The following is a 144179-nucleotide window of genomic DNA, read 5'->3' on the forward strand; positions in this document are numbered from 1 at the left end:
ACTGTCCAGAGGTCCCTGATGGGCCAGGTTGGTCATCCAGATCCAGGCGACCAGAGTTGCTGTCATCACTGTGGGCCTCTTCAGTTGGGGAACTGGATATTGCTGGCACCTCCTCTCCGGTGACATTGGCTGGGATACCTGTGGGGATGTAAATGATGTGTTATTGTTTCTGTGTCTGACATATTGTGCATCAGTGGCTTGCCCTCTTTGGATTTGCCCTGGCAGCTTTCACTTGTTTAAGTTGGTATGTGGTTGGCTAGCTGATTCTCTCTAGTGTGCATGCTTTAGTGATAGGTGTTCATGCAGGTCTGTGAGTGATGTCCATGCATTGGTATGGCATGCATGACTGGCATTGGGATGAGTGAGATGTGATGGTGGGGTGTGTGGGAAGTGGTGGAGTTATGGGAGTGAGGGTGGGGGTATGTGATGGCATGCAGTTAGGAGGGTAGTAGTAGTAGAGATTTGACATACCAGAGTCCAGTCCTCCTCCTACTCCGGCCAGGCCCTCAGGATGCATGATTGCCAAGACTTGCTCCTCCCATGTTGTTAGTTGCAGGGGAGGAGGTGGGGGCCCACCGCCAGTCCTCTGTACAGCGAGTTGGTGTCTTGCTGCAATGGAACGTACCTCCCCCCGTAGGTCATTCCCACTCTTCCTGATGTCATCCCTGGTTCTTGGGTGCTGTTCCACGACGTTGACCCTGTCCACAATTCTCCGCCATAGCTCCATCTTCCTAGCTATAGATATCTGCTGCACCTGTGCTCCAAATAGCTGTGGCTCTACTCTGATGATTTCCTCCACCATGACCCTTAGCTCCTCCTCTGAGATTCTGGGGTGTCTTTGTGGTGCCATGGGTGTTGTGTGAGTTGTGTAGGTGAAGGTGTGTAGGGTGATATGTTGGGGTGTGTGATGTGGGGTGCGTGGGTGGTGTAAAGGTGTAAGTAGTGTGTGGCTCTGGCTTTGTCTGTGGTTGTGATATCTGTCTCGTGCCAATGGTTTGTAGTCGTAAAGGGTTGTGGGTAATGTGGGTGTGTGTTTTATAGTGGTGTGGTATGTGTATGGGTGTCAGGTGTGTGTTGTTTGAATTATCCAACGTGGTGTTGTTTTGTTTGAGTGTGTTTATTTTGAGTGCAGCAGTATGTACCGCCAATGGTTTACCGCCGTTGAATGTCTGCCCTGGTGATTTGTGGGTCATAATGTGATGGGTGTTGTTCTGTTGGCGTAACGGTGTGGGTTTGGATACCGCAAGTTTATCACTGACCTTTGGTGTGGCGGATTTGTGTCTGTGGCTGAATAGTGACAGATTGGTGTGTATGTTTCATAAATGGTGAACGGATATCCACGGCGGCAGCGGTATCTTGGCGGCAGTCAGTGTGGCGGTAAGTGGGATTTACCGCCAATGTCATCATGAGGGCCATTGTGTATAAACAATGGTCAGTTATAATTGATAGTAATGTATGTATTTCTCAAATCTGGATCTCCAACAGACCCTTAATTGATAGGTGTCTTTAAGGAATTATTTCCTGTAATGCAAGATCACCTTATGGACACGATTAGCAACTCATTAACATTTCCATCTGTAGCAGAACAGTTCAAACATGGGGTGGTAAGGCCTATCATAAGGAAGCCATGTCTTAATATGAAAGAGTGAAAAAAAAACTATAGGCCTATCACTTTACTGCCATGGATGTCTAAGGTCAGGCATGTTGGACCACAATATAAAAGTTACCTTTGACACAGTCAACCATTACCTGCTAAAGAGTAGATTACATTCAGTTAGATTCAGAGGGAAGGACCTGTCTTGATTCTCCTCCTTTTTTGGCAGATAGATCACAAGACTGTGTTTCACAATCTCTCTAATTTTCCACAACCGAGTCGTTACATGACCCATATAATCCAGTAGAAGTACAGAATCCCACCACTGCACACCAGTGTAAAAAAAAGGTTATTAGTTGAGGGGGGCGTGAGAATGCATGTCACAAAATAATCATAATTCTTGTCAGGGTGACCCACAAGAGTCAGTAGATAACTAGATTCAGATTCAGAGGGGAAAGCCCTACTTCTGCTGAAAGTTCCCCATAACAGGAGGCAGTTAGCAGGTAGGAAGAAGATTTATTTGAGTGTTGTGTCTCTAAGCCAGGAATTCTTAGGATCTCTGAGAGTCTGGTGGTCCTGTCTAATAGCTCCTGTTGTTCAGTCACTACAGCTGACTGACATAGCGTATATCTGATGAAACTGAGATGCCTCTGTTTTCCTCGTTTCAACAGTTAATCCTTGAGGTGTTTATGTATTTGGCGAATTCAGTTACATCTAGATAACCTCTCGGCTAGATTCCACCAGAACGCAAATGAACAAGCTTAGACTAATAGCAACTTGACTGTAAGTCTTTCGATAACCTGTAGGAAATATATGGCGATATTTATCTTTGAACGTTATATACATTCAACAGAACTTTAGCTTGAATTGGCAACTTGACAATGAGACTTTGTGGAAAATGTAGGCAAAACGTGTACACGGCAAGTTTTTGCTCACAATGTATAATTATTTTCAGTACCTCAGTTTCTGAGTTCTGCAAGAACAGCATAACCTTGAGGTTAAGTTTAGCAACTCACTTTCCACAGCGGAATAAATCCACGAATTGTAATTTGTTGCATGAAGTGGCTGCTAGGTGGCGGTGTTTGATTACAAACCCATTAAGTGCTCTGTGTGGCAGGGCATGGAGGTGGAAGGCAGGGAGCGCCTGGAGGGGTTTTCTAGTTTGGCAGTGGGCACTGAACAGCCATTTATCAGGCGACCCTTATGCCCGGAAGAGGTTCAGATCGAAAGAGAAGAGTAGGATCCATTATCCAGAAGAAGCCCTTTCTGTCTGTTGTGCGAGGAACAAGGCACCGCCAGGACCTGTAAAGGATACTTAGCGCCAGACTGAAGAAACGAACTGCGGTGGCTGAGATGCAGGTAAGTTTATTTGTGGTGGTGCAGTCCCTAGGCAGAGACATACAGCGGGAGCATCAGTAGCAGCGGCGGCAGTGAAGGGCACTATGTATAAGAATGCATGAATGAATGAAAGAATGAATGAATGCAATTTATGAAGCGCGTAGAGCTGCTTCCAAGACAGCCACTCAGGCCAATCATCAGTGCGCGCTGCAAAAAGGTAAAAGGAAACAACTTGAGAATGGAATGTAAAAAATAAACAAGGAAGAAAATGAACATGGAGGGCGACGGAGAGGTGCAGTGCCTCAGTCAGAACGTTTGTACAGAAACAATAGCAAGATGTAACGGAAACGTAGTAATTATATACAGTAAAAACAACCTTACCACAGCTTTTTGAGTTTTATCTGCAGGATATCAGAGGTCGAAGTGGGCGGACTGGAATGGTACGATGTTCCCTAACTTTTTGGGTTAATGAAAAACCTTTCCTCTACTTAATTGTGACAGTTTAACTGCCTCAGCTGAAGTGTCATTCAGCGAGTCTCCTCTGTTGTGAAACCGAAGCCGGGCAGACAGCTAAACAAGCCTTCCTGCCAGGGTGCCTGCTTGCCTGAAAGAAATGCAAATGTCTGCAACGAGCTAAACTACAAACGTAAAGGGTAACCTGCAAATGTAAAGGATGCCTGGAGCTGGTACTGGCTTTAATTGATTGAATCACTCGAAGCTTTGAGAGCAGTGCTTAATGTGTGCTTGTTGCTTCCGGTGCGGAGCACCTGCACTTATTTTTGAGGGCCGGCGCTTATTCTTCTGCCCCAAGCATTTGCTGCGAGCAAAAAGCACATATGGGAAAGAGGGAGGAAGAAAAACCGAAAAAACGTCACAATGGGAGAAGGCAGAAAGCTGCAAAAGTGAGCTGAAGTGGTAGGGAGTGGCTTTAAAGCACTAAGGGGCTTATTTAGACCCCATTTGCCCCGAATTTGCTTCATTTTTTTTTACGCAAATTCGGCACAAAACAAACTCCATATTTATATTTTGACATTAGACCTGTCTAACGTCAAAATATTGGAATTTGGACAATTTTTTAGATGCGTAAATGAGATGCAAGGTAGGCATTTCCATCTAAAAAATGGTGCTAACCCCATAGCCCCATATTTATCCCCCGTGCTAAAATTACGCACGGGTGGGAGGAGGGGCGAAATAATGGTGCCAAGCTTGCTTTGCACCATTATTTAACGTCTTGGTCAGACCAGGCATTAGGGGGCCTGTGGACCCATTTCCATGGTTAAACACCATGGAATGGGTCCACAAGTGCCCTCCTCAAGCCTAAGGAACACCCGTACCCACACCAGAGGGACCCTGGAGGATGAGGGGACCCCATCTTAGGTAAGTAGGATAAGTATAGGTTAGTATTTTGTTTTTTTAATTAAAGTGCCATCGGGGCCCAGCTTGGAGCCCCCCGCATGGCACAGGGTGCAATGGCCAATACCCAAGGGACACTGGTCCCCCTTGCTTGCCATTGGGGTGGTAGGCACAACTCCTGTCTTTTTTAAGACAGGAGTAATGTGGTATGGATGGTTTTGCGTCAGAAAATTACACTTGGCTGGTTAGAGGCATTTCTTTGCCTTTAACCAGCTTAACGTCATTTTTTGGTGCAAAAACCCCCTCTCCCATACCGCCACCCCCACCCGGCTAACGTCATTTATTTTCACGCTAGCTCTCCCTTTGCACCGGTTTGCACCATTCCATAAATATGGCGTCCGGCTGGCTCTCAGGAATGTTGCAAGCTGGTGCTAAGCTTTTAATGCAAAACTGCGTTAGTGCAGTTTTGCATCAAAAAGTATAAATATGCCCCTAAATATTTACAGGTCCCTAGTCTCCACTGCTCCAACCAAGATTTGATTCTGTGGCTTTCGCATTACACACAGACCTCTACAGCGCATTAATTAAGTGAGGTTTCATAATGTGCCACAGTGCACATCCCATTAACAACTTTTTTAGTTTATTTTTCATTTAAGCTGTGTATTATTTTATATGTAGCTACCTGATGGTAAAAGACAATAAAATACTTATAGAATATTTTTTGGGAGTGGGGTTTAGCCACTGCATGCAGCATCAAAGTTTCAATTTTTTTAATGCATTTCGAGCGCTGCAGTGTATTCCTACTTAGGCCACCTCTCTTAAAAAAAAATAGGTCCATGACCTGATTATAATTGTCAACAATAATAGTAGTATCATTCTTCAAAGTGTTTAGGTTTAATTTAATGGTCTTCCGAGAGGACATTTACTTATGGTAAAACAATATATGTTTAATAGTAATGGGCAAGCACTGTTAATCTAAAAATGTCCATCTACCTTCATCATTACGTGCCTGAGGCAGGACTATAACATTTGATGATTTATGACATAGAATGGCAGCACCACCTTTACAGGCAATGAAAGGAGAATAATGAACGTTAGTTTAGTTTTACAGATTTATAGAGCGCGTAGTTACCCAAGGGCATCCCAGCGCTGACAATCTCGAGAGAATAGAAAAAGAGTAAATTAGCTGCAGAAAAGAATGTTTTTTAACTTCTTCCTGAAAAGCCGCTCTGAGGGCTCATGACGGAGCTCAAAGGGGACAGCATTCCAGAGGAGGGCAACCTTACTGGAAAAGGAATTACCTCCCCAGGCTCTCTTGGACCAGGGTATATGAACATTCCGGAGGGAAGATGATCTCAGGCTTCTGGAAGGGGTATAGATAAAAATCAGTTTTCTGAAAAAGGTTGGACCCCCACCATGTAAGGCCCTATGAACAATACAAAGTGCTTTAAAATGGATACACTGCTTGATAGGCTTGATAACGTTACCGATACATTGGGGCCCTTACAAGTTGCATCAAGCGATATACATCAGGGTACACGCAGGGGTGTAACGAAAACTTAAGGGGCCCCTTGTAAAGTACATGGCGCTCCCCCTCCCCTCCGAACTAACTCAGGAGCACCCATGCAAGGGTACTGTGCTGAAGGGGCACCCTGGAGCTCGGCCCTCCCACACCACTGGGGCTGCGAGGGCCTTTGTTACGCCACTGAAACACCACTCTGGGCAACTACTTCTTGCCCAGTGTATTTGGGCCCAGAATCATCAGGTCTGCAAACCTCTGATGCGATAATTCAGCCTGCGGAGCTGCAGGGGCCGAAGAAGCTTCCCCAAGCTAAAGTGAAAAAGAACCTGCCCTCCGGGGCCCCAGCCACCCCCATAACATTTACCACCTGTAGCAAGCAAATGTTTCCAGATTTGGGCGCTGTTATTTCCCTACAAAGGGGGGAAGCATGCAGAATTGCTGCATGCTATTCCCCATTTTAGGGGAAATAACTCATATTCCCATTTATCTCAGGAGAGACACCTCCTAGTATCGTTAATTGGGGGCCCAGTATCTCCCTGCCGAGATAACGAGGAACTCGGACTAGAGGCCACTGTATCCGAGCTTAAGAGGCTCAATATCATTACAGTGTGTTTCTTGAATAAAAATAATAGACGTGTTTAGCTTTGTAATAGATAAAAATATATATCATAATAATTACTTAAAGGTGCAATAGAATAAATACGTTGTACAGAGGAGTATAAATGAATCTTCTGGTTCGAAAAGATATGTACTAGATTTATAATCTCAGAAAATAACAAAGCATATCATTTTTCTCCAAGTACTGATCTAAAACACCCGCTTGGTTTTAAGATGAGGACTCTTACAGCCGACAAGTTTGCAAGATAACAAAAATAACAGTATAGTTATCAAGATGTGAGAATAATTTCAATAAACGGGATGCAAGAACAGGCCATTTAAATTCATATTGAAGGCAGTGAACATTAAGGGGGTGGGAAACGGAAACCTTTAATAATTCTGGGCCATCTTAAAATTTGGTGGAGTGGGAGCATTGCGGTAAATTGGCAGTGCTCCCACTCCACCAAGCATCTGGTTCCCTCAGTCTACAGGGAGTGCAGAATTATTAGGCAAATTAGTATTTTGACCACATCATCCTCTTCATGCATGTTGTCTTACTCCAAGCTGTATAGGCTCGAAAGCCTACTACCAATTAAGCATATTAGGTGATGTGCATCTCTGTAATGAGAAGGGGTGTGGTCTAATGACATCAACACCCTATATCAGGTGTGCATAATTATTAGGCAACTTCCTTTCCTTTGGCAAAATGGGTCAAAAGAAGGACTTGACAGGCTCAGAAAAGTCAAAAATAGTGAGACATCTTGCAGAGGGATGCAGCACTCTTAAAATTGCAAAGCTTCTGAAGCGTGATCATCGAACAATCAAGCGTTTCATTCAAAATAGTCAACAGGGTCGCAAGAAGTGTGTGGAAAAACCAAGGCGCAAAATAACTGCCCATGAACTGAGAAAAGTCAAGCGTGCAGCTGCCACGATGCCACTTGCCACCAGTTTGGCCATATTTCAGAGCTGCAACATCACTGGAGTACCCAAAAGCACAAGGTGTGCAATACTCAGAGACATGGCCAAGGTAAGAAAGGCTGAAAGACGACCACCACTGAACAAGACACACAAGCTGAAACGTCAAGACTGGGCCAAGAAATATCTCAAGACTGATTTTTCTAAGGTTTTATGGACTGATGAAATGAGAGTGAGTCTTGATGGGCCAGATGGATGGGCCCGTGGCTGGATTGGTAAAGGGCAGAGAGCTCCAGTCCGACTCAGACGCCAGCAAGGTGGAGGTGGAGTACTGGTTTGGGCTGGTATCATCAAAGATGAGCTTGTGGGGCCTTTTCGGGTTGAGGATGGAGTCAAGCTCAACTCCCAGTCCTACTGCCAGTTCCTGGAAAACACCTTCTTCAAGCAGTGGTACAGGAAGAAGTCTGCATCCTTCAAGAAAAACATGATTTTCATGCAGGACAATGCTCCATCACACGCGTCCAAGTACTCCACAGCGTGGCTGGCAAGAAAGGGTATAAAAGAAGGAAATCAAATGACATGGCCTCCTTGTTCACCTGATCTGAACCCCATTGAGAACCTGTGGTCCATCATCAAATGTGAGATTTACAAGGAGGGAAAACAGTACACCTCTCTGAACAGTGTCTGGGAGGCTGTGGTTGCTGCTGCACGCAATGTTGATGGTGAACAGATCAAAACACTGACAGAATCCATGGATGGCAGGCTTTTGAGTGTCCTTGCAAAGAAAGGTGGCTATATTGGTCACTGATTTGTTTTTGTTTTGTTTTTGAATGTCAGAAATGTATATTTGTGAATGTTGAGATGTTATATTGGTTTCACTGGTAATAATAAATAATTGAAATGGGTATATATTTGTTTTTTGTTAAGTTGCATAATAATTATGCACAGTAATAGTCACCTGCACACACAGATATCCCCCTAACATAGCTAAAACTAAAAACAAACTAAAAATTACTTCCAAAAATATTCAGCTTTGATATTAATTAGTTTTTTGGGTTCATTGAGAACATGGTTGATGTTCAATAATAAAATTAATCCTCAAAAATACAATTTGCCTAATAATTCTGCACTCCCTGTAGTTCCTGTCAGAGGAAGCATGTGTTTGCACTGGCAATGATGAACAGACCTCACTGGTGAGTGGTGTTGGTGCCACAGAACATGTGTTGTGGTCAGCTGACTGCTCATCAGCAGATAGGAAGGCCTGACCTGCAAGGAAGATCCACTGTCTGTTTTCGACTAACGCTGGACTGCTCTGTGTGCATTCCGGGATGTTGGGCTGAGGGTATGGAGGGGGGAGTAGGGTGGTACACAGGATCAGAAGCAACAGATAGATCAGGGGAAGGATATCAGGCATTCAGTCTCTTTTCTTGCATCTGCCATGCAAGGACAACACCATTTTCCCGTGACGATGAGTGGGCCTTCTCAGCAAACCTGAAGCGCTGTGGGAACACTTGTGGGATCTCTAGGTGGAGTGGTGGTCCAGGGTGGCTGTAGCCATCACCAGCATCTAAATGACCTTTTTGGTGATAATGAAATTAGTTATGTTTATTTTGTATTTGATAGTAATAAACATTACAAAGAACTAGTATTTTCTTATGACCTACACCTAGGTTAAAATTGACTTTGCTGTGAGGTAGGGAGCCGCCATTTTTAGGTTTCAACTTAGAGACAACATTTCGTTAATTTTCTCCTTTCAGTTTAGACTCTACACACATTTTCTTAGTACTCTCCTTTACCTCTCCCAAGATGGTCACCTTGCATTTTCACGCTCTAGTGGTCTTCCTTTTTTGCATTAGTGCATTGTCAGGCTTGTTCTCCTGATCATCTCTGTGGTCCTGGCTGCTGTTATCCAGTTGCATTCATTGTGCTCCTGACTGGGACCATCTGCTGACAGCCCACCGCACATTGGAATCCATTTCTTGATCTGATTTGATGAGACTCCTGAGTTTCCATACAACTTTGTGGTGCCAATGTTCCTCGCACAGTCAGCAAGCTGTAAGTTACCAAACTTAGGGCCTGATATAGAACTTGGCGGACCGGTTACTCCGTCACAACGGTGATGGAAGTCCCGTCCACTGAAATATAAATCACATTATATCCAATGGGATTTAGATTTCGGTGGATGGAACATCTGTCACAATCGTGACGGAGTAACCCGTCCGCCAAGTTCACTACCACTTTTTTTATTGCTACCCCTCCTCCCCTTTTTGTTTTAAAGCACTGCCGACTTTTTACCCAAAGAGCCACCAATCTTAAGATGTTAGTGCCGGATTGGGGACTGTCTTCTTGTACACTTTTTGACACAGCCCAAATGTCAGCACTGCACATATTTTTTTATATAGTCTTTAAGTTTCTTCATAATTTTGTAATTAAATTGCATATATCCTATAGCCTGAAGTATACCTCTCCTTAGTTTCATGTCATGTTTGATTACTGCATTGGACATTAATTGTCTTTATGGTTTGTTCCTATATTCTTGCACAGAGGGTCCACTACTTCTTTCAATGTAAGAGGTCCTGAAAATGGCACTAACAGCATATTGTTGGGGGAAAGTGAAGTACACATCGCCAAGCAAGGTAGCGGAAAAAATCTTCCCGCTGTACTGCAAGGGGTAAAAAGAGTCCCTCCTACTGTCAATATAGCATGGTAAAAAATAGGAATCCCTCTGCCAGATGGGGAAGTAGCAGGCAGAGCTGCAGCTTCTCCCACTGCAAAAAGGAGGCAAACGTCCACCCACCCGCAGCGTGCCCATGACCAACTCGCCCCTTGGCCCCCAAGCACCCAACCCATCAGCCCCCAAGGATCCACCTTCCTGTCTGCCCCCTCAGGCTAAGGCCCTTCTGCATTTAGCCCCAGATACTTCCCAGTCTGCCCCCTCTGCTTGAGGCACTTCCCTGTCAGCCGCCTCCTTCCGAAGTATTTTCCTGTTGCCCCAAATGTGTGAAGCCCTCCCAATTTACTCACCCATCATCATGGAGCCCCAGAGGTAGCCGCGAGCACCAGAAGGAGTTGGGACAGCAACGGAAGGTAGGCATAAAATAAATCCCCAAGGCTAATTGTGGGTGCACATGCATAATAGAGAATGTGTGTGTTTGGACATGTATGCACTTCTGTCTGTGTGTGTACATGTGTGTCTTGCGTGCCCACTGCAACACTTGTAAAATGCTGGTCTGGACACAACGGCAGTAATTTCCGGAATATTATGAGCAACCAAGGTAATATGTTGCCTGTCGCTGGCATAATGCTACTCTTGAGGTAATGGTGGCCATTCTTGGCATTATTGACATATCGGGTAGATACTGGGTACAACCAAGGCACATCAGTGGCATGCGTTAGCTTAATTTGGTATACCTTTTTGGACCTGACGTATTGCCAGCTTTTCAGCCTCATTAATTAACTAAGAGAACATTTGTATGTGTAAATTGTCACATATATTTTTTCTTACTCATTTTGCATTATCTAAAACAGAAGTATTTTAATTCTGGCGCAGTGGCTGGAGACTGCTCGCAGGCTGGCTTGGTGGGAGTTCTCTGATGGTGGATCCAGGAGATACAAGAACTACGGGTCAGAGGAGCATCGGTTTCAATCCTGTGTTGCAGAATGAAGGATCAAGACACATTTGCCCCCACTTGCTCCAAAGGCTCCTCAAAGTAGAAAATATATAATATATCCTGATAGACAGGGCGGGCTAGGAGGTGGACCAGTTGTTCAGTAGAAGCTGTCAAACGAGTATCCAGTTTGAGTGTTTTTGCTTACAAGTAACTGGAGGTTTTACATGACTGTAATAATAAAATAATTCTTAATGCTGTGTAGCACTTAGAGAATTTAGATCAATAAGTTAGGAATGTGTGGTGAATGTTTGTGCGGATTTAGTTTTCACTCTGGTTTGTTTTCTGGCTGAGGTATTCATTATTACCATGATAGTTCGTACTCGCAGGATTAGTAGAGGAATAGCACAAAATAAATTAAAAATCTTTATAAAATGCCTTAGTTTGAGTGTCTCCTGATTTGGGGGATCAGAGTATATATATCATTGTCAGAACTGCCTTACGTGTTCGTTGTAAGATCAGAGCAGATAAAAGCAGCCTGGATCTTTTTTCTGTATCATTTCGCTGGCGTCGATGGTTGGTTTGAGATTTGAGACAGGGGCACAATTATGTGCATGCAAAGCCAGAAATCCCAGGTGCAAATGGTGGACATTTGGCAAAAATATAATAAGTTGCATGAAGGTGCCGAGCAATGATATGTTGTTGAAGGATTTGGCGCTTGTGCATGTTAGCACCCGAATCTTGTCCCAAAGCTATTTTGTTTATTCCCAAGGGTCCCTCTTAAAGCCTTTGCTTTTGATTCTGAGACCCTTACTGATTTCCTGTAGTGTTTGGGCGTCTTCTTTGCTGCGAGCTTGTTCTTGGTAGCACTGAGGTTCATAAGAGCATCTTTCCTGTTCAGACCTGGTAAGTGAAGATCTTTCCGAGGTTTATTAGTTGCCTCGTTACTGTAAATGTCAGTTATAGTGATTTGTAGCCTTTTTTTTATAGATCCTAAGTTCATTGCTGTGACCTAAGTCAAACTGTATTTCTAGTGTAATCCAAAGAAAATGGTTGTATTCGTGGTGTGAGAGCACTAAACTGGCTTGCATCATATCGCCGAGGTGTTAATAAAAATTGTAACGCTTGAATCTGTGGTCCCCGATAATATATTAAACTCAGAAAAAGTTAAAGCTGCCCCACCCTAACGTTTATGAGTTTATTTTGTCCTGCTGACTTCTTGTGCCCGATGAACATATCCAAGGGTGATTCCAACTTATGAAAAAGTGATCGTGGATAAATGCTGCTAGATGTTGAAATAAAAAGCCCAATTTAGGCAGGATCACCATTTTAACAGAATTAATCGTTCCAATTAGTGAAATGTGTAATTTCTTAAATTATGATCTAGCGTTTGCCTGAATTCTGCCCATTTATTAATATAATTTGATTAGTATGTACCCTTGATTTTGTTTGCTATATGACACACATTACGAGAGGCCTATCATTCTTGATAGGGTCAGTGACACAGCTATTCGCGTGTTTGTGAATTATGAAGTCTGCAAAATTACCATGGGCCTCTCATGTTATTTTTTAACCACCCAAAGCCCAAGTATGGTATAGAGCCATCAGTAAATTAAAACAAATACACTACAGTACACGTTAACATGTCAATCAATGAGCCACAATCGGTTCACTCCCATCCAAGACCAAACAAATATCTTTAGACACCGCTTCATGCACCATGCAGTCAATCAAACGCGGCCTCCTGGAGATTCGTGTCCACTTCCAGTGACTGTGGTCGAGTTGGACATGGTCTGGGGGGGATCCCTCTGTGTCTGGCCCAGTCCTTCCAAATCTTATGGTGTTTCTGTGGGCACTCCCTGGCCAAGTAATTGAACGATCCAGACTCATGCAGTGATATATTCCAGTGGCCGAATTAACTATGGAGGGGCCCGCAGTGTCTTTCCATGCCCCAGCAATGTTGTGCTTAGCTATCAGTAGGCCCAACCATAGCCACGCTCTCTTATATCTGTCACCCGCTATATCTTCTGTTATATGTGGAGGGACTAATTTCGAGTCCCAAGGGATCATCCATCCCAGTATTGTGTCCATGGTTCCCAGTACAACCACCGAAAAGGGTGATAAAACCAGTCAGGGCCAGAATGCGTGCATCAGGTCCCTGATGAAGTTCTTACAACGGAGGCAACATCCCAAGCCAACCAATCCGGTTTTGAACAATCGTGTTCTCGTAAGGTTTGTGCGATGTAACAGTTTAAGCTGGATCAGCGTGAACTGAGAAGCTATCACTGCCTCTCAAGGGGCAGCCACTGCCTTGATTCAGTCCTTGTCCTCCAGCAGTCTCAAGTCTCGTGCTTATGCCTTCCTCACCCCGACTACTGGGCCCAGTTGGTTGTGCAGCAGCATCTGGAACAGGACGGACAGTTTGTGTTCCTTGATATCGGTAAGCATGATTTTTGCATCCATGGGCAAGTATTCGGGAGTGACTGTATTGAGTCACTAATATGGCATGAGTGTGTGCCCAAGCTGGAGGTTTTGGAAAAACTGGGTGCGGTGCATGTGATATTCCACCTGCAACTCTGGAAAGACTTCAGTGATCCACTGTAGAGCACGTCGTCCAGGGTCGATATACCTATGGTGCCCCATTTGGAGAAGCCATGAAGAGCTGCGACCTGCAGGAGTCTAGTCCCCTTCCACTGTAGAGTCTCCAGCATGAGCCTGTCAGCCCATCCCATAGCTTTCGTTGTGTCCACCCAGACAGACAGCACAACCCTTGTTGAGGTGGGCAGGGAGCTCGGGAAACTCCCACTGTATAGTAAGTGGGAGAGGTTATCTTGATCCATAACCAACATCTCCACTGCGTACGCTGGGTCGTCAGAACCTTCAAACCACCAGTCATTGATTATCAGGAGGTGCGTCACCCTGTAGTATAGCAGTAGGTCTGGGGTAGCTACGCCACCTTCAGAAGGAGGTGTGCTGCACTTCTCAAGGGCGATCTGAGGAACACCTCTGCCACATAAGAGGTCCCTACTCAGAGTGTTGGTTTTGGCCAAAAATGCTCGCCCCACTGGGAAGGGGTGGTTCTGGAGCTAGTATAGGAGCCGCAGTAGGGAGACCATCTTAAGGATAGCAGAGTGTCCAAGCAAGGACAGCAGGATTGAAGACAAAAATTTCCAGTTGAGACTGCAGGTTGACCTTGTGCACTCGGGCCTTGTCTTCAGTGATGAAGACCCCAGGTATTTAAACCCCAAGAGCTCTGGCGCCCATTCCATATCTGCTGGGCAGTGGGCTGTCGGGTGTATGGATGACTTGGCCGTGTTCATATGTAAATTCCAGAAACATGGAGGATTTGAAGGGCACAGGGCCCTGTCACTTTGGGGTCATTCAGGTATAATAAGACATTATCTGTGTGGAGGGATAGTCTACCACTGGAAGCTAAGAACCAGTGCATCCAGTTGTACCCAGGTCACCAGGGGTTCAATTGCCAAGGCTAAAGCAAAGGGAGAGGGGACAGCCCCGGTGAGTGCCCCTTTCTATACTGAACCTGTCAGACATAGCACCCCCTCATGTGCTCTCTCTCTCGGAGGCCCGTGCATAATAGTCGTACGTAACTGATGAATTTTGGCTCAAAGCCATTTTGACCTGTTCTCCTCGCAGCATGTGCCGCTGAAGCCCGGCTTCGGGATCACTACTATGCCTGCCGCTCTGAAGTTTCTGGGCCTCTCTGTTACGACTCTGTCGTCCCATTTCCAGGGGGCGCTGTAAGGGGACTGTCAGAAGCCTGGGGATCACCTTGAACACCTATCTAGAGTCCCTTGCTGGCTCCTGTTTGTTTCTCTTTTCGCCATGATATACTTTTGTATTATTACATTTGCTTCCTGGGACTGCAAATCCCATAATGCACAGCCTGGTAGTCAGGAAAGCCCGGATTCTGTTTCCCATTGTTTTCTATGGGAGAAGTCCAGTTGCTACGTTTCACCGGATCCTCTACGCCAGGACTTGCAAGTGTCTGAAACTACACACACCTGAGACCTCTCCTGTGCTGCCCAGCTTGGAACTGCTTATAAGCAGCCATTTCCTCAAGATCCCTGTCGTGCATTGGACTTTGATTCCTTTGTGTTACAGACCCCTTGTCGGATGGTGTTCCAGTTTTGTTCCTGTGCTGTTCCAGCTTGATCCTGTTTCCTGTTTCTCTGCCCTGCTCCTGATTGTTCCAGCCAGAGTCTGCCCCCTATCTCTTAGCCTTGTACCTGTTTGTTTCTTCCAGAGTCTGCTCCCTGTTTCTCTGTCCTGCTCCTGCCTTGTTTCAGCCTGAACCTGCTCTTTGTTTCCAAGTCCTTTTTACTGCTTATTCCTACTCCCTGGATTCCAGACCTGCCTTTGCTTGTTCCAGCCAGAGCCTGCTCTCTGTTTCCCAGTCCTGTCTCAGTTTGTTCCAGCCAGAGGTTTGCTCCCTGTTTTCAAGTCCTAGTCCTGCCTTTGCTTCAGCCTGAGCCTGTTCCCAGTTCTCGTTTCTGCCTCTTAGTTTTTTCCCTTCTGTTTCTGTTTCTTCTTGGTAATTTGTGTCTGGTAAGTGTTCTATCAGTCTTCACCAGTGTATAAGTGTCCTCCTTTGTACTGGGGTTGGCTCCTGGTTTCTAGGAGGCAATTCCAGCCCCCATCCTTGTCCAGTGTTATACGTTGTCTTTCGTGCCTAACAGTGACAGTGTGCTATTGCTGTTTTCTCAGGAATCGCCACTGTTTCGAGCTGGACCCACAAGAGCGTGTCTTGTGTATGTAAGTACTATCCTTGTTTGTGCTCTAGGGTCCAGAGACAGAATCACTTCTGCTGCCTCCTTTCTATGGGGCTGGCAGGGTGACTATCTGTAAGAGCAAACTGCACAGAGGCATTGACATTCCCTGTCACTGTGGGAGGTTCTGCGCCCTGCTCTCTGTACAACCCCAGCGTGTTTGTCCATTAGTAATCAGTTCCTGTTTGTTCACAGAAGGGTTGTTCTGCTTTTACTTTCCTGTTTCCTGTACCCGTTCCATAGCTGTCCTTTCCCGTGTATGCCTTTAGCTGCTCTTCTGCCCCAGTACACTACCTCTTTAGGATATTCGGTGACCTCAAGGAGTGTCCCAACCAGAGTCCTGATCAGACCCGCCCTAAACCGTAACACGCTTACCCTTCGTCACAGCTTCATTGAAGGTATGTACCAGCAGGGTGCCTGCACGGGATCATATAAGTCACCAAAACTCTGCTGAGTAGCTGTTAGGCCCTGGCATCTTGCCCGTCTGAAGCTGCACAAGGGCTGCTTTTGGCTCCTCACAGGTGACCTGCACCTCCAAGCAATCCCAGTCCACTAGCGGTAGGTGTGCACCGGCAGGTCTGCCACAAACTGGTGGAGATGGGCTCTGGGTCTTCAGGGTCGGGCCAAAGAGCCTTCCGTATTATGTAGGGAATGCCTCCACTACTGCCTCACTGCCCGTTTCACATAAGCCCTGGTCTGACTAAGTATAGACAATGGGATCTCCAGATGTGAGGCAAGTGCATAACCAATGCAGGGTTTTGCTTACTTTCGCCCCCCCCCCCCCGGTAGATGCGGCTGGGAGTAGCCATCCATCCCTCGCAGTCTCCTCCTGCATGAGATTTTGTTTGAGCAGAGACTGAGTGTGTAAGAAGTCGCTCAGGATCGAGTCCTCCGTGGTAGCCTCATAGCGACATTCAGGGTTGAGGACACGCGATTCCAGGTCTGCTGCCATCTGTTGGACCCGGCCCACTGCCCCTTCTTATAGCTGATTTTGCTCACAGGGTGACCTTAAGGGCCGCCTGGGGATCCACTCCTTTTAGGAAATGCTGGCTCATGTTTTTGGAAGTCTAGCGGAACTCCTCTCTTTGGAGGCTCCAGCGGCTCAAGCGCCACTGCACCTCAGGCCGACCAAGTCCCTAGGCCATGTCCAGTAGCATTGGTAAGTGGTCTTACAGGCCCCTCACCAGTATCTGGACAGTGACCATCCCTTTCGGGGAGGAGAAAATAGTCTAGGTGAGAGAAGGATCTGTGCACACCCGAATAAAAGGTGTAGGTGCATTCTGCAAGGTTGGTGCGCCCCCCAGGCCTCAGTGAGGGACATATTGTGTAGAAAGGTGGAGAGTAATGTCTTGCCGGACCCAGACACAGTGGAAACAGAGGACACAAACCAAGTCCCTAGGCCATGTCCAGTAGCATTGGTAAGTGGTCTTACAGGCCCCTCACCAGTATCTGGACAGTGACCATCCCTTTCGGGGAGGAGAAAATAGTCTAGGTGAGAGAAGGATCTGTGCACACCCGAATAAAAGGTGTAGGTGCATTCTGCAAGGTTGGTGCGCCCCCCCAGGCCTCAGTGAGGGACATATTGTGTAGAAAGGTGGAGAGTAATGTCTTGCCGGACCCAGACACAGTGGAAACAGAGGACACATCTAGGCTGGGATCTCCGACCCCATTGAGGTCCACTTCCAAAATTTACGGTGCATCCAGGAGCTCCATTAGGAGACTGCTCAGTGTTCCATAAAATCAGAGGCAGGGAAGTGTAGATGCAAACAAGAGAAATCAGGGATCCCTCCAGGATGCCAGTCACCGCGTGTAATGGGCTCTAACATCATGGCACACCTGGGACACCGCCAGGGGGATATGTCGGCGGATCAGAATGGCCACACTCATTGAGCCCCATTGGGCACTGGCAAATACCCCTTGCGAGTCAAGATGGACCCCTTGTGGTACCCTCGAAGATTTTAGCTGTTCACAGCAGCTGAAGCCTCCAGGGAAACTGCTAAGGAGAATGAGGTATTGTGGGAAAAGCAGATTTGAAATTACAGATTTCCTAGGTAATTCCACATTACGCATTGGATTCACAAGTTTCATACTGGAACCCCTGTTAATTCTGCAACACCAGAGTTAATGGCACACTGGTATCATTACCTTGCGTGTGCAGTAATAACACTCCACATCTGTGGACCTGCTAATGGAGCCTCAAATATCTAAAGGGATCAGTAATTTTGTCAGGTAGACTTAAAGTTCTAGTAATGTCTGGAGCTATTCTCCATTACATAACTTCTGCTTTAGATATATTTATGTTGCTCATTGAGAAGCTTTCAAAACTTAAGAGTATCCTTCACATTTGTAGTTACCAGTGGAACAACTAACAGCAATAAATCATCAGTATATTCAACTTAACTTTTTGGCATAGGTACCACTGCTCATAATTCACAATTTTTAAAACAATTTAGGGATGCTACCAATAGCTCAAAAACAGCAGTGGGGACAAAGGACATCCCTGAATATGGTGTCTATGTTTATTCTACCCCTTGTTTCTTGAGACACTTCCTGGATTGGAGAGATAAATGAGAATGGTAATTTCAAGATAGACGTCATATACCACAAGTAATCCCAATGACGTGGTCAAAAGCTTGTTCTGAGTCAACTATGGGAAAAGTAATTAGAGCATAAATGCCCTGAGGAAATGTAAGATATTTTACATAGACTGTAACTCCTTAAAAAACTCTGCAAATGGCAGTGGATTTGAGAATCCAGGGTAGCCATCCTCAGTGGTGTAAGTCCTTGTACACCAGTGTTTGAAAAGTGCCAGGGTGGTACTGGCTTCTTGCCACCATTGAGCAGTGGGCACAGACAATTATGGAAGTGAGTAGGATATTAATATTGTTTTCTAAGAGTTACCCACTATTCAGTGTCTTGCTATATCTATATACCTAAATAATCTTTCTATGACTCGCTACGAAGTGGATTGCATGCAAAGTCAGCCTTAATGTGTGTGCCTCCTTAAAGGGGCACACAAGTGAAACAAAGATGGCAGGTTCTCTTCAACCAATAGGACATCCTTACCAGAGGTCCAATTTCAAGGATGTCTCTTTCTTAGTTGAAGTCTAATTGGGTTTTGAGAGCTAAAGTAAACATTTTCTCTGCATGACCACTTTAAAATATTAACATGTTCTATCAGATCCTGGTGGCTCAAAGAACTCAGACGTAGACCAGCCATTAAGTGAAATTGATCAAATTGCAGACCGGCCTCCAGCATCCAGTTTATAAGTAGCTCATTCTGTCCTGGTTCTACTGCCCTTTGGAAGGTCTGCCGAGCAGTCTTCATGCGTTCCTAACCCTTACTTCAAAGCTAAAGTTCCAAGAGAGATCCATGCCATTGGGGACACAAATTTCCACTTGAGGTTTTCCTTCTACCAGCTATTGAAAACTACTGTTTTAGTCCAATTGGTCAAACTGAGTGAACATTAACTACAACTCTCAGAGTGCAGTGGGTTGTTAAAGGCAGGATTGGAATATGGTGACCCTGGTGACAGGGAGTCTTCTTCCATGCTGGCTCAGCTGAAGCATTCATTGTCCCTCCCACCGTATACATCACTCACACAGTGAATCGATCAGTCACGATACATTGAAAACAGCCGAGACTTGGGAAGTACTGTGAGGTCAACTGAAATGATTGTACTGTTTTACAGCTCTGGTAGGCACATTCTGCTTCTTCTCAAAACAAGGGTCTCTAATAGAGCATATGCAGAAGGCCAAAGCATGCAATAAAGCGTAATCTTTACAAGAGTACACTGAGCTAGGGAGGCTCACTCATTTCCAAGCTTCGTTCTGCTAACAAGACCACTTTCCCAGGCTGCTGAATGTAAAAGTATAAAGGCCTGTTCTTTAACACTCATCTTTAGCCATTCCACAAATGCCACAACAGAAATCAGTGACTTTTCCAATTCAGCTTGTTAACTTCTAATATAGAAACTCAAGGACCACAAATCACATAGTGTAGAAAATGCTTTACATCTGACCATTTAAAGTCAGCCATTCATGTGTAAGAGGCTCCTGCCTCTCTTGGCAATCAGCAAAAATGTCTCATATACAGGAGGTCCCAGTATCTACTCATGAAGAAGCAAATCTTACCTTAATCCAACCGCTGGATGAGTGAAACCTTCCTCTCATGTATGAACATTGGGACAGTGAACATCACTGCACAGGAAGGGTAGCCTGCCCATCCATCAATGCTGTAACTCCTAAAGGGGAGGAGAGACAGGCTTGATGACACCTCTCATTTGACTATGACACAATAAGTGCATTACCCCCTGACTATAGGTAGCCATCCTGTGAGTCCTCCAGGATATTAGAGACTAGTGATGTAGAGATCACGTTTAGGGTACACAGAAAGTATCCAGCCGACATCACTTTATTTTTGGAACAGTGTGCATAGAACCAGCCTCGGCAAAGAGGGTCTCCAGGCTGTCAGTGTCATGATAACATCTTTAGAAAAACATGAAAAGTATCATTGACGTCTGAAGTATTTTGCAGTGGCGTCGTCTCCTTTGCTGAGTGAGACACCCGAATCAGAATCGGAGAGATAGTCTTAGATATTCAATATTCCTATTACGATGGCTTTAATGAGGCAATCTTCTGAAAGGCTATTCTTTTCAGTCTCCAACTCCCAGTAGTTTAGTCACCGCTGAATCTTCTGAATATGACTGAATGAATCAGTTTCTTTCATATCAAATTCACTATATTTAAATACAGGAAATCAGACAATCTTATGTAAATGTCTAGAAATTAAACAAGCATTGGCAAAGCCAATAGGTTTTGTCTTCTTTTTCTGTGTAACTGGCTTACAAATATTTGAAAAACGGTATAATAATGTTTGTTTTATTAAATTAAAAACAAACACTATTATAACATTTTTCTAATATTTGTAAGCCAGTTACATAGAAACAAGACAAAGGCTAAATGTATTGGCATATGGGAAAGACAGAAGAAGACGGCAGAACACAGAGGAATACAGAAGACAGCAGAAGAGAGAAGATAGAAGACTGGAGGTGATGGAAGAGAGAAGAAGTAAGAAGAGAGAAGATGGAAGAAGAGAGAAGACTGAGAAGAGAGAAGACGTGAGAAGAGTGCAGAGGTCAGAAGACGGCACGCGGTAAGGAAGACAACAAAGACAGAAGATGGTATGCAGAAAGAAAAAAGAAGACGGATGGCAACGAAGCAAGAAGACAGAAGAAGGTATCGAAGAAAGAAGACATCAGCGAAGTAAGAAGACAGCATGCAGGAAGAAAAAAGAAGACAGAAACAAAAAAAGAAGACAGAGAAGATGGCAGCGAAGAAGGAAGACGTCAGTGAAGAAAGAAGACGGCATGCACGAAGAACAAGCATTTACAATGCAACGGGTCTCGCGTTTGCTCATGTTAGAGCTGATCGCGTTGTAAACTCCTAACCCGACTTTTCACCTATCGGGCAAAAGTGCATTTATGTACATAACCCGAAAAAGTGAAATTAACTTTGTAAAGCGCTCGACTTCTGCCAAGCGAGATCGCGCTCGTAAATTAGAGAAAAAGAAGTACACGAGCCCGATGGAAAACAGCGAGCCTCGCATGTTTTCTGTACTTGGTCGCTGTGCTCGAGGAGGGCTAGCCACCAGAAAAGGCATGACGTATGCATGCCTTCGACTAATGAAATCAAGTGGATTTTATAAGGCAAGCCCACGAATCAATAAAAAACACTGACGTGAAGTTGACAGGGCTCCGAGTCCTTTTCTAAATACAAAAGCGTCTTGCTGCGATATGCATGCGCGAGCGCATGAAACGCGGGCTCGACCCTAAAAAGGAAGTACATTCAGCATCGCAGCCAGTTGGAAAGACACTGGCCACTGTCCAATAGGAAGTGACCAGAAGGAGTACTAGGTCCACAGGCAACTCGACTGCAAGATCAGCGAAGAAGACGAAGAAGACAACAGGAAGTGACGTGAAGATGACGTGCTGGCCAATCTGAAGCAGGTAAATCAGAGCAACATTGGAGTAAGCCAGTGGTAAGTTCAGGTAAGTAAGTGCCTGGTCCAAGCCCCTTTTAAGTTTTTTTACCAACAAAAGATTTCGCAAACATGCGTACAAGCAAAATCTAAAACTGCCTTTTGGGCTCCTAATGCCTTCCCTTTTCTGACAAAAATTAGATTAGGTCTTAACAAACTACACTAATTAGCACAAACCAAGGGGATCAACAAACCATCCTCTTGTTGCAGCCCCTGTGGAGGTGAAAAAGAATGTGAAATTTCCAACCTCTAGTAGAATTCACTCTGCTATTCACAAACAGGGACTAAAGGCCTTATGTACATAGTGTTTTACTACTGCAAACCCTCCGATTTGGTAAATTGCAGGGTTTGCGACAGCTAAAACACATTTTTTAAATGTACTAAATCCATTTAATGATTCAGAAAAACTTTTCAAATCTTTAAATGGGTTTATAAAACATTAAGGAATCGCGATTAGCATGGTATGTTTTGAGGGGGTTCCTTCCAAATACCGATTTCTTAAGGTATGTATTAATGTTTCGCAACTGAAATCTGATTGCAAAACTTTCATATTTTAGTACCAATTTAAAGAAAGGGGTAACACATTCTCAAACAGGAAGGGGTCCCTAAGAGGTAGCAGGCAAACAGGCTGCATTTAGAAAAAAAAGATTGCTTTATTTAAAAGCTATTACGGACTTGGTGGCTTGCTGATCCCAGGCACCCTGCCATGCTTCTGAGTGTTGCCAGTGCTTAATATTTATGGGGTAGATCGAATTTCAACCCACTAGGATTTTGATTTTCTGAACCGACCTCTTAATAGACAGGTCAGTTTGCAAAATAATATACATTTTCTAAAAGTAATTGCACAAATTGTGGCCCTTTTATCAAATGCCTTCTTAATGTATCAGGCTATGCGGGCCTCATGTACTGACAGTTTTAGCATTTACAAACTCTCTGATTCAGTAAATTAGAGGGTTTGTGAATGCAAAAGCCCTTTTTAAAATGTAAAAGCCAATTTAACGATTTGGAAAAAAAATCTACATCTTTATATGAGTTTGGAAAAGAATTTCAAACCTGTATTTGGAAGGGAATAGTAAGAGCGTTCCTTCCAAATACCAAAATCTGGAGGCAAAACAATAATATTTCATCAACACCTCAAGGAAGGTGGTAACCCATTAACATATAGGAAGGTGTATCCAAGGGACTCCTTCCCCTTTGTGAATGCTTAATTTTTTTTTATAGGAGTAGGCAGTGGTTTAATGGACCACTTGTTACTAAAAATCATGTTTATAAAACATTTCATTTTTATTTTTAACCCTAGTAGTCCGTGTGTTGGCATATGGCCAACACACACTCACCGTCCCTGGTGCAGGCCACGACCATCGGCTGACGCCAGGGAGGGGCTTTAAAAATCCTCCAAATTCTTGCACCTGAGGTTTTTTTTAATTTAAAAAACTGAAAACCCCTCGGAGACACGGAAGAGCTTCTGCGTCTACCCCCCGCACCACCACCTGCCCATCTGTGTCGTCTGTCACAGTTGGTTTTCCCCACCAGAGTAGGAAGCAGCAGGTAAGACCGCTTTTTGCTCTGGTGGGTAAAACGGGCCTAAAAGGGCCTCCCCCCTTTCAGGAAGGCCAGTTTGAAAGGGGAGATCCTCCCCTTTCAAATGGGGCCTTCCTGAAAGTGTTTGCTGACCTTTGATCGAAGCTGCTCTGCTATCCACGGCCAGGGAACACCACTAGACACCTGGAATGTCATCTGGGGGGGTCGGCCCTCGTAGGAATGGGCCACCCCCGGGGCAATTTATTAAAAAAAATAAAGTTGGTTTACAACCGCCCCCCAGAGGTTAAAAATATTTGTAATAAAGTTTTAAAAAAGGATATTGACTTGGGGGTCGGCCCTATTGAAAATGGCCCGCCTACCCTCCACCCGGGGCCAATTTGTTTTTTTTTTAAAGTGTGTTTACCCCTGGTGGGGCGTGATTACCCCCCCCCCCAGGGGCTAAAAAATAAAATACAAAAATTTAATTGACAGGGGGTAACCCGTGAGCAGGGCTGACCCCCTGGGGAGGGGGGGCACATTTCTTTATAGATGTGTGGTTTCCCTCGGGCCACGCTCACGAGAGAAATCTCTCATATATATATATTTTATATACATTACCTAGTGGCGGTCGCCACTAGGTAGTTATAGGTAGGACCTAGTTTCTATAGAAAGAGCATTTATTGTTATGCCTATAACTTTGGTACCGCCTGATGAATCTTCACGAAATTTTCAAAACTTATACTTTGCTAAGTTCAGCTTCTGTCTTGAAAGTTTTGGGGTGATCTGTGAAATGGGGGCTGAGAAGAAGCGGGTGTCCCAAAACATGTTTCCCCCATTAATTATTCATAAGACCTTTAGACACGCATACAGCCCGAACCACAGAACGGAATTACACTAACTTTGGCATAAAGCTAAATTCTGTTCCGCAGATCAAGGTTTTTGTGATTTGTGGTGAATCTGTTCAGTAGTTTTGGGGAAATTTGAGGCCCAAAAATATAGATATATAGGGACGCGGCTCCTCTGCAGAGCCAACTGTTCCCACGCTGATATCTGATTGGCTCAGAACACTTCAGCAAGGAAGTGTTGACAGCCATTAGGGAACTCGGCTTCAGCTGAGTCCCAGAAAAAAAGACAACAAAAAAGAAAATGTGCCAGTGTAGAGTCACCCTGACCCCTTAGCCCTGGTGCTGGGGTCCCTGAGGGACCCCGCCAGGGCTAAAAAGCATTTTTTATTTTAAATAAAACCTCAGAGAAATCCGCGGATGGATCCACAAATTTTCCTGATGTTTAAAAAAAAAAATGCAGTCTCCTTTGCTTTTGTTTATTTGCCTCCGGGTGGGCCAGGTCCCGGGGTTATCATAGTGGGGGGGCACGGGACACCCCCCCATTGGGCTTTAATAAGCCTTGGGGATTGCCACCTCCCCGCAAAATTCCAAATAAGAAAATACAAGTGGGGGGCTGTGGCCCCCTGCACCCAGAGGACCCCCGAGAGTAAAAATGTTTTTAAGTAAGTGGGGGAGGCTCGATGGCCTCCCCCACAGCCCCAGGGACCACCACCTCCCCGGGGCTATCCATTTAATTAATGCGGGGAGCGGAGGGGCAGCCTGGCCTCTGTGTGCTCTGGGGACCACCACCCCCTGGGGAATAAAGCAATTTATTTGCAGGGGCCAGGCGGCCTCCCCTGCTGCCCCAGGGACCACCACCCTCAGGGCAAATGATTTAAAAAAGAAGGAGGGACCCTATGGGACTCCCTAACCCTGGGGAGCACCACCCCCCTGGGCTATTCTCTCTTGGAGCCACTGATGGCCCTGGGGACCGCCACCTCCCAGGGCCGGCTCCTGCTATGCCCCCAGGACATAGCTGTTTGATGTGGCTTGGCTGCAGTGTAACACTCTGCTGTTTGACAGCGGGACCCTTAAAGCAGGTACCACTGTCAAACAGCAGAGCTTTCACCACTATCCCCTGCATACGTGCAGGGGACAGAGAGGAAATGCTTCTGCAAGCAGGGAGCTGCTGTCAAAGCAGCTCCATGCTTGCTGAAGCATTGGCACTGCAGGGGAAGCCTTGCAGTGTCAGGTAGCCTGTAAAGGGCATTTTATTGAAAATATTTAAAAAATAAAATAAAAAATAAGAAGGGACAGCGGGGGAGCCCTTGAGGGCTCCCTCATGGTCCCAGATAGCCCATAAAGGGCTAAAAAAAAATGTTTTAATTAAAACCCCGTAGCTCAGTGTGAAGGTCACAGACCTTCACACTGACCTTTGGGAGTTCGAGTCCAACTGGACTCATTACCATTTTTTTTAAATAAAAAAAACGAAATTAAATAAATGTATATAAATTTTTTATTTTAATTTGGTTAGAAATATCTCATTTTAAGTATATCAGAAATCAAAGCCTAAAAAACTCTATATATCTCCCTCTCACTTTCTCTCTCTCTCTCTCTCTCTCTCTGTCTCTCAATCAATTCTCCCACTCACACACCCACTCAGACACTTCCGCACCCACTCACAGATGTACTCGAACACTCACACACCCACTCACAGACCCTCTCAGACACTCAGGCACCCACTCACAGACCCACTTGGACCCTCATGGACTCACTCAGAGCCCCAGTCAGACTCTCACGCACCCCCTCAGACCCACTCAAATAGCTACGCAGCCACTCACACACCCACTCAGACTGTTACACACCCACTCATTGACCCACTGACACCCTCATGCACCCACTCACACACCCATGCACATACTGATATACCCACTAAAACACTGATGTACACACTCTCACACCCAGACAGACAACGTAGTCTCACACCTAGCAAGGCCCCGGACACCTCCCGCCACGCACGGGCAAAGGGCAATGTGCAGCATGAGGTTGGGTGGTTATGGAGGTTGGCCACAGGGTCTGGCTGCAGGCCAGGTCTTGCGGGCTACCTCCCCTACACATTGGTGAAGGCTGTGCACAGTGTAAGGTTGGGTGGCTATAGGGGGTTATCCACAGGGCCTGTATGTATATATGTATGTGTATATATACTGTATAGAGATCACTTTTGTCATTGCATGTGTGGTTTTCCTGGAACTGCGATCGGCCCCCAGGGAAACCACACACACATATAAACGTGATCTCTTTTCATATACATATGGAGAGAGAGAGAGGCACTCTCTCCCTATATATGTGTATAGGTGTGTGTGTGTATATATATATATATATATATATATATATATATATATATATATATATATTGAGATCACTTTTGTCATTGCATGTGTAGTTTTCCTGGGGGCTGCGATCGGCCCCCAGGGAAACTACACACACATATAAAAGTGATCTCTTTACATATATATATATATATGGAGAGAGAAACACTCTCTCCTTATATATGTGTATAGGTGTTTTATTTATATATATATATATATATATATATATATATATATATATATATATATGTATATATATATGTATATATATAATATATATATATATATATATATATATATATATATATATATATATATATATATATATAATATATATGTAGCAATAAAATTAACTATAACTAAAAAAATATGTTCCTGCTAGTGAAAGAGATCGAACTTTTGACTAGTGGCAGTTTTTACACCATAAGTAGTGCAGAAGGTTTATATGCCTGCTGCAGAGAATAGATCTGTATTTTATGTGGTTTGCTGAGTGGATTAGTAAAGCCAGCCGTTACCTGCTCTTTAAAACAAATTAAATGTATGTGCGAGGGGGCTATGGAGAGATAAACGTCAAATTTGCTGGGTGGTAGTAAGGGAATCCAAGGAGGAGGTCATGGGAGGGACAGCTGCGAAAAAGATTATCACACTGGGTGATCATGGGTATATGGCAAGGTGAAGTAATACTGTGTCTTTTTTGTTTTTTTCAGTGTGTTCAGAGACCCTGCTGATTGAGGGAAGAAGCGAAGGTAAGGTGACTGACATTTAATGTTGCACACATCACACACAAACACACACACACTAGCATTTTGTCCCCATATCTGCCACCTACGTAGGCTAGTGTTTTAGAGGGACAGTTTAGCCAGTAGCAGAGATGGCGTCTTGTTGGATGACTGCTGCTGAAGCCGTAACTCGGGTTGTGGCGCACAGCTCTGAGGCAGCATCCGAGACTGAGACAGCAGATTCTGAGACAGCACCTGAAGGGAGAAGACAATAGAGCAGAATCTGGGAGTGATTTTTCAGTCAGTGGAGTCCCATCCGACGACACCTCTTCCAATGATTATGAGGGAGACGATGAGGACAGTTGTACTGTCCCTTCACAAGCACAGTCTGTGCAGCGGGGCAACAGCGGGATAGCCCAAACCAGAGAGCCGGTGTGTGCAGTGGCAAGCACAGGCAGAGTGCTCTCTTGGCAGCCCCCCCAATTCAGTTCAGACCCAAATTTCACCTTTTACTGGTGACGCTGGATGTAAAGTCGATACGGCCAACTTTTTGCCAGTCGACTACGTCCATCTCTTTTTGGATGTTGTCTTCCTTCAGCAAATTGTGCAGCAGACAAATCTGTGTGCAGAACAATCTCTAAAGGAGCATGGAGGCGCGCCAGTGGACTCCCACTTTGCTGGCGGAATTGAAGATCATTTTAGGCCTTACGCTCAAAATGGGGTTAGTGTGGTTAGTACACAAACCCACTTTGCAGTACTGCTGGATGACTCACACGGATTGGGTAACCCCCATCTCTGCACAGGGCCACGACAAAATCGTATTGTGGAGACATCAAAATTATCTATCACAAAACAACCTGGTTTTGTAAGACGGGCATCTGCGTTTTGGGTCCTGGGCTTGGCAGCCCTATAGGGAAACCTACCAAACCCAGACTTGCCTGAAAACTAGGCACCCGGGGGAGTCCACGGAAGTGTGGCTTGTGTGGATTTGCCAAAGTTTTCTTGCCCAGAACATCCTGCAAAGGTGAAAACTTGAATAAAAACTCTATTTTTCCTAGCATTTCTGTCACGCAAACTACAGGAACATGCAGGGATCCACAAAATTCCTACCACCCAGCATTTCCCCACTTATCCCCAGGGTCAAACGGTAGCCCTCATGTAAGGACTACCATTGATCGTTGTGTGATCCAATCCTGTCATGGGCACTAAGCCCACGCACACCAGTGGGGTAGCATTGTTATTGGGACAAGTTGGGGAAAGCTGGCTGGTAAGCAGTTTGTGGATCCCTGCATAGTCCTGTAGTTTACATCACAGAAATGCAAGGAAAAATAGTGTTTTATTCAACAGTTTACTTTTGCAGGGCATTCTGGGGGAAGAAACTTTGGAGAATCCTCACAAGCAATACCTCCCTGGACTCCCCTTGATGTCTACTTTTCAGAAATGTCTGGGTTTGGCAGGTTTCCCTAAATGGTTCCCGGTCCCAGGATTAATTAGTACATTCACCTTAGTTATTATTATTATCGCCACAATACGTTTAGGGACTGTCCCTGTTGTGGGTACTTGGCCTACCCATACAAGTGAGGTAAAATTTTTATCAGGGGACCTTGGTGAATGCTGGGTGGAAGGAAGTTTGTGGCTCCCCTCAGATTCCAGAACTTTCCATCACTGAAATGTGCGGAAAAAGTGTTTTTTAGCCAAGTCTTCAGGTTTGCAAAGGATTCTGGGTGACAGAACCTGGCGAGAGCCCCACAAGTCATCCCATTCTGGATTACCCTAGGTGCCTAGTTTTAAAAAATATATAGATTTGCTAGGTTTCCCTATGTGCTGGCTGAGCTAGAGCCCAAAATCCACAGGTAGGCACTTTGCAAAAAAATGTGTCCCTTTTCATTAGAAAAATGTGATGTGTCCTCGCAGTGTTTTGGAGCATTTCCTGTCACGGGCACTTGGCCTTCCCATAGAAGTGAGGTACAATATTTATCGAGAGACTTGGGGGGAATGTTGGGTGGAAGGAAGTTTGTGGCTCCCCTCAGATTCTGAACTTTGCATCGCTGAAATGTGAGGAAAATTTGTGTTTTTAGAAACATTTTGAGGTTTGCACATGATTCTGGGTGACAGAGCCTGGTGAGAGCCCAACAAGTTACACCATTCTGGATTCCCCTAGGTGTCTAGTTTTAAAATATATATAGGTTTGCTAGGTTTACCTATGTGCCGGCTGAGCTAGAGCCCAAAATCCACAACTAGGCACTTCGCAAAAGACGCACCTGTTTTCATTGGAAAAATGTGATGTGTACATGTAGTGTTTTGGGGCGTTTCCTGTTGCGGGCATTAGGTCTACCCACACAAGTGAGGTACCATTTGTATCTGGAGACTTGGAGGAACACAGCAAAGAAGAACAAGTGTTATTGCCAATTGTTTTTCTCTACATATGTGCCTTCCAAATGTAAGAGAGTATGTAAGAAAGAAGTCATTTTGAAAAATGCCCTGTAATCCACGCTAGTATGGGTACCCCTGAATTCAGACATGTGCAAATAACCACTGCTTCTAAACTCCATATCTTGTGCCCATTTCAGAAATACATAGGTTTCCTTGATATCTATTTTTCATTCTTTATGTTTTACCAAATTAATTGCTGTATACCTGGTATACAATGAAAACCCATTGCAAGGTGCAGCTCATTTATTAGCTCTGGGTACCTTGGGTTTTTGATGAACCTGCAAGCCCTATATATCCTCGCACCCAGAAGGGTCCAGCAGATGTAACAGTATATTGCTTTCAAAAATCTGCCATAGATGGAAAAAGTTAAAAAAAGAAAACGTAGACAGAAATTGCTGTTTTCTTTCAACTCAATTTCAATAGTGTTTTATTTAAACTGTTACTTTCTGTAGGAAAATCTTGAAGGATCTTCACAAATGACCCCTTGCTGAATTCAGAATTGCGTCTACTTTTCAGAAATGTTTAGCTGTCCATAATTCACCATTGGTTTTATACCCATTTCTGTCACTAACTGGAAAGAGGCTGAAAGCACAAAAATTGTAAAAATGGGTTATGTCCCGGTAAAATGCCAAAACTGTGTTGAAAACTTTGGTTTTCTGATTCAAGTCTACCTGTTCCTGAAAGCTGCGAAGATGGTGATTTTAGCACCGCAAATCTTTTGTTGATCCCATTTGCAGAGGGAAAAAACAGATGCTCTTTTCTGCAGCACTTTTTTCCCATTTCCCCCCAAAAAAACACACATTAGCTGTATTTTGGCTAATTTCTCGGTATCATCTAAAGGACCAACAAACTCTGGGTACCTTTAGAATCTGCAGGATGTCTGAAAAAAAGGATGCAAATTTGGCATGGATAGCTTATATAGGCAAAAGTTAATGGGGTCCTAAGCGCAAGCTACCTCAGCACTGGTGTAGGGGGGCAGCAGCTAAGGGGTTAAATTAGGAAAACAGGATGCATTTAAAAAGTAAAAAGAATGATTTATGATAAAGCAATCACAGACATGGTTGGCTGCAGACCCCACCAAACAACCATGTCTGTGATTGTAGCCTAACTTAGTGAGGTAAGACAAATCTCAACCTATTAGGTTTCTGTATTTTGTGAACTGACCTATTAATACATAGGTCAGCTCTCAAAAAATAGATGCATTCTGTAAAACCCGGTGTGCAAATGGCAACCTCTTTTAGCACATGCATTTAGTGCATGAGTTCCACAGACCACTAACTTCTCAACTCATTTTTCAGACCTTGGGATTCTGTAGAAACGTATCTATACCACAAAGAAACTCTCTCTCTGGTGTGCTGCCTCATTGAAGCCTGGGCATAACTTTCTGTCAGGTGGTAATCTAACAGAGAAGTTTCTCTGTGCATTTCTGGTAATCACCTGCTGCGCTCTGTAGAAGTTCAGCTTCTCCATAGTCACAGCCTGTGTTTGCAGATTTTCTCTTTAATATAACTTGGGTATTGATAAAGTCCAGATCACCTACAGGGTCATCTTGGCACTGAATAGCAGATATCAATTGTTACCCAACCAAGTGGTACTCATCTTGTCTACCTCAGACTATGAGTGGACCCGCCAGGGTTTCAACCTGTGGTCATAGAGTCAAACACAGATCCCTGCGTAAGATACATTATTTAGCAGAGCCACCACACCCTCTCACCAGATGCGTCCACCAGATCTTCCTTGAGTTAAAAGGAGACAAAATGACTAACTTCGTTTTGACAGCTTATTAACATGTTAGATAATGTAAGGGCTGATAGCAAAAATGGGATACCCTCATCTGAAATGGGTACAATATAGGAGAACATTTTATACAAGAACTGACCAAATCTCGGAAGCAATACCATTCAGGTTGACCATCAATCTACGACCTTAGAGCGCCCGTACGAGCCAAATACACTGATCCACACTAACACGGTGTTAAATCTAGTGAGGAGCAATAGTGCACAGCCCCAGATGCCCTCCTCAGCTCTTTGTTTTGAAATAATACTGATTATTGGACCTTCTGACTGTTTCCTCTTTATTGTGACTCATTCGAACATGTCCCACATACACGGTGAGAGTCCGTATTGCACCTCCATTATAAGACCCCCCCAATTACAGACTTATAGCACTTTTGGAAATAGAGGCAAAACCATACACCAGAATCTTAGTAAAGTGGAAGAATGGGTTGGGGAAAAAAGAATAAACCGTTTTTTTCTGGTGGGTTTTAGACAAAATTGCTCTGCAATCGATAATGTTTGAACAATAGGACATACAATTCCTCATTCCTTTATGGATGCCCAATGTTTGTTTAGAACAGTACTCAGCGGATTTGAACCCCAGATCTTATGGACTAAACTGATTACATGGGGCACCTCTCTAAACCCGGTGAACAATATTTTCACCCTTTGATGCGGGTTGGGGTGAAGGTCGGCACAAGCTTGGGAACACATGTCTTTAGGCAGTGTGTGCTAGTAACAGCTGCCTCACACTGCCTAAAGTCATATGTCCAATCTATTTTATGCCTGATGCCTTGTAATCGAATACTTTTTGCATAGTGATTTTGTACGGTATGCAATGATTCTACAATATTATACTTTGTATACAGTGATTTGGCATTATATGCAATGATTTAATTAAATATGCATAATAAATAGGGCTCTCAGTTTTCCTTTTTTACTGATTTTTACACATAAATACAGACAGAAAACTATTTATTTTCCTGTCTGTGTTTATATTTAAATGCAGAAAAATATCGAAAAATATGATTTTTTTAATGAATTTTTTCTACTGCCAATCATGAGTGCCAGATCTGTGGGTGTACATATTGAAAGCAGGGGAGATGAAAAAAAGACAATAGATTAAGTGCAGGTCTACAGTTATTTATGCCATTCCACAATGTAAGTGCTTTCAGATAATGCTATTGCAGTGTAGACTGCTGAAACCTTTTGGACATTCAGTTGTGAGTATACATTTATCAGTAAAACACATGTGGAAAGATACCTATTGCAGATTCATTTACACAGTAAGCACAAAATGAAAATAGATAAATACAGAAAAAAATCAGCAAAACATATTTATGGATAAATACAGACAGAAATGTTGAAACAGTAAATACCATAAAACCGGGAGCCCTAATAACAAATTTATAATTACATAGATGCATATAGAGGTCTTGAACAAGGTTGCATATTGCCTCCCCTGTTATTTCACCTTTAACATTTAGAGGCTCTGACTAGAGTCAGGTATTTCCACCCAAGGATTGACCCCCCAAAATGTAAAGATACTTCAGTATGCTTACAGTTTAGTCATACAAGATCAAACAGAATTGGGTTTTTAGTGAGCATTGGACGAACTAAAGAAATACAACCAAAACAACAAATAGGTGGTAATTTTTTCCAAAACAGAAATCACATTTTTTGGAAAACATAAGATTAAATCAAAGAAACCCTGGCTGTGTTAAGCTGGGGTATACACCAGGATGTAACTACTTGGCAGTTTGGCTGTCTGACACGTATAATCCACAAATTCATCTAACCCACATTATGAAACAACTAATGGCCTACATTTTGCACTGTGGAGACCGAATTCAAACATTTATAACCCAACAGATGAAGCAATTTTAAGGGTTATAAAACCAAAGATTTTACCAACCTTATCTTACGGGTAGCAGGCTTTTCCATCAACATTTCCACGTACCTTGTATAAATTGCATTGCATATGGAAGGTTTTTCTACTGTCTCTGTTTGCTTGGCACACTCACGTACACTTCGAATTTGGGTTGTTTAACCAGGATTTAGTGTGCAAATCCACTTTTATTAAATATCATTACTTTGTGATACATGCAGAACCTTATTCCTTAAAGCTTATTTTACAAGCAATTGATGTGTCGCATAACAATCTTTGGGCCATGTACCTTACCACTGCAAATAAAGATTTATAGATCAACAAGGTTATTGAAAATGAAATAACATATGTTTACCTCTCATACGCTGCATTAGAAAGCAAAGTAAAGGCAGCAGCTATCAGTGTCTTGAGTAGTAGAGCTAGAATCAAATTCTAACTAACCAGTCATGCAGAACTGTAGGAGGCTGGACTGGCTTGTAGTGAGTACCAAGGGGTACTTGCACCTTGCACCAGGCCCAGTTATCCCTTATTAGTGTATAGGGTGTCTAGCAGCTTAGGCTGATAGATAATGGTAGCTTAGCAGAGCAGCTTAGGCTGAACTAGGAGACGTGTGAAGCTACTACAGTACCACTTAGTGTCATATGCACAATATCATAAGAAAACACAATACACAGTTATACTAAAAATAAAGGTACTTTATTTTTATGACAATATGCCAAAGTATCTTAGAGTGTACCCTCAGTGAGAGGATAGGAAATATACACAAGATATATATACACAATAGCAAAAATATGCAGTATAGTCTTAGAAAACAGTGCAAACAATGTATAGTTACAATAGGATGCAATGGGGAAACATAGGGATAGGGGCAACACAAACCATATACTCCAAAAGTGGAATGCGAACCACGAATGGACCCCAAACCTATGTGACCTTGTAGAGGGTCGCTGGGACTATTAGAAAATAGTGAGAGTTAGAAAAATAACCCTCCCCAAGACCCTGAAAAGTGAGTGCAAAGTGCACTAAAGTTCCCCTAAGGACAAAGTAGTCGTGTTAGAGGAATAATGCAGGAAAGACACAAACCAGCAATGCAACAACTGTGGATTTCCAATCTAGGGTACCTGTGGAACAAGGGGACCAAGTCCAAAAGTCACAAGCAAGTCGGAGATGGGCAGATGCCCAGGAAATGCCAGCTGTGGGTGCAAAGAAGCTTCGACTGGACAGAAGAAGCTGAGGTTTCTGCAGGAACGAAAAGGGCTAGAGACTTCCCCTTTGGTGGACGGATCCCTCTCGCCGTGGAGAGTCGTGCAGAAGTGTTTTCCCGCCGGAAGGACGCCAACAAGCCTTGCTACATGCAAATCGTGCGTTTGGCGTTTTTGGACGCTGCTGGGGCCCAGGAGGGACCAGGAGGTCGCAAATTGGACCTGAAGAGAGAGGGGACGTCGAGCAAAACAAAGAGCCCTCACTGAAGCAGGTAGCACCCGGAGAAGTGCCAGAAACAGGCACTACGAGGATGCGTGAAACGGTGCTCGCCGAAGTTGCACAAAGGAGTCCCACGTCGCCGGAGACCAACTTAGAAAGTCGTGCAATGCAGGTTAGAGTGCCGTGGACCCAGGCTTGGCTGTGCATGAAGGATTTCCGCCGGAAGTGCACAGGGGCCGGAGTAGCTGCAAAGTTGCGGTTCCCAGCAATGCAGCCCAGCGAGGTGAGGCAAGGACTTACCTCCACCAAACTTGGACTGAAGAGTCACTGGACTGTGGGGGTCACTTGGACAGAGTCGCTGGATTCGAGGGACCTCGCTCGTCGTGCTGAGAGGAGACCCAAGGGACCGGTAATGCAGCTTTTTGGTGCCTGCGGTTGCAGGGGGAAGATTCCGTCGACCCACGGAAGATTTCTTCGGAGCTTCTGGTGCAGAGAGGAGGCAGGCTACCCCCACAGCATGCACAAGCAGGAAAACAGTCGAGAAGGCGGCAGGATCAGCGTTACAGAGTTGCAGTAGTCGTCTTTGCTACTATGTTGCAGGTTTGCAGGCTTCCAGCGCGGTCAGCAGTCGATTCCTTATCAGAAGGTGAAGAGAGAGATGCAGAGGAACTCGGATGAGCTCTTGCATTCGTTATCTAAAGTTTCCCCAGAGACAGAGACCCTAAATAGCCAGAAAAGAGGGTTTGGCTACCTAGGAGAGAGGAGAGGCTACTAACACCTGAAGGAGCCTATCACAAGGAGTCTCTGACGTCACCTGGTGGCACTGGCCACTCAGAGCAGTCCAGTGTGCCAGCAGCACCTCTGTTTCCAAGATGGCAGAGGTCTGGAGCACACTGGAGGAGCTCTGGACACCTCCCAGGGGAGGTGCAGGTCAGGGGAGTGGTCACTCCCCTTTCCTTTGTCCAGTTTCGCGCCAGAGCAGGGGCTAAGGGGTCCCTGAACCGGTGTAGACTGGCTTATGCAGAATTGGGCACATCTGTGCCCAAGAAAGCATTTCCAGAGGCTGGGGGAGGCTACTCCTCCCCTGCCTTCACACCATTTTCCAAAGGGAGAGGGTGTCACACCCTCTCTCAGAGGAAGTTCTTTGTTCTGCCATCCTGGGCCAGGCCTGGCTGGACCCCAGGAGGGCAGATGCCTGTCTGAGGGGTTGGCAGCAGCAGCAGCTGCAGTGAAACCCCAGGAAGGGCAGTTTGGCAGTACCAGGGTCTGTGCTACAGACCACTGGGATCATGGAATTGTACCAACAATGCCAGGATGGCATAGAGGGGGCAATTCCATGATCATAGACATGTTACATGGCCATATTCGGAGTTACCATGGTGAAGCTACATATAGGTAGTGACCTATATGTAGTGCACGCGTGTAATGGTGTCCCCGCACTCACAAAGTTCAGGGAATTGGCTCTGAACAATGTGGGGGCACCTTGGCTAGTGCCAGGGTGCCCTCACACTAAGTAACTTTGCACCTAACCTTTACCAGGTAAAGGTTAGACATATAGGTGACTTATAAGTTACTTAAGTGCAGTGTAAAATGGCTGTGAAATAACGTGGACGTTATTTCACTCAGGCTGCAGTGGCAGGCCTGTGTAAGAATTGTCAGAGCTCCCTATGGGTGGCAAAAGAAATGCTGCAGCCCATAGGGATCTCCTGGAACCCCAATACCCTGGGTACCTCAGTACCATATACTAGGGAATTATAAGGGTGTTCCAGTAAGCCAATGTAAATTGGTAAAAATGGTCACTAGCCTGTTAGTGACAATTTGAAAGTAATGAGAGAGCATAACCACTGAGGTTCTGGTTAGCAGAGCCTCAGTGAGACAGTTAGGCACCACACAGGGAACATGTACATGCACACCTATGAGCACTGGGGCCCTGTGTGACAGGGTCCCAGTGACACATACATATAGGCCACAAACCTATGAGCACTGGGGTCCTGACCAGCAGGATCCCAGTGACACATAACAACCATACTGAAAACATAGGTGGTCATTCTGACCCTGGCGGTCTTTGACCGCCAGGGCGGAGGACCGCGGGAGCACCGCCGACAGGCCGGCGGTGCTCCAATGGGGATTCCGACCGCGGCGGTAAAGCCGCGGTCGGACCGGCACCACTGGCGGGGTCCCGCCAGTGTACCGCGGCCCCATTGAATCCTCCGCGGCGGCGCAGCTTGCTGCACCGCCGCGGGGATTCCGACCCCCCCTACCGCCATCCAGATCCCGGCGGTCGGACCGCCGAGATCCGGATGGCGGTAGGGGGGGTCGCGGGGCCCCTGGGGGCCCCTGCAGTGCCCATGCCACTGGCATGGGCATTGCAGGGGCCCCCGTAAGAGGGCCCCTACATGTATTTCACTGTCTGCTGCGCAGACAGTGAAATACGCGACGGGTGCAACTGCACCCGTCGCACAGCTTCCACTCCGCCGGCTCGATTCCGAGCCGGCTTCATCGTGGAAGCCTCTTTCCCGCTGGGCTGGCTGGCGGTCTGAAGGCGACCGCCCGCCAGCCCAGCGGGAAAGTCAGAATTACCGCCGCGGTCTTTCGACCGCGGAACGGTAACCTGACGGCGGGACTTTGGCGGGCGGCCTCCGCCGCCCGCCAAGGTCAGAATGAGGGCCATAGTGTTTTCACTATGAGCACTGGGGCCTGGCTATCAGGATCCCAGTGAGACAGTGAAAACAGTGACAAACACCCTGACATACACTCACAAACAGGCCAAAAGTGGGGGTAACAAGGCTAGAAAGAGGCTACTTTCTCATACAACCCCCCCCCAAACGAAGGACAATAAGGCTAACCTTGGCCAGTTGAGACTTTATTGTCTAAGTGGTGATAAGTAGAGAGTAGCTCTGCAATAGACTGGTTACTCCCTTTATCATCCACTATATGGTTACTTCCCTGTGGGGATGTAAACCACCCTGTTTGAAGTTTTTTAGCTAGGCAACAATGTGAAGATGTATTTTCAGAGTTTCTATCAGTAAGTTTTAGTTTAGAGCAGTGGGAATTGTCCACTGAACCTATTTGTAGTGATGGAAATGCCAGACAGGGATGCTGTCTCAGTAAAGCCATAGCTGGGCAAAAACTTTGTCCATATGGCTGGAAGAGAGAACAGGGATGTTGTTTCTCTTGGGTTGGAGCAGGGCAGGGATGCTGTCCTATTAGCTCCACACTAGGGCAGGGATGCTGTCCTAAGTGTTGTGAGGCAGTGCAGGGTTTCTGCACTAAAGTTTCTCTGGGAGGGTTGGAGGGATGCTCCATGTTAACTAAAATGGTGCTCTTTTTCTCACCAATGTTAGTTATCCCACAGAGAGGTACTTCCACCTCAGGGAGTACAGTTTTGTCAACTGATGATTCCCTTGGAACAGGTGCCACCCCAGGAGAGGTTTCTCCCACCACAGGAATGGTATCCTGAATGGCAGGGTGGTTAGGGGATACTGTGATACCCTTTTTACCTGTTGATGGAGAGGGATCCTGAGTTTTCAGGCCTTCTCTCCTTTGCTTTTTCATTTCAGTAGAAATGAGAGGGAACAATTCCTCTGGGATGCCCAGCATGGCTGCATGGGCATAAAACTCTACATCAGCCCAACCTGAGGCCTCTAGGTCATTACCTAAGAGACAGTCTACAGGTAAGCTAGGTGATACCACCACCTGCTTAGGGCCAGTAACTCCACCCCAACTAAACTGAATTATAGCTAAGGGAAGAAACTTAGTGGAGTTATGGACATCAATAATCTTATACTGTTGTCCAATGATGTGTTGTTCAGGAGGCACTAGGTTTTCAGTCACCAAAGTGAAACTGGCACCTGTGTCCCTGTAGGCCAAGGCCTCAACACCATTTATTGAAACTGTCTGCCTGTACTTATCCATTGTAAGGGGACAAGCAGCCAGTGTGGCAAGGCCAATGCCACTAGGTGTGACAGAAACTGTCTTGGGACTGATTACATCAGTTTCCACTATGGACCCATAAGTGAACCCAACTACACCCTTTGCTTGACTGTTGCCAGCAGTCCCACCACTAGTACCACTACTGCTAGGGGCACTAGAGCTTGATGTATTAGTGGTGGTAGGCTCAGGGGGTTTACCTGGACAGGACTTATCCCCTGGCCTATGGCCTCTGTTTTTACACACAAAGCACCAAGGCTTTTTAATGTGTGCAGGTTGGGAAGAAGAGGAAGAATTTGTTTTATCCCCACCCTCTGAAGAGTGTTTAAGATTTGAAGTGGGATCTTTGGTTTTACCCTTATCCCCATGCTTATCTTGAGATTTTTCACCATCTTTCTTCTTATTGCCATCTTTGTCACCCCCTGTATGAACTTTTCTGTTCACCCTTGTTCTGACCCATTTGTCTGCCTTCTTTCCCAATTCTTGGGGAGAGGTCAGATCAGAGTCTACCAGGTACTGGTGCAACAAATCAGACACACAATTATTAAGTATATGCTCTCTCAGGATTGTGTTATACTGGCTTTCATAGTCAGTAACTTTACTGCCATGTAACCACCCCTCCAAGGCCTTCACTGAATAGTCAATGAAATCAACCCAGTCTTGTGAAGACTCCTTTTTGGTCTCTCTGAACTTTATCCTGTACTGTTCAGTGGTTAAGCCATAACCATCCAGGAGTGCATTTTTAAGAACTGTAAAATTATTGGCATCACTTTCTTTCACAGTAAGGAGTCTATCCCTACCCTTTTCACTAAATGATAGCCATAGGATAGCAGCCCACTGCCTTTGAGGGACATCCTGTACAACACAGGCCCTCTCAAGTGCAGCAAACCACTTGTTAATGTCATCCCCCTCCTTATAAGGGGGAACTATCTTGTGCAGATTCCTGGAATCATGCTCTTTTGCAGGATGACTATGGGGAATACTGCTGCTGCCACCATGGGTATCTAAACCCAACTTCTGTCTTTCCTTCTCTAATTCAAAAGACTGTCTATCCAAATCCAGCTGTTGCTTTTTAAGCTTCAGTCTGGTTTGTTCCACCCCCAACTTATTGAGTTCCCTCTCTAACATTCTGTCATCAGGGTTGGTGGGAGGGACATTTCTAGAAACAGAGCTATGATGGGAATGAACAGAAGGAGACCTGTCCCTTACAGGAGCCACCCTAACAGCTTGGTTTACAGAAACATTACTACCAGTATGGTGAGAATATATGCTTTTGCTATGATATGAGACAACACTATTTCTATGGTGTGGCTCATCATCATTACCATCTATGCTAGACTGTCTAGTAATGGGCAGGCTAGGAAGTTTTTTTCCTGAATCTTTTCCTGGGGGAGTCCCTGAATCAGATTGGGAACTATTAGGTACTTTTTCAACAGATGGGGCACCTATGGCCTTATCCTGTTCTCTAAGCATGTTAAGTAACAGTTCCAAGGAAGGATTCTTCCCTACACTCAAACCTCTCTCTATACAGAGACTCCTTGCTCTTTTCCAGCTAAGGTTGTCATATGCAAGTTTGGACAGATCAACACTTTGGCCTGTGCCAGACATTTTTTAGAGAGAGTTAAAGTGATAGAAAAAGAGAAAAAAGTTTTCAGAACTTTTTGGAAAGACAGAAAAAACTTTTTTAAACTTTTAAGAACTTTTTGAAAGTTTAGGAGTACTTTTCAGCACTTAGAAAAGAGTGAAAAGAGGAAATGCAAAACTTTTTGGCTATGTGTATATACACTGACCTTGTTTTGTATATTTTTCTCTTATGAAAAGTACAATGACAAGAGTGGTAAGTAGTCTCAAGCACTTATCCCACCACTGCACAACCAATGTAGGAGGCTGGACTGGCTTGTAGTGAGTACCAAGGGGTACTTGCACCTTGCACCAGGCCCAGTTATCCCTTATTAGTGTATAGGGTGTCTAGCAGCTTAGGCTAATAGATAATGGTAGCTTAGCAGAGCAGCTTAGGCTGAACTAGGAGACGTGTGAAGCTACTACAGTACCACTTAGTGTCATATGCACAATATCATAAGAAAACACAATACACAGTTATACTAAAAATAAAGGTACTTTATTTTTATGACAATATGCCAAAGTATCTTAGAGTGTACCCTCAGTGAGAGGATAGGAAATATACACAAGATATATATACACAATAGCAAAAATATGCAGTATAGTCTTAGAAAACAGTGCAAACAATGTATAGTTACAATAGGATGCAATGGGGAAACATAGGGATAGGGGCAACACAAACCATATACTCCAAAAGTGGAATGCGAACCACGAATGGACCCCAAACCTATGTGACCTTGTAGAGGGTCGCTGGGACTATTAGAAAATAGTGAGAGTTAGAAAAATAACCCTCCCCAAGACCCTGAAAAGTGAGTGCAAAGTGCACTAAAGTTCCCCTAAGGACAAAGTAGTCGTGTTAGAGGAATAATGCAGGAAAGACACAAACCAGCAATGCAACAACTGTGGATTTCCAATCTAGGGTACCTGTGGAACAAGGGGACCAAGTCCAAAAGTCACAAGCAAGTCGGAGATGGGCAGATGCCCAGGAAATGCCAGCTGCGGGTGCAAAGAAGCTTCGACTGGACAGAAGAAGCTGAGGTTTCTGCAGGAACGAAAAGGGCTAAAGACTTCCCCTTTGGTGGACGGATCCCTCTCGCCGTGGAGAGTCTTGCAGAAGTGTTTTCCCGCCGGAAGGACGCCAACAAGCCTTGCTACATGCAAATCGTGCGTTTGGTGTTTTTGGACGCTGCTGGGGCCCAGGAGGGACCAGGAGGTCGCAAATTGGACCTGAAGAGAGAGGGGACGTCGAGCAAAACAAAGAGCCCTCACTGAAGCAGGTAGCACCCGGAGAAGTGCCAGAAACAGGCACTACAAGGATGCGTGAAATGGTGCTCGCCGAAGTTGCACAAAGGAGTCCCACGTCGCCGGAGACCAACTTAGAAAGTCGTGCAATGCAGGTTAGAGTGCCGTGGACCCAGGCTTGGCTGTGCACGAAGGATTTCCGCCGGAAGTGCACAGGGGCCGGAGTAGCTGCAAAGTTGCGGTTCCCAGCAATGCAGCCCAGCGAGGTGAGGCAAGGACTTACCTCCACCAAACTTGGACTGAAGAGTCACTGGACTGTGGGGGTCACTTGGACAGAGTCGCTGGATTCGAGGGACCTCGCTCGTCGTGCTGAGAGGAGACCCAAGGGACCGGTAATGCAGCTTTTTGGTGCCTGCGGTTGCAGGGGGAAGATTCCGTCGACCCACGGGAGATTTCTTCGGAGCTTCTGGTGCAGAGAGGAGGCAGGCTACCCCCACAGCATGCACAAGCAGGAAAACAGTCGAGAAGGCGGCAGGATCAGCGTTACAGAGTTGCAGTAGTCGTCTTTGCTACTATGTTGCAGGTTTGCAGGCTTCCAGCGCGGTCAGCAGTTGATTCCTTATCAGAAGGTGAAGAGAGAGATGCAGAGGAACTCGGATGAGCTCTTGCATTCGTTATCTAAAGTTTCCCCAGAGACAGAGACCCTAAATAGCCAGAAAAGAGGGTTTGGCTACCTAGGAGAGAGGAGAGGCTACTAACACCTGAAGGAGCCTATCACAAGGAGTCTCTGACGTCACCTGGTGGCACTGGCCACTCAGAGCAGTCCAGTGTGCCAGCAGCACCTCTGTTTCCAAGATGGCAGAGGTCTGGAGCACACTGGAGGAGCTCTGGACACCTCCCAGGGGAGGTGCAGGTCAGGGGAGTGGTCACTCCCCTTTCCTTTGTCCAGTTTCGCGCCAGAGCAGGGGCTAAGGGGTCCCTGAACCGGTGTAGACTGGCTTATGCAGAATTGGGCACATCTGTGCCCAAGAAAGCATTTCCAGAGGCTGGGGGAGGCTACTCCTCCCCTGCCTTCACACCATTTTCCAAAGGGAGAGGGTGTCACACCCTCTCTCAGAGGAAGTTCTTTGTTCTGCCATCCTGGGCCAGGCCTGGCTGGACCCCAGGAGGGCAGATGCCTGTCTGAGGGGTTGGCAGCAGCAGCAGCTGCAGTGAAACCCCAGGAAGGGCAGTTTGGCAGTACCAGGGTCTGTGCTACAGACCACTGGGATCATGGAATTGTACCAACAATACCAGGATGGCATAGAGGGGGCAATTCCATGATCATAGACATGTTACATGGCCATATTCGGAGTTACCATGGTGAAGCTACATATAGGTAGTGACCTATATGTAGTGCACGCGTGTAATGGTGTCCCCGCACTCACAAAGTTCAGGGAATTGGCTCTGAACAATGTGGGGGCACCTTGGCTAGTGCCAGGGTGCCCTCACACTAAGTAACTTTGCACCTAACCTTTACCAGGTAAAGGTTAGACATATAGGTGACTTACAAGTTACTTAAGTGCAGTGTAAAATGGCTGTGAAATAACGTGGACGTTATTTCACTCAGGCTGCAGTGGCAGGCCTGTGTAAGAATTGTCAGAGCTCCCTATGGGTGGCAAAAGAAATGCTGCAGCCCATAGGGATCTCCTGGAACCCCAATACCCTGGGTACCTCAGTACCATATACTAGGGAATTATAAGGGTGTTCCAGTAAGCCAATGTAAATTGGTAAAAATGGTCACTAGCCTGTTAGTGACAATTTGAAAGTAATGAGAGAGCATAACCACTGAGGTTCTGGTTAGCAGAGCCTCAGTGAGACAGTTAGGCACCACACAGGGAACATGTACATGCACAACTATGAGCACTGGGGCCCTGTGTGACAGGGTCCCAGTGACACATACATATAGGCCACAAACCTATGAGCACTGGGGTCCTGACCAGCAGGATCCCAGTGACACATAACAACCATACTGAAAACATAGTGTTTTCACTATGAGCACTGGGGCCTGGCTATCAGGATCCCAGTGAGACAGTGAAAACAGTGACAAACACCCTGACATACACTCACAAACAGGCCAAAAGTGGGGGTAACAAGGCTAGAAAGAGGCTACTTTCTCACAAGAACTAATTAGCAACTCATATGAAACACATAATATGCAGTACTATTTGATGGAGTCAATAATCAAGATTGGCAGCCAAAATATATTGAGAGTGCGGTGTATGGTGTTGCCTATTAAGGAGTTCAAAAGCAGATGAAAGAAATTCATAAATGTCTCACAACATTGTAGATTCTGCAACTACAAGAAGGAAACCACCTTGCATCTATTTTGCTGTTGTGCCGAGTTTAACCGAGAAAGACATAAACCCATGGTTTAAAAAAAATAATAATAATAATTTTTACTTGTAATGACACACTAAAAGTCTGTCTGAACACTAGTAGCATAAATGAGCTTACATGCTCGGCAAATTTTTAAAACATTTAAACATAGTTTTTAAAAGAATTAATTTCAGCACATAGCTATATAATTTACTGTGCAAACAAAAGCTTGCTTTCAGAATATGTTAGCTGTTTAAAATATTAATGTTTTATAATGCTACTTTCACGTCATTTTTGTCTCATTATTTCAGTGTAATTTGTATTTTAAGATTTGAATGTATTGGTGGTTTAGCAAATTGTAATGATTCTCTGTAATTATAAACAATAGGTATTAAGTAATACATTTATTCTCTCATGCACAGGTCTGCAACAAAGCAGAGGAAGCAATGTGATCCAGCACTTTATGGCTGCAAAACACATGCCAAGGACACAGAAAGTGAGAAAGACCACTTATTGTTTACTCTTTGTCAATGGTTTGCCCAAGCGATTCTTCACTGTCTTGAGATGTCCCACTCCTTACTTGTAGAGAGAGCCTTGACCAGGTTGGCTAACAATGGCTAACAATGGCAAGCATCTGGTGTTGGACTCCTCGTGGCAGCACACTAGGCAGCTAGATTCATGTTCTGGGCTAAAGTCAAGTTGTTCGGTGCACACCAGGCTGACTAACTTCTTCAGCAGAAGCAGCGGTGACTTTTCCTCAGTTGTGAATTATGTTCCTTACTCTTTCAGGCAAGGCGGCCAAAGTTTCCTGACTCCAGTCTCTGCCTTCCTTTGCATAGGCATACCGAGATCATCCAAGTAAAAATGTGAATCCTTCATAAGCCATGCGGTCTACCTTGCTACCAAATGACCACTAAAATTTAAGGTTGTTTCCAAACCTCCCAGGAGAGACAACTATTCAAAAGATAATTTCCTTCAGGGGTTCCATACAACCAAAACACTAACCGATTCTCTTGTGCTTGGCCGATTGTACTAACCCTGTGCACAGGATCCAAGGAGAGCAGTGCTCTTTTCTGTCTCTCAGAGTCTCCACCAATGACCACTTCCACAAAGATCTGAAAGCAGGTGGTCGAAGGGGTATGGGATAAGAGAGGAAACCAAGACACATGAGGACCCCTCAGTAGAGGTGGGTGAGCCACTGATAGCTCCAGCCAGGCTCAAGCCTGGTACCTGTCTGTGGCTCAACTAGAGGTCTTCTTAGGCCCATGAGCCCAAGACAAGCCGAGTTTTCACATGGTTTCTGTCTTCCACCCACACTTAAACATCCCACCCAAAAACTTCAACTCAAAGCAGTAACCTTTCATGTAAAACAGGCTAGAGAAAGAAACAGAAAACATGGGATCAATCTTGGCTTCCCTTCACCAACGTTTGTGATCCTTGACAAATATTTGTCTTCACTGAGACTTCTTTTTCTTCATTATCACATATGAGACCACCCGCAAATTCTTTAGTTCAAGGATGCGTAGTGCACAAAAGTCTTGTGTTTGATTTAATACAGTGGTTCCCAACCTTTTGATTTCTGTGGACCCCCACTTTAACATTATTGGAACCCAGGGACCCCCACTGAATCATCATGGGAATCCGGGGACCCCCATCTGAGTCATTACTGGAAGCTGGGGACCTGATTTGTCAATATTTGTTAATATTTTGTCATTTTCTAGGCTCTTGCGGACCCCCTGAGAAGGCTTCACGGACCCCCAGGGGTCCCCGGACCACAGGTTGGAAACCACTGATTTAATATATTATAGTTTTGCCCCATTATGATATGAATCTAGGCCCCATATACAGTGCACGTGACAAGTGACTTGCCTCTTAACGCACCAGTGGCATTGCTGTTAGGGCATGAAGGTTTCTACAGTCATGTTTACAAAGTGTAACTTTTAATAAATACCCCTCAAAGTAGCGGTATAACTCGTTGAAACGTTACAGGATGTTAAAGAAATCTATTTGTTTGACTATTGACGAGACTTCCTTGTATTTTTACTTGAAAAACTTACAATGAGTGACTGCGGCAACCACACTTAAGCATTATCACTTCTGAGTTCAGGGCACTACATTCTTATATTATCAATGGGATTAACTCTGAGTGCATGGATAATGGTGAGCAGTCACTGTACACCTCTTGCCCGGAAATCAAATCCAGTGTGCAAATTTAGAAATATTTCTATGTAGCACTCACAAAGCTGTATGTTTTTTCATATCAATTGGAGTTCCTTCAATGTAGGCCCATGTTCAAACAGGGGTATCAACTTTTATACAAAAGTAAGAAAAGGGTCCAATTTGAAAAAAATAATCCATCTTTATTATTCTTTTCAGTGGTTTAAAATCCACTTGTAGCCAAAGCCATTGCCGAAAATCTAGAGCTTGTATCTCATCAGAATCCCTTCTATGTTGTCAGTGCTTTTTTTCTCAAAACAATTCCTATTTAGGTGCAGTTTTTTCACTATGGCAGCAACTAAAAGGTCAGGTTCAAACTGTGTAGGGGCTGTGGTGGTCGAATGTCCATTACAGACCCTCATGAGATCTGTCTTGGTTCTTGGTGTTCGACCACAATGTCAAAACTGTGACTCCAGTCACAAGATACATCCCAAGTCCCTAAAAGAGAGTTAAGCAAAGTTGTTCATGGCCCGGATGCAGCATGAACATCAAAGAGATCGAAAATGCAGACCAAGGGTGCCGTAGTCACCTCTGTTGTCGAAGTCACAATGAAAAACGACATGTATAAGGACTACATCACATCTAAGATGAAGTCAACATGTACTCCTCGCTCACCGCAAGCATCTGCGTCAGAGTCAGTGGAAGATACCACAGAGCATCTGTCACCTGTGATTCCATTGGACCTGGTGTCGATCCTCGAGATGCTTCCTCCTGCAATGCCGACTTCCGAGGACCCAGCCCAGTCAGTCTTATCCAGAGTGCCCTACTGTAGGAAGACAGCCATCTTCCTTAATGCAATGCATGGCATCTTCAGATGATCCACGGTTCCCTATGGAGCGCCGACTGGCCCCGTGGGTCCAGTGACTTTGACCTTTGGAGGCATGCGGACGTCAAATCATCCGGTGCCCTTCTCACCATTCATGCTTTTGCCCCCAGTCCCTTGGGCTCCAACTCTGAACATGGCACCATCCCAGCCTTTAGGATCGACTTTATAACTGATGCTGCCTCCAGTAGCTATCACGTCATCCTCATATTCATTGCAGGATCCCATCACTTCCCCAGCCATACTTGACTCCACTGGCACCGCAACCATTGACTCCAGTTCCTGAGCTGACTCCACCAGCGTTGCAGCAATCTTCTGCAGAGCTAATCCGCTAATTGGAGTTTTCAAGCCAGAGCTCTCAGAGAAAGGCTCAATGTCTGGTAAAGGAGGGCAGATTCTTTTTTGGAGATGCAGAAAGTTAGAAACCCCTAACCAAGATGAAGATGGGGATGGACAGTCCGTTACCGTGGACACTGATTAGGCAGGACGGAGGAATGCCAGTGTTCTGATTACCTCTCTGGAGTGGGAGCTATATTCACTAACTAACCTTCCTCCACCTGAGGTCACTACTTACCATTCAGTAATTAAAAGGCAGCAGAGATTGTGGAACTTCAGCTACCCTCAATGGAAACAAACGTCAACATCCTTACTGAGGTTTTGCACAAGGCTTCCATTATCATGGAACCCTTACTTCTTTTCAATGAGGCCTTAACAGAACCAATACTTGCGGTCTGGGAAGAACCACCTACTTACACTGCAGTGCATAAATCAGTTGCAAGGCAATACAGACCAGGTCCTGGAGATCAGTATTACTATCTTCACATATGTCTTTGGAAATGCTTGTGCTCCAATCCTTGTGCTCCTCCAAGCGGTCACTCAGTGCTTTTCCCATCACTACCTCCAATGGGAAGTCTAAACTAATGGAATGGTTTGCTAAGAAGGTGTTCTCTGCAAGGAGGGTGGCTCTAAATCCTCTCTATGCCACCTGTCTCCTTTGAGATATGTACATGACCTTACGGACACAGCACAAACAGTTAACCCCAAATAGCCTGACCATCTAAAAAAGGTCACTTTTGAGAAATAGTCGGGGAAGGCCAAGCAGTAGCTAAGCAAGCGATTCAATCTGGCCTGGATACAGCAAATACTGTTGCAAATGCTTTGGAGACTTCTATTTCTCTGTGTCGCCATACATGGCAAAAAACATCAGATTCTCCTGAGGTTTCCAGACGACATTCATTAACCTCCCATTTGATGTCTCTCACCTCTTGTGAGTAAAATCTAACTCTGCCTTTGAGAGGTTCAAGGATAGTAAAGCCACTGACAGGTCAGTAGGTTCAAAGGCTCAGCTAAGGAACTATCAGAAATGTGAAACGTTTTTTAGACTTCTCTAGAGGTCTTTTCTTTTGAGGCCGTCAGCAGTAGCCCCAACACCAACAGCAGCAGGTGAACCCACTGTACAGGCAATATAGAGGTTGCTGCAAAGGTAAAACATGAACCGTACCTTTTCCTTTCCCCGCCTCCTCCTCTTCCACCTCAGCCATTGCTGGGAAGCAGCCCTAGTTCCCACTCAGCAGATCACAGACAACCAGTTGGCAGACAGGTATCCTCCTTTCTACATGAATGGGGGAGCATTATTTCAGACCTGTGGGTCTTGCAGAGGAGGTATCCTTTACCCTTGGAGCAAACTCCGCCACCCTCCACCCCTCAATTCTCCCGCCAGACCACCTATGTATTCTACTAAAGGAGGTAGAGATCCTACTTCAAAAAAGTGCTGTGGGGTTGGTGCCAGAGTAGAAACAGGATCAGAGGTGCTACTCCTGGTACTTCCTGGTCTCCAAAAGAATGGTGGCATTCATCTAATCCTAGACCTAAAGGTTCGGAACTGGTTCCTCAAAAAGAAAAAGTTCCAAATACTGTCCCTAGCTCAGGTTCTGCTTGTGCTGGAAGTGGGAAACTGGATGGTGTCTGTCGACCTGCAGGATGACTATTTCAACATACCTGACCAGCACTACCAATCTGCAGTCCTTTTCGGTCTGACTTCAACACCACAATTCTTTGCGAATGTGATGGCGGTGCTAGCGGCCCTTCTCATATGAATGGGAATCCTGGTATTCCTCTACCTGGACAACTGGCTCATCAAAGCCAGCTCTCCAGAGACAGTGTTGCAGCACCAGCTGACGACTGTTACACTGCTGTTTGACCTGGGCTTTTCTATCAACAAGCCGAAATCCCATCTGGTGCCCTCTCACTGAATTATGTTCATGGGGGGCAGTGCTGGAAACCACAAGGAGTCACATTGTATCGCCTTTTTACAGAGGGTTGAGGACATTAAGGCTGGGATTCCAATGTTTCAGAGTGGAGTGCATGTTCCAGTGCTGACCATCCAACGTTTGCTATGTGTGCTTGTTTCCTGCATTCTTTTGGTCATTCAGGCACGCTGCTACTTGAGGACTCTCAAGTGGTGCTTCCACAGAAAGTGGTTCCAAAACCAGGAAGATCTTCAAAATTCTAACACGATCTCCAGGGACACTGAAGGGGATTTGCAGTAATGAAGTGTGGAAGGCAATCTGTCTCAAGGAAAGTCTTTTCAATCCCCACAAGTTGTGACAATAGTTATCAGAGATGCCTCCACCTCACAGTGGGGTGATCACTTCCAGGAACTGGAGGTCAGAGGCCTCTGGTCTCCAGAAGAGCAGGTGTTTCACATTAATCTGCTAGAATTAGAGCCCCTCAAGGCCTCCCTCCCATCCCATCATGGCCAATCTCTATAGAATTTGGTGGCTAAAATGACCATGATGTGGTACATCAACAAGCAGATGGGAGTAGAGTCGCACCTTCTCTGCAAGGAAGCTCTACAACTCTGGTCCTGGACTCCGTACCACCAGATATGGCTGGTAGCCAGTTACCTAGCCAGGGCTCTAAATGTGTGAGCAGACAGGCTCAGATGGCATCATCTTGCTGATCTCCAGTGGCACCTGCATCCGGAGATAGTTCAGCACTTCTTTAGCATCTGAGAAACTCCTCCGATAGACCTCTTTTCCACTTACGAGAGCACTCAGAGCCTGAAAACCTGTGACCACCAATATCTATTTCAGAAAGAACTGGGGATGTATTTGGCTTGAGGTGGAAATTTCTGCTTCACTAGGCATTTCCTCCCATATTCTTGAATCCTCTGGTCTTAAGGCAGACCTTCCTTGACTGGGCCCAAGTAATTTTGCAAACCTTGGAGTGGTCACGAAGGGTGCGGTATGTGAATGTGATGCACATCACCAAGTGCCTCAGGATCTGTCTCCCTCACAAGGTAGACCTCCTCCCGCAATCACCGGGGCCAGTTCTGCATGCCAATCTTTAAAGTCTCCATATTCATGCCTCAAGACTGAGTGGGGTAACCTGAATTATTTTTCTTTACCTCCTTAAGTGTTAGATATTATCTTATGTGCCCAGAAACACTCAGTAAATCAGTATATTCAAGCAAATGGAGCAGGTTTGTAAAGTGAATCACAGAAAGCTAAGTGGACCTCCCTGAGGCCTATCTACCTTACATCATGCCTTTCACCCTATCTCTACCCCAGCAGGTGTGTGCAGTGGGCCATTTACAATGTCTCCATGGGACCTGACTCTTGTTCTCATGTTTTTAATGTGTTCTCCACTTAAACCTTTGCATGGCTGTCCTTTGCAACTGCTTACTTTTAAAACAATTTGTCTCACTGGTCTCATTGCTATCACATCAGCTAGACATGTAAATAAATTGCAAACATTGAGTGTGAAGCCTTACTTCACTTCTTTCTTTTCTTTCCTGGCACGTTGGCTTTTAGAACCAGAGCTGTCTTCTTCCTGAAAGTGGTTACCCCTTCCCACCTTGGTCAACCCATCACACTGCCTACTTTCGTCCCTCCTCCACACCCCACAAAGGAGGAAGACTGAGTTCACAAACTATACTCCAGGAGAGCGGTCAGCTTCTACATAGACAGAACGAGAGAGTTTAGACTGGATAACCAACTCTTCCTAGGGTGTGATAGAAAAATGAAAGGGAAGGCAATGCTTAAGTGGGATATTGTCATGGTGGATCATATTATGCATCAAAATGTGCTCTGCTCTAGAACACAAAGAACCACTAGAATGTATAAGAGGTCATTCTACTATAGCCAAGTCTTCTACTTCTGCGCTGGCAAGAGGAGTTCCAGCGACAGACATGTGAAAGGTGGCGTCTTGGGCTTCCCTCCACACTTCTGCAAAGCAATCTTTGCCTATACTCAGATTGAAGGCCACTTGACACGTTCACTCCTTCATGGTTTTTGGGTGTAACCAGTCATGCTCTCATTTTCTTGTCAGGTCATCTATTTAAAAAGTGAGTAATCTGCAGGTAGACGTATCCATCAGAAGGAAAAGTTACTTTTATTCTGTAACAATCTTTCTGGTGGACAATATTTCTGATGGATACTATGTCTACCTGCAGATTCATCACTGACCCACCCATCTCCGTGTTCCATGGCTGTTTATTGATTATGTCCCCTTAATAAGGTCCCAGTGTTATACAAAGTGTTGCACCTGTCCTTACAAGGTAATTTTCATTCTTCCAAGGCGAGTAAAAAATGGCTTGGAAACTGATGGTAGTAGATTGACAGTGACGCTTTATGGCTTCAGTGACTTCACAGGGACGCCGCTTCCAGTGCCTTAGACATTCTGCCATCTTGTGTGTGTGTGGTGGACTTAAGAATTGTAGGACAGGGTGATGCCCACTCCCCAAAGGAAGTGGTTATCTAGGGGGTGTAGTTTAGTGACCACAAGGGTACGTAGCCCATTGGCTACTGCCCTTCACTCCCCTTAAACTCCTAAATTGAGTATTTAGGAGACCCCCTGAAACCAGATCCTCAGATCTTTGCTGGATACAAAAGAAGGAGTGGACAAGAAGCCTGCTGAACCCGAGAAGCGAGGAGCACAACAGACTTGGCGCCTAGCCTGCCTGCTGCACCCTACCCTCGAGGAGCCCCATACTGGTGTGACGACCTGTTGAATATTTTCCCGATTCAGTCTGACACATGGGATCGTCAAATGGGGAAGAATCTTCAGGTAGGTAACAGTATCCACCATAATTAATGTTATCAAAGGTAAGTAACTTTCTATTTTAATTAAAGGATTGGAAGACATGAAGTAAGAAAATCATGAATTGTCAGTATGATCAGGTGTCACATAATCGATTAAGCTGAACCCTTCCCTTCCACTACTCAAATCCCCATCAAATCAACACACTAAAAACTCCAAACTCCAGTGGTTTACGTACCGTTCACTTTCAGCCACAATAGCAGGTAAATCAACAATGCAGAGCAAAAGGTTTTGAATAGATTTCTCAACTGTTCAGCCACGTACAGTGACTTGCACATGGGAATGCCACTGCTAGTCGATCCCCCATTGGCTACACCCAAATTCACACCCCTTCAGAAAGTTATAGGTTTCAGTCAGACAGCTGCAGTCCTATTCAAGTGGAGTCACCAACAATACCTGTCTTCCCCACACACTGTACCACTCAGTTGTACATAGCTCTCGTGCATCCACCCCTCCTCTATCACCTAACCTGGACAGAGAGATCAAAGCAACTTGCAAATCACACTTGTATTTTTCCTAGAACCAGGGATATAATATAGCATCATCTCAGCAGTTTATGATAGCCCTGATAAAATGCAGCTGCAGCAAAAAACAGCTTGTTCCAGACGTCCTAGGCATTTTTCCAGGGGTGGCTCCTTCTCAATGGTGAAGGAGCGTTGCCCCCCTTGCTAATAGGCAGGAGCTTAAAATAAAACAATATTTAATTATTGCTTTATTTTACAACTGCTGTCTTAGCAGTGCAGAGAGGGGCGAGGCTGGGCCACGGAAGTGGAGCAGAGGCGAGAGTGCACCTAAGTGCGCATGTGTGTTTGGCCGGCCTTCTTAGGCTGTGTTGAACAGACAGGCTGGAGAAACTGCACAGACCCCAAGGTTGTGTCTGAGTGGCAGACCAATTCTATCATGCTTTCATGATAGGTTTAGCATGAAAGCAGCACCAGGATTGCTGGGGAGCCTGTTCTGGTGTCCCAGTGAATGCTGGGACACCAGAAGAGAAGAGGAGCGAGAGGTGACCAGTGGCATCCGTGAAGGTAAGGTTTTTAAAAAAACATTATCCCCCCGTCCTTCTAAGCCATCCCCCTGCCCCTTCCCTTGAGATTTGCGGTGGCCACCGCTACATTGTTCCCTCCCCTTCAGGATGAAAGGCCCAATCAGAGGGGAGCTTTCTCCAGCTCTCAGTGTGAACTTCAGAGGTTTTCATTTTGGGGTGATGGTTGTTGCTTTTAAGAAGGACCCACCTGAAGTGAGCCACAATTATCTCTCACTGTTTTCAGAAATGTCATGGCCACCTATAGATCAACAAAGAAATGGGCCTCGCCACAATGGATAATTTTCAGCCTGGCTTGATATATCAGCTTCTGCTGAAGCTTTTCCTTAACGTTATCAAAGGATCTTCTGGTGATTTGTACTGCAGCAGTGTAGGAAGCTGGATTCTAGTTGCAGTACACCCTCGCCCCCACTTTTTGCCTCGGTTTTGATGCAACTTTGACTGAAGTGCACTGGGTTCCTACTAACCATGACCTCAGTGTCAGTGTTCCTTCCCTAAAACAAGACACCTGGTCACTTCATCCCCAAGTGACCAGGCCCTGTAGCACCTTTTGTAAATCCCTAGTAAGTGGGTCCTCCAGTACCTAGGGCCTAGGTACTGTAGAGTGTCCCTAAGAGCTGCAGCACAACTTGTGCCACTCTGTGGAACCCAGCACCAAACTCATGCGGACTGCCATTGCAGGCTGCGTGACAAGGTGCTCCCTAAATGTAAGAACACAACATAGCACACAGCCTGGGTTCCTTGTCCCCTAAACACTGCATATAATATTTGTAAGGCACCCCTACAGCAGGCCTTACAGCCTTAAGGCAGGGTGCATTATATCACGTGTAGGCATATCTGCAAGAGCAGATATGTCCCTGCTATGTCTTTTTAGATTCTTGGACATAGTAAGTACACAGGGAAGCCATTTTAAGTACATTTGCTGGACACTGGTTAATATGGGTTCCACAGCTACATGATAGCTTCACTGAAAATAACAATGTTTGGTATCAAACATCTCATATTAATAAACCCTCACTGATTTCAGTGATGGATTTATTAATACATGTACTCAGAGAGCACCTTAGAGGTGCCTCCTGAAAACCTACCAGCTGCTGGTGAGCTCACTGACTAGTTTCAGCCAGCCTGCCAACAACAGACGGGAATCTGACCCTAAGGGTGGGAGCCTTTGCTCTCTGGAGGTTAGAAACAAGCCTGCGTGGGCAGGGGTGTTGCACACCACTTCCCACAGGATGACTGGCATTCCAAGGCAGGAGGCTTCAAAGAAGCCCACCACCTTTGGTATGTAGATCTGGCCTTCCTCAGAGGAAGATGCAGACCCCCTGCCCCAGGGTCCGTCTAGCACCTGGACAGGTGGGAAAATTAGCTATGCAGGAGGCGTTTTGCCTTTCCAGGCTTGATATACCCCTAGGGTGACTAACCTGAAATGCACACAACCTTGAAGATTCTGCCATCTTGTCTGGGACAGGGTGATGCCCACTCCCCAAAGGAAGTGGTCATCTAGGAGGTGTAGTGACCACAAAGGTAGGTAGCCCAATGGCTACTGCCCTTCACTGTCTTTAACACCCCCTAAATTGAGTACTTAGCAGACCTCCTGAAACCAGATCCTCAGATCTTTGCTGGATACAAAAGAAGGAGTGGACAAGAAGCCTGCTGAACCAGAGAAGCGAGGAACACAACAGACTTGGTGCCAACCCTGCTAGCCTCCTGCTACACCCTTGAGAAGCAACTGACCTGTCCTTCCACTGCAGCCTCCAAAAACCGGGAGAGCTGTCAATGCTTTACAAATCACCAAGAAGAACTCCCTTGGAGCAGAGAAGCTGCCTCCTTGCATCTGCAGGCACCCAAAGAAAGAACTGTGAGAAACCGGACTGCCAAAAACTTGTGGTGGACAGCACCACTGCACCCGAGCCACTTAGCCCTAGCTGCAGAGGTCAAATGGTGCCAGTGTGGTTCCTGGTCCTCCTGAAACGAAGCCCACCCAAGCTTACCCTCTGTGGACTTTCCAGTGGTGTATGCAGCCTGATTCTACAGACCATCCTTCACTGCAACTGTCTCTGGTAACGGAGACCAGACAGTCCACTACACCTTTGCACCCAGGCACCCCTGACCGAGGAGAAGAGGACCACTGGTGTCCCTATGTACCCCAACCTCCTGAGACCCAAACCCACCTGTTGGTTTGGCTGGGTCCAGCCTGCAGCCAGTTTCTGTGGGCCCACTCCACTGCGACCGCCCCTGTGACTGTAAACCCGACCGTCCAAACCACCACTGCACCCGGATGCTCTGGACCAAGGAGAACAGGACTACTGTGTCCCTACATCCGCAAGCATCATCAGAACTGGACCCACTTGGTGGTTCACCCAGACTGGACTCTCAGTGCATCCCTTCAGCAACTTTTTGACCGGCTCAATCCCAACAGACATGCAAGGGGCACCCGACACTGAACTGCACCACTGTACCTGGCCACCCCAGTGCCGCCTGAGGTGACCTGTTGGTGTGGCTTTGGCCTTGCCTTATACTTACCCTAAGTCCAGAAGATTGGTCCTGTAAGTCACTGTACTATACTTGTATGCAGTGCTTGTTCTTCCTCTGTAGGATAACATTACCAAATCTGAAAAATGCACTGCCAACTTTTGCAAACTCTAAAAATTCATAAACTTGAAAAGTACTCACCTGATTCTGGTGATCTTGGTATGAAAGGCTACATAAAAGTATGTGTTATTTTTACAAATAAATATCGGATTTCTTTATTGAGCATGTGTCTCACTGTTTGAGAGCGTGCCTTACATGCTTAGCACTACCCTCTGAAATGCCTAACTGCTCTGCCACACTACCTCAAAAGAGAGCATTTGGGATGTCATTCATGCTTCTATGGTACATCTGAGGGTTTGCTTGGACTCTTTGCACAGTCTACCTCATTTGGATCCACTATATAAAAGGCCAGCTTCCTACAAGTTGTAAAGTTAGCAAAGAGAAACAGTGATGCAGCCTCAAACTCCAGATCACTTTTCTTGTATGCCATTCAGAGGACTGCATCACAGCCCTTATAATTCTGCAGGCCCTCTATAATCGATCAGGTGGGAAGGGGTGCTAGATGCAGCTTAGGTGCATGGAAGTGGTGTGTCCGCTTCACGATGATCAGGGATGATATTTGTGATTTATGAAGTGTTTCATAATAAGCCAATAAGCCTCTCCACATAGTTCACCATCTTCCCAGTATAGGTGGATTCCCGGATTCCTATCATTCGTACATTGTTCCTGCGGAAGTGGGACTCTAAGTTCTCATTCTTTGCGCATATCAGTTCCAGTGCTATTCCATTTTGGAGAGCTTCTCATTGCACACCCTTATGTTGTTTCCGACGCTCAAGATTTGTCTCGGTCATATCTATTAAGTTGGATTGTTTGTCCAGCCCCTCCTTCATTTTGCCCATGTGCACAGTGAGTCCATCAATATTGCGGAGGCTCTTCTGCATATCTGGAATTAAAACGTTCACATTTACTTGACCTTTCTACTCCTCTTGATCATCCATTATAGCTGCCTGCAGCCTTATATTTGTACCCACATATCTGGTATCTTGTTTTGGTTCAAAGGAGAGCCTGGATTCTTCCTGGTCCCTTTCCCCATGCTCACTATATTCAGTACAGTGATTATTGTAGATTGGGGTTTACGTGGCTGGAATTTCACTCCATACTAGTGTGATTCTTGCATCTAACACCATGGTCTCCACACAGCAGAAACACAGTAATTGAGGGGTGAGCCAATCATGTACCCCACTCTTAGTCCAAAAGGTGCTCCATCAAGACAGTTATGGCTGGGTATGTCATACTTTGCTGTCTCTAGGAGGTTGATTCGATATAGCCTCGTTGTAAATCACTTTACTGTTGCACATATCAGACTGGTATAGAAGGTTGCACCAAAACCATCCACTACACAACTACATGTTTTTTAGGCCCGCTACCAGACCCGGAGCGATCTTGTCCTCCTCCTGGCCACCTCATTGTTCTCTTATTGGCCCTTGATGTTTTATTTACCAAAAGAGAAGATTTATACAACTATATTTCTGCCTGGAGCGCTTTATGCAAAAAAGTAACAAGTGATACAACTTATGAAGCATTTTCAAAAAGCAGCTACAGTTCTCTTTAAATGCAATGTAGACGTTTTCAGATCTGCATGAGTGCAAGAGGACTAGACCCAGTCCAGCTACCTGTATCAAATAACAAATTAACTCGGCAGCCACGATACTGGAATACCCTTCACACTACAGAATGCCTTTGTTAGTAAATTCAATACACTGTAAATTAGACTTCAAACCAACAAAGCTGAAATTACAAGGTACAAAATATATATTTTGATACACATTCCTAAAAGACTTTTGTCAAATATACGACCTAGAGAACAGGACAGGATGGCTGTATTTTATAACTAGTAAATGGTTTTAAAGTTTGAAGCTTGTTTTTTTTCTGTGGAGATGCACAAGCATGGTCACTATCAGGAAGTACAAGAAGAGACGGGTCGGCATTTGATGGCGAAGACTCTTTGTACAAACACATGAGAAACTTCAGTCCCAATATTTCAGCCTCATATTGAAATCTTCTGAGACCTAGTTGGAGTTCTAACCCTTGAGTGCATGCAAACAGTGGCAGGTGGATTGTCTTCAGATATTTCCCTTCCATTTTCCTAAAGGCAGGGCTGGGGTCTAAAATACATTACAAAGGCGATTGCTTATATTATTTTGCTCATTGGCCTCGATGAGAAGTTGTATAGAGTAGCCACTACAGAGAAGATTAAGCCCTTGCCTTGGAAAAATCCTTCGGAAGAGCTACAAAAATAATGCAAACAATAATGGGTCAAGGACACAGCCTTACTTAAGACCTTTTTAGTGCATGACTTTGTCAGACATAGCCTTGATTTTTTCCATATGGTCCTTTGGTAATCCAACACCTCAGTCTCGTAAAGAAGTGATTGCAGTATCCCATGCAATTTTTGCATTTGCTATTTATTAAACACACACATTCACCAAGTGGGTATCTTGGCTTCTTGGGCAGCCAGTACGAACAGAGGGAAAAGGCAGGTCTTAAAAGCTTTCCTTAACTGAACCAAAATACCAAAATTCTGAAAGGTAAGCGCATACCAAAGAAATATAGATTTAGTACTCTTAACTCCACATCTACACATACCTTGAAGATATATACATTGTCAAGGTATATTTATGTGGAGTTAGGTATAGAAAAACTATACATACTTGCCTTTCTCTATTTTGTACTACAATATTGTGTCCATGATATTAAGGTCCCACGTTGTTTCCTAGATGGTATTAGGGGTACACACCACCCTGTATACTATCCCCAGATATCTCCAGTATAATTTGTGTTTTCTGCTTACATGGTCAGAGACAAGCCAAATGATTCTATAAGAGGCACCAACGTAATGATATAAGGATTGGAAACTAGTGGGAACAAAACTGAATCATGTTGAACTCCCAGATCAATGATTTGGCTTGAGAGAGAAATGGGGACAGACACACTAGCTGAGTTCTGTTTGATAGGAAATCATCAAGTCATAAAAGGGCACCATCTCTTACACCAATGGTCTCCAGGCTATACACAAACACCTGCTTTTCCATAGGGTCAAAGGCCACAGAGAAGTTCAGCAGAATAAAAAGTGGCTGGAATATCATTACCAGCAGAATGACGAATTGAAACACTTGTTTTAGAGCTGCTACCAGTTTGGAAACTGTCTGCAAGGGGTGCAACAAATTATTAATTTCCACATATTTAGAAAATCCTTTAAAAAGACCCTCTCCAATAGTTTAGCTAAGTTTGGGAGTTGAGAAATTATTGAACAATTAGACTAGTTTTCTGGATCCGTTATGTCAGCAGTTGTATATGAAGTGCCATCTTAAAACCTGCCTGAATTATGCTTGATAATAAAAAAGCATTTAGGAGAACTCTCACTAAAGTATGTTCTCACAGTAGAAGGTATTTGCGTAATCTAGCAGGCAGGGAAATAAATCGCCTCTTTCAAGAATTGAAAAGCAAGTCAGGAAGTGTACATACTAAATCAGGAATGGTTCGGTAACTGGATAGATGTAAGATTGTGCTCATCTACCCAGATTTGATTGTAGATGTCTTATGATCAAATAAGTTTGTGAATCACATCAGAACAGAACTAGTAGTTTTAGTAGATAGATGAGGTCTTTAAGCCCCTTAATACTCACAATTGTTAGAAGTGGAGAAGATGTGAGAACAATAGGCAGATTTAGCTGTTTTCATGATCAGTTTGTAGTTACAACTAAACATTTTTCTTTTAACTTTATTTACTGGTGATTAATCATTCCAGCTACGGCCATTGTGAATCTTTGGATGAATCAATATTATCAGAAATGTAATCAATTGAAAACTGAAATAATACCTATATACAGTGAAATACGTTTATGAGGAAGCTCACTATAGTCCCCTTCCATGGGCGACTGCCCCAAAACTGTATGAGTAGTTAGAGATCTGGACATGCCTTCTGGATACAGGCCTAAATAAGGATAACCAAACCTCACAAGAAACCGAACCCTCCTTGCGTCAGATTAGTGGCCCATGCAGGATTTTTCATTTGTGGCCTCTGCTCATAAAGGGACTTCTGCTAACGAGCTCAGCCAATCAGATACTGACTATGGCAACTCTGCTTATCTCAATGTCCCAAAAAAAGTACATTCTGCCTTCCGAAAAAATCAAAACACTGTAGTTAGTGAATCTTCAATTTAATTTTTTTTTTAAAAACTGTCACCAACTACCATTGCCATTTACCCAGGCTACCACTAGAAAGGTGCATCCTTTTCAAATCACCCTTCATCGTGCATGAAACTTACCATGACACAGGTCTTCCATTTCTAGCACAAACATTCAATAAATCTGTGCCCTTCAGGAACCTGAGATCACGCGATAAAGCCATGTTTCCGCCAAGTGTACTCTAGATGGGGTTCGAGAGCCTTTTCAGTCCAGGGTGCCTGACTGTCGAATTAATTTCCCCTGGAAATGCGGATTGAAACCGCCCTAGGCAGATTTGGAAAAGCTCTAAAAATGTGTTTGTATCATATATAGGTAGGTTATATGTCGTCCACTGATAGCTATGGCCATTTCATAAGCGGCAAGAGAATCCACTTGAAGGGAATGTGTGCTCTGCAGATAGCCTTAAATAAATCAGTAAAATCATGCAAATATCTTCCAGTAGGTGAAGATTTGGCACATTCTAGTCAAATCTGCCTTAGACCAATCATTGGTTAGTTTTAATCATTTTCAATGTCTGGTTCATTTTCCCATAGTCTGCTCCAGTCCACCTCGTTGAAAGTTGTATGCAGGTCACCAAAGTGGGCTTCTGTTTCCCCCTCTCCACAGAGCACCGTGCAAGGCTCCACAGAGCGAACAGCTGACACAACCTGCTAAGATCTGGGTGAAAGCCTAAATGCAGCCTGCTAAGATCTGGGTGAAAGCCTAAATGCAGCCTGCTAAGATCTGGGTGAAAGCCTAAATGCAGCCTGCTAAGATCTGGGTGAAAGCCTAAATGCAGCCTGCTAAGATCTGGGTGAAAGCCTAAATGCAGCCTGCTAAGATCTGGGTGAAAGCAAAAATGCCCAGGTGGTATTGGCTGCAATCTCTTGCCCTTTGTTCCAGACACTGGAACAAGTCTTTCGAAAAAAAATTACACTGCGACTTCAGGCGTAAATTAAGTTTACAAGACCCCAGTGTGTCTCTTTCTGCCTTTTGTTATATATAAGTTTGTGTGAACCCACACCAGGTGGAGTTGGTTTTATCTGTTAATACAATATGGTTGAATAGGGGTAAGAATATGGATGCCCATAATTTAGGAGTTATGTTTCCATTGCTGAACTAGGTATTCCATTAGGGCCGGAAACTTTATTGGATTTTAGGGGTTAATTATATGGGCCAAATTACACTGATTTTAACCTATAGGTGCTTATCAGGGCGTAGCAAATAAGATTAATAATTATATTTCTTGACCAGAGGCGAGGATTATGCTTATCTTTCTCCACTTTATTGAACAGCAGCCGATAAACAAGACCAACTATAAAACTACTAATCCCAAGAAACCTTGGGAATTAGAACAAAAAAGAAATATCCAATAGGAATAAGGCTGCATAAAATAGCCAATCCACACACAGTAGTCCAGCACATATTCTATCCTGTATTTCTCCTCCTCCTCTTTCTTCGCTGCTCGCAGCCGAGATAAGTTCTCTCCTTTTCATTCGCATACCGTTTTTTATGTGTTGTGTCGATATTTGAACTTTCTATTGTTATACTTGGTTTATGCCCTGAATTCATGTTTTAATTCATTACGTTGTGTGTTTATTTTTTCAGTTTTTCATGACCGCAGAAGCGTTTTTTCGCTTCTTCGTGGTTCTGTTGTTGTTCATGGTGCCGCTACATAGTCATCGTTTCAAGGTTGCCAGGAGGCACGCGCTTGAAACATTCATTGACAGGACACGCAGCTTTGTTTTTCTTTCCTCAGATCAGGAATGAAGCTGCGTGTCTCCCTATACAGAGCTTTTCTCCTGCCTGGAGAGTGACTCCCCTCGCCTGGAGGGGTCTGTAATTTCTATTGCCCTGTAATTTTCTAGCATTCAGGTGCCCTGTGAATTTTATTTTTTGTCTGGGTCGGTATTTAATGTATTTGTAAAGAATTCTAATATTTTTCCCCAGATACCTCATATTACGGTTTGTATAAGCATACCTCTACTTCTGTGGAGCCCGTTCCAGGCAGTAAAACCCCACATTTAACATTTACATTTACTGACACCAGGGTTGTTGTGTCCCGCGTTGAGACCCCTTTATCAGTGCGGCTTCGCCCACATACATACTTATTTAGGCTGACACCCAGCCCTTTCTGTTATAGTAGCTTCTGCTTATTATATAACTTTCAGGATACCCTCCTATTAAAATGCAATACTACCACCAGTAGTGCTACCTGCCTTCTTATAAATAATCAGTGGTACATTATTATCATTTTTCTTTGTTACACTAATGGAGGTTAAATGATGAGGAAGAATTCTACAACGCTGTAGATTTGTCTATTTATAGAGCAGTCTCTGGGGCCATTGGTCTCCTGGAAGAGACTTTCGCCACAGATTGTGCATGAATGAACCAGGTTGACATCTACATCTATTCATTTGGCTCTTCCTTTAGTTCCAAAAGATACTCAACCTCCAACAAAAGGTGCAATTCCTGAAAAGCGTTGCTGCAAAGCAGGAATTGATCACAATGTATATGATTGTGTTAGACACTCTTTCTTCATCCAGCCAGACTCCTCTCCTTCCCTAGATCCCTCTAGTCCTTTACCTGATCAATGCCTTTTCTCCCCTAATCAACAGTACTCTCCTTTCTTCTATGACCCTGATGATGGTGCAGGTCCTTCCAGACCTTGGCTCCCTTCTTCTCAACCTCCTCCTACAGATTCAATATCAGATGTTTCACACATGCTGGATCCTGATGAAATTGTTCATCCTCGGACTTCCCAATGGCCCCATCTGACAAAGTCTCAAACTATGTGGCGGGACGCAAACGGAAGCCTCTGGAGAAAGAGGCTCATAATTATCTTAGAGCAGAATGTCCCAGACCTTCTTTAGTGGATGAGGTGGCACTTACACCAGAATTGGATCCTAGAATGTCTACTTTCCTCCAAAATTGTATCAAGGATCCGAAAAAGGGAATAGATTGATCCTGGCTGGCATGCCACGACAAACTTCGGCATGTCCTTGGACCGTTAACAAATATTTTGGATATGGCTGAGGAGGCCAAGTCTACAGACTCATTAATTTTGCCAGATATCCTATCAGGTTGGGTGCAACATGCAGTAATTTACCTTGGAAATTCAAATTGTGCCCTTTCTACTGAGCACTGTCACTCTTTGTTAATTAAAGTAGACTCTAAGATAGGAAATCTCACTGATTCTAAAGCAGGGGGTGTAGCTCAAGGTGGACTTTTTGGCGAGCCCTTCATTAAACAGTTGGGAAAGTTTGTGAATACCCTCACATCATTGGATAAGGTGCAATCATTCATTAAAATCTTCTTACCCTCCTGTATTTTCCATGGGGCCAGTCGAATTAGGGGCCGCTCATCCGTCCGTGCTCACTCTTACAGAGGACAAGGCTCCCGACAAGTCCAATTTCAAGATCAGGCCTGTTTTGCCAATTTCTGTCCCACAAGAGGCCGTCGTTTCTGAGGTTTAGGTGATCAAGGGTCTTCAGGTGCCTCCTATTCTGGTAAGTATTATCCCTTCTTCCCTTCTAAAAGTAGGGGGCCGTGTGGCAAATTTTTCCCAGGCATGGGAATCAATTACAAGAAATGCATGGGTCTTACAAACTATCAAAGGTTTTTGGCTTGAGTTTTATGGCACTCCCATTCAACACTGCCTTTCGTGTCCCATTTAGTTTTCCTCTTAACAGATTGCTTTAATAGACAAGAAGGTTGAGATGCTTCTGGACAAGGGCGCTATTTGTCCCATGGTGTCACACCCTTGCGGTTTCATCTGCAACATTTTCCTGGTCGACAAATCCGACGGAGGTCAGGGATCGATCATATTTCCACCTCACAGCGTTTCCTGCAATTTACCTAGAAAAACCAAACTTTTGAGTTCAAAACCCTGTCTTTCGGACTATCCTCAGCACCTTGGTGATTCACAAGGTTCTCAAACCTGTAGTGGAACACCTCAGGGCGCAGGGGATACGCCTAATGATATACCTCTATGACATGCTTCTGTTAGCTCAGTGTCTCAGGAAGCTATCTTTACAACTGCAGATGACAGTTGACCTGCATCAGTGACTTTATTTTGTCATAAATGAGTCAAAATCCCTTTTCGTTCCCTCTCAAGAAGCAGTCTTTTTAGGTTTTATCTTAAATTCTGTTGCAGCCACTCTTAAGTCTTCCGTCACTCAAGGTTATAAAACTACATCATGAGCCTCGGCAGACTCTGGCAAAACGACGAGTGTCTCTTTGGCAAATAGTTCATCTTTCTTCTTCTATCCAAGCCATCTTCCCTGGACTCGTCAATTATCGAACTCTTCAGCATCTAGAGGCTGCTTATCTTCGCAGAGGTCTGATGTACTCTCAAACAGTGCTCCTATTGCAAGACTCACGTGAAGAGATTGCTTGGTGGCTTTCTCACATGGGAGCCTGGAATGGAAGAGCAATCTTCGGCTGTGCCCCAGACCTGATCATAGACTCAGACGTCATCAGGTTAGGTTGGGGCACCAGGTGTGGAGATTTTTCCACCGGAGGAACAAAAGTTACACATAAACACATAAACTGGAGCTTTTGGCTGGCTCTCTTGCAGTCAGGTGTTGGACCAAGAACTCAATTCAGTTGTGTGTTCTTTTAAAAATGGACATCTCAGTGGTAAGCTATATAAATCACCTGGGAGGCACCCGTTCCAAGACTCTGTCCGATCTTGCAACAAATTTTTGGCAATAGAGTCTGGATTGCCAGATTTCGGTCACAGCCCAATATCTTCCTAGTCTGGAGAATCAAATTGCAGATTTTCATTCCAGACATTTCTGGGATTCCAGCCTTTGGAAACTTCATCCAAGCATTTTTTCATACCTCCCAAAAATTTGGGGTCCTTTCTCAGTGGATCTTTTTGCATTCAGGTTGGATCACCAGATTCCCAGGTTTTTCCGCTGAAAACTGGATCCTATGGCTGCGGCCACGGACGCCTTTCTCCATGACTGAAGTCAGGAGAGTGGTTACGCCTTCCCACCTTTTGCGATGATCCCTCAAATGTCCGCTCAAGTCCAACGTCAGTAAGCCAGTTTGGTCCTGATTACACCCATTTGGAGGTCTCAAGTTTGTTTCCAGTTCTTCTGGAACTTTCTTGGGATCCCCCCCGTTTCCCTCTCTTCTCCTCAATCCAGACAATATACTATTCAGATGGTTCTGGTTGGATCGCTATCGCTCATAGCGGGTGAATTTCAGGGGACGTTGGTCAGTCCCCGGCCTTTCGCAACAAGCTGAAGAACTTTTGTAAAAAGGTATGGGCTCTCAGTACCTCTAAACGCTACAGATCTACATGGGCTCGATGGTCTCATTGGTGTCTGCGACGGGGTCTCAATCCTGTGAACGCAGTTGTAGTGCATGTCCTGAATTTCCTAGCCAGCCTAGCCACGTAGGGCTTAGGTTATCGCTCTATTAATACTTTCAGATCAGATATTTCGGCTGTTTCCTCTATGATGGATGGCTCCCCTTTAGGAGAAAATCTGTTTATTTGTCATCTCCTTTGTGGTATCCGGCTTTCCCTTTCTCCAGAACCTCCGTATTAAGCCCTTTGGGATGTCAATTGAGTGCTAAACCTATTATTGTCTTGGCAGCCCAACCAGTTCTTGTCCAGAAAGGAACTGTAAGCTAAGTTAGCAATGCTGCTTTGCCTCATTTCTTGCAGAAGGGTCTCAGATGTCCATGCTCTGGATATCTCAAACATGTCTTGTTCTCCTTCTGGAGTTTCCTTTACCGTAGGTAGAAGAACAAAATCCATTACCACAGTGATATTGTACCTTACTTGTACCTTACTTTTCCAGATTTCCCAAAGCTTTGTGTGGTTCAGTGCCTCAAAGCATATGAACAAATGTCTTCTGAATTTTTCCCTCCAGGGGCGTGTCAATTCCTCATTGCTCTTTGAAAACCACGTAATGCAGTTTCTTCACCTACGATTGCCCGTTGGGTTCGATGTGTGATGCTGGAAGCTGGTATCGATTTATCCTTTTTTGGCACGCATTCCACATGGGGAGCCAGGGCTTTTATAGTGTTCACTCTTGGTACCCATTTAGAGGACATCATAAATGCCGAGGGCCGGTCTTCAGATTCTACATTTAAGATATTTTATTTCAAACTAGTTCTTGATATGGCTTATCTGGTGGTGGATAAGCTTTGAACTAGCGTAATCCTCGCCTCCGGTCGTGATATAGAATGAAAAAGTTCCTAGCTGGTGTAACAGAAAGTTTCAATTCTATTAGGGACACAGAGGAAAGGATTCTCCCACCCTGTTTATCGCCATTCAGCAAAAAAAAAAAAAAAAAAAAAACTGTAACTAGTACTAATCACCTAACTAATGTTTAATAATGATTATTGGTTTAATTTCTTTATGTATCTGTTCTATTTGATATAACAACTGTTTCTTCCTCTAAGAGGTACTGTACTTGTTCATTTTAAATGCTCTATTTTAAAACTAGCCTCCTTTAATAGGAACAGAGACGGTCAAACAGGACGGCTTGGATCAAATCACAGCGTGGCTCGCGCTCAGAAAGAGAAGGAGGAAAAATAAAGGATGGACGGTGTGCTGGACTACTGTTTGTGGATTGGCTATTTTATGCAGCCTTATTCCTATTGTGTATTTCTTTTCTGTTCTAATTCCCCAGGTTTCCTGGGATTTGTAGTTTTATAGTTGGCCTTGTTTATGGGCTGCTGTTCAATAAAGTGGAGAAAGATAAGCATAAGCCTTGCCACCATGTCCTAAACAGAACTGAACATTTCTGTTACGAAAGCTAGGAAATTTGTCATACTCCTGTTGTTTAGGACCTGGAAACAGGTCACTAATAAACACATGTGCCATCGACAATTGTGGCTGTGTATGAGTGGTGCGCACATCCAAAATTTCTGCTACCTTCAATGTTAAAAGTTCATGATGAGAAAGTCTTATTTGAAGAAGCGAGTGCTCAAGTGGTTGTACACCCAGCCACAGGGTGTGTAAGCTGTTACCTAAGAAAGGTCACAGTCCATGTATGAAATAAAGAAAACCACGGCACATCGCAGGATCAAAGTGAAATCCATTTATTCCTTTGTGAATGTATCAGGAAACAAGTCCCCTGATCCCATGAAACACACTAGGTAAGTGGTTTGAAAGCCAATACAATTTTCATGGTTGTAAGAAAACAGCCGACACGTGTTTCGTCACCATTGACTTTTTCTAGGCTTTTAGGATATAGAGGTTATGGATGTATTAACAGACTCCAATTTTCAAGGATGTAAGAAAATATACAGATTGTGGCATGGATGATATGAGAGTCCAGAGACCATGGTAAGTCTGCAACCGGTCTGTCTTCTAAACTGTCTGTGAGTGGCGTCGCATCCTGCGATGTGCCGTGGTTTTCTTTATTTCACTAATAAACACATGCTAAGCCATCTCTGCCGTTTTAGGAGTTGAAGCTTCAACTGTGGGTTCAGTGGCAGCAACCACCAGTGACCAAAAGAAACATGAATTAGAAGAGACCATATAGTTCTCCATTAATTTTCACCCTTTCCTGGCTGCCAATCCTTTTTTTGGCCTAGATGCAGTGCAGGTTGGCTCTCTGTCGCTCTAGTTGTGAGTCTGCTCTAAGGACACACCTAAGATCTCTACGAAGGTCTCTGCGCTTAAACTTACCTTCTTGGTCATACACATGCTCCTAATCTTCCAGGAGGCGCAGGAAGGTCACAATTTAGTAGCAACGCTGCACTGTTACCATTGCACAAGTCCACTTTGTCTGGCGTATCAAGGGTGTTGTGACAAGTAGCATATCCAGGGAGACGTAAGCCATAATGCAAGCAAGGTAATGGGGCCCACGTCCCCTTGTTTGTATTAAAAAAGCAGCCACTAATTTAGGATGATGTGGGCCCCTCACACTTCTGTGCTCCAGTGCCACAGCATCTGCTGCAGTACTGATAGCTACCCAGTGCTTTATATGAACCGGTGGTGTCCGGGGCTTGATACTGGCACTTTATTGTCAACAGGGCACTTATGGCAGTCTGCCACATGGTGGAGCTCTCTGTCTAATGTACAAATGAACATTACAACAGTTGTTTATTACATCAATATACTTGGGAAATGATTAATACCTGCTGGCCAAGCCATCCTGACAGTGTTGTGTGCCTGGAATAGGGTTAATTCTAAGACCTACAGGAGTGTGATGGCTGGTATTTGTGTTGGTACGGTGCAAGCTGCAGTGGCCGGCAGACGAGGGCCCTGGCACTAAATGTATTACAAATTAAGCACTATAGCTGTTCCCTTCCCCCTACTGGCCTAGCAAAATTGACTGTGAGACCCATAGTTGGGCAGCGAAAGTCAGCCATAATTTGGGAGCAGTGCACCCCTCGGTGGGCCCCTCTTGGGGTCCCGGTTGTACTGCGCCTGCTGCACTAATGGTATCTACGCCCATGTGCTCCAATTGCTTGCAGTGTTGCCAGTGTGCAGTCACAGCAACGACTGTAAGAGGAGAGTAATCGGGGGGAGTGGTTCAACCACTTCGAGGGTTCCCTCGCCGGCGCTTAGAGGCCCAGGGGAGCTATGATTCACACTCGCACAAACTAATTCAAACACTATGTGACGCACGTACGGCAGCGACCCATTGACACCCGGGAGGGCGCAGGTGAGGAAGGCGCCAGGCGCCCTCCCCTGAGCCTCAGCGGCCTCAAACCAGCAGAAGTGGCAGCGCGCCAAGAAGACGGTGATCGAAGGACACGAGGAGCGGCTGGCCTCCCTCAAATGATGTGCATGCGCTTCAGAAACATGCTTGCACTTCGAACTGCGATAAGTACGGTAGCCTGAAGTACGAAAAACACCACCCACGCGCCTTCTTACATGTGTCAGCAGGAGACCTGGTGACCAATGAAGATTTGGCCGGTGTCAGAACCTCCCTTCGGAAGCATCTTTTAGTGAACGGAACATGGGACAGGAGCAGCGTCTCTTCCCAACCGAAAACTTATCGAAGACATCTCATGTCTCCAGGGCGCAGTCATTTTTGGCAGTGTTTGCGTGTGTGTGTGGTGTAGGCTCACGTGAAGGGTTGTGTAGGATCATATGGTTGTGGGACTAGTGTTTCATTTCAATGGTTAGCTTTGGTTGTGAGTAGTGCTTTAAATGGGCCAGTACTGCCCGGTACTGAGTACCGGCACTTTTTTATTTTGAGAGGGAGAGCACCTGCACATCCCAAGAAAAACATAGGGGCATATTTATACTCTGTTTGCACCAAATCAGTGTCATATTTTTTTACTCTAATTCGGTGCAAAACTAACTCCATATTTATACGTTGGTGCTAGACCCGTCTAGCACCAAAATTATGGAGTTAAAGTCATTTTTTGGAAGTGGAAACCTACCTGGCCTTAATGAGATGCAAGGTAGGCGTTCCTGTGCAAAAAATTACTCTATGGCCTAAATGCCATATTTATACTCCCGTACAAATGGTGCACAGGAGGGAGGAGGTGTCAAAAAATGGGGCAAAGCTTGCTTTGCCCCATTTTTTAACTCCGGCGTCAGGGCAGGTGTTAGGGGAGATGTGGGCCTATTTCCATGGAGGAACACCATGGAATAAGCCTGTAGGTGTCCTCCCCAGGCCTCAGAGGCACCCACACCCACACCGGAGGAACTGCGGAGGATGGGGGACCCCATCCCAGGTAATTACAGATAAGTACAGGTAAGTATTGCATTTTATTTTTTAAAGTGCCATAGGGGGCCCTGTAATGGGCCCCCATACATGGCACAGGGTGTAATGGCCATGCCCAGGGGACCCTTGTCCCCTGTGCTGGCCATTTGGGTGGTGGGCATAACTCCTGCCTTTTCTAAGGCAGGAGTCATGTGCCATGATAGGTTTAGCACCATAAAATGTCGCTAATCTGGTTAGAGTCTTTTTTTTTTTACTCTAACCTGCCTAAAGTCATTTTTTGGTGCTAAACCCCTTTCTATACCGCCAGCCCCACTCGACTAAAGTCTTTTTTTTTACTCTAGCCTACCCTTTGCACCGGCTTGCACCGTTCCATAAATATGGTGCCCAGCTGGTGCACAGATATGGTGCAAGCCGGTGCTAAATATTTTGGTGCAAAACTGCTTTAGTGCAGCTTTGCACCAAAAAGTATAAATAAGGGCCGTAATACTTTTAATTGGAGAGTACCGGCACTTCTCGGAAACAAGCAGGTACTTTGCCACAGAGTACCTGCACTTTAATGTTTCCATTTCAAGCACAACATGTGAGGCAGTAGCTCTGCGTGGGGGTGTTTGGTTAATACGTGTGAGAGAGTGTGGGGTGTAGAAGGGTGCCTTTCCGGGTGTGGTAGTGGTACCGGGGAACCTATGTATAAGTGTAGTGTAGCTGAGGGACTCAGAGAGTGCGGATTTTCTTTGTGCGTTTTATGGGTGTGCCAGTCAATAACACTGATTGCATCTAACTTGAGTAGGTGTTTTGGTTTGGTGGTGACTGTTCGTGGTTTGGATTTGTGTGTGTTTTTGCATGTAAATAGTTTTTGGCCTAGTGAACGTGATTGGGAGCGCACGGAAGGGACCGCTTGGGGTGAGCTGGCTTCGCATTGTTGAGTATTTTGGATAGAGAGTAAGGTGGGTGGAGGTGCTTACAACCAGACTGGCCGTAGCTTATGAGGCAGAATTACATGCATTACACAACTCCTAAACTGTAAATATTTAGCCTGAAACACATATGCCTTTATTTCTGAGATTATTAAAGTACAAACATCATACCAAATAAGGTACTGCAACGTTGTACACCAGTTACTGGGTATTCAGAATGTAACACACTAATAACACAAGTGTAAATGAATTCCACTGTGAGCGAATAAATAGGTTTAAGGATGGGGTGTTGCGCTAAATGTTAGTGTATGCGATAAAACAAGAGCTTTAACAGAAAACATATTAGTAATAGCTAACCAGACTGTACCTAGTGCAATCATTTATGTCTATTAAAAAGCCAATTTCCAAAACTCAGCATCCTTACATTACCTTGAAAAATGATAAATCTTAGCATCATGATGCTTCAAGTGACTCCATAAATGAAAGCACTTTAGACCAACTCCCTTACGCTCCCAGAGGAACCTCAAGATCCCCATTCCATATTCTGAATGGCTGTTTTTAACAAAACACTGGCACCATGGTCCCCATACACCGGGCCAACTTCGACCTCTGTTTATATGCAGATGACCTTTTAGATGAGCTGAGTGACAGGGTGGAGGCCCAAGGGGTCATATTCAGTGGCCCGATCGTCCGGACCACTGGGGCCTCAGAGTAATGACCCCGGAGACAGAGGAAAGCAGTCAAATCAATAGATAGCATCACAGAGATGGCCCAGAGAAGGGAGTGGTGCATGGGGTCTAATTTTGTTGTTTACAAATGGTCAAACAGAGCTTCCCCATTTCCTCGGAGAGATGGTCTGCAGAATGTGTTGAGAAATACAGGCTCTTTTTTAGGGTCGAGCCTGCGTTGCTTGCGCTCGCGCATGTGTATCGCAGCGAGACTCTTTAGTGTTCAGAAAAGGGCTCGGAGCCCTGTCAACTTCACGTCAGTGTTTTTTATTGTTTCGTGGGCTTGCTTAATAAAATCTGCTTGCTTTCATTAGTTGAAGGCACGCATACGTCATGCCTTTTCCGGTGGCTAGCCCTCCTCGAGCGCAGCGACCAAGTACAGAAAACATGCGAGGCTCGCTGTTTTCCATCGGGCTCGTGGACTTCTTTTTCTCTAATTTACGAGCGTGATTTCGCTTGGCAGAAGTCGAGCGCTTTACATAGTTAATTTAACTTTTTCGGGTTACGTACATAAATGCCCTTTTGCCCGATAGGTGAAAAGTCGGGTTAGGAGTTTACAACGCGATCAGCTCTAACATGAGCAAACGCGAGACCCGTTGCATTGTAAATGCTTGTTTCAAGGGCTACCACTACCATTATACTGGGAAGTGGTTTGGGGTCCACTTCACCCCCATTTATGGATCTGTTACTAGCACATGAGGTTACTAGCATTAGGTCGTGAGGAGCCATTTTCCTCGTTAGCATTGAGGCCACGATCACCTTTGCTGCACAGGGAACAGGTTATAAGCAGAGCCACTGGAATTATGCAGCTGGGAAGAGCCAGTTTATGCAGCTGCATTGACTAAATTATGTTACAAGAAAAAGCAAATTATGTGGCAAATTTGGCAAATCTATAGTTGTGCCGAAAAACACTGCAGCCACACAATCACTTAATTCGAGAGACCCTGGTTATAAGCAACAAAGGAGAAAGCTCTGGGTATTTATTCCCTTTTTTACACAAAGTCTGCTTTGGGCTCAGGCATAGGAATGATAGCCCAGTGGAGTGTGCAGGGGAGTAGGTATCATTGGTGCTGCAGGTGCTGTGGCATTGGGGCCCAGAGGTGTTAGGGTCCAACTGAACCCCTATTATGGCTGTTGTACTATCATACCTAGCTTGTATTAGGGCGCAGTGCACCCCTGCTGCGCCAGTGTTCCTTCGGTCATCGGAAAAATGGCCCAAGAGACAGAAAAATTTAAGTAGAGCAGACACCTTAACCTAGGCCTCAGAAGGTGTCAAAAAGGAGGACGGGAGGGCTGGTTTAACCCCTTAGCTGCCAGACCTTTTCCTCCTCAGGTGGCAAGCTTTTTTTTGGCTATTTGGGACAGTTCGCGCTTAGGCCTTCATAACCTTTTGTCCACAAAAGCTACCCACGCCAAATTTGCGTCCTTTTTTTCCAACATCCTAGGGATTCTAGAAGTACCCAGACTTTGTGGGTTTCCCTGAAGGAGACCAATAAATTTGCCAAAATACAGCAGACATTTCGTTTTTAAAAAAGAAAATTGGAAAAAAGGGCTGCAGAAGAAGGCTTGTGGTTTTCTCCCTAAAAATGGCATCCACAAAGGGTTTGCAGTGCTAAAATCACCATCTTCCCAGCTTTCAGGAACAGGCAGACGTGAATCACAAAACCCAAATTTTTAACACAATTTTGGCATTTTACTTGGACATACCCCTTTTTTCCTTTTTTTTGTTCTTTCAGCCTCCTTCCAGATAGTGACAGAAATGGGTGTGAAACCAATGCTGGTTCCCAGAAAGCTAAACATTTCTGAAAAGTAGACAACATTCTGAATTCAGCAAGGGGTAATTTGTGTAGATCCTAGAAGTGTTTCCTACAGAAAATAAGAGCTGAAATAAAAAAAATATTGAAATTGAGGTGAATAAAACAGCCATTTTTCTCCACGTTTTACTCTGTAACTTTTTTGTCCGATGTCAGATTTTTTACAGCAATATATCGTTACGTGTGCTGGATTCTTCTGGTTGCAGGTATATATAGGGCTTGTAGGTTCATCAAGAACCCTAGGTACCCAGAACCAATAAATGAGCTGCATCTTGCAATGGGTTTTCATTCTATGCCAGGTATACAGCAATTCATTTGCTGAAATATAAAAAGTGAAAAATAGGTATCAAGAAAACCTCTGTATTTCCAAACTGGGCACAAGATAAGGTGTTGAGAAGCAGTGGTTATTTGCACACCTCTGAGTTCCGGGGTGCCCGTACTAGCATGTGAATTTCAGGGCATTTCTCAAATAGACGTCTTTTTTACACACTGACTTACATTTGGAAGGAAAAAATGTAGAGAATGACAAAGGTCAATAACACTTGTTTTGCTATTCTGTGTTCCCCCAAGTCTCCCGATAAAAATGGTACCTTACTTGCATGGGTAGGCCTAATGCTCGCAACAGGAAACACAACATGGACACATCACATATTTACATTGAAATCGGACATGCCTAGCTGTAGGTTTTGGTCTCTAGCTCATCAGGCACATAGGGAAACCCACCAAACCTGTGCAGTTTTTAAACCTAGACACCTAGGGGAATTTAAGATAGGGTGACTTGTGGGGCTCTGACCACGTTCTGTTACCCAGAATCCTTTGCAAACCTCAAAATTTGGCCAAAAAAAACACTTTCCTCTCATTCCGGTGATAGAAAGTTCTGGAATCTGAGAGGGGCCACAAATTTCCTTCCACCCAGCGTTCCACCAAGTCTCCAGATAAAAATGGTACTTCACTTGTGTGGGTAGACCTAGCGCCTGTGACAGGAAATGCCCCAAAAGACAACGTGGACACATCACATTTTCCCAAAGAAAACAGCTGTTTTTTGCAAAGTGCCTAGCTGTGGATTTTGGCCTCTAGCTCAGCCGGCACCAAGGGAAACCTAGCAAATCTGCACATTTTCTAAAACTAGACACCTAGGGGAATCGAAGATGGGGTGACTTGTGGGGCTCTGACCAAGTTCTGTTATCCACAATCATTTCCAAACTTCAAAATTTGGCCAAAAAAACCCTTTTTCCTCTCATTTCGATGACAGAAAGTTCTGGAATCTGAGAGGAGCCACAAATTTCTTTCCACCTAGCGTTCCCCAAGTCTCCCGATAACAATTGTACCTTACTTGTGTGGGTAGGCCTAGCGCCCGTGACAGGAAATGCCCCAAAACACAACGTGGACTCATCACATTTTCCCAAAGAAAACAGCTGTTTTTTGCAAAGTGTTTAGCTGTGGATTTTGGCCTATAGCTCAGCCGGCACCTAAGGAAACCTAGCAAACCTGCGCATTTCTGAAAACTAGACACATAGGGGAATCCAAGATGGGGTGACTTGTGGGGCTCTGACCAGGTTCTGTTACCCAGAATCCTTTGCAAACCTCTAAATTTGGCCCCAAAACACTTTTTCCTCTCATTTCGGTGACAGAAAGTTCTGGAATCTGAGAGGAGCCACAAATTTCCTTCCACCCAGCATTCCCCCAAGTCTCCTGATAAAAATGGTACCTCACTTGTGTGGTTAAGCCTAGTGCTCGTGAAAGAAAATGCCCCCAAACACTATCTGGACACATCACAATTATCAAATACAAAACTACCTAGGTTTTTTTGGGGAGTGGGGCACATGAGTTTTTGGTCATGGGCTCAGCAGCCATCTAGGGAAACCTACCAAACCCAGACATTTCTGAACACTAGACACCCGAGGGAGTCCAGGGAGGTGTGACTTGCGTGGATCCCCTAATGTTTTCTTACCCAGAATCCTTAGCAAACCTAAACTTTTGCTAAAAAAATCACTTTTTTCGTGCATTTCTGTGTGGGATCACCGCACTGGGACAAATTTCCTACCACCCAACGTTCTCCTCAGTCTCCCGGCAAAAATAATACCTCCCTTGTGTAGGTGGGCCAAGAGCTCGTGACAGGGAAGAGCCAAAAAAATGTCAAAATTGAGGGGGAACCAAAGAGGATCCAAAAGGGCAGTTTGAAAAAAAAAAGTTTTTAGGCTGACAAGTGCAGCAGAATGTTTATCGGTATAGATGAGACAATGTTGGGTGGTAGGAATTTTGTGGATTCCTGCAGATTCCGGAAGGCTCCATCACAAAAATGTGGGAAAAATGTGTGATTTCCCGCAAAGTTGGACATTTGCAGGGCATTGTGGGTAAGAAAATGGTGCGGGTGCATGTGAAGCACACCACCTTGGAATCAACCAGATGTTTAGTTTTCAGAAGTGTCTAGGTCTTGTGGATTTTTCTACATGGCAGCGTCCCAAAATCAAAAAAGTGCAGCACTCGCCATTCCAAGTGGGACGATTTGGAGAGTTACCAAGGTCTCATGGCCCAAATGTAAAACCAAAACCCAAAATAATCAAATGTCCTCTTGCTTGCATTGAGATAAGATGTTTTAGTGCGCAGGGGGAGAGCTGAAAGACTATTACCCTCTTCAGTTTGGGTGGGGGCATAACCAGGCCCATACTGGTTGGGAGCCACCACCCCACTATTTCTGTTTTTTTGTAATTCCATGGCATCTAGTAGACTTTCTGCTCCCCCCGAGGTGTGGATCGTGGGTAATTGCCCCATCTGCCCACTGGTGGGCAGAACAACTTTGGCCCCATTTATTTGGGGTGGGGGTATGGCCATTCCCCTTCCAGCCCTGACCTGGGGGGGTTGGAGGCATGGCCCTCGGAGGGAGCGCAATCACTTCCCCGAGGGCCGGTAACCAGACATAATGGTTACGTCCGTGGCGTCTGAGAGGCGAAGCCATGGACGTAACCATGAATATGAAAAGGAGGGTGACGTAGTGAGTGAATGGCGCTCCTATTCCCAATTCAGACTATGTGTATATAAATATACACGGTGCCCAAAACCAAGGTTTCAACCCCCAAAAACCCTATACGATAACCCTAACGGTTATCCAACAAAATAATAAGTAATGGCACACGTGTAACATTATAATATCCATGAACTAGTACATAGATGTATCAAACAACATAGTAAACCATTAATTATAATGATATCATATGTATAAAGTCCTTTCTTGCGTTTCAAATCGCGTTTATTAAAAATTAATTTCAACAGTCCAAACTCAATAGTTTGTCCAGAGTTTCACAAAAACACTTGTAAATCTTCACATTCCAATGGCTTATCCAACATTCACATCTACATATCCAAAAAAACAAAACCTTCAACTTGCTTGTCCGTCAACACGTGTTTCATCCGGGGAGTGCCCCTAGGATTTCTTCAGGACCTCCTAAAATAATATTTCCATACATAACAGATAATTTTTCAACATCTATTTTACTCCCTTGGTCTTATTGTTAATAGTGTACCTACATACCCCAATCATGTAGTGGGAACCATGCAAGTTATTAATCTATAGTGGTTCATAATGTCCCTTTATGACACAATCTCATTAATTATGAAGCAGAGTAAGAAGATTAAATTGCTTCATTAAAGTATAAAATATTAGGTGAAATTAGATTCAATACGTATTACAGTAAGATAATATTATTATTAAGGTGTCCCTCGTGTAAAGCATGCTCATAAAAGTTTAGAAAAGCCACCCCAAAGGTGCTGTATATCCAGAATTAAACCCCTCATGTCCATTAAACTTTGAACCATAATGTGCATTCAGATCAGATATATGTTATATACCTTTATATTTTCAATATTGCTCGCTTCTTCATTATCTTGAAAACTCGTTCTTTTTTTAAAAAATTACAATATATCTACATATGTGGCGAAAAAAATAAATGGGGAATATGTAATTATTTAATATACCTCACATTCTTCCACAGATGTATATTATAGTGTTATTTGGATTTCCCAAAATGCTCACCTATTTCAACATGATTATTTCATATATCACATATATCTTGTATCCACGACTTTGCCTCCTGTGGTATCTGCCATGAGATAAACTCCAAATAAGTTATCTCCCAAGTCTCAAAAAGTCCAATATACAATATAGCTGATACTGGGTCTTGTATCTTACCTGTGTGAAGTTATGACCTCTCGGCGAGTACGCCACCATGCCACAATCTAAACCGAGTCCCTCTCTTCGCGTCCTATTTAAAAGCCTCGATTAAATAGTAGAAATAGAAAACGGACTACATTTTTTTTTGTAGAAATAGAAAACGGACTACAGGATATTTTAGTAGAAATAGAAAACGGACTACAGAATTTTGTGCGTCCGTGTCAAGGAAATAGAAAACGCACTTAACTTCTTGTACAAATACCTGTTTTCAGTGGTAGCACTAAAGATAGAAAGCGGACTATAAAATTATTATGTACGTCCGTGTAAAAAAAAATGAATAGAAGAAATAAAAGAAATAAAACAACTAATACGTTCAATGCAATTTATGCAAATGGTCAGATATGTATTCCTACTAGGACCTTATTGTGTCAAAATGTATATTAAATCAATCTACGTCAAAATTATGTTTTATCTCTATGCTAACTATAAACAAATTATTCTTACATAACTTTTCGCCACAAAATTCTAACCTAATTTATGATACACCTTATTTAAATGACCAAAATTCTCATTATATTATCTTGCACTACTAAACAGAGCACACCCTACACCTAAAATAAATTATTATCATCTCTTTCGGTGTAGTTTTTAAATTATACTCTAAAGAGAGTGAAAATAAACCATAATATAGATCCCATATTCCTACAATCAATATGGCCAAATTCACGACTAATAATCCAAAACTGAAATGTATGTTTAAAATAGAAACAATTCCCATTCTAAAAGTCTAAATTAAACCATTGTATTATGTCTCCCTATTTCTATTCTCCATATTTAATTGCCAGTTTACTTACATCCTCCACCAATATCTCTCCTTATACTTATCTTATTATGACTCTTCTCCTATATTTAATTTACCTATCGCCAAGAAAGTATTCCATCTCATAATCTGTATTTAATCCTCTCTCCACAGCCCCTAATCTCATGATCCAGATCGATTCCCTTCTCCGTAGGGTCAGTTCTCTATTTCCACCCCGTGGGTTTAATTCACAGTACTCAAAAACATAAAATTTAAATTCTTTATGAATCCCTTGTGCTTCGCATGCTTTCATATGAGAAGCTATCGGATATCGTTCATCTTCTTGCCTGATTGCTCTCCAGTGTTCTGAGATTCTCACCTTAAGCGGGCGTATCGTACTACCTACATAGATTTTTTCACACTTACAGATGAGCATATAGACCACATATTTGGTGTTACAATCTATATGTGACTTTATGTCTACTTTACAACCACTTCTATCATAAAATTCTTTTTTAGCTTGCCACGCCCATTTGACATTGCACATGAACCGCATTTATAGAAGCCTCGATTACGTGCACTAAGCCAGTCTGATTTGGTCACATCAGATAAATAACTAGGACTCAAAATACTGTTAAGGGTATTCCCTCTCCTGAACGAAACCTCTGGTTTATTACCAATATATTTCTTAAGTGTCTCATCCCGAGTAAGTATTGGCCAATGTTTCTTCATAATTCTCAACAATTTTTGAGAGATCTCCGTATAATCTAGAACAATCCTCATCCTTTGAGTACTATTTTTCTTAATCTCATTATCTTTCCGTGTCACTGGCAACAATGTCTGTGGGCGGGAGATCTTAAAAACCTTATTTTGAGATTTACGTATAACCATCTCCGAATAGCCTCTAACTTTAAATCTATGTCCCATATCCTTAAAGGCCTTACGGAAATCACATTTTCTGCTACAATTTCTTCTTGCTCTGACCATTTCTCCTAGCGGTATGGCCTCTATCTGATGCTTAGGATGCGCACTCGTTGCATGTAATAGAGTGTTGCAAGAGGTCGGCTTTCGATATAATCTACTCTCTATTCTGTTGTTCTCTACAAAGAGCTCTACGTCCAAAAATTCTATACGGATCTCACTATATTTATGTGTAAATAAATTTAATATTTACATCATTCCCATTAAGATAACTGCAAAAACTTTCTAATGCTGCCACATCTCCTGTCCATAACATGAGACAATCATCGATGTATCGCCCCCAATAAAGGATATGTGAATACCATTCCGCTGCTTTTGAGCCCCACACCCAGTTTTCTTCGAACCACCCCATAAACAAATTAGCATATGAGGGTGAAAATTTAGAACCCATTGTCACTCCCTGTTTTTGTTTATACCAGTCTTTTTTAACCAAGAAGTAATTATTGTTGAGTATGAGATCAATCATGCTCAACAACATATGCGTGTGATCCAATAGACTCGCTGATCTTCTATTCAAGATATGTTCTATTGCTCTCATTCCACAATCATGTTGTATGCTAGTATAAAGTGCTACCATGTCCAAGGTTACCATAATCATACCTGGTTCCCATTGGATATCTGATAACAGGCTCAATATCTGTTTGGTATCTTTGATGTGTGAAGGTAAATTAGAGACAAATGGCTGTAGAAATATATCAACAAATTCTGAAAGTCTCTCAGTGGGGCCCCCTATACCCGAGACTATGGGTCTCCCTGGTGGAAATTTGGACTGTTTATGTATCTTTGGAAATGTATAAAGACATGGAAATTTGGGGAGGTACACCTGTAGATAAAGAAATTCGTCCTCATCCAGTAAATTCTTATCCCTCCAGCTTTTTAACATTCTATTTATTTTCCCTGTCAGTGTTGATATCGGATTATGTAAAAGCTTTTCATAGCAATTAGTATCACTCAGTTGTGCATAAAATTCCTGTTCATAATCAATGCGATTCATGATAACTTTATTCCCTCCTTGTCCGCTCTCTTGATAATTAAATCATCATCAGATTTCAAAGTCTTTAGTGCAGTGTATTCCTCTTGCTTCAAATTGGGTTTCCTCCATTGTTTCTTCTTCATCTCCTCTTTATCCAGATCATTCCATACTAGTTTAAAGAAAGTCTCAATATTACTGTCCACTGTAGATTTTGGTATCCAAGTAGATCTTCGTCTTAAACCACTAGTAACATGTGTGTCCGAAGGTACATTTAAATCTTGTAAAATCGTAGATGTCGTTACTGGGTACTCCTCATAGTCAGTAATCGTCATCAGTGCTACAGTATCATAAATATCTTCAATGGATAAATTGCTGTGTACCGCTTTAACTTGTGGGGCTATTTCTATATCTGTTGTACGTAAATCAAAATATCTCTTTAATTTAAACTTTCGAAATAAACTTAAATAAATCAATTTTAGATTTACATATATTCCCCATGGACGATGGACAAAATCCCAATCCTTTGTTCAAAAGTAGTACCATATCAGAGGATAATTGCTTATTAGACAAGTTAACCACATTGTTTTCAATATCAGTGTTTACATTTATGACTTTTTGTCCCGTGAACTTGTCTTCATACCCAAATAGGTATCGCCTTTTCCCTCCTCTTTTCCCTCTCTGTGTCCTCCTACCCAATTTCTTTTTTGATTTAACTCCCAGTTGCCCTGTTTTATTCTTTTCAGTTCCTGTAAAAAACCAACCCCTTGTGTATCAGATCCGGTATGCATTTCAATAGCTTCAGTGTCACTAATATTTGTCGCCAGGCTACTCCTAGATGTTGATGCTGAGTCTATAGAGTTACTAGACTCAGCTGTGGACACTACATTCTTTATCAAATGATCATATTTGCGTGAAAAAGTAAATACTCTACCATTCAGATAATCTAATTCGTCTCTCTTCAGTTTTCTAGCTTTCCTTTGCTTAATTTCATCCTGAAATTCCATAATTACATCATTTAGAATGGCATAATTTTTATCAGTTGCTTCTTTTAAATTCAACTCATTGATCTCTTTTTCTAACATGTCTATATCTGATTGTAATTTCACAACCTTTCTTTCAGCATTTTCTATTAGAATGTCCATCAGTTTCATTGAATTGGATTTAAGTTCCTCTTCCCATTTTATCAATAAATCCACATCTAAATCATCATATGTGGGAAAAATATGTGATCTTAGTCCCCTAGGAATCCTATCTAATTTCTTATATTGTTTCAATGTGATTGCATCCCACCACCTAGACATCTCATTTTTCTTCAACCTCTCCAATCTAATGAATTTATCCTTAAGACCCTCCTTATTCCTACGGTTCCCACTACCTGTTGCTTGTCGCACTGTGTATCCACTATCCAGACTCCTAAATAATTCCTCCGCTGATTTCATTCTATCTTCCATGATGTTGTATACAACTTTTATTTTTCTACTTTTTACTATGAGAATATGGTGCTGCCCACTCTCAATAATAACATTGAATATGAAAAGGAGGGTGACGTAGTGAGTGAATGGCGCTACTATTCCCAATTCAGACTATGTGTATATAAATATACACGGTGCCCAAAACCAAGGTTTCAACCCCCAAAAACCCTATACGATAACCCTAACGGTTATCCAACAAAATAATAAGTAATGGCACACGTGTAACATTATAATTTCCATGAACTAGTACATAGGTGTATCAAACAACATAGTAACCCATTAATTATAATGATATCATATGTATAAAGTCCTTCCTTGCGTTTCAAATAGCGTTTATTCAAAATTAATTTCAACAGTCCAAACTCAATAGTTCGTCCAGAGTTTCACCAAAACACTTGTAAATCTTCAAAATCCAATGGCTTATCCAACATTCACATCTACATTATGTTCATGGCCGGCAAGGGGTTAACAAGAGGCAGAGGAAACTGTCCAATTCACAAGGCTGTAGTTCTCATTATTAAGGCAAATGCAGTGCACCAGGACCCAGGAGTGTGAAGTGCCCTCTGCACAATTATCACAGTTATGACTGTCTTACTTTCCAACAGAGGCATGCAGGAAAGCGTTTGTGTTAAGGGCACCCATGCTGCAAAGATGCGGACAACATGTGGGAGCTTATTGTTTCTGAAAGGGACACAGAGTCTTGGTGAGGGAAGAGGTGAAAGAGAAATAGGGGATAGTAGGCTACTCAGGGCTGCAGCTATCATTAGTGCAGAAGGTGCAGCTGCATTGTGGCCCATGAGCCTGAGGGGGTCACAAGAACCCAGCGAAAGCGAGTATGTTTTTTTGTCTATTTCAGTTAATTAATGTATTCGCTGTTTTAAAAGTCTCCCATTTAGTGTGAGTTATTAGTTTCTGAAAAAAGTACCACTGAAATGATTGAATAATCCCCACCCCCTGCACTCATTCCTGCCGCTCCCACTTCCCCAGGTCTTTCCTTAAGGTTTTGAAGCAGGGGACTGTATTCAAAATATTTTTGGTAGGGGGGCTCAGAGCTAAAATGTTTGAGGACCTTTGCTTTAACAGAAAGCAGGTGACTGTGTCACAGGACGCTGTGCCATAGTTTAGCTTCTTTTCCAAGAGCCACGTTATCAGTGTGGCAAAGAAACAAATTCAAGGTGTCAAAAGAGGTCAGCCCTTGTGTGTGCTTTTAGGTGTGGACATGCGGTCTTTTTCAAGTCTTCTGAGAACCTCATAGGAGTATTTCATGTCTATTCCAACCATAGCCAATTTCACCTTGGACTTTCTTCCCTTTCAGACAAGGGTGGATTTTGTATACATTTTTATAACTTCTGACCTAATATCTAGAACTAGGAGTGTTGGTGAGTTACAGAGAATAGTGGAAAGGCTACAATTCTACACAACCACAGCAAACATGGAAAAAGTATTCTCTGAAAATGAATTGCCCATTATCAATAATTCAATTGTGCACGCCATTTGGCTTTTATATATTCTTTTGAGGATCAGGAATTTGCTGACATAGAAGGCTGTTTGACAGCCATTGGTCTGTGCTGGCGAGCTAGACTTTATTACCACATAAGGTGACATTATGTATTTGATACCACACATAAACGCGAGAAACAAATCAAGATTGAAGGTGCCATGCAAAAAACAGTGCAAAAAGATAAAGTACACAATAATAAATATAAATAAATACTCCCTTAGAGAACTATACTGATAAATCACAACCCAGTGAAGAATACTTTTACACTCATATGTGGAACTCTGAATCCAAGGAAGACTCAGTTGTGCGCACAGCTGGCTCCAAATTCTAGCCCTTAAACACTGTGGAACTTTCTTCTCACTCTAGCAAGCTGCCACTTTGCAATGGTCAGCTTGCGACCATCAGCAGATTGCAAAGCTCTTCCATGTTGTTGGAACTGAGGAACTTCTCATCATGTAGTCTATAGACAAGTCATGACTAGAGTTACAAGTAATACACAAGACCCTAAAGATTACCTGGTCTTTTATCTGAAGTTATCCTAACTGATGACGATGTACTGTAATTTGATTTGATTTTTAGATCAAAAATGGTTTAGATGGTATGGTTTCGAACAGCCTGGATTTTGTCCATAGAATGCTGGGCCATTTTCTTTTAGTAAAATGCTGGGCCATTTTCTTTTAGTAAAATGCTGGGCCATTTTCTTTTAGTAAAATGCTAGTAGAAGGTAAACCTTAACACCACCTTCAGTCACGAGATGTGAAGGTGGCAACCATATTGCATTGACAGACTGAGGGGCATATTTAAGAGTCCCTAGCGCCTCCTTGTGATACATTTGCATCACTTGTTTTATGCAAATGTGGCCCAACCAGACCAAAAACACTCTGCTATATTTACAAAGTGGCGTAATACTTGCATTGTGCCACTTTGTAACCCCTTGCGCCACATTATGCCTGCTCCAGGCATAATGTACGCAACGGGGGCATTCTGGCACTGGGGGGCTGTAAAAATGGCACAAAGGAATCTATGAGATTCCTTTGCGCCATTTTTATCGGCATTTTTTAACGCTTGCTAAGTGAAGACGTTAAAAAGAGGCTCACGTTGATTACAATGGACCTCTGGGTGCTTTGCAGGATTAGCGTCATTGTTTTTTACGCTAATCCTGTAAAGCACCGGACTACCGTAAACAATAATGATGCTAGTCACCCTAACTACCGCCATGGTGCACCATATTTTAAATACGGCGCTACCATGGTGGCGTTAGGTGGGCGCTAAGGGGCGCAGGAAAAGTGTCATTGCAGGAGGTGCAGCGCCACTTTTCCTAAATATGCCCCTGAATGTATATTGCTCTGCATGGGAGAATGTGAGTGAGTTAATAATTAATTTGGTGGAAGCTCTGCGCAGAGAGGAGAAATGTGACTTTCAACTGCCACCAATAGCTGACCAATGGGACAGAGTGGTCCTTAAACACTCTTGAAACCTCTAAAAACTATGATATACCTCTTAAATAGCTTGTACACGGATCCCCAAGAGGTGACTGTGCTTAAACGCGCTCTTTGTACTGAAGACTGGGACCTCTCAAACCGCAAGACATCCACCTTCCCTAACAAGTGGGCACAGCCACGGTCTTGTGACGGTATACTGGTGTGAATTTCCCTTCTCCATCTATCTTCAGAATATGTGCACCAAACTTTGGACTAAAAATTAGTTTAGGTCATTATGGGGGAAGAGCTATTCAGTTGGCATATGGTTAAACCTGCAGGGTCCCACAGGGGATGGAGTGGGTAAGAGGTACATTTTGTTCCCGTAATTGTAAGAAGAGCTGTGATTGTTTATCTTTTCATGTATGTATGCACCGCTAGATTTGCACCTTTTTTAACAATGGTCTCATTGTGCACTATACCCTTCCCAAATGTATGTTTATTAAATTTGCTATTCGTTTTTGCTGTAATCACATATGCGGTTGATGTGCTACCAGATTAACTAAAACTAATTAAAAAAAATGTTTTTAAAGTTGGTGAGTAAGAAGTTCATGTAACTGCTACTTGCATGAGTGTCTGAGTGCTTTGTGTTGTGTGTAATTTTTTTTCTTTAATCAAAGTGTGCCATATTGATGGGCAGGTTTTTGGTACGCTGATGATAAATCACCTTACATTATTAACTAGTCAATATATAACAATGTATGATTATAGCTTGAGTATTGTGCGCAGGGGACATTCCTACAAGGACCCCTATCAGCTCTCTATTAGTTAAAGCAATTTATTTTTATTTATTATTAGGACAGTTATTGGTGTTTATTACTGCTGGGCCCTTTATGGCTCATTAATTCCAAGGGGACAGTCTACCACAACATTAAGGGGACTATTTATGAAGATTCGTCATGCAGTGCAGAGCAGTAAGTCACCTTGCTGTGCTGTGCTGTGCTGTGTGACAGAGAAAGGGCAGGAATTTTCCTTATTTAAATAAATAGAGCACATTCCTGCCTTTTCCCCTGCGCTGGCACCATTTTGGCTGCCTAGCCTCAACGCAGGCACCCTTGTCCAAGGGTGCCCCCATTGCATGTAGGATTGTTTTTGTGAAGGGAGGGGCACCTTCCTGCACAAATACAATCCTGCATGCAATAGAGGCAGCACACATAGAATGAGGAAAAACAGGGAGAAGTAAAAATATTTCTCATCGTTATGCCTCTCCTGGGAAGGCATATCTTTTCGGCGCATTCCCAGGCTTACAAGTTCTGGTAAATCTAGGAATGTGTCAAAAACCATGACAGTTGCATAGGAGCTGGGAGCTAAGGTCAAGTTAGTACCTTAACTCTTCTATTTAACGTCTTTTGTTGCTTTGTGATGTAGCTAGTATCTCCAACCAGCCCTAACTTGTAATATGCTATTTATTAACATGATTGTGTGCAGGAAGGAGCGTTGAGTAAGTCATGTTGCCCTTCCACTCCCTCAGCAATAGATCTGCATATAGGGTTTACGCCATGGAATTTTTTTATTTGTAACTGGTTTAACAAAAAAGATTTAACCAAAAGCACTATGTTAGGGGGTTAAAGATATGAAGCAAGGTAAAATCACAATAAAGAGATATTATGACAATTAAAAGATTTGTTCCCCTGTGTAAAGTAAATGTTGCATGCAGTCTGCAAGGCAGTAAAAAGAATGTTTCTCATGTCATGTTTGCTGTATTGTGGTAATGAACTCAAATTTTAACTATGCACTATAGTAGTAAATGTGTGAATATATGTTTATTGGTACAGTGGCTCCAAATAACATGAACTATTGGGCTGCCTTCTTTTCACTACGATAGCATAAATATACATGTTACTTTCCTGTTACATGTTTGTGTGCTTTTATTTCACAAAATGCATAGGTATGAAAACCCATATTTCACAGTGAACCATGAAATTTTGACTTTACCATTCATACAGCCCGAAACCACTCTACAGAGCTTTACCAGTGTCAAGGATACTGGAATTTTGCTGCATGGAGGGCCAAACTATGTTGCACGATTATCTAAATTGGGTTGAAAAAAAGATAAATCAATCTATCTTTCTATCTATACATCTTTCTATCTGTTTATTTAGTATATAGCTCCAGTTGTGACTGTGTAGTTATGGTTCAGCCACACTTTCCTTTGAAAAGGCATTTTTGATATGCCTGTGTGCTGTAACAGGTGTGCACTCAATTTGGCACTCTCTTAGCATAGTCAACTGATGTCCGGCCTGCTAAATTTCATAGTTTGATGCAGGAATTAAAAGTTAAGAGGGGGTCAAAAAGATGCGTATTTCCATTTTATGTCCCATGGAAAATTTTGTTCACACCTACAACTCAAACCACTGATGGTTTTCACACGAAACGTGCCATGAATGTAGAGCTTTACTCAGGGAGTGTTCTTTCCTTGGAGGTAAAGCTGTTCAGTAGTTTGTGTGATACTAGCATTTGCAAAAGGTGATGGAAGGGCCTGAAAGGGGTAATGTAGGAGGCTGGCCTGGCTTATAGTGGGTACCTTGTGGTACTTACACCTTGTGCCAGGTCCAGTTATCCCTTATTAGTAGATTAGAGGTGTTCTAGCAGCTTAGGCTGATAGAGGTAGCTATAGCAGAGCAGCTTAGGCTGAACTAGAAGACATGCAAAGCTCCTACTATACCACTTATATCATATAGCACTATATCATAAGAAAACACATTACTCAGAGTTACTACAAATAAAGGTACTTTATTTTAGTGACAATATGCCAAAAGTATCTCAGAGGATACACTCCCTTAGGAGGTAAGTAATATACACAAATGATATGCACACAAACCAAAATCAGGTAAGTAACAGTTAGAAAAGTAGTGCAAACAATGTAGAATCACAATAGAATGCAATAGGGAGAAATAGGCCTTGGGGCAACACAAACCATATACTCCAAAAGTGGAATACTAACCACAAATGGACCCCAGGCCTAGTGTAGTGTGTAGAAGGTCGCTGGGAGTGTAAGAAAACACTAAGGGTGTCCAAGATACCCCACCCCAAGACCCTGAAAAGTAGTAGTAAAGTTACCCTACTACCCCAGAAAGACAGTAAAGTTGAGACAGGGGATTCTGCAAGGACAACAACTGACTCCAAAACACTGAAGACGGATTCCTGGACCTGAGGACCTTTAAAGGAAGGGGACCAAGTCCAAGAGTCATGCGAGTGTCCAGGGGGGCAGGAGCTCACTAAACCCCAGATGAAGGTGCAAAAGGGCTGCCTCTGGGTGGATGAAGCCAAAGATTCTGCAACAACGGAAGGTGCCAGGAACTTCTCCTCTGGTCAGATGATGCCCCACGGCGTGCTGGAGGATGCAGAGTTGTTTCCATGCAGAAAGATTGTAAACAAGCCTTGCTAGCTGCAAGAGTCACAGTTGAGGATTTTGGGTGCTGCTGGGGCCCAGGAAGGACCAGGAAGTTGCCCCTTGGAGGAGGAGACAGAGGGGGAGCTCAGCAACTCAGAGAGCCCCCGCAGAAGCAGGCAGCACCCGCAGAAGTACCTGAACAGGCATTTCGAAGATCTGAGGACAGCGGTCGACTCAGAGTCACAAAGGAGGATCCCAGAAAGTCGGTGTCCAACTCAGCAAGTTGGGCAATGCAGGACGGAGTGCTGGGGACCTGGGCTAGGCTGTGCACGAAGGAAGTCTTGCAAAAGTGCACAGAAGGCCGAGCAGCTGCAGTTCACGCAGTACACAGGTTTACTGTCTGGCGTGGGGAGGCAAAGACTTACCTTCACCAAATTTGGACAGAAGGGCCACTGGACTGTGGGTGACACTTGGACCCAGCTCCTGTGTTCCAGGGACCACGCTCGTCAGGATGATAGGGGACCCAGAGGACCGGTGATGCAGAAGTTTGGTGCCTGCATTGGCAGGGGGAAGATTCCGTCGACCCACTGGAGATTTCTTCTTGGCTTCCAGTGCAGGGTGAAGGCAGACAGCCCTCAGAGCATGCACCACCAGGAAACAGTCGAGAAAGCTGGCAGGATGAGGCGCTACAATGTTGCTGGTAGTCTTCTTGCTACTTTGTTGCAGTTATGCAGGCGTCCTGGAGCAGTCAGCGGTCGATCCTTGGCAGAAGTCGAAGAGGGAAGTGCAGAGGAACTCTGGTGAGCTCTTGCATTCGTTATCTCAGGAATAGCCCACAGGAGAGACCCTAAATAGCCCACAGAGGAGGATTGGCTACTGAGAAAGGTGAGCACCTATCAGGAGGGGTCTCTGACCTCACCTGCTGGCACTGGCCACTCAGAGCTGTCCATTGTGCCCTCACACCTCTGCATCCAAGATGGCAAAGGTCGGGGACACACTGGAGGAGCTCTGGGCACCTCCCCTGGGAGGTGCTGGTCAGGGGAGTGGTCACTCCCCTTTCCTTTGTCCAGTTTCGCGCCAGAGCAGGGCTGGGGGATCCCTGAACTGGTGTAGACTGGCTTATGCAGAGAGGGCACCATCTATGGCCATCAAAGCATTTCCAGAGGCTGGGGGAGGCTACGCCTCCCCAGCCCTTCACAACTATTTCCAAAGGGAGAGGGTGTAACACCCTCTCTCAGAGGAAATTCTTTGTTCTGCCTTCCTGGGACCAGGCTGCCCAGGCCCCAGGGGGGCAGAAACCTGTCTGAGGGGTTGGCAGCAGCAGTAGCTGCAGTAGAGACCCCGGAAAGTTAGTTTGGCAGTACACGGGCTCTGTGCTAGAGACCTGGGGATGCATGGAATTGTCCCCCTAATACCAGAATGGTATTGGGGGGCCAATTCCATGATCCTAGACATGTTACATGGCCATGTTCGGAGTAACCATGGTGACGCTACATATGGGTATTGACCTATATGTAGTGCACACGTGTAATAGTGTCCCCGCACTCACAAAGTCTGGGGAATTTGCCCTGAACAATGTGGGGGCACCTTGGCTAGTGCCAGGGTGCCCACACACTAAGTAACCTTGCACCTAACCTTCACCAAGTGAGGGTTGGACATATAGGTGACTTATAAGTTACTTAAGTGCAGTGTAAAATGGCTGTGAAATAACGTGGATGTTATTTCACTCAGGCTGCAGTGGCAGTCCTATGTAAGAATTGACTGAGCTCCCTATGGATGGCAAAAGAAATGCTGCAGCCCATAGGGATCTCCTGGAACCCAATACCCTGGGTACCTAGGTACCATATACAAGGGAATTATAAGGGTGTTCCAGTGTGCCAATGAGAATTAGTCACTAGCCTGCAGTGACCATTTTAAAAGCAGAGAGAGCATAAATACTGAGGTTCTGGTTAGCAGAGCCTCAGTGATACAGTTAGGCACCACACAGGAAACACATACAGGGCATACTTTATGAGCACTGGGGCCCTGGCTAGCAGGATCCCAGTGACACATAGGCAAAAACAAACATACATACAGTAAAAATGGGGGTAACGTGTCAGGCAAGATGGTACTTTCCTACAGGTAACCCTTTGTATATTTTGTCAGTTGAAAAACCACTTATTGATTTGCTTGTAAATCTGGTGCTGTTTGACAAATATGCATTTTTTTGTCAATCTGTGAAGGGGTGGTGGGCAAAGTTAAAGGGTGCTGATTAAAACAATGTAATTTGCTTCTAACTTTGATGAATCTGCCTCAAATGTAGCAGGCGATTTGCAAGTTACATCCAATGCAGGTATGCCAGGTTTCATGAAGATCAAATGAAAAGGGACTAAAGGAGGTTGGTTTAAATGTTATATTTACTAAATAATGTTGGCACTGTTAACAGATCTGCACGAAATGTGGCAGAAACTTAGCATGCTTAGTCGAGTGCTGATTTTCTCCATTGCGTTGCACTTTTTAATGAATCTGCGTGGATCTGCATGAAATTGGGCAGCTAGCAAATTAAGTCCACCGCTAGGCCTGCGACCATTCTGTGCTGCACACAGCAGAAGTGGTTTTAGCAAATGGTCTAGCGAGCACAGAATTGGTGCAGTGTAGGGGAATGTGATACATCATTAAAAAACAAGAAATTCACAGCAAAAAGCAGCTAAAGGTATGTTACTTCCCAGTGAACACAAAACCAAAAAAGCCCTGAAATACAAACTCGCGCCGTCGCTAGAATCCCTGTAAATCTCCTACAAGCCACTAGAGCCTTTCCGGTCTCTGTCGTATAAGCAGACATCACAAGCTTCGAGACTCTGTGGCTTGGATATTCACGGAGAACTATCTGTCCATAGAAGAATTAATAATAATGTCTGGTAATCGCGAAGCAGTCTGGGATGGGCAAGGTCGTCCGTGCTGCTGAAGGGCTCCCACAGGACACTGAGGTCGTTTTCACGCAGTACCGGTAGAGCAAGGTGAACTGAGGTCTGTGAGAGCTGCATCGCCCTGCCTACGCCGTTAGAGGGCGCTCCAATACCGTGGAATAAACCAGTCCCTGGAATGGACTTGCTTGTAGCTCTTAAAATATGTAATTCAGCAAGCACGCTTCAGCCACTCGCCGCATCTCTGCTGTCCTTGGCAGGGATCATCCACACGTCACTGCTGCTCTACGGGGCATGAATGTGCCCAGTTAGTGGGGCATTTTGGAGAACTGCTGCCCACTTCCAGATGATATAAGCGTGCAACACATAAGAGGGGCCCGTTTCTGTCACAGGAGACAGCTACCTGGCGCTTTCTTTAATCAGAGGACGGGGTTGTGACGGGATGGGGCCCATTAAGGGCCCGTATGTGCTCCTGTCCCTTGAGGCTGGTGCACGGGAGGGAGGGGCGAGTGGGTTGCTTCTGCCCTGAATCCTTCTCGCTCCCCATTGATCTTTCTCATCGATTCCCAGCCCTGGGCTCGGCCTCGCCGTGCTCCCCCACCCTCTATCAGCAGGATACGGTGTCAGTACAGGGGCTGCCTGACATCCGAGTCGACCGAGGCCCTCGGCTGCTCCGAGTGGTGGGGGCTGAAGCGGGAGAGGGGTTCAGGGTCGGAAGCCAGGATTCGGATGTTGAACAAAATCATGGTCCGGGTAGACCGGGGCTCACACCAGTAGCGTGGCCAGGGTGTTATGGGCCTTGTCCAAGGAATGAGATGACCCCCTCCGGCAGCAGTTTCAATTATGAGATACTGCGATAAATCAGTGCATTGTGGGCAGTAGGCCCACCCATCAAGCCACTGGGTTCTGGTGTTACTGCACCTGCTGCACAAACGTAATCTACAGCCCTGGCTAGGACAGGCTGATTGGAGGTCCGGTGGACCCTGGGATACTCCTTTTTCTCAGCCCCTCGCATTGTCTCCGTCATTCACCTCCAGAATGAACTCCACTATGTTGACAATCCCACCGCCTCCTCTAGGCCCCCTCTTGTCTTCTTCTCTGGCTGTCACATTCCTTCTGACAGTGGTGAGTCTTCGATAATGAGGCGGTATCCTCATACCTCCACATTTATTTTGAATTTTTAAGTTGCCGTTTGTTTACTTACTGATCTGTGACACTTTGTCACGAACGTCTTTCCACCCTGTCTCGCCTGGCCCCTTAATAACTCTCTCAACAGCAGGCTGCATGTGTGATCCTGACAGTGACGGGGTGCAAGCGAACGGGGGAGAGAAGACGACTGAAACCTGCACCCTCTGTGTTTGTTATGCACCCATCACATGCTGCACGGCGTCACTGCAGTCTAAATCTGCCTGACCTGTCATGCACTTCGACTGCAATGCCCCCCTGACAGCCTGTCTCCGCCTGGCTCCTTACAACAGATAACACCCCTTATTTACGGTGAACCTCTCATCTCTTCAGCTTTAGTACATCTGCTGTCTGAAACTTACCTGTCCCTGCACAATCACTTCTCCCACCTACCGCTGTCTCTCACATCTGCTTCATACAGTACCGCTACTGTCTACAGTCTGACCCCCGCCTGAGGCCTACGCATACCTTTACCGTCTACAGTCTGACCCCGAGGTCTACACGTACCTTTACCGTCTACAGTCTGACCCCGAGGCCTACATATACCTCCACTGTCTACAGCCTGACTCCCCTCTCCCTGAGGCCTACGAATGCCGCTACTGCCTACAACCTTACTCTCCCCTTCCGACTACCTACAGCACCTCTACTGTGTGCAAGCTGCATCTCCCTTATATAGCTCCTTCCTCAAGCCTGTTACAGAACTAAAACTCAGTGCGATGGTGCGGGAGGGGCATAGCAGACACCACTGGCTCCCCCCCCACATAAGTAGTATGCAGGTATCACTTATGATGCCCTTTTGTCTTCAGTTTATGCTAGCCTGACTTGTCACGTTGAAGTAGTGTGTACTGCACTGCGCTACAATGCTGTCCTATCTAATGCCTGCCACTACCCTCTCCTACCACCGTCCCTGCCACTACAACCTACAGCTCATTTACCCTCTTCAACATTTCCACTCCAGCTAACCGCACTGCTAGCCTCTACAGCCCAGAGTTTCACCCCTCTTCAGCCTACAGTACCTCTCACTTCTACAGTATACGTACCACTCCCACTACAACCAACAGTACTTCACCCCTCTGCAGCCTACAGTGTTTCCTCCCACTACAGACTGTGTCCCTTTTGCAGCTTAAAGTACTTCTCTCCTCCACAGGCTGCGACCTCGCTATAATCTTCAATATCCTACACTGATTCTCCATCTCATCTCTTCTTCACGGAGTGCCCCTCACTTCTACAGCCTACTGTTCCACTCCCACTACAACCTACAGTTCTTATCCCCTCCACAAGTACTGTCCCCTTTACAGCCTACAGCACCTCCTGCTTCTACAACATACACTGCTTCTCCCCTTTACAACCTCCAGAGCCTCTACCCTCTACTGCACAGTGGTGCTCCAACTACACCCCACAGCGCTTCTCTTCTCTGCAACCTACCTCCCCTCCACAACTTCCAGAGCTTCTCCTCTCTACAACCTATAACAACTCTGACTTCTACAACTTACAGTGGTTCTTCACTCCACAGGCTGTGTCCCCTCTACCTTAAGTTAAGAGTATTTGTAAAGTGAACTAACTCCTGTGAGGGTATCCTAGTGCTGAGTAGATGTGTGCGCCTAGCCTTGCGTATGGTAAGTTGGTTAATTGATAAGCCAGGTCTTCAGCTTCTTGCGGAATTCAAGAAGAGAGGGGGAGGCTGTTCCACGATTTAGGAGTGATGAAAGAGAATGTCCGTCCTGATCTGGTTTTGTTTATGTGTAAGAGGTGTGTGAGCAGAGTCCCGAAGAGCAGAGGTGTCTGTATGGTGGGTGGAATGAGATGCTACTGTTCAGGTAGGTAAGTTGTGTAATGCCTTGAATGTGTGTGAGGAGTTGGAATTGAGTGTTTTTGCGTATCGAGAGCCAGTGGAGCTTCCTTAGTTGTGGTGTGCTGTGAGTTTGGAATGGGAGGTTGAGGATGAGTCTGGCTGCCGAGTTCTGGATGGTTTGTAGTGTTCTAGTGAGTTGCTTGGTGATCCCGGCATAGAGGGTGTTCCCCCGTAGTCCAATTTGCTAGTGGCTAGGGTGTGAGTGACGGTTTTTCTATTGTTGGTTGTGAGCCATTTTTAGATCTTTCTTAGCATCTACAGGGTATGGAAGCAGGAAACAGTGATGACGTTGACTTGTGCGATCATGTCCAGATTGTTGACAATTATACCACGGGTTCCTGGTGTGGGTGCTGGGTGTGGGCCGGTGTTCAGCCAGCCACTATTTCAAGTCTGCTGGGGAGGTGTTGTTCACGAAGATCACTACTGTCTTGGTGTTGACCCTGTGACATTTGGCTTTCAACCATTTAGCAACTTTGGTCATACAGGTGGTGAACTTGTTCCTTGTGTTGGGGTCCTGTCTGAGAGAGAGAGGGAGTATGAGTTGTGTGGTGTTGGCGTAAGAGAGGGTGTTGATATCGTCTGACCAGATGATGCAGGTCAGAGCGATCATGTATACATTGAAGAGGGTGGGACTGAGATATGAACCTTGAGGAACTTCACAGTTGAGTTTGCAGGCTTCCGAGGAGTGAGGGGCCAGGCTGGCAGCTTGGGTTCTTGTCTCTACAACCTACAGTGCTACACCCCTCAACAACCTACACTGCTTCTCCCCTCTACAATCTACAGCCGATGTCCTGCTACGTCCTTCGTCCACTGTACGACCTACTTTACTCGTCCTTTTACAATGTGCGTCTCTGTGACCTAGAACCCCTCTCCTGGATAACCTACAGCATCTCTACCTTCTACCGCCTCATGCTTCCCGCCACAATATGCCTCTCTCCTTGAGAACTGACAATACCTCTCCCATCTACCTCTCCCTACAGTCGCCTCTCTGCTTTTCCTTCCCGCCTCCATCTTCTAACTTTTCTTTCCGTCTGTCACTGGCTCTCCTCTGGATTCCTCTCCACTTTCTCCCTGTCCTGTTTCTCCTCACCTTTCCTCTTCACCTCATAAATCTTCCCTTCCCCTCCTCCCACCCCTAACCAGTAGGACATCAGTGGTTCTGTCACCTGGCGCATCTCCCAGGCTGCCTTGTTTGCATCCTCTCCTCTCCACACCGTTCTGTCCCTCGCCTCCCTCAGCTAGGGTCGCTCTGCCCTTCTACCTCACCCCGTCCTCCCTGCGTCTTCTGTCCTCTCTGTCCGCACCCTCTTCCTTCTCTCCCCCTCCAGCTCCCTTTGGCCTTTCTCCTCACCCGCCTCCTCTCTGTATCTTTCTCCTCTCCCCGCCTTCTCTCTCTCGTTGCCTCCCTCCTCTCCACACCTATCCCCACGTCCCCTCCTCTCTGCTGCTGTGCCGTAGGACTCCCCCATCGCCCCCTCCCCCTCGCTGGACCAGCCTCCGCAGGGCTCAGATGATGCTGGGACGCCGCTCACGCCCTGCGCCCAGGTAGGGATCTCTGCGGCCGGGCCCTGCGGCCCGCGCCTGCTCTTTGCGTCTCGGGGTCGGGGGGTGCCATAGGCGCAGTGCCGTGCCTGCCGCTGCCAGCGGGTGACCCCATCGTTTCCAGCCCTCCTTCTAGCTCGGAGGGCACGGGGAGCCGTGTGGGCGCAGGGCGGCTCTGCAGGCTCCCCGTGGGAGGGGGCACTGCCACAGGCTCCCTGCTGAGCCCCTCGGCGCCCCCTCATTACCCAGGACCCACTGATGCAGGGGGCATCGCTCGCCCAGCTGTGCCGCCGTGTGCAGCTGGCAGCAGGTGCGGCATGTCTGTGGGGAGCTCGGGCTTGTGAATGTAGGGCACTGTGTGCACAGCAGCACACGCGGGGAACTGGTGGCAAGGGGTGCCCCCGCCGGCCTGCACCTCGGAGGATGCCCGTGCCGATGACACGAGCCTGCGTGGAGCTGTTTGTGTGTAGTATATCCCTGACCCATTTCTTAATCCCGCCTCCCGTGTATTTACATACGGAGAGCGAATCTGTGTGTTTGTGTGTGAGATAGAAGTGTGTGTGTGTGAGAGAGAGAGAGACAGAGAGCGTGGCACTCGGTGTGTGTGAAAATAAGTGTGTGTGTGTGTGTGTGAGAGAGAGACAGAGAGGGTGACTGCGTGTGAGACAGAAAGAGGGTGGCACTGTGTGTTTGTGTGTCTGTGTGTGTAAGAGAGTGTGTGTATGAGAGAGAGACAGAGGGTGGCACTGTGTGTGTGAGAGAGAAGTGTGTGTATGAGAGAGAGAGAGGGTGGCACTGTGTGTTTGTGTGTCTGTGTGTGTAAGGGAGTGTGTGTATGAGAGAGAGAGAGAGAGAGGGTGGCACTGTGTGTGTAAGAGAGAGGTGTGTGTATGAGAGAGAGAGGGTGGCACTGTGTACACCACTGGTGCGCATGCCTGTTGTATGGTTGTGGTGGCTGGCTGGTGCACCGGGTGCCCAGAGTCGTGGGAGATGTCATGCCGACGGCCCGGTGGTGAATGTGGTTCTCCGTGTGTCTGTGCGCAGGCATGTGTTTGCATGTGTTTTGTGTTGTGTTTGAGCGAGTGCCTAGGTTTGAGTGGGTGCCTGTGGGGTATACGTATGTTCGTGAGGGTATAACTACATCTGCGGGGGTATATGTGTGTCCCGTGCGTGCCGCTTTAGATGTTTCCAAAGGCGTCTGTATCCTTGTGCACTGCACATGGTGCCTGTCTATATGCCCGCGGGAGGTGTGCACAAGTAAACATGTTAGTTTCTGTATGTCGAGTGCCGTGCATTTGACTCTGTTTGCATGGATATGCGCCTGCATGTGTGTTTGTGCGAGAGAGCACCTGTGGGTGCGTGTATGGGCCTGTGCGCGTGTCTCTCCGCCGGGGTGCGCTCTCTCCTCGGTCCAGTTGTGGTGGTGCTGTCAGAAGCAGGGAGAGAGGCGGGCTGACCTCTGACCCTTTAGAACAGGCCCCGACGTTCTACGGATGGATGAGGCCACGTGCGCAGCAGGTGCGTGACCCGGGCGGGGCGGTGGGAGTCGCAGCCCCAGAGCCCGCCCGACCGCCTCTGCCTTGACCCCTGCAGCTTGTGCAGCTGACGGTCTGTGCGCGAGGCCGTGGGTGCGTCCAGGAGGCTGACTGTCCTCCCCTTAACCCCCTCTTTAGAGTCAGGGAATTAGTACTGACCAGGGACAGCACCAGTGCTACCCACAGTTAGTATCAGTGCTACCCACGGGCGGCGCAGACATCGCCCACGGTCAGTAGGAGATTTACTCCCTAACATCAGTACTACGCACGGACAGCACACTTACTACCGCGAGTATCGTTAGTGGTACTCACATCTTCAGTACCACCCACTGACAGCAGCAGTACTGCCCATACACTAGCAGCAGTGGTCACCACTGATGGAGAGCACCTATAGCGAGCAGTAGAACTATGCACTACTGATAGCAACAGTACTACAGACAGTAGCGGTGCTCATAGAAGCAGAACTACTCATTAATAGCAGCAATACTACCCACTGATAGCAGCAGTACTGCGCACTGATAGGAGCAGAACTACCCACCAATAGCAGCAATCCTACCCACTGATAGAGAGTGCAGTCCTACTCACAGATAGACAGCAGAGTACTACACACAGGCAGCAGCAGTTATATTCACTGCTAGACAGCAGCACTTCTACTCACCGGTTTACAGTAGCAGTACTACCCACTGGTAGCAGCAGTACTACCCACTGATACACAGCATCAGAACTACACAGTGATAGGCAGAAGTACTACTCACTGATAGACTGCAGCAGTGCTACCCATGATAGCAATACTACTACTCAGTGATAGTAGCAGTGCTACACATTTGTAGCAGTAGTGCTACACACTGATAGCAGAAGTACCACTTACTGACAGACAGCAGCAGTACTATCCACTGATAGAGAGCAGCTGTAGTCCCCAATGATGAACAGCAGCAGCACTGCCCACTGATAGCAGCAGTATTACTCTCTGATGAACAGCAGCAGTACTACTCAGTGACAGAGAGCAGTAAGACCCATTATAGAAGCAGTACTACTCACTGATAGACTGTAGCAGCACTACCTCCTGATAGCAGCATTACTACCTCCTGATAGACAGCACCAATACTAAACACGGATAGACAGCAGTGATACCCATGATAGAGAACAGCTGTATTACCCACGATAAACTGTAGCAGTACTACCCACTAGTAGCAGCAGTACTACTCACTGATAGACTTCAGCAGGACTACACACTAGCAGCAGTATTCCCCACTGAACAGCAACAGTAACATCCACTGACAGACATAAGCAGTACTACTCACTGATAGCAGCAGTACTACTTACCGATAGCAGCAGTTCTACCCACTGATAGCAGTAATACTCATGATAGACAGCAGTGTTACTACTCACTGATAGACTGTAGCAGTACTACCCACCAGTAGCAGCAGCACTACTCACTTATAGGCAGCAGCAGTACTACACACTTATGCCCCATAATACCCAGATAGATAGCAACAGTACTACTCCCCGATAGACTGTAGCAGTACTAGCAGCTGGTAGTAGCTGTACTACACAGTCATAGCATAATAGATAGCAGTAGTACTACCCACTGAGAGCATCAGTACTCCCCTCTGATGAACAACAGCTGTACTACCTACTGATAGACAGCAGCAGCAATACTCACTGATAGACAGCAGTAATACTCATGCTAGACAGATGTACTACCCACTGATGAACAACAGCAGTACTACTCACTGATAGCAGCAGTACTACCCACTGATAGAAAGCAGCAGAACTACAATCTGATAGCCACAATACTAGCCACTGATAGCAACAGTACTACCCACTGATAGCAGCAGTACTGCATACTGATAGCAGCAGTAATTCCCATGATAGCAGTAGTGCCACCCACTGGTGAACAACATCAGTACTACTCACTGATAGCAGCAGTACTACCCACTGATAGACAGCAGTACTACCCGCTGATATACAGTACAGCAGCAGTACCACCCACAGATAAACACTTTCAGTACTACTCACTGATAGACGGCATCAGTACTCCCCACTGATAGACAGCAGTAGTACCATCCACTGATGAACACCATCAGTGCTACTCACTGATAGACAGCACCAGTACTACCTACTGATAGACAGCAGCAGAACTACCCATTGATAGACAAGCAGTATTACACACTGACAGCAGCAGTAGTATCCAATGATAGACAGCAGCAGAACCACCTATTGATAGACAGCAGTAGTACTACACACTGATAGTAGCAGTAATACCCACTGATAGACAGCAGCAGTACCACCCACAGATAAACAACATCAGTACTACTCACTGATAGGCAGCATCAGTACTACCCACTGACAGACAGCAGTAGTGCCATCCACTGATGAACATCAGTACTACTCACTGACAGACAACAGCAGTACTGCCTACTGATAGACAGCAGCAGAACTACCCACTGATAGCAGCAGAACTACCCACTGATAGCAGCAATACTATCCACTGATAGCAACAGTATATATACTGATATTAGCAGGAATACCCACTATAGCAGTTGTACCACCTACTGATAGACAGCAGCAGAACTACCAATTGATAGACAGAAGCAGTAGAACACACTGATAGCTGCAATAATACCCACTTATAGACATCGGTAGTACCACCCACTGATGAACATAATCAGGACAACAGTAACACTACACACTGATAGCAGCAGTGATACCCATAATAGACAGTTGTAGTATTACCCACTGATGGAGAGCAGCAGTAATACCCATGATAGACAGTAGTAGTATTATTACCCACTGATGGAGAGCAGCAGTAATACCCATGATAGACAGTAGTAGTATTATTATCCACTGATGGAGAGCAGCAGTACTACCTACTGATGGAGAGCAGCAGTTCTACTCACTGATGGAGAGCAGCAGTACTACCTACTGATGGACAGCAGCGGTAATACCCATGATAGATAGTAGTAGTATGACCCACTGACGGAGAGCAGCAGTACTACTCACTGACGGAGAGCGGCAGTACCACCCATCCAGAGAGCAGCGGCCCCGGAGGTGCTGCAGCAGCCGCCAGTGACTGGCGGGGGTTTCGTGTCCGAACCCGCCCTGAAGCCCGCTCACTCCCGCGCCGGGCCTTCGCCCGCTCACTCCCGCGCCGGGCCTTCGCCCGCTCACTCCCGCGCCGGGTCTTCGCCCGCTCACTCCCGCGCCGGGCCTTCGCCCGCTCACTCTCACTCCCGCGCCGGGCCTTCGCCCGCTCACTCCCGCGCCGGATCTTCGCCCGCTCACTCTCACTCCCGCGCCGGGCCTTCGCCCGCTCACTCCCGCGCCGGGCCTTCGCCCGCTCACTCCCGCGCCGGGCCTTCGCCCGCTCTCCGCCCGGCTGTCCCGGGCCTGCATTTATTCGGGTGCCGATGCCGCCGCGGCGCTGCCGGTGCGGGGAGGCTCCGCACATGTTACACCTTCCCTCTGCAGCAACTCCGAGCTCCAGAGGTAGCACCTACGTAAGACCTCATTTGACAATGAATACATTCAGACAGCATCAACGACCGGTCCTATAACTCAGTTTACTTCAGCTCCTTTGAAATGAAGGCAAACCTGTGCAACTCCTGGGAACTTCCTCCAAGATTTGCCCTTTTTAATAAATAGAGTTGATGTCGCCTTTCTTTCTAAGACAACTTCGCAATCTCACCAACTGAGGGAAATAGAGCACTCTTGTGTTTTAATTTCTCACTTCCATAATCACATGTTGCGACCCTAGATGTCGGTTTCCAAACACTCAAAGAAAAAACATCATAGTTGAAACTTTTGTGCTTCTGAGTAACTGGTAATCTCATGAGGTAGGAAGTCGACCATGTGTCGCTTGCTCGTGTCAGTGGTGCCAGCTGTCTGTTCTCTGCTCCCAACTCGTGACAGAACTTTCACAGCTACAAGGACATAACAAGTCGGTGCAGCTTCTAGTCTCTGGTTGTCAACACCACAGACACCGTGATCTGCAGCCTGAAGAAGGCCTGCCTTAAATGTTAAAAACGGCAACATACTGTCAATGCTCTAAATACATTTTTTTTTGGCCTCGGATATCCAGCTGTGAACCTAGTCACATTTTCACACTGCTCAAATGTTCTCTCAGTCATTGTACAAAGACCCCACACTCCTCTTCGGCCCTCTGAAGATTGAGTCATAGTCACACGCTTGAATTCAAATGTTCCTTAAAATATCTCTTCTCTCTTCTTCTTAGTCCTTCATTTATTCAAGAATATTCTGATGTGTTGCACTATATACAAAAGTTTCTTCTTATTTGATCATTAAGTTCATTGAAACAGCAATATGTATCCCCGGTCGTTTGTCAAAAGTTTCACATACTCATTAAAACTGCAGGCAAGGGTCCTGGTTGTCTGTGCACCTTGCCTGTAATGCAATTCAGATAAAAATGGTTAAGTAGCTAACCTCAAAAGCAGAACAATTCCTGTTTTTTCACTCAAACTACAGTATCCGAGAGCTTACTTTTTTGATGTAGCGGTTTCGGCGTGTAGCAAATTGAGGCAGTTTTCCAGTGGATTCCGGAATGAGCGCCACCGAATTGTAGGAAAAGTTAGTAGATTCGCTCATACTTCCTGGACTGTGAGTAGATTTGCGCCCTCTTCCCGGACTCTTGGAGAGCTGTGTTTGCCACAAAGAGCATCTGGGCTATAAGTGTACTAGAAACTAACTTTTGGTCTCTGCTGTCCCATGAAGATCAATGATTCGAGTTGTGCACACTTTTTTCCCTTTCCGGCAATGCTCATGAGATTACTCATGCTGGGTGACATCTTTAAGGGTGTTCACTGTTGGTCTCCAATGTTGCTAGGCTTGTGTCAACAATCCTAATGTGGTGGGTATCTTGCTCAAGTGTTTCGTTATTGGTATTAAGCTAATATAATCGTAGAAGAATTACAGGGGTTAAAACAGGTTTATCTGCAATGCCATATTGAGAAAAATTAAGTAACCTTTTCATTAGTTCAAGTCTCGACTTTTCATTCTTTACAAGTAATGACTATAATCCAATTTATCATTTTTACTCTTGTTGTATATGGTGTCCAGTTGTTTTAAATCCAGAATAATATCTTTTTTAGTAACCTCTTTGTTCTGTTGCCCCAGGCGGGTTGAGTGTAATACATGTACAACACGTGGAACCTGATCTTTGAAACATTGTGTTGTTTCCCATCGAAGTTTTATGCTACACTAAATTGTGTCTACTTCTCCTGTGTTACTCTTGTGTTTCGTAATGCGTGTTTTAATTTTTTGATCTGTTTTGCCTACATAAGCTAGTCTTCACAGGCATTTGATGAAATAGATGCAGAACACTGTATCACATGTGGGTGTGTGTTTAAGTGGTATCTTCTTGCCCATAAATTAGTAGTGCACCATATTCCATTTTTATGGTATTATCGCAGGATGTACAGTTATGGCATGGTACTGTACCCTTATCAGTACTTTCAGGAATTTTGATTTTTTTCTTGTTACAAAGTTCCTTTAGATTTTTACTGCTGTAGTATGAGATACTTGGAGGCCTTCCTAAGATTTGATTTAGTTTCTTATCAGTTTCTATGATGGTCCAGTGCTTGCAATTAATGTTCATATTTTTTACTTAGTTGTGAGCATTTGCATATCATTACTGGTCTGATGTTTTTTTACCTTGTTTCTCAATTAACAAGATGTTCCTTCAGTGACATCAATTGTGTCCTGCTTGGTGGAGGGTTCCTTAGGGTACCCCTATTTTGAAACTTTTCAAATATTTTAATTTTAACGTCATTGACTTTATCCAAGCTCATTTTTCTCTAATTAATTGGGAGTAAGTTAAATGTTTTTGCAGTGTCCACGGTTGGAAAGATTTGTAATCTAGCATGCTTTTCCTGCCTCTACGTTTACTATATAGATCTGTCTCATAAAAGTCATTTAATATCATTCTGACACCAAGGAACATGATGCATTGCTCATTTTGGTTTCATTTAGTGATATTCTCAGAAAGTTCTTCCTTAGTTTTACTCCAGAACAAGAACACATCATCAGTGTATCTGAGAAACACTTTCTGTACAGAGGACCAGTCTTCTTGCGTGAAGACTTGTTTAGTCAAGAATTTGAATATACTGGTGTAAGGTGAAGCTGCTCCAGACTCCACAGAAGGACCTTTGAGTTGCTAAAAATACTTGTCATCATCATCATCATGGAAGAAGATGAGACACCGTGAGACCTGTAAAATGTCCAACAGTGAAACACTATTGGCATCTTCCGGAGGATGTTTTTGCAAAGCCCATCCAACAGCCTTCAATCCTGCTTCATGCAGAATGAATATATAGAGTTAACATTCATTGTGCAGAGCATGCATTGAAGCTCTGAGATTTCTTTTGCTCCTTTTAGTTTTTCTTAGAAACGAGCCTGTGTCTTTAACGCCCATATTTATGCTTTTTTAGGGCCGCAATTTTTGACGCAAAAGCAGCGCAAACTTACAAAATATAATTGTATTTTGTAAGTTTGCGACGTCTTTGCGTCAAACAAAACGCAAACGCAGCGCTAAAAAAGTATAAATATGGGCCATAGTCTTAGTCATGAATTGCACTACGGGCTGAAGATAGAAATCAAAGTATTTTCTTATGGGTTGGTGTAATGAGTCTACTGCTGAACCAGTCGGTCTTATGGGAGAACCCATGGATTCTGATGAATCCCGGGTGACAGGTAGATATGTGCCATTCCACCCGTGAACACTCGAAGAAAATATACCTTACTCCCAACTAATTAGAGCAACACAAATAACATCTACTCAGACAAATTTAAGAGAATTAAAATTAAAATGTTAGAGAAGTTCCACGAAGGGGTATCCCAAGGAAACCCCTGCCCCAAATCAGGAGAGAGAGGTGCCGTCACTGAACAAAACGTATTACTAATGTAAAAACCAAGGACAAGAACCTCAGACTAGTAATGATATCTAAATACTCAAAATAAAGTGAAAACAAAAAAAACTGAAAATTGCTGCGAAAACAATGGACCATCATAGAAACTGATGAGAAATTCAATCAAATTCTAGGCAGCCCTCTCATGGTGTAACCCAGCCACAGTAGGAATCTAAACAAAATTTGTAACAAAAAGATCAACATTTTGGAAAGTAACCATAAGGTTACATTATCATGTCATAACTGCACATCCTGTAATAACATTGTAAAAGGTAATATGGTTTACCATCGATGTATGGGTGGATGATACTACTTAAGCAGATATCCCACACGTGATACAACGTTCTGCGCTTATTTCATCAAATACCTGTGCAGATTAGGTAATATGAGTAAAACGGAGCAAAAAATTAAAACAAGCACTACAGAACTCAAAATATGACAAAAATTAACAACACAAAATCAAGTGTAGAAAAACACTTTAATGAGAACAACACAATATTTCACAAGTCAGGTTCCAAGTACGGAACACGTATTACACTCAATCCAAGGGGCCAAGCGAACGAAGACATTGCTACAAGGGAAATGATAGTGGATCAGAAAACTGCTTACCATGGACCCCAAGGTTAGGAATGATAATTTGGATTATTTGTCGCCAGTGGAGTCTGAAAAGTCGAGACACTTGCAATCATGAGAAGGTGACATATATTTTTTTTTATCATGGCGAAATATGTAAGCCTGTTTTAAGATTCCTTATACGATGATATCTTAATACAAATGATGACACACACTTCAACACGGTGTCCACCAGGATAACGTTGTTGACACAACCCTAGCAACACCGGAGGCCAAAAGTGAACACCTGTAATGTTGGCACCAACCCTCATCCCAGTATTGAGAAAAAAAAGTTAGTGTACACAATTTGAACAACTGATTCCCAAAGGACAAAACAGAACTGCAAGGTATTTTCCAGCACACCGAGAAATCGTGTACTCCCTTCAGCACACAAAGACCCTCAGAGATTTCATGAAAAGTGTGCAATCTACTAACTTTGGCAACAGTGTGGGCGTACTAATGATGGCTTCTACGGGGCTCGCTCCTACAAACCCACCGGCAAGCTGCCTACATCAAGAAGGTGAGCACTCAGCCACAGAAGATCTTTTGAAGAACCAGGAATATTCTTCTCCAATTAGATGCTTTTTATCTGAATTGTTTTATTACATGTGAGGTGCATGGACAACTGGGCCCCTCTGCCCCCAATTTAAATATGTGAAACTTTTTCCAAATGACTTGGGGATACATCTTGAAGTTATAATGAATTTATTGAACAAACAAGGAAAAATACTTGTATAAAGAGTGAACCGTTTCAGAATGTTTTGACATGATTTAAGATGAAAAGACAAGTGTTGCTTCCAGGAACGCTTGAATTCATATATGTAGCTTGGTCTCTATTTCAGAGGGTTCAAACATAGTGTGGAGTCTCTGTAAAATGACTGAGATTACATTCGAGCAGTGTGAGAATGTGACTTTATTCCCATTCAGACATAGGGCTAATTAGTCTCCTTTGTTTTTAGCGTAGATTGTAAATTCTGGATTCCCTCAGAAGAAGAGTTTACCAGAACACTAAGCCCATATTTATACTTTTTTAGCGCCGCATTTGCGTCCTTTTTTGATGCAAAAGCGACGCAAAATACAATTGTATTTTGTAAGTTTGCGCCGCTTTTGCGTTAAAAAGTGGCGCAAATGTGGCGCTAAAAAAGTATAAATACGACCATAAATGCACTGGGGAGATGTTTAAAATGTATGGAATTTACAAATCAAGAGATCGGATCCATGGAGATTGAATAAACTGTGGAAGTGTGGTTGTACATTTGTACGCACTAGCAACCACGAAGACTGATTACACCTGGAAAGGTTCTGTGTGGTGCCTGTGCTTAACACCCACACGCTGGGTGACACAGAATGACCGCCCCACCACTGACCACTTTTTAAATAACATCCAATTAGCATCACAACCTATTCTATCAAATATTTTCTTAACAATTTGCTGCCTGTTAAAAATGGTAAATTGCTCAACACCTGCATGCAGGAAAAACCTCTAATAAATATGTATTCCAAAGGAAGCTGTAAGAGCAACTACACAGTGAGAAAATATTAGACATACCCTATTTTTTGCCTTCACTAGCAATTAGCCTGCTGTTTATTGAGGCAAACACAGCTAAACTCGATAGGTACAGTTTGGTCGATGGGAAACCGAACAGTTGCACTGGGTACTTCAGAACTGTGTGCAACTAGGCCACGTGACAGAAAAGTTTCACCAGTGCATAAAATCAAATAAGGCAACTCCACTTGAAAGATGCTGTTGGTTGCATAGTAGATGGTGGGGCAAAAAAGGATTTGCTCCAAACTAAAACGTTATATCAGGGAAAACACGTATCAAAATCATTTTAACACACTTTTTGCTGTGTTTACAAACTACGGAAGGTGAAAATCTTCGAATCTTATTTTTCAAATGTAAAAGACAGGACTTCGGGTTCCATTTATTCTTATATATGCCAAAAATGTGAGAAAATCAGTAGGCTATATTTAAAAAATGCCATTCATTGGCTATGATGTCAATGTTACAACATTAAACCATTTGTAGGTAATTAATATGTTAATTATATTTGCCAACTGATCCAAAATCCGCTTGCTCAATGTTTGCACTGAAACTCTTTCTGTAATTCAGACTAGAGCAAAATATCTTTCCTTCATTCTGTATTTAACGCGTAGCAACATGGTGCTCCTTAGATTTGTCATGTCTTTTGCACAAGTCCAGAGTTTCTATAATACAGTCTCATGGTACTGGCTCTGAAGCTGGACACAGCACTCAAATCGCTAAAGTATTCTATACTGACCGCTGGTAAGATCTCTCTCTACGCACCCATTAGACTTCTGCTCCTCCTGGGTCTTGCCACATTGTTTTAAATTGAGTTTCCTTTCAGGGCTGCCCCTGGACGCATGGGAGCCCATTCACAAAGGCATTTTGAAGTACATAAAGTAATAATCGTGTTGTACTCTTTTGTGTACTTGTACAGACATTTGTGAATTGGCCCAAAACATCTAAAAGAGGAGTACAATGGGAATATTGACAAAAGTAGTACAAACAGAACCCTGCTCTCTTACACTTTTACTAAGAGGGAGTTGGAAGTTTGGGGCCTAGTAATGAAGGCATGAAAGAGTATGTAAAAGCATACCCCTGTAGTACTACTTCCTGTATTCAGAAATCTGCCCCATGGCCAGGTCAGAAGACTCGTTGGCAGTGTTTCTGATGCCCTTCTTAGGGGCAAGCAAAGCACTCCCTCCCTCTTCTAATCTCCCTTTCGGGGGATTTTAACCACACCCATGTTACGTCAGTCACTTTCATTGGTTCATGGGCTTGCCTTTTAAAATCTGCTTGTTTTAATTTGTGAAAGGCATGCACACGTCATGCCTTTTCCGGTGTTCAGCCCTCCTTGAGAGCACCGGTAAACTAGTGGAAACACACGAGGCTCCATGTTTTCCATATGGTTTTCGGACTACTTTTTCTCTCTATCTCACAGCGATTGCGCTCATTTTTTAATTTTTTTTATTTAATGTGGCAAGAAAAGTCTGGTCAGGAGTTAACTTGACGTAATGCGAGACCCGTTGCATTGCACACACACACACACACTCTCAGATAGACCGAGGAACCAGTGTGATATATTTCAGTAAGGTAGCCACGTCAGCTCTAGGTTAGAACTATTCATCAACAGCAGGGTCGGGGTATTGCGTGGGCACCGCCCCGCCCTCCACTCCCCACGCAATTACTTGCTTCCAATTGTTGTTTTATATCATCTGATTACAACAGCAGAGATGTAATTACACCGAGGGATCTGGGGAGAGATTAATACGGCCTGATAACTGATTTGACTCATTGTCCAGATTATGGGCTCGGAAAAAAAGGAAAGCTATTTACTGTGCCATGAATCCAGGTCACTCGAAGTGACAGAGACTCCGAGGATACAACCACCCTCCTGAATAGACAGCTACTCTCAAGAGACAGAGGTTTCAGAAGGGTCAGGGGCCTTCCTGGATAGACAGCTGCTCTGAGGAGACAGGGGGCCTCATGAAAAGACAGCTACTCTGAAGAGACAAAGATTCCGAGGAGATGGGAGCCCTCCAGAAGAGACAGCTACTCTGAAGAGGCAGAGGTTTCAAGAAAAGACATGGGCAGTCCAGATTAGACAGCTACTCTGAAGAGACAGAGGTTTCAGAAGAGACAGGGGACCTCCTGGATACACAGCTACTCTGAAGAGACAGGGGTTCTGAAGAGCCAAGGGATCTCCCGAAGAGACAGCTAGTCTGAAGAGACAGAGGTTTCAGAAGAGATGGGGCATTCATGAATAGACAGCTACTCTGAAGAGACAGAGGTTCTGAAGAGGCAAGGGACCTCCTGAATAGATAGTTACTCTGAAGGGACAGGAATTCTGAAGAGGCAGGGGCCCTCCTGAATAAACAGCTACTCTGAAGAGACAGAGGTTCTGAAGAGACAGGGGCTCTCCTGAGTAGATAGCTACTCTGGAGAGATACAGGCTCTGAAGAGACAGGGGTTCTGAGAAGACAGCTACTCTGAAGAGACAGAGGTTCTAAAGAGAGGGGCCCTTCCTGAAAAGACACCTACTCTGAATAGGCAGAGGTTCTGTAGACGCAGGACCCCTGCTGAATAGACAACTACTCAGTAAAGAAGAGGTTCTGAAGAGATAGGAGTCGTCTTGAATAGACAGCAGCCCTGAAGAGACAGAAGTTCTGAGGAGACAACTACTCTGAAGAGACAGAGGTTCTGAAGAGACAGAGGCCCTCCTGAATTTTAATAACTACTCTGAAGAGAGATTCTGAAAAGACAGGGCTCCCCCTGAACAGACAGCTACTCTAAAGAGACAGAGGCTCTGAAGAGACAGCTACTCTGAAGGGCAGAGGTTTCAGAAGAGACAGGGCCCCTTTTGAATGGATAGCTAGTCTGAAGAGACAGTTGCTCTGAAAACAGCATGAGAGAAGTGTTGGGATTGGGTGGGGAGGGAGGAAGAAGACAAGAGGAACCGAGGCGGCTGGAGCGCGAGAATATGGAGGCAGCAGGTTTTAAATAATTTTTTTTTATTACCTCCGTGGTCCTGCTCCACGTGCTGCTCCCACCCCTTCCTGGCAGCAGCTGCTACTGGTCCATGGGAGTTTATATTGGCAAAAAAAAAACGGAGAAAGGAGGCGGGCGAACCCATCTTTACTGGGATTAAAATTACCAAAGACAGTCAAGCCTTGAGGTCTACAAACCTATAGGGATGTCAGCAAAATGGATTGTACTACTGAATATTGACACCAACAATATTGTGGTACACGAATATCTAGAACAGAATATCAAGGGAGAAAATATCAAAAGGTAAGTGCATATAGGACATTTTCTTTTTACTTTTCATAACTTCAAATCTATATATCTTGGATATACATCTACCACATTGGTACATATATGTGGGAGTACATGTAGAAAAGCTAGACTTACCTGTCAATATGTGTTTCGATATTTGTTCTTGATATTCTGTCCCACCGATATTGTGTGTTCAATAATCAGGGTGCACATCAGCAAAATGTAAATCAAATTTCTGTTCTCTGATAATAACAAGAAGTCAAATTCAAGACAGTAGCTTTAGTAAACGTAGCAGCAATAGTTTCAATGTATGGGTATTGTCAACACAAAATTCTTAATGTTTAAGAACTTCTGTGCATCAATAGCAGCAGGATCCCCTCTAGAAGTACAGCAAACTTTAAGATGATTTTGTAGTTGAGAAGGAAAGCAGAAATGAGATCAAACCACAGGGGCCTGTCAACCAAGACACTGTGAGGCAGAGACAGAATAATGTGATTATTTTGTGAGCATAACCAGAAAAATACTTGCCATTTAAGAGCACAGCTTTATGGCAGAGTAAATAAGTAGCAGGCACATAATATTGCTTACAATGTTGTGTTAGTATGGATTGTTCTTCGTACACGTTAAAGATAATACGGGCTTCACCAAGGTCTAAGCACCTCTGAAACCAGGACAGAATTTCAGAGGCTGAATTCTTGTATCTTAAGAAGCCAAGCATTCAAGTGTCACACTGCAAAGGGGAGAGAGTGGGTTTGTTGGCACTTGATGGATGGTACTTTGGTCTCATTTTGGGTGCATCCCCTTCAAGTATCTGCTGCTCAGGCGTAAACGCTTATTCATCAAAAAGACGTCTTACCTTATCCTTACCCCAAGACTAGGCCTACCAGTTACACCTACCCTAACCATATAACCCTGACATTACCCATCAACCTAACCCTGACTCTATAGCCAACTCCAGCCATTACCGTCCTCCTAGACGAGTCAAACCCTTACACTTTCCGTTAACAAATACCATAACCCCAACCCTAAAATGTCCATGCAGAGACGTGGATTTGCCTCCGTGTAATGTGCAGCCTCGACGGTGCGAAGCCCAGATTCAAGAGGTCTCTATCACAGTGCCAAGAGATGATTTAATCCGTAGAGCTGTTCTATAACATTTCTAATTCACTCGCTCCAGGGAGCAGCCATCTTGTACCACAAAGTACTAGTTGGTATCTTATGGGCAATGACATCATGCTTTTTCTAATGGAGCCCAGGTATATTGTGGGCACAAATAAAACAGAGTAAAAATATACCAGGTAGTCTGTAGTTACATGGAAATCAAACAAACGTCCAATTTCTACATAATGTAAAGCCGTAGGTAGACAGGGGACAAAAGAAGTCCAAAGACCAGACAACAACCTCCTCCCATAAAACACAAGAAGCACAACAAGTGCATTGTTAAAATAATTGCCCCACGAAGTGAAAAAGCTCAGCTTATTTGAGGGCATAGAACTTAAGGATTGCCTGAATTGTGTTGTCTCATGACAGAAAGAGGGACCCTATGAAGACAGGCTCAGAGACAGGGACTTTGGTGGACAAACTCTGAGGTAGAGACTTGGTGGAAATGGGCTCTGAGACTGGGAGACGGAAAGACAGGTGATTCAGGAACTCAGAGTGCGCAGGCTCTAACACAGAGGCTATGAGACCATGGGTCTGATAGGGACCTAGAGGACACGGGTTTTGCCACCGTAAAACTGGGTAGATGGGCTCTACGATAGGAACTCTAAGGGGACAAGCCAATAGGACTCAGAGAGCACAGGTTCTGTGATGTCGAAAAGAAGGCCTCTGAAACCTGAAGACTGAGATGTGCTCTGAGACAGGGATTCAAAAGAGATGGGCTGTGTGACGGGGACACCAGGCAGACTGGCTCTTAGATAGGGAATCTGAGGGAACATGGTCTCAGACAGAGCCTTAGGGGGGCCGGCTCTGAGATAGGGACTCTGAAGAGGTGGACCCTGAGACGCGAGGGACTGAATAGACAGGCTCTGAGATAGGGATATGAAAAAGATGGGACTCTAAGATGGGGAGTCTGAGAATATGGATACAGGGATATAGATGCCGAGGAGGAAGACACTGCAAAGAGGCACTTTATCTGAGACAGTGAGCTATAAAGAGACTTGCGTTTAAAAGGTTGCGCAGAAACAGAAACTGAGGAAATAAGGGCTGAGGATAACGAAGGGCAGAAGATGTGGGAATTCTGAAAAAGGGACTTCTGAGCAACAAGGAGCTCTACAGAAACAAGAATACCACTAAATGGGTGTTGTAATAAGATCAAAGATAATGTGATAAACAAAAGTTGTCATGGCCTAGCAATTAGTGGTTTACTTTTATTATCTAATAGGTTTTGCAGCTTTTGTCTTTGATCACATTTTTCTTTTATTTCACTTCTCCAACTTCCTTACCACTTACTTTTTACTCCCTGTTTCTTTTTTCCCCAACACCGACTCTCCTCAGAACTCTTCCCATTCTTGTGCCCCCTCATGTTTCTCACACCATCCAAGGCTCTCTTCCTCCAACGCACCCCTTTCTCACTGTTTCCCCCGCTCCTCTCCTCCTTTGCCCATGCCTGTCCTGTTCTCACTTTCAGGGCTTCCACTACTGTTGAATTGGGCTTGTGATCCAGTGATGAAGAAGAGGAGAGCTGTCCTTCAATGGCGTCTTCACACTCCCTGGAACTGAAACCTCTTGGAAGGACACAGGGGCCAACAAGGAAGTCGCCTCCTGCAACCGGGGAGAGGTCATTGGCCCCGACGGCTGGTTGCAAGGCTGGCATTGATAATGCCTCCTTCAATGCAGATGAGCAGGAGACCAGCTTCAGGAGCCAGGAGGAGACTGGACATGACCCATCAAGCAGCTCTGCAGGAGGACACGAAGCCAGGGGTCTCCCAGCGGCCAGCAGGCTTCCTAGAGACGACTTGTCCCCAAGGTCCGAGGATGGGCGCGGGGCAGAGCCTCCGGGTCACTCTGTGGACTATGGCTTCATATTTGCTCTGGTCTTTCTAGTGAGTGGGATTGTCCTGGTGGTGATTGCCTACACTATTCCCAGGGAAGCGCGGGTGAACCCCGACACAGTGAGTGCCAGGGAGATGGAGAGGCTGGAGCTTTACTACGCCCACCTGGGCTCCCTTCTGGACAAGTGCATCATTGCAGGACTGGGGCTCCTGACCTTGGGGGGCATGCTCCTGTCTATGATGCTTATGGTATCCATCTGCAAAGGGGAGCTGTACAGGAGAAGGACCTTCACTGCCTCCAGAGGACCCATAAAGACCTATGGGTCCATCAACCTGCGAATGAGACAACTTAATGGGGAGGGGGGCCAGGTCTTAGTGGAGAACGAAGTCATCCAGGTGGCAGAAACCAACTCAAACAGCCATCCAAGGTCTTAACGCCCCATGCAACTGTTCAGCTCACCGGCACACAAGAGGGACAATGTCATGTCAACAGAAAGCTTGCAACTTTTGAACAGGATACGTCATTGCTGACGTGAGCCACCATGTTTATTGTTTTCACTTTAAACATTTTTGTGGTAGCCTTATCGCTTTAAAGTTGTGAAAGATAGAAACTTTACAAAGTTTGTACTTGCAACCGTCTTGGCGAGTTCCTTGATGTATTGTGGATAGTTGTGACGTCATTCGCTGCGGCTTGCAGCCACTTTGGCCGTGAAGAAACCTAAGGCAGTGGTTTTCACTCACGGCAAATTCCCAAGTTGCTCCTGTCGCAGCTGCAGTGGAGATAACATCACACACATCCCACAAGGCATCGAGGTGCGCCTGAAGATGGCGCTGGAGTTGAACATGCTCGGGCCACTTCCGGGTTTTCAGAATTGTAAAGCTAAGAGGAACACACAGGGGCGTCAATCCAACTCTTTCAATAGAAGTAGGCTTTATGAGCAAGAACTCATTTTGGATGAAAACTGTGCCGTTTTTTGTAACGTTACACAGAACTAGAATTTCCCAGCAGGCCATTAATATTTAGCCTCACAGTACGAGAACCACGAAGTTTGTCAATTGTGTCCTTGAAAGCACTGATTACTCAATAAATAGCCACAGCAATAGCACGAGCAGGGGTCTAATCCTGGTGTGCAAATTTTTAAATAAGGATTGTCAGGCATAAGTGTTTGCAAAGCACACATTTACCCAGAAGGGTTTCTCGGAGCTGAAATTCCGTGTATTGTTACTCAGAGGGTACTCATTTTATCAAACTAGAAGGATGAAAAGCAGAGTGGACCACTGGCATTCAAACCTTTGATAATGAGATCAAACATAGATTCTTGCTATGGATGCCTTAGTCCACTGAGCCATGAGATTCAAAGTAGAGAGGTTAAGCTGACATAACTAAGGCAACAAAGCCCAATCAGAGAAGGAGGGGTTACATAAATTATGGTTCCTGTTAATCAGAGTCCCCAAGAAGCTAAACACTAACTACAGACAGCCTGAGCTGCGTCACCTCCTGCCTGTGCAGAATTGATGCTCACTGGTGCAATGTGTGAGATGCTGTCACTGGCAGGCAGCGTGGTGGCTGGCGTCGTTGTGGGGGGGTCTGAGGGCTAGGTATTAGTGGGCAGTGTGAGGAGCTGCATTATGCAAAGCTGGCTCTAGTGAGAAGTGTGAGGAGAGGCCAGTGGTGGGCTGTGAGAGGAATGTCCACTGGGGGCAGTCTGAAAACCTGATTCCAGTGGGCAATGCAAGAAGCTGGCATTTGGTGCATTTAAGAGAACTATTGTAAGAACATTTCTTGCCTCAGTGTTCCCAATCTGACACCTTCTAAGCGCTTGGAAAACATTGTGTGCGATGCACAAAAACTATGACGTCGAATTCAGTGAGCACTGACAAGCTGAGTAGGAAGTAGAGAGCGCCTCACAAGTCACTGCCACGTCAGTGTTCATTCCTGTGTTGAGATAAGTAAACATATACATGCCATTACCAGAGTTTGCCCATTTCTCTTCACTCTTTTGGTTGTATGTTCATCTGTCACCAGCTCAGTTATGTACAGCATACTATGCCTCACTTGCACCAGCCACGCTAAGGAAGAACAGATTGGGGGAGCAGGGCCTGAGATTTTCACAGGAAATGGCCAAAATAATACACAAATTGCATCCCTAGAAGTTCCTTTCTCACCCAGTCAGAATGCTGTAACCACATACTAAATGCTTATGGAGTACAATTTGCACCAGTGGAACAAATTTGCCTTTTCATCATGGCACCCACGAAGACGCGCACCACACGTGATGCCACGCTGCAGCAATGACTGGGGTCTCAGGGCCCAAGGGGGGCACTGGCTAGAAAGAGGGTCAGGGCCTCTGATCTTCTGTTGGGCCATGAGTGACTGGTGCAGACTGCCTTTAAATGTCCAGAAAGAATGTATGTTTAAAAAATGTAATACAATAATAAAGACTGTTATCTTAACACCAATCCTGTGATGCAAATTCTAAGTGTGGGTTCCAACCTATGCCCGGCTGCATGAAGGTTCAAACCCAGGAACTCGAACTCAAATGACGTGGAATGAGACGGTATTAAGTTTTCTTTCACACGGAATAAATCTGTAAGAAAACATTTAGTTTGAAAAAACATCTTTGAAATGTTAACTTTGACCACAACAACAATCCAGCATTATAAAAACCTGGCTATAAAGTCCAAATGTGTTTGGCTCTTACTGGTGTCAGAATAGTTAATCTGTTCCCTTGAAGAAATTCTAATACAAGGCAATGATTAAAGTCAGCGTTTTGTCCCAGTCAAAATTGTAAACATTAAAGCAGCTCTTTTAAAATTTATATTTTTACGCAGAATTAAAATATATTTTTCTGAACAAAATGTTTTCAAACTAAATGTAGAATACCTATAGCTAACATTGTGAAATTAAATGTTTCAAACCAAATGTAATTTGAGCAAAGGGTCTCCTTCTGTACCAAGAATTATTAGCATAGGGTGAAGCTGAAGGCAAACTCGTTTTTTCCCTCCTAGAAAAAAAGTTGGCATGCATTGCAGTTTTCCTTTAGCCAATGTCATCTTCGAGGTGCTTTTGCTGACACAAGGCACATTGCATCACTTGGTAAAGTTGGCTCAAGGCAAACTCTGCGTTTCTGTTTCACCTGGTGGACCAAGAATGATTAGCATAGGGTCAGGTTATAGGTTCATGCGTCGTAGTATGCCTTTAGCCAAATCCCTCATTGAGTTGATTTTGCTTGCATGAGGCTGCTTTGGATAGCTGGTTCATGGCATCTGTTTCCCTTCTGATTTAAATAGAAATCTGAGAATTTCGGAGACATTAGCATAAGGCTAGGTTCAGCCAAACTCTAGTTTCTTTATGTAGGTGACCAGAAACCAATGCTGCCTTCATAGACATAAGCTTTGGGTCAAGTTATAGACTCATGTTTGTGTTTTCATAACAAGGTGCTCAAATCACTTATTTAGTTATATTCTTGTTAGGGGGCAGTAGCTCTTATTATTACCAATCCCTATTTAACTTTGTACCTATCTATCTGTCCAATAGTAGTCCTAATCTGTTTAATAGTATATCTGCCAGTTGCTTTGCACCCCCACCAATACCACCATCCTTATCTCTATATTTACAAAAGGTGGAATTTCAGGATCAGTCTTAGAATGGGTGTAATCCTATTTGAGTGAACTATGTCAGTCAATTAGGCTTCCCATATTCTGCCCTCTCCCACAAATTATTAGCTGGGGTGTACTACAGGGTTCCATACGGTGTCCCCTCTTATTCATCGTCTACATCCGACGTCTAGCCAAACTGGTTGGTGCTTGCTTCTTTTTGTGCAACAAAGATACACAGCTAATCTGTGGTTTGGGAAGGTCCGCACAAGTCATTGGATGGAATATTCAACAAGCCAACATGAAAGACTGCCTGACCATCACCCATTGGTAAATCTTGGATTCAAATTCAATGAAGTTGAACATTCAATGAAGTGGAATCCTTCAAAGCATGAGGTCCTTATCAAGTAGGCAACCTCAAAGACTAAACCACATTCACTTGACCAGCTATGATGGGCCTCGCATTTCTAGCTTCTAATAGTGGCACCATCTGGGTACTCAGATGATGCTAACCCTCTTGCTCGAAGTTGGATTTCAATGGTTTCCACCGGTTGCCTGATGCAAATAAAATCACTTAGAAGAATACTTCCTTATATCCCACTCTGCCATCCCCTACCTGTGGTGGATGCACTGATACTGTCTGGGTTCAACTAAAGTTACTCAGTTTAGGTGACACTGTGAGGCTAAAATAATAAGGCTAATTGGTGGACAGACTTAAACTGACCCAGAACTCCACAGTCTGGTGGTTAAATGGGCCTGTCCATTTACAACGAGTATAGTGCCATTAAGCAGCACAAAGGTGGCTCCCTTGTGGGCCACAGATTGTTCTTTTAAAGCCATTGTCAATATTAAAGAAAACATTCATGCCTGTGCTCAAGACCCACGTTTAGGAGACGCACCTGGGCCATCATATTGCCTCTGTTCACCTTCCTGTCCTCTCTGGTCTAATAGGAAGTGCAGAGACATTTGGAGAATGGTCTTTCTCTGCAGCAGCAGTAAGGGCTTGAAACTCCGCCCCTTCTATTCTAAGACGAAATTTTCATAGAAAATGTGTATTTAAAAGTCAAAGGTGAAATGGCATGACCTTAATACCAATCTGACCAAGGAAACCGGAAATGCTTATCATGAAGATTCCAATCTCACATTCAGAAAATAATCTTCCGGAAGATTCGTCCCCTTATGGATACTCCTTCCAGGTTTCAGACTGACTAGTATGCTTTTTCCCTAGCAATGACTCTCCAGCACCTGCAAATCGGACTGAGGAACAATAAAGGGAGTGGGAGGAAACAAATAATCAATTCTTTGAGAAAACGTGCCTCACGTGGTGATCTAAACAGGAAAGAATAATCATGCGGGCACATGCGCAGACAGGGCTGCTAGACATCCCTTAACTGTACTCACAACCAGACCCTGCTGCGCAAGGGAACATTCAAACTGAAAGACGTCAGAAAGGTGAGTTTTAAAGGGGTTGATGCCTTCCGACTCATACTGTTGAAAAAACTTAGTCCTATGGTCTGCGTAGATGGATTTAGAAGGTGGCTCAATAGTTGCAAGGTGATGTCTGTGATCTCTTTAGGAAAGCAAAAAAAGACCCTAACTGACACAGTTCAATCTCCATGTAAGCAACCGCATCACATGAGGTGGAGAACTTGCTGCAGGAGCAGGTCTGCTCAGTGCAAGAGAGGAATGAGAGGCTGAATACTGAGTGCCAACAGATCAGTGTAGCAGATTCTACAGACCCAGTCTGAAGCACTTAGAATAAGCTGCCCCTGATCCTCCTCCATCTTCTGCGGTACTTTTGATAGAAGCAATTTTGTGATAATGCACACAGCAGGCCCTCAGACCAGTGCATTTGAAAGTATCTTTCAGTGACCCACTCACAGGGAAGTATATGGCAAAAAGACTTCCTTTTCTGGGCTGTGGCGAAGAGATCCACAAATGAAAACACTCATCTAAGGAAGATCTGTCAGTCTGGAGTCTAGCTCCCACTCAGTCCTCAGATGAGAGATGACTAAGAGCATCTGTTCTCACATTGAGAGAGACTGATACGTGTGGCACAACTATGAAGATTCCCACTCACTGCTCCCACTTACATAGAAGAATGCCTTTCCAACATATAATATAGTGGACTGTGGTGGTGTTGCCTCTGAGAGTTTATACTTTGCCCCTGAAACGCAATGGAGAAAAGCCTTCAGGGCAAGAAGAACCACATGGAGTTAAAACACATTTATGTACATATGGTGTTTTGAGATGGACCAAAGGCTCAGCATCACCATGTCACCCAGATGAGCACCACAGCCCCACAAGGAGGCCTCCGTGAACACGGTTGTCTGATCCTGTGGCAGCTGAGTGGGAGACCCCTCAGAAAGTCGGAGAGGTCCATACATAATTGCAGATTCTGATGCACCTCCTGGAAAATATGCAACTGAGCCAAGAGACGTCCTTGGTGTTGAGGCCACTGTATCCTTAGAAATCACTGGAGTGACCTCATCTGCCATCAATCATGAGGCATCAACTGAATATACGAGTCCATGAGGCCTAGCAGCACATGATTTGCAAGACCGGGAACTGAGTTTGAGTCAGACACACCAGAATCATTGCCAAATATCTATGATTCTCTTAGGAAGGGAAAGGCAATCTTAAGGGTTTTATTGGGCACTGTCCCAATAAAAAAAGAACCTCTATGCTGGAATGAGGTGAAACTTCTGGTTGCTGATGGTAACGTCCTAGTCGTGGAGAAGAGTCATCAGCCTCTGGAGATGTGCCCGGACCATCACTGGGAACTCTGCCTCCATCAGCCCATCTTCCATGTCAAGCAATAGATGGATTTCCTACCCAAGCAGCAAAGTTGCCAAGACTGCCTGCACCTTTGTGAAGATGCATTGGGCTGGTTTCAGTCCAAACAGGGGGGACAGCAAACTGATAGTTTTGAGAATTTGCCATGAACCTCAAGTATTGCATGTGGGTGGGGGGAATTGAAAGATGAAAATAGGCGTCCTGGAGATCCAAAGACACCAACCAATCTCCTAAGTTCAAGGGCTGCAGGACCTAGTTCAGGGACAGCAGAAGGTGGAGATCCAGGAGAGGCCTCCATCCTTCTTGGGGACCAAGAAGTAACAGAATACAATTCAATGTCCCTCTATTCCAGAAGCACTATTATGGATGGATGTTTTCCCACCAAGACAAGGACTTCCACTTCATGAATCTAAGCTCCCCCTCTCTAAAGTAAAATGATACATTTGCTGTGGCATTTAGACTGGTTGAGATGGGTGCCATGGTCGAGACTGCACAGCCCTAGAATAACCCTTCAACTTCTAATACTGTTGGCTAAATTGTACCCATAGGCAAGAAAATGTGTATGTAGAGTCAAGGCCACACTTAATCATTTGTTTTGATGCATCTACGCCACCACTCATCAAGTCAGATAATGGTTTCTTCTGGATAATACTCACAAGTTTCATCAGTTCCCATAAGGCATGCACATAGCCTATCAAACAGGTAGCATTAACTTTGCGGACAAGCTGCAAGAGTCACAACTTTTGCAACCCAAGGTAGCAATTGTTTTGGATTCCTTGTCCAGGTGAGACATAAGGAATGTGTTTGGGAGTTGTTTAAAAGACAAAGACTGATCCACCAGATTCTCCGGTGACAAGTGGGAGGAAAAGTAGTGCGTGCACCCTAGAGCAGGCATATGGCATTTGGTGAACTGCCTTTGGACATTGCTTTGCCCAAAATGTTTTTCTCCCATGCAGTAGACACTGTTTTGGACAGTTGTATTACATTGAAACTAATGTCAGCAAAACCTGTAGAGGACTGCAGTAGTTCCATCAGAATGTTAGACTTAATTTCTGCAGAATGCAAAGCTAGGTCTTCATAGTCTTCTGAATAACTGTTTTAAAATAATGAAACCTCCTCCAAACTTGGGCCACAGTGGTAGGAAATGTTCCCTCCTAATGAAGTATCTAAACCACTGTTATTTTGCAAGTCAAAGTAAATGGCAGCATCAGTATTGTAAGTTGGCCAGAGATGATCAACTCCTGAGTCATCATCACCCATAAGGCCACATGTCCTCATTCTCCATAGCTACGGCTTCATAATCTGAACTGAAAATCTGCTCCTAGTCGGCGAACCTTTGTGTCCTAGAGAGGTACTCGCCTAATCCCTTATTTTTTAAGAAAGGGACCTCTTGTGGTATCCTCTGCAAAAGTTCAAGCCAAAAGTCATTTGAAGAGACATTTGACCTAATCACTGTCAAATAGTTAAGGGATTTCACATTGAGACATCAACAGAGGGCTTCGTACCACAACAATAATTAGTGAAAAAACAGGAACTGACACCCACGCACTAATTAGCACCTAATGCAACCCAGTGGTGTTAATACCAGAAGTAGTGTGGTTGCTGGAACTGCGTGGCGCCATTGGGCAGTGCTGGAGAGTTGTTGCTGGAGACAAAAATTTCCAGTCCAGTCTAAATCTGGTATCATTATTCATAATGTAAGGTATCTTCTAGTAAATGTCTTTATCGGAAATGGTCTTATTTGTAAGTGAAATGTTACAACTAACTCAATCTGACCAGTGGACTTAGAAGTAGACACCATGATCTTTTCAATGACACCTCATTTCGGAACAGTAATTGCACAGTCATTCTAATCCAACCATGGTACACTACCAGCTGCTATTATGGTCAATTAAATAACAGGACTTCAAGAACAAGGCAGAGGTCACATCTTCCCAAAAAAATGCCTCACTATTACCCATAAGAGGTTTGTTTTTTAAGATTCAACGGATTCCAGTTACAAGGTTGGGATTTTGAAAACAGGAAAGGAGCTCTTCAGCCACTCTTTGTTACATATGCAGTCCTGAAAAACAGCAACATTTTATATGTACTCTTCCGTCATAGTAGCTCTTTCCAAAACCTAAATTTTGCCATTGTGAATCAATTCTACTTGAATTCCAACAAAATCAAATTCTGACTCTTTATATTGGGAAGAAAACACAATGACAAATTATTGTATCTGCTTTCAAAAACAAAACTTTTTATATTGGTCTAGGAGTACAGACATTGATACATAGCATTTTAATAGCAATTTCAAGCCATCCTGCAATGTGCCATATCACTTTAGGATGTGAAACAAATTTGTGTTTTTGGCATAAATTAATAGGAAAAAAAGTACTAAAACCACAAATATATTTTTCCCTCCTCCAACGTATTTTATAGCCTTCTTGACTGAATTGATTTTGCCTCTTATTTCATCACCTTCTCCTTTTTCTTCTTATTAGGTGACTTCAATATAGGCTGACAGCTTATGTGACCTCCTTACTGGAGACTTACTTGATTCTATGGAGATAGTTAGCCTCTCACCATTGGTATCAGGACCTGCCCAAAAGGATGCCCTACTGTTGATTTAATGTTTGCTCCCAGAAACCTTATAACTGTAGATGAAAGGTCTTCCTAAGGGATGGACAGACCACTCCCTTATCCTTTTTTAAATTAGACTGGCCCCCACCAGAACACCCAATCATAAACCTATTATATCATGCCATTGTGCTATACCTTCCTGTGATAAACTATAAACTACTCTACTAAACTTCAATTAGCAGATTAGGAGTAAGAGGAGGAGACTGCCCCCTGGTCTCCTTCTAACATCTTAATAGAGGAGGCATCACCCTCCGACCAGAGTTGGATTAAGTAGGGCATTCACATTGTTCTTCATGTCAGGAAAATCCAATTTATGCGCGACCCTCTGGACCTTGGCACAGCGACACCCTTAGACTAGCAAAACTTGACTGTAAAGAAATCTGAGAAACATTAGCAAGTGAATTATTCCCCAAAACCTGGACTTGAAACAAAAACTGCGCAAAAAGCCTACAAGCAACTCATTCATTCTGCAAAACCTGATTATTATGCTAAATCAATTCCTAATGCCCCTAATGTTACCAAACAGCACTTCTCAGTGTCCCAACTATTGATTTAATTTTTCAGTCATTAGCAAACCCCTCTTGCTATTTCAGCTCGTTAGAACACGCACAACTACTTTGCAGCAATTTTTCTCTTTACTCCTAAGGAAAACATGGCAACTATTGTCTCCAGTCTCAAACACCCAAAAACAATCCTGTACAATCTGGATATGCTTCCCAGTACTAAATCAACTGACACCCGGCAAGCCATAGCTGGTTATAGAACATCACCAACTGTTGTCAGTCTAGGCTTGCTGAACATCGACATGTTCCTGAGCCTTGCTTACTCTATCACACCTGGATCATTCTTAAATTGTTTACTCTGTTTTTGGAAACGGGCATCAAGCTGGCTTGCTACACCTTTGCAATCCTTATAAACCTCTCACTGTAAATGGAAGCGGTACCTTCACCCTGGAAAAAAGGAATGGTGCTCCCGCAGCTAAAAAAAACGAACCCCAGAGTCTTAAAGAAATTCAGGCTTTTTTGTGGATGCATTTATTAATAAAAGCTTCTCAAATTTTCTCAAATCTGATGATTTACTCAACCCCGCTTTGTCAAGCTTCCGCTCAGTGCACAGCACGGAATCAGCATTCGCTGGAGTGCTTGACGACCTCAGATTGGCAGGAGACAATTATCACTTTGGAGCCTCCTCCACTCATGTAAATAAGCTTTTATCCACCTGCTTTTCTCTAATGTGGCTTCTCCACAAAACATTTGCATTTCTACCACATCATTACTGTCCGTTGCTAGTTCAGGGATCAATCCTAAGCCAGCTTGACCACTGTAACTTTGCTTTTATGTGCACCCGACTATCTTATCAAGCATCTGAGACATATTCAAACCACTATGGCAAAGTTAGCCCTATTTGGTCCCTGTTTTTTGTCCTCATCTGATGCCCTGGAGACATTGCATTGGTTACCAATGTCAAAAAAGGTTCATTTTGAAGGCTCCCATGTATAGCTAATAAATCTCTACATTCAACTTAGCCCAATCTTACTCCTCTGCTTTTCAGGGTCAGCTCCAATTCGCTACAAGCCCCCAAATTCACAGGGCCAGGAATTGGCATCACACTTTTTCTAAGGCACAATCAATTTGATGCACTATCGCTGATGAGATAAAAAATAATATATTTGTCTAGCTCCAGCACTAGATTTGTAAATTCACATACATTTTAAATATCTCCTTTGCCAAAGAGAGATTCCTCATTAAAAATAGTTATTAGAGGTCCATAAAGCCCTACCGGTTTTCTATTCAAATTTCCTAGCAAGGATTCCTTTTTCACTGTCTTGGTTATAGATAGGTTCTTTGTTAGAGAATGACGATTCTCCAATTAACATGCAGAAAGAACCTTGATTTCATTAAAGACAACAGAGGCTTACATTATACAATAACCTTTTATTGCTGCCCCAACATGCAGCCCTTTAAAGAATACACATGCATCATAAAACATTAGAATGTTCAGCAAGAATAATGTCCAGTGCGGGCAGTTACGACCCTCTTAAGCTGTGACGAAAAAGGATAACATCCTCTTTCTTTGCCAATCCTTATTTAAGATTTCAAAATTAATCTATGAACACAAAAACCTTGAAAAGAACATCAATTGAGAATATTCTATAAACAATCAATAAATTAAAGTAGTACTTTAAACTTTACATCTTAATTTCACATATTTCTTTGCCAACAAAAAAAAGAATCCTTATTATTTCTCCTCAAGTGTGAGGAGGGTGGAATAATGTTAGCCTCCATTGTCTTTAATGAAATAGGATTATCAATGCGTGTTAATTGAGAATTGTGATCAACACCATGCGCTCTGAACTCCAGGATCTTGCTTTCATACAACGCACTACACATAACTTTTCACAGTCATGAAAATAAAAGACTGAGCCAGACATTGTCTTCGATCTTTTCCAAATGTCTAAATGTACCCCTTCTGGAGAATAAAATCTACTAGATATTTCATGAGCTTTAATGTCTGAAACTCTTCTAAGTTAAATTAGACAGAGTAAGGTTGCTAAGTTTAAGGAAATGTGTTTAAGAGCAAGGTAATCATTACCTGGCCAAGAAGTAAAAGTTAGAAAATTAAGCTGACGTCCCAGAGAGACTCATAACGAGCCTTGGGAGGTCTCCTTAGTCTCACACCCTTCATAACCGGTCTTATTAAAGGGGGACTCCCAACTGCAAAACTATTAACCAAAGCATGAGATGCGGAAATATCAGATCTGTAACAGTTAATTATTGTATATACAAGGCCTGAGTTAAACAATTCTGCTAGATAATGGCTTATTCAGGAACCTATTAACCAAAGCATGAAATGCAGAAATAGCAGATTTGTAACAGTTAATTGTTGTATGTACAAGGCCTGAGTTAAACAATTCTGCTAGATAAATGGCTTATTCAGGCACAGGAACCTATTAACCAAAGCATGAAATGCGGAAATATCAGATCTGTAACAGTTAATTGTTGTATATACAAGGCCTGAGTTAAACAATTCTGCTAGATAATGGCTTATTCAGGCACAGGAACCTCCATGGCAACAAAACCCCTTTAAACGCACCAACTACACAATTTGTACCAAATACCTCTGTATCTTTTTCTTGTTCCCGGGGCTGTAGACTCATTCAGTAATCCTTTACCTCCACATGAAAGGCCTGAATATCTGCTAGTACCCCTGAAATCTTCCAGACAAGAAGGTTCATTTTCCCCTCTAAAACTAAAGGATGCTCTTTTCCATTTGAATCCTGCAGAAGACCTAATGATACAGGGACCAACCAAGGTATGGCTACTGCAAGCTCCAAAACCCATAGGAACCAAATTTGTGACTTCCAAAAGGGGGTCACCAGAATAATGCTGTGAGCTTCTATACTTACCTTTACCTTCCTTAAAACTCTCTGAATCATGGCAAAAGGGGGAAAGGCATAGCCTTTCCTGCTTCCCCAGTCTTGCAGAAAGGTGTCCACTGCCATTGCCTCCGATTCCAGCCTCCAACTGAAATAGCTGGGAACGTGATGGGTCAACCTGCTTGCAAATAAATCTACTTGAATTGGACTCCATAATGCTTGTATCAAATTGAAAATCTCTAGATTCAACTTCCAATCTCTGGAATCCTGTAGATACCTAAAATTCCAATGTGCTCTCATATTCTGAAGGCATGGAATAAATTCAGCTCTTAACACAATCTTGTGTCCCCAACAAAAATACCAAATCCTCCTTGCCAAATCTGCCATTGCCTTTGATTTTGAACCACCCAAATGGTTCATATAAGATACTGCTGTGAAATTGTCTAATTGAATCAATGTGACCGAGTTGGTCAATGACTCCCTGAAGCTCATTAAAGCATTCAGTCCAGCTAATATTTCTAAACAATTTATATGAAGGGACTGTTCCTCTTTGGACCATTTTCCATATGTTTCTAGATCGTTCAGGTGAATTCCCCAGCCTAAATTGCTGATATCCGAGTCTAAAACTATGTCAGGAACATTCCCAAAGATAGCCCGGCCATTCTAAGTCTCGAAATTCCTCAACCACCAGCCTAGGTCTTCTTGAGCATCCATAGATAGGGGAAGAGAATCCCCATATCACAGGCCTTTCCTCAGACCCCAAGCTTTCAACCTCTGGAGGCCCCTGTAATGTAAAGGGCCAGGAGTAATTGCCTGAATAAAGGATGACAGAAGCCCCAAAACACGTGCAAGATCCCTTAGGAAACTTTCCTTCTTTGATAATACTGTTCTCACTTCCTTCTTTATCTCGGTTACCTTTTTATGAGGGAGAATTAACTGAGACAGTAAACTTAAATCTTCTAGATTCTGAATTGGAACCATGACAGATTTCTCTGTATTCACTATGAAACCTAGACTCTATAGAAGCTTGATTGTCCAACCCATATGATCTAAGAGTTCTAACCTGTCATGGACATTAGTAAAATATCGTCCAAGTAAATAATTAGTAGAATTCCCTTCGGTCTGAGGAAAGCTACCACTGGACGCAGCACCTTGGTGAAACGCCACAGGGCTGAGGTAAGCCCAAAGGAAAGGAATATTAACTGGTAAACAAAGCCTCTCCAGCTGATATGGAATTATTTTTTGACTGACCTCGTCCATGGGTTTCGTGAAGTAAGTGTCTTTCATAACTAACTTCACTAACCAATCGTTCGTCTGCAATATGTCTCCTAAAAGATGGATGCCTTCCATCTTGAAGTGTCTGAAGATCACAGATTTGTTCAACTCCTTTAAATTTATCACAGGACGCGAAAAATGTACCCACAAATCCTCCTGATCTTTCTTGATCTGGGACACTAATCAGTGCTCCTTTTTGCAACCTCTGGGCCACCTCTGAATCTATCAGAGACATCTTCTCTGCATCTAAAGTCAACTCTCTGGGTTGTTTGCCCTGTACTGGTATTTCCCAAAATTCTATCTTGAAACCAATGACAGTTTTTAAAACCCAAATGTCTCTTGTAATTTTTTCTCCAATTGTGGATAAAATGTTTTAACCTTCAACCTACTTTTAGCTGGGAGGAACCAACAATCGCCATTTGATCCACAATCTGAAGGTCTAGATCTTCCACAGGTCTTCGAGCTTCTCCCTGAAAGAAAAAAACAGCTAGAATCTTAATAATAATAGATTCAGTTTATAAAGGTACTTGTCTTGTTGAGGAGCAGCGAATAAAAAAGGATGGTGACTGCCCGAGCTGGATATTTATTCTTTCTGAACATTCTAATGTTTTATGATGTATCTGTATTCTTGAAAAGGTGTATGTTGGGGCAGCAATGAACGGTTATTGCATAATGGCAGCCACCGGTCTTGTAATTAAATTCTCTATTGAGCACTGTAGGTAGTTAAAAGAGTAATTTCAAATTTGTATAGGAGAATCTCCCACAGAAAAGAGTCAGTCCCATTTGTAAACTTGCAGGGTGTGTCAGCATAGATTTATCTGTGAGGAAGAACCAGACCAGTAAATGTTGTACACAGAATATGCCTTTTTAGCATATCAAATATGTTAAAGTCTTTGACAGAGCATCAAAAAAGAGGAAGTCATGAGAGTTGTATTTATCGGCGGTAGAGCCGGAGGTCTTAGCTAGATCAAGTAAAAGCTTTTACAGGGGTTTTGCAATAAAAGGCATCCAAGACCATTTGAAAACACTCCGGAGGGGGACACACTGCCTGCATCAGTGTTCTAATGCATTATGGTAAATGCAGTCCTCAACAGTGTTAATACTTTCTCGTGTTTGCACTGAGTGTGGACACAGCTAGTGCTTGACTTTCTTAGACATTTATGTTGTGTTTATTTGGCACTCATCAGCAAGAAGCAATAATGTTATTGGTATTTCACACAGCACTTTCAGTATTTCAGGTTCTGTACCACTCCTGGATGCAGATGGATCCCCAGGGTTTGTTCACTTAATACATTTAAATAGTGGGCATAGCACATTGCCTGCCTGCATGAGTCCTACCAAGCCTTGAGATACTTAGACAAGGTATAGAAACTATTTTGAGTTTTAGTGTACATTACAGGAAATATGATTCTTATCAGGGCCAAGTAAAGTACCATGGATAGTGAATTACTGTAACCTGAAGGAATGGTTTCCATGCACAATTATGACCAAAACAATGCTAAAGAATGCAAAGAAAAAAACATTGGCAAAGTAAAACATTGATTCATCACTTCTGACACTGAAATGCACTTCTTTTTAGGCAGTTATGCACATGTGAAGCAATGGCTGAAGTTGGTTTAACCCACTTTCCATGCTGTATGCTGTGATGGGCGGAAGTAATGACAGCTGAACAGAACAATGGATGAAAAGGGCTGACCCAAAGCCACTCTATGTATTATGCATTATTTTATTTATGATTGTTTTTATTATATGAGGCTAGAAAGACTGCTAAAGCTGTCTCTAGATTAGACAAAAAGACTAAATTCTATGTTCTTTGGAAATGGCTAAAACAAGACGTTTTGAAATGCTAGTTTGAAAAAATACCACCAGTATTGTTCCATTTTTTGGTTAAACAATGAAGACTACTTTCTTTATGGTGCAGGGCATAGCAAGAAGTGGAATAGACATTTGTTTTAGAAGAGTCATTCTCAATCCCACCCACCCTCTAACAACTCTAGTGGTTCCCTCTATTAGCCTGCATCACCTGCAAAGTCTGCTGCATCACCCACAGAGTATTCAAGTCAAGCACTTTAACGTATCGGTCAAGCAAGGCCAAGATCTCCAGTGGGCTAGGTCACGTTTACTGAAATAGACCTCATCATGATGGAACCTACTCTTCCTGAAACATGTTAATTACCTGATGGACCTCAATTTCTAATCCCCCTTTCCTGCATGTATCCTGTCATTTATCCCCCATTCTGTACTTCTTTCTCCTACCACATCTTTGTTCAGTTCTGTTGTTTGAGCTGGGTAAACACTATACAAATACCAAGCATACATACATCCGTATCTGTTAACAATCGAAATACATTTTAATTCTTCTTTTTTCTTCCCTATAGCAGTGTTATATTGCGCCAGATTGTTGAAAAATTGCATATGCATGATAAATGGCAAGGACGGTTGCTTTGTGAAGTGATAATTTGGAACACCTTAACCTTGAACTTACAACATTGAAGCTGGACTGAAAGAAAGGAAGAAGTAAGACATTGTTAAGATAAGCACAATGTGGGCACAAAAGCATATGTGTTTCCTTGGGTATCAACAAGTCAACTCAAACTCATTGAGGAAGATAAAGTGAAATATAGTCTGTTGGACAGGCAGCTTAACATAACCTACTTACTGTTGGTTATGCCAACTGGCTTGCGAATGAAAAGACCTCCACTTTTGTCAGTCTGGGACAGGTTTCTGTAGCTCATTGGGTGCACACTGATATGAATCAGCATGGCCTTCATACACTATTGAAAGAGAACTGTTACACTGCTGCAAGCTTGTACAGCAAACTGAATTCCAGCAGTAAGGTCCAATTTGAGAGAAAACATATACAAAGATTTGCAGTAGGAATTGTTAAAGATATCTGGTCCTCAATATAACTATAATGTTGGGAAATTTGATGCTTAAGATGCCTTTATATGTGGGTTTTCTGTTTAGAATTTCTTTCTTGGTTACATTACGAGTTAGTGCTGCTTCTATGTGTATTCCTCTAATAACAAAAAGTTAGGTTCGCTTAATTTCTAAACTGGACCAAATTTGTCCATGAACTGTTAAATGTCATTCTTTGCTGTGAAGGCAGTTATTATTTGCAATGTGTTTTAACTTATTGAAGGTACATTTTCTCTGGTTAAAATATTTCAACTTCAGAATTTTCTTTCATGACAAGAACAACTGCACCTTCAACACCAGTGCTGTCAAAAGAGGACTTTAATTTAATATGCATGATACCGGCGTAACTTGAGGGTAAAGCAGAAAATTGTTATCTTGCACCTCAAGTTGAGGTTGAATGTTATTTGAGTATGATCACAACGTGAAAGAGGGAAAACTAACGAGTTTCAGGACACTTAAGAGGAGTCCCACAACGACAGAAGGAAAACCTAGCACAGCCACAACCAGTCGAGCACCATGAGCTTCAGACAAGGAAGAAACCTTTGTGTACAATTACATTACACCAAAGAACGTTCTATCTATAAAGTGCTCTATCAACAGAAAGGTTATTTGCACTATGGAAGTCATCAGAATGAGTTTTACTGGTATCAAATGGCCTTAAAGATTGCCTGAGGAAAGAATGACTCCTTCCAGTAGCCGTGGTGCCACTGTGCAGAGAACACTACACATGAAAGGTGATGAAGTGGGCAGTGGAGTAGCAAATCTTCAGCCCCCCCGCAAGGGACATCGAAGGGCCCCCTCCCAAACTCTGTCAGGAGCTCTCAGTCCACGGTACTTTGCTGAGGGGGTCTCCTGGAGCTCAGGGATTGGGGGTAATGTTACACCACTGGGGGTCCGGGTCTCTTTTAGAGGGTACATTTAGGAGGAAAACCCCACAAAGGTGCAAAAACATACTTCGGCAACCTGTGTTGATCTTCACTGAGGATGTAGATAACACTGATGACGTTACAATGGCTGACATCAGGGAGAAGAAACAATCCAAGCACAATAACAGATCCAGAGTCAGATGATCGACAAAAAAGCTAAACCAGGCACTACTTGAGGAAAAATTTCAATAATATTGACAGCCCAAGGCAACAAATGAGGATAACTTCACATGGAACAATCCAATCTGCTGACAAAAGTCAAGGGCAAACAAGTATAGCAAGGGTGTAAAACGCAATGAAAAAAAATCAGGGATCAAAACTTTTGCAAAGCATCCTGCCTTTTCAAGCACAGTCTTTTATATGCCTGAAACAGGAACTGATGATCTCCCACGAAAAACCTCTGCTGCACTCTGGATCGGGAAGTTCTCTTCCGCTCCAACGGAAAAACTACAATTTCTGATCAAGTGTTTCATATGGCCAAACTCTGCCTTCAACATATAATTTATTGTGTCCATCATTCAACTAGGAAGCCCACGTTTGACATTCCATATAATATGCAGTAATCTGTAGGGCTACTTCCACCACCTACGCCCCACACAATCTACAGCTCATATGAGACGCCTCTTGGTCTCCCTCAGCATAGAGGTTCTGAAGCAAATTTCACAGTCAGGAGCTGCTTCCAACATGGTGCTGCCATGTTCCAGAAGTATTCACTTGAGGGGATGGCATTTCCGCTGGATCAGAAGTTGGAGCTTTCCTTGAAATTTCTCAGAAACACAAATCCTGTGAATGTCATATTCAGGTTGATCTTCCTTACCCTATTGGTGGAGGTTCAGATGGAAGTTGATGATAAGACTTTAACTGTAAGAAATATAAACAGCATGAATACGAGGAAGCTTCAACCGAAAGCCACAGGAGTAACAGGAGGGCTTATCACAAATGGCCCACAATCGTAATCAGAACTTTACTGACTGATTATGGGCTGGGAGTAAATGAGCAGATAATAAAACCTTCTTCCTAGGTCAAAATAAATTAGAACCAGCTTTATCTGCCTGCTGCTTCTTCAGAACCCTTAAATAATTGTTTTTTTCTTAAATAAATTGTCTATTTTCCTTAATAAACTCAAGTGTTCTGCGTTGCGGTCCACTTGTGAAGAAGGAGGAATGGAAACCTTGCAAGCCAAAGAATGTTAATACTGTAGTAGCACTAGGAGTTGCATTACTGTAAAGAAACTCTGCAACTGGAAGCTAGGAATTACAATCATCTTGATTAGCTTTACAGTATCACAACAACTGGTGCTCCAAGTTATGACTAGTTTTCTCTATCTGCCAGCTGAACTGGGGATGGTATTCAGAGGATATAGCTTATTTGATCCCCGGTGCATTACAAATTCTTCTAAAAAAGTGTCACTACTGAGTGCCTCTATCAGAGATGATTCTATAAGCTAATAAATAAAAAGAGCTGCCAAAAAGCACTGGGCCAGCTGGGCGTAACCTTTGGAATGGTAAAAAGGGAGCCATCTTTGAAAAATGTCCACTCTCACTGTAGTTAAATCATAACGTTCAAAATAAGGAAGGTTAGTAATAAAGTCTGATGAGATCCGGTTACATGATTCAGGGGCCACTGATACTGGCTGCAAATATCCAAAAGGGTTAAACGGGACGGCACTGTGTTGAGAGTAAATGGGCGAGGCAAGAATACACCCCTGAACCGCAGAATGAAGAGTTTGCCACCAAAAAGGTTTCAAAACCAAAGTAGTTTTAGTTTGCCGATGACGAGACATGGAAGAGTCACAATACATTTGCATTACTTTAAGATGTAATTTGTTTGTCAGAATAAAAATAATTTGCTAAAATATGGCTCATTCAATCTCACCAGAAGGAGTCTTTAAATGAAGATTTTCTAAGTCTTTCAGATTCAATTGTTCGTGAGCTATCATAACTCTTTCCAAAACAGACTCAAACATTCCAATTCATGAAAAAATTACTGACCAATCATATGTAAATGCAAGCTCTGGATACCGGTGGAGGAATACATTTGCAATACATGTTCTTTAAACTAGGAATGTACGTAATGACAAACTGTAAAAAGAAAAATATCCAACATGCTTGATGTCTATTCGTGTAGTGACAATTTCTCTAACATTGACAATTTTGATGCTCAGTACAATTTTCAAATGATTGTTAGTCTCCATTCACTACAAGCCATCTTCATTGCCAAGAGCTCCTATAGATATGCTCAATTTCTGACAAAACATAGCGTAGATAAATTACTGGATCACCTTCCTGTTGCAGAAGAAACACTGCCTTTACTGATCTCTCTGAGGCATCTGTCTTCACAATGAATTTCCTTAAAGTATTCAGGCTGCGTAGAATAGGGGCTTCAAAAAAAATCTGTTCTAATGCCATGAAGCTCTTTCAGCCAACTCACTACAACAAAAACCTTTCTTCACATTTTTGAACAGTTTTATCAATAATCTCAGCATCGTCTTTAATGAACTGTCAATAAAATATGAATCCAAGAAAGCTTTGAGTTTCTTTATTGTTTGTAGGAAACAGACAATCGAAAATAGCAGATGTCTTTCTCGGTTTCCCTTAACAAGCCAGAGGCGCGTAATCTAAATCCAAAGTATTTTACTTCTTCCTTTTCAAACTCAGATTTCTCTAGTTTATAGCACAAATGGTGCTTTTGAACCCTGCTGTACTATACCTACAGGCTCTTGATGTCAAAATATCATCCATGTTAAACAGGCAAAATGTTTTGAAAACTGAAATCCACAAAACTCAGAAAAAAAGCAGGAACGATTTAGAATCCATTTGGCATCAATAATATAATAGTGCCAGAAAGGGATGCAGAAAACCTTCCTTTGTGCAGAGCATATGATGCACCCCTCGTAGATGTACTTAGGCGAGGGTCCCTCCCCGGGGGGCAAATTGTATTTAGGCCATTTCTGCCCCTTTGGAGGCAGATCGGCCTCTTTTTATTGGGCCAATCTGCTCCCCAAGGGGGGGGGCAGAAACCACTATACACCAGGGATTTATTTTGTCGGTTTCACGTGAAGGGAGCAACCCCTTAGGCAAGGGTCGCTCCCTTGGGGGGGGGAGGTTTGGGGCTTTGTTGTAGGCCATTACTGCCCCCCTTGGGGTCTGATCGGCCTATTGAAATTATGCTGATCTGCCCCCAGGGGGGCAGAAAACCCTAGACACCAGGGATTTTATTTTTTGTTTATTTTATTTTTTTATATGTGGGGAGCAAATTGTCTTTAGGCCATTTCTGTCCCCCTTGGGGGCAGACTGGCCTATTTTTGTTAGGCCAATCTGCTCCCAAGGGGGGCAGAAACCACTAGGCACCAGGGATGTCTTTTTTTGCACCAATTTCACACAAAGGTCGCTCCCCTTGGGGGGGAAATTTATTTTAGGCCATTTCTGCTCCCCCTGGGGGCAGATCGGCCTATTTCTATTAGGCCGATCTGCCCCTGGGGGGGGGAGTCGAAAGCACATTACTGTTGGTTATATCTGCCCCCCCTGGGGGCAGATCGGCCTATTTCTAGAAGGCTCATCTGCCCTCAAGGGGGGCTGAAAGCCCATCAGAGACCAGGGAAGATTTTATTTTCCAAAATAAGAGGGTGGAGGTAAGGCCATACCCCCACCACAAATAAATGGGGCCAAAGTTGTTCTGCCCACTAGTGGGCAGATGGGGCATTTACCCCGATCCACACCCCAAGGGGGCAGAAAGTCTACTAGATGCCAGGGAATGAAAAAAAAAATAGTGGGGTGGTGGCTACCAACCAGAATGGGCCTAGTTATGCCCCCACCCCAATGAAGGGGGTAATATTCTTTCAGCTCTCCCCCACACACTAATACATCTTATCCTGCGACAAGCAAGAGGACATTTAATTATTTTGGGCTTTGGTTTTACATTTGGGCCATGAGAGCTTGGCTAACTCAAAATCGCCCCACTTGGAATGGTGAGGGCTGCACGTTTTGGTCTTTGGGACGTTGCCATGTAGAAAAATCTATAAGATCTAGACACATCCGAAAACTAAACATCTGGGTGATTCTAGGGTGGTGTGCTTCACATGCACACGCACCATTTTCTTTCATACAATGCCCTGCAAAACTCCAACTTTGCTGGAAATCACACATTTTTCCAACATTTTTGTGATGGAACCTTCTGGAATCTGCAAGAATACACAAAATTCCTACCACCCAGCATTGTCTCATCAATACCAATAAAAGTTGTGCAGCAATTGTCAGCCTAAAAATATATATTTTTTTCAAACTGCCCTTTTGGACCCGCTTTAGTTCTCCCTCAATTTCAACATGTTTTTGGCTTTTCCCGTCACAGGCACTTGGCCCACCTACACAAGTGAGGTATCATTTTTACCGGGAGACTGAGGGGAACGTTCGGTGGTAGGAAATTGGTCCTGGTGCGGTGATCCCACACAGAAATGTGCGGAAAATGTGATTTGTTTAGCTAAATTTGAGGTTTGCTGAGGATTCTGGGTAAAAAAACATTGGGGGATCCACGCAAGTCATACCCCGCTCGACTCCCTCGGGTGTCTAGTTTTCAGAAATGTCTAGGTTTGGTAGGTTTCCCTAGATGGCTGCTGAGCCCAAGACCAAAAACGCAGGTCCCCCCACCCCCCTCCCCGAAAACAAGTAGGTTTGTATTTGATAATTTTGATGTGTCCAGATAGTGTTTTGGGGCATTTTTATTGGGAGACTTGGGGGAACGCTGGGTGGAAGGAAATTTGTGGCGCCTCTCAGATTCCAGAACTTTCTGTCAACGAAATGTGAGGAAAAAGTGTTTTTTGGCTAAATTTTGAGGTTTGCAAAGGATTCTGGGTAACAGAACCTGGTGAGAGCCCCACAAGTCACCCCATCTTGGATTTCCCTAGGTGTCTAGTTTTAAAAAATGCACAGGTTTGGTAGGTTTCCTTAGGTGCCGGCTGAGCTAGAGGGCAAAATCTACAGCTAGGCACTTTGCAAAAAACACGTCAGATTTCAATGTAAAAATGTGATGTGTCCCTGTTGCGTTTCCTGACGCGAGCATTAGGCCTACCCACGCAAGTGAGGTGCTATTTTAATCGGGAGACTTGGGGGAACACAGAATAGCAAAACAAGTTTGGTCTTTCTCTACATTTGTTCCTTCCAAATGTAAGACAGTGTGTAAAAAAGAGGTCTATTTGAGAAATGCCCTGTAATTCACATGCTAGTATGGGCACCCCGGAATTCAGAGATGCAAATAGCCACTGCTTCTCAACACCTTAACTTGTGCCCATTTTGGAAATACAAAGGTTTTCTTGATACCTATTTTTCACTTTTTTTATTTCAGCAAATGAATTGCTGTATACCCGGTATAGAATGAAAACCCATTTCAAGGTGCAACGCATTTATTGGCTCTGGGTACCTAGGGTCCTTGATGAATTCATATATCCCCACAACCAGAAGAGACCAGCAGACATAACGGTATATTGCTTTCAAAAATCTGACATTGCAGGACAAAGTTACAGAGTAAAATGTTGAGAAAAATGGGTGTTTTTTCACCTCAAATTCAGTATTTTTTTATTTCAGCAGTTTTTTTCTGTAGGAAAACCTTGTAGGATCTACACAAATCACCCCTTGCTGAATTCAGAAGTTTGTCTACTTTTCAGAAAAGTTTAGCTTTCTGGGATCCAGCACTGGTTTCACACCGTTTTCTATAACTAACTGGAAGGAGGCTGAAAGCACAAAAAATAGTAAAAATGGGGTTTGTCCCCGTAAAATGCCAAAAGTGTGTTGAAAAATAGGGTTTTCTGATTCAAGGCCTGGCAGCGAAGGGGTTAAGCATTTCATCAACTTGTTGGTCGAACTAATGCCTAGATGCTCTACCTACTACATTCAGGGCAGAAGGTTTAAATATGGTGTCCAGCTTGAGGCCTGCACATGATGCTACATCAGGCGGGTGAGACAGGTGCTCCCGCGGGAGAGACTACAGAATGACTGGCAGGCTGCTGCAGTCTCTCAAACTAATTACCTTAAGGAGGTCAGACTTCTGGGGCCAGATGCAGGAAACACTTTGCGACTCGCAAACGGCAAAATTTGCCGTTTGCGACTCGCAAATGCGTGTTTCCCATGCAGAAATGCATTTTGCGAGTCAGGACCGACTCACAAAATGCATTTCCGAATCGCAAATAGGAAGGGGTGCTCCCTTCCCATTTGCGATTCGCAGTGGAATGCAATTCCATTTGCGACCGCATATGCGGTCGCAAATGGAGTCGCAGTTACCATCCACTTGAAGTGGATGGTAACCCACTCGCAAATGGGAAGGGGTCCCATGGGACCCCTTCCCCTTTGTGAATGGACCCAAAACTATTTTTTCAGGGCAGGTAGTGGTCCAAGGGACCATTACCTGCCCTGAAAAAATACCGAAACTAAAGGTTTCGTATTTTTTTTTAAGTGCAGCTCGTTTTCCATTAAGGAAAACGGGCTACACTTAAAAAAAAAAAACTGCTTTATTTAAAAGCAGTCACAAACATGGAGGTCTGCTGACTACAGCAGGCCTCCATGTTTGCGAGTGCCTATAGTCGCTATGGGGCCGCAATTTGCGACCCACCTCATTAATATTAATGAGGTGGGTCTTTGCAACCCCATAGCGACTCGCAGACGGTGTCTGAGACACCGTTCTGCATTGCAAATTGCGACTTGCAATTTGCGAGTCGCTCCGACTCGCAAATTGCAAGTCGCAATTTGCAATAATGCTACATCTGGCCCCTGGTGTACCCTTGAGCAGCCGTCTTTTTCTTGGGGCTTTTTGGGAAACAGCCTCAGCATCGCCACGTTGCAGATCCTTCTCCTTCCCATAATACTCTGGCGAGGATCTCTGGAATAGGTTATACTGCCTTACCCTGGAAGGCGGTTAATCCATTACCCTCTATGGAACCTTCCCAATCCAACATGGTGGTCTAATTTCCTGCAAGATATTTTCTGTCCTGTACCAATTTAAGGGGGGATTTCTGTTCACTCTGTGTCGCAATGTTTCCAGCTCTCCTGTGGTGCATTCCAGCACTCCAGTCCTTCCTTTTAGCACCTCTGGGACTCACCTGTCTCCTTGTTTGTTCAATTTATTTCTGCAGTCACCTTCTGTTGGTTTTGATCCCTCCTCCTCTACTTTGTTTCCGATTTGTAGGCTCTTCAGCGGACCGAAGCAATTTTGGAGACTTTTTGCCCTCTGACTTTTTCCTCCTTCCTGGTGCCAATTCCTGAACGCACTTTCTTCTTAGGTGCTTCCTGTGTCTGCTGCAACAGGACTACTGAAAGGAGATGCCCACAACTATGGCAGTCAAGAAACGTGAAAACCTTGGCCTACGGTCCAATTCGCAGCCATATACTCTACACCAGGCATCAGCTTTGTGACAGTTTCAATGCCAAAAGTCCATCTGTACTACAGAAAACATGGAAGAGAATCCAGCTCCAAGCAGTTTGGTTGGACCTGGATCAAGCTCTTGTTCACACTGTTCAACATCAGACCCACAGATTACAACAATTAGGAGATTAACATTTGGCCTGTATGACAAGCCTAAATGTCTAGAGCTTCTGATATTCCTACAATCTCATCAACCATTCCATGATTTTCTGGGGAACCAATTAAATTAATGGAGTTTCTAGACTGGCTGTATTATTTGCCTTCCGCCTTGTTATGTTTTCACGAGATCAGGCTAAGGTGGGCTATTTCATCAGTGCCTTGTTTGGACCAGTGCTGGCCGGGGGGACCCATCTGGTGGCTGCAGAAGCTTGCAGTCTTTCTAGCTATGCAACTTTTTTGACTGTGTTCAAACTAGTATTTGAAAGACCACATTTAAAATATTCAGCCGAAGAAGCCCTCTGTGAGATCTAACAGGGAATTTAGGATGTCTAAACATACCTATCCCGCTTACGTCAGCTGAGGTGTTGTAGGTAGAATGAACCCCAATAGGTCTTTTTTCGCAAAGACCTACAGTAGAAAACAAAGGAAAAACTAGTTTACTTAGCTCAATCAGAATCGTTTTCTGCATTTTACAGATCGAACGCTGCCGACAAGAGCACTAGGAAGGACAATGAAGGGTTTGTCCCTCTTCTGGCCAAGGTACATCCCATAATCCATATCAAAGGGTAGAAGTTCCTTCTGAAGAATCTTCATCTTAAATTCCCAATGAGGAACCCATGCAAATAGACTTAGCCCGGGGTCCTCTCGGTGTCTGAGGCTGAAAAAGAAACTTACCAGAAGGGCCTAGGTATCCATTGTGGGTCACCTGACCATCTGATCTGCAACTGTCCAGTTTGTCTACCAAGGCCTTCAGGAAACACCAGGTCCAGTCCCCTGAATGGGAGAAAGACAGGATCTCACAAGTATGTTGTGTTGGACTATCAGATTATACGCTAATTCTACTCTTTCTTCACCAGTGTTTTTGGATCTCCTTGACGGAAAGACAAAAAGAATCTTAGCTTTACTGCATGGTGGAGCAAGTGGCTTATACCTAGATAAGAGCTGGACCAAGAACAAGAATGTTTCCAGCATTTTCAAACAATCTCCAGAACAGGTTCAAACCATGGATAGCAATCCCTTGAGTTCTGGGCCTGTCAAAGAAATGATCATACCAGTAAGAATAACCTTCAGTAAACATCAGGACACTGTCTCTTTTTGATCTAATACAATCTCCTAATCATACAGCAATTCTGGGTGTACCTTAGCCGACTAGCCATTATGCTAGATATCAAATGGGAATGCAGACCAGTTTCTTTATCCTCCCAATCCTATCATAACCATTGCTATTCATCAGATGATTACTAGACTCCAAAGTAAATGGTCTCAGTACAAGATTCAAGTAGGATAAACCTTCTCCTAGGCTTTCCTATTTAACATCTCTTGTTTTCTCTTCAACAAACCACAATAAATATCCTTGTCTCAGACTCTGGAGTTTGATTTTGCTATCCCATCCTAACCAGAGGAATTGTTCTTTCTAGAAGGGTGCATTATCTATCTGAAAAGGAAATGCTGAGGCAGCATCTGCAAGTAAACCTACAAAATGGCTTCATAACCAGGTCTACTTCTCCATCTGGAGCTGTACTCTTCTTTGTTCCTCAAAAAGTCCAAAGAGTTGAGACCATGCATTGACTTTAGAGGTTTCAGTAAGTTCTCCATAAAAGATAGATAGTCTCTGCCTTTAATCAAGGACATTTTTCAATAAGTAAGGAATGTGAGCATGTTCACCAAATTAGATATTTCTGGGGCCTACCACCTGACCAGAGGTTATTTAGTCTTCTGCATAAATATTATTGGAACTTCTATGGATCCACATAAAGTTGGAGCCTCTGGATTGGCCTTCTCCTTCAAGTGTTAAGGAAACCCAGTGTTTCCTTGGCCTAGACAACTTCTATCAACTGTTCATTGACAAATTACTTTGGTCAGTTGACCAGTAATATTACTCATGTTCTTGAAGTCATGCTCAGCCACAGCTTTCAACATGACTTTTTAGCCGAGGATGCCTTCCAAGCTCTAAATCAAGCCTTTACTCAAACTCCTTTCTTATGTCAACCTGATTCAACAAAAAAATTAATTGTTGAAACTGACGTGTCTGACTGAGCCATCGGAGCACTTCTTCAGCTGCAAGAACATCACCTCTCATATTTTGTCAGATCCTGAGAAGAATTACTCAGCCTTGGAAAAATGACTTGCTCAGAATGGAGGCATTTTTTGATGGGAGCTTGAGAGCTGTTTGAAATTCACACTGATTACCACAACCTCCAGTCTCTGGAATACGTATTGCTGAAACAGTTGATGACCTCAATGGGTTTATTTTGTCATCATTCATAGTCCTAACCCTAAAACATTCTTACTGATGCTCTTTCATGAAGATATCGTGAAACCCCTTCAGTTTTTTGTCAATACATTCTCCCTAGAAGATCATTGGAGTTGCTCAGTCATTTCTTGAAAAGGTGTGTGCCAGCTATTCCAGTCCCATGGAGAGAATGGGAAGCCCTGTCTGGCACAGCACATAAAAAGGGCAATCTTCTCTTGACGGGTAAAGCCTTTTCCACCCCATCTAAAGATCTGAGAAATTAAGTCTTCAAAATGTACCAAACTCTCACCAGTCAAAGGGAAATCAATTCTACTTTGGAACTCATCCTTTGATCCTTTTGGTGGCATCAGTCCGATGCGATACTGAGCTCTACATTGGATCCTGTCGAATCTGTACTCAGGAAAAAACTTCTCACTCCCGTCCTTCAGGACTTTCGCAACCCTTACCTGTTTCACCAGAAGACGGCACACTATCTCTACTGATTTCATTGTTGCCATACATCCTTCTGAAGGAAATCGGGTCACCATGGTCAGCATTGACTATTTTTTCAAAATGGCTAATTTCACAGCCCTAAAGAAATTACTCTCTGCCTAATCTTTGGGTTAAATATTTTTGTAGGAAATATTTTATTTGCATGGTATGCCCAGGTTATACTTTCTGCTGATCGTGGTCCTCAGTACATATCCCGCTTCTTGAAATCATTTTGCAAGTCTCTTAAAATTGAGGTGGCCTTTTCATCTAGTTTTCACACCCAGATTAATGGTCAAGCCAAATGTCTGAATCAAGGGCTTGAACAATAATTCCGCTGTTTCTGTAAATCCACTCAAAGTGACAGGTCATGCTTTTTAGCCTTAAATTGTCCTACCTTTCCCTTCTGGAACTCACAGTTCTCATATGGTGCCTGCTGCTGCCAGCTTTGTTCGACAGCTGCAAGTTGTTCGATGAAAGATTTCACCTGACCTTCAGGTGTCTAAACAAATCAAAGTTTTATGCTGAAAACTGTCGCATTTCTTCTCCTTGAAATAAACTTGGGGACAAAGTCTGGGTTTCCTCCAAGTTCTTCCCATCACATCTCTCCCACACTAAATTCACACCACAGTTCTCTGGGCATTTTAAGATTATCCAGACCATCAATTCAGTTGCCTACAAGCTCCAACTGCCCCTCCATTGGAAAATTCATCCTGTTTTAAGTTTCCCAATTGACGCCTTACCATGCTGATCCCTTTCAGTGACTGTATTCTATGCCTTCCCCTGCTCTAGTGGGTGATTAGCTAGAATTTGAGGTGTAGGGGATTTGTGATTCTTGCATCTTCAGTGGTAAAACTCCAATTTTTGATTCATTGTAAAAGATACCCTTCTAGTTAATGGTCTTGGAAGGATGCCCCCTGACCTGCTTAAGGCCAGGAGTCACTTGACACGCCGAGCAGTTCCACCAGACTGCCGCCGTGCCCCAGGCCCTGCCCTTGCTTCTGAAGAGAGTTCGAGGCCCCCTACCACCCGCAGGCACCCGCCTGCGCCTCATCCCTGGTGTCTAGTGGTAGGCGTAGCTTCTATTTATTGTATTTTGTATTCTGTTTTCCCTGTATTGTTGCGTTCATTATTGTGCCCATTTGCTGTGTCTGCTCGCTTTGTTTTTGCCTTTTTCGCTTTGTGACCTGTTTTCCGGGTCTTGACGGTTTCCCTGTCCCTGTGTCCCCCGCCCCCATCACACCTCCATTCGCCACATCCTCCCGCCTCCCAGCTGCTCCTCCCTCCCACCTCCCCTTCTTAAGGGTGGCCGCTGCGCAGTGCAGAGTGTGACCCCCCCTGACCTGCCTTAAGGCCAGGAGTCACTCGACACACAGAGCAGCTCCACCAGCCAGCCTCCATGCCCCAGACCCCACACTTGCTTTTGAAGCGAGTTTGGGGCCCTCCACCACCCGCCTGCACCTCATCCCTGGTGTCTAGTGGTAGGCGTAGCTTCTGCATAATGTATTTTGTATTCTGTTTTCCCTGTATTGTTGCGTTCATTTTTGTGCCCATTTGATGTGTCTGCTCCGCTTAGTTTTTGCCAGTTTTTGCCTTTTTTGCTTTGTGACCTGTTTTCCGGCCCTTGCTGGTTTCCCTGTCCCTGCCGCTGCATCCCCAGCCCCCTCGCGCCGCCATTCGCCACACCCTCCCGCCTCCCAGCTGCTCCTCCATCCCACCTCCCCTTCTTAAAGGCGCCCGCTGCGCGGTGATGAGTGTGACGCCCTGACCTGCCTTAAGGCCAGAGTCACTCGACACACCGAGCAGCTCCACCAGCCTGCCTCCGTGGCCCAGACCCCGCCCTTGTTTCTGAAGAGAGTTCGAGGCCCTCCACCACCCACCAGCAGTCACCTTCGCCTCATCCCTAGTGTCTAGTGGTAGGCGTAGCTTCTGTATATTGTATTTTATATTCTGTTTTCCCTGTATTGTTGCGTTCATTTTTGTGCCCATTTGCTGTGTCTGCTCCACTTCGTTTTTGCCTTCTTGACCTGTTTTCCGGCTCTTGCCGGATTCCCCGTCCCTGCTCCCCTTGCGCCCCCATTCGCCACACCCTCCCAGCTGCTCCTCCCTCCCACCTCCCCCTCCTAATGGTGCCCGCTGCGCGGTGCAGAGTGTGACCCCCTGACCTGCCTTAAGGCTAGGAGTCACTCGACACGCCGAGCAGCTCTACCAGCCTGCCTCCGTGGCCCAGACCCTGCACTTGCTTCTAAAGAGAGTTCGAGTCCCTCCACCATCCGCAGGCACCCGCCTGCGCCTCATCCCTGGAGTCTAGAGGTAGGCGTAGCTTCTGTATATTGTATTCTGTTTTCCCTGTATTTTTGCGTTCATTTTTTGTTCCAAATTGCTGTGTCTGCTCTGCTTCGTTTTTGCCTTTTTTGCCTTGTGACCTGTTTTCCGTCTCTTGCCGGATTCCCCGTCCCTACCGCTGCATCCCCTGCGGCCCAGCCCCCCTCGCGCCCCCATTCGCCACACCCTCCCAGGTGCTCCTCCCTCCCACCTTCCCTTCTTAATGGCAGCCGCTGCGCGGTGCCGAGTGTGACCCCCCCCTGATCTGCCTTAAGGCCAGGAGTCACTCGACACGCCAAGCAGCTCCACCAGCCTGCCTCTGTGTCCCAGATCCAGTCCTTGCTTCTGAAGAGAGTATGAGGTCCTCCACCTAATCCCTGGTGTCTAGTGGTAGGCGTAGCTTCTGTATATTGTATTTTGTATTATGTTTTCCCTGTATTGTTGCGTTATTTTTTGTGCCCATTTGCTGTGTCTGCTCTGCTTCGTTTTTGCATTTTTTTGCTTTGTGGCCTGTTTTCCGGCTCTTTCCGGTTTCCCCGTCCCTGTGGCTGCATCCCCTGCGGCCCGCCCCCCCTCGTGCCCCCATTCGCCACACCCTCACGCCTCCCAGCTGCTCCTCCCCCCACCTCCCATTCTTAATGGCGCCCGGTGCGGAGTGTGACTCCCTGACCTGCCTTAAGGCCAGGAGTCACTCGACACGCCGATCAGCTCCACCAGCCTGCCTCCGTGCCCCAGACCCCGTCCTTGCTTCTGAAGAGAGTTTGAGGCCCTCCACCACCCGCAGGCACCCGCCTGCACCTCACCCCTGGTGTGTAGTGGTAGGCTTAGCTTCTGTATATTGTATTCTGTTTTCCCTGAATTGTTGCATTAATTTTTGTGCCCATTTGCTGTGTCTGCTCGGCTTCGTTTTTACCTTTTTCCCTTTGTGACCTGTTTTCCGGCTCTTGCGGGTTTCCCTATCCCTGTCGCTGCGTTCCCTGCTGCCTGCCCCCCTCGTGCCCCTATTCGCCACACCCTCCCACCTGCTCCTCCCTTCCACCTCCCCTTCTTAATGGCAGCCGCTGCGCGGTGCAGAATGTGACTCCCCGACCTGCCTTAAAGCCAAGAGTCCCTCGACACGTCGAACAGCTCCACCAGCCTGCCTCCGTGCCCCAGACACCGCCCTTACTTCTGAAGAGAGTTCGAGGCCCTCCACCACGCGCAGGCACCCGCCTGCGCCTCATCCCTGGTGTCTAGTGGTAGGCGTAGCTTCTGTATATTGTATTTTATATTCTGTTTTCCCTGTATTGTTGCGTTCATTTTTGTGCCCATTTGCTGTGTCTGCTCCACTTCGTTTTTGCCTTCTTGATCTGTTTTCCGGCTCTTGCCGGTTTCCCCGTCCCTGCGTCCCGCTCCCCATGCGCCCCCATTCGCCACACCCTCCCAGCTGCTCCTCCCTCCCCCCTTCCCCTCCTAATGGCGCCCGCTGCGCGGTGCCGAGTGTGACCCCCTGACCTGCCTTAAGGCTAGGAGTCACTCGACACGCCGAGCAGCTCTACCAGCCTGCCTCCGTGGCCCATACCCTGCACTTGCTTCTGAAGAGAGTTCGAGGCCCTCCACCATCCGCAGGCACCCGCCTGCGCCTCATCCCTGGTGTCTAGAGGTAGGCGTAGCTTCTGTATATTGTATTTTGTATTCTGTTTTCCCTGTATTTTTGCGTTTATTTTTTGTGCCAATTTGCTGTGTCTGCTCTGCTTCGTTTTTGCCTTGTGACCTGTTTTCCGTCTCTTGCCGGTTTCCCCGTCCCTACCGCTGCATCCCCTGCGGCCCAGCCCCCCTCGCGCCCCCATTCGCCACACCCTCCCAGGTGTTCCTCCCTCCCACCTTCCCTTCTTAATGGCAGCCGCTGCGCGGTGCCGAGTGTGACCCCCCCCCCGCCCCCCGATCTGCCTTAAGGCCAGGAGTCACTCGACACGCCGAGCAGCTCGACCAGCCTGCCTCTGTGCCCCAGACCCAGTCCTTGCTTCTGAAGAGAGTTTGAGGCCCTCCACCACCCGCCTGCACCTCATCCCTGGTGTCTAGTGGTAGACGTAGCTTCTGTATATTGTATTTT

The 144179-nt window shown here is 44.5% G+C and overlaps 1 protein-coding gene and 1 long non-coding RNA gene across 2 annotated transcripts; both read left to right on the forward strand.

Annotated features, from left to right (window-relative positions):
- The first annotated feature begins 2817 nt into the window (after window positions 1-2817).
- On the forward strand, window positions 2818-66596 carry LOC138247213 (uncharacterized). The gene is made up of 4 exons (XR_011194366.1): window positions 2818-2953; window positions 27176-27214; window positions 44278-44351; window positions 66283-66596. It is a non-coding gene; the product is annotated as an uncharacterized lncRNA (long non-coding RNA).
- A 28333-nt stretch (window positions 66597-94929) lies between these two features.
- Window positions 94930-114876, forward strand: TMEM74B (transmembrane protein 74B). The gene is made up of 2 exons (XM_069243306.1): window positions 94930-95102; window positions 111600-114876. The coding sequence occupies exon 2, from the start codon at window positions 111664-111666 to the stop codon at window positions 112396-112398; it is 735 nt and encodes a 244-aa protein (XP_069099407.1). The 5' UTR covers window positions 94930-95102; window positions 111600-111663; the 3' UTR covers window positions 112399-114876.
- The last annotated feature ends 29303 nt before the right edge of the window (window positions 114877-144179 follow it).

Source organism: Pleurodeles waltl, chromosome 7 (genome assembly GCF_031143425.1).
Source record: "Pleurodeles waltl isolate 20211129_DDA chromosome 7, aPleWal1.hap1.20221129, whole genome shotgun sequence".
In the NCBI taxonomy this organism is placed as follows: domain Eukaryota; kingdom Metazoa; phylum Chordata; class Amphibia; order Caudata; family Salamandridae; genus Pleurodeles; species Pleurodeles waltl.

What these genes read in the sequence shown, in the direction of transcription:
- TMEM74B (XM_069243306.1), top strand. Translation starts at nt 111,664, where the DNA reads ATGGCGTCTTCACACTCCCTGGAACTGAAACCTCTTGGAAGGACACAG.